The sequence below is a fragment of the Phalacrocorax carbo genome (genome assembly GCF_963921805.1).
Source record: "Phalacrocorax carbo chromosome W unlocalized genomic scaffold, bPhaCar2.1 SUPER_W_unloc_4, whole genome shotgun sequence".
In the NCBI taxonomy this organism is placed as follows: domain Eukaryota; kingdom Metazoa; phylum Chordata; class Aves; order Suliformes; family Phalacrocoracidae; genus Phalacrocorax; species Phalacrocorax carbo.
This window is the reverse complement of record NW_026990255.1, coordinates 1,130-134,958: the sequence shown is the minus strand read 5'-3', so window position 1 is coordinate 134,958 and position 133,829 is coordinate 1,130. Positions and strand designations below refer to the sequence as shown.

Genomic DNA, 133,829 nt, shown 5'->3' with positions numbered 1-133,829 from the left:
CTTGTGTTCTGCACCTACGGTCACACCGCACCTGTACCGGTGGACTCATATTGCAAAGATAGGGTCGGTTTCTCATTCTTGCCTGCAAAGGCACAACACACCACAGTAGGTAGCTCAACTAACAAATGTAGGTAAAATGGGTCACCACCGCCCTTGCCACATACTGGTATTTCTCCCCATGCGCCGTACTGCACATGTTAATATTTACCAGCTATCCCAAACAAGCTGAAGACTGACATACACAGCAGGTACCTAGTTATCACTCCTGCAAGGCCACAGAGCTACAAGGCCGCACCTGCACCTAGTGCACATGTGCAGATGTTGTGGTTTACCCCAGTCAGCAACTGTGCACCACACAGCCACTCCCTCACTGCCTCCACCCCAGTGGGATGGGGGACAGAATCGGAAGGGCAAGAGTAAGAAAACCTGTGTGAAACTGGAAAAGTCCTTGACTAGTATAAGCACTACTTAAACAAAACTTAGCACCTACCTAGCAACAACTAAAACAGCAGTGTGTTATCAAAATTATTCTCATCCTAAATCCAAAACACAGCACTATACCACCTACAAGGAAGAAAATTAACTCTATCCCAGCCAAAACCATGACAGTATCCACCCCTTACTCCATACTATTTACGTCATGCTCGGGTCCCATACTATCCAATACAACCTCAATAACCACCACCACCCCTTCCCATTGTTTGATATGATACACAGATATCATTTATCATTCCCTTGGTCTATGGACTACCCCTGTAAAATATCTGTAAAATATCCACAAATTTCCACAAAATATCCACTGAGTTCATTTAGTCCATTACTTTGGGCTTGATATGTCATAACTGTCTTTCAGGGCAGGAGAGATGGTGTGTGTGGTGTTGGATTGTTGCATGCTGAAATCAGTCCTTGTTCCATCACTGTTGCACTTTCCTTGGTTCAATCAAAGTTCATTATTCATACATTTGGGAGATTCCTATTGTGATACCACTGATATGGCTTATAGCAACCTCAGAAGAGATGACATACAATATTATATATGAACTAACATCATACCATTCAGTTCATTGGCTGCTTTCACCCAAAATCAAATCCCATTGAGGTACATATCGGACTTCTCCATCTTCCCGCATCACCCACAAAGTGCATCCAGGTTTTACCATTCTCTCTTGTTATTTTCCTTTTCACTATATTATTATTATTACTACTATTACTGTTTTATTTTAATTACTAAACTGTTCTTATCTCAACCCACGAGTTTTCTTACTTTGGCCCTTCCTATTCTCTCCCCCATCCCACAGGGGTAGGGGGAGTTAGTGAGCAGCTGTGTGGAGCTCAGTTGCTGACCGGGGCTAAACCACCGCCAGTCCCTTTTGCAGCCCAAGGTGGGGCACAAAAGTTTTCAAAAAAATAACAGTTGCTGGCCAGAGCACTGACTCAGCTGTTCTCAGTATTACTTTATCTGATCTGCACAATGCTCTGGTTGTGGATGTACATGGTAAATACTGGTGCTGGCTTGTTTAGTCTGCTCTGCTCTGCACTGATTAGAGATATTTTGCCTGGGAGATTTGTTATTCAAACACTGGCCTTGAGCTTTACTGGTTATTTGGGTCTTGTATGGAAGCCATTACTGTACTTTGGGTACCACCTCATGGAGACAATTAGCAATTATACCTCCTCCTCTGAGAGGTTTTTTATGGAGGAAATGTAGAATGGCATCTTCGCTACCTTTCACAATGCCTCCTCCTTCATTACAACAACTTTTCAGTATCTTGAACATCCTTGGGTAGTCAAGATACATCTGTTGATATTTCTTTGGCAGATTGTTTCAGTTTTGTCTAAGGTTAATAAGCAATTTAAGACTATCATCCAGAGATCTGCCCCAAGGCTCGATAGCTATGCGTGGCAGGGTGTGTGGGACAGTACGGGCAAATGCCTAAAACAGTGGGCACCCCCAGTGTCTTGGGACTTCACCCCTGAACAAGTGCAGAATCCTGAAAAATTAGAATATTTGAGGAAGTATGTTGTCAACCAGACAATTCCAGAAAGATACAAATCACTGCAGTGTGCTGGGGCCTGGCCCATGCCTATAGAGCCATGTTCAACAGTATTCAGTACCCTCAAGGGGAACACATGGTCACTGGATCTAAGACAAAGACAAGGAAAGCAACAAGCCCTGTGGCTATGGAAACCCCCATGACAGGCACTGCAGCTGAATCAGAGAATGAACCTGTGCTAGTATCAATCGCCCCTATACACAAGAAGAAATCTTGGAAGGTAAGTTCAACCTGGAAGAGAAAGTAAACTCATTTAGAAAGAGATGATGGAAGAGCAGGGCCATCATGAGGAGAGGAGGAATAGGAGGAAGAACTCATAAATGAGACGGAAACCACCCAATCCCTGTCCTTGAGTGAGCTGCAAGATATGCGAAAGATTTCAGCAGTCATCTAGGGGAGCTCATTATCACCTGGCTGCTCCAATACTGGGATAACAGGGCCAGTAGCATGGAATTAGAAAGGAAGGAAGCCAAACAAGTGGGATCCCTTTCTAGGGAAGCGGGCATTGACAAAGCAATTGGAGAAGGGGCACAAGTCCGCAGCCTCTGGAGGCAACCCATGTGGCAGAAGCTTGTATGGAGTGCATCATACTCCATGTAATCTCATTGGCAGTACTGGCCTGGAAAGATGAAGAGGCGCCAACAGTGGGGTATGTGATTGACAGACTCAGGGGTTATGAAGCTGTTGTGGTTTAGTCAGCAACTCAGCCCCACACAGCCACTCGCTCACTCCCCCACCGGAGGAATGGGGGAGAGAATCAGAAGGGTAAAGCTCATGTGTTGAGAGAAGAACAGTTTAATAATGAAAATGAAACAATAACAACAGCAGCAATAATGCAACGGAAAGGAAAACAATGAGAGAGGCGGGAAACCCGAGCCAGGGGGAAGGGGGAAATGAACAACCAAAACGAACAGTACCTGCTGCAGCTGCTCACTGCCCGCCAACCCAACACCACCAATTGCCCTGGTTAATATACTAGTCATGGCAATACATGGTATGGAAGGAACATCCCATTGGCCAGTTAGTGACAGCTGTATTGCCTGTGGCCCCACCCCTCCAGGCCTCTTGCCCACATGGCAGAGCATGGGAAGCTGGAAAGGTCCCTGACTACTACAGGCACTACAGTGAAGAGAATTAACCCTTTCTCAGCCAAAACCAGCACATTCTGCACCCCTTATTCCATAGCATTTACGCCATGATGTCATGGTTCAGCTCCAGTCGGACAACTGAACACCACGCAGTCGCTCGCTCACTCCCCCAACCCCTCTGGGATGGGGGAGAGAATCAGAATAGCAAAAAAAACCCAACAACTTGTGGGTTGAGATAGGAACAGTTTAATGATTACAATAAAAATTAATGATAATTATTATTATTATAATAACAACAATAATGATAAGATAATAAAAAGGAAAAGGGAAAAAAACAGAAACACAAACAATACAACCGCTCACCACCCACCGACCGACGCTGCCGGTCCCTGAGCCACGATCACTGCTTCCCTCCCACGGTGAACTCCTCCCAGTTAGCATACTGGGCACGACGTTACATGATATGGAATATCCCTTTGGCCAGTTTGAATCCACTCTCTTAGCTGTACCCCCTATCCTCCCGGCTTCTTGTGCACCCGGCAGAGCATGGGAAGCTAGAAATGTCCTTGACTAGTACAAGCACTACCTAGCAAAAACTAAAACATCTGCGTGTTATCAACATTGTTTTCATACTAAGCCCGAAGCACAGCACTATGCCACCTACAGTGAAGAAAATGAACTCTATCCCAGCTAAAACCATGAGACATGCTCAGGTCCCATACCATCCAATACAACCTTACCAACCACCACCCCTCCCCTTCCCATCCTTTGACATAAACCAAGGGAATTATGTCTGTGTATTATGGGCCTTCCCTGTAAAATATCCATAAATACGTCCATTGAGTTCACCCAGTCCATGACTCCAGGATCCAGCTGTCATATCTGCCTTTCAGGGCGGGAAAGATGGTGTGTGTGGTGTTGGGTTGCTGCATACCAAGTCAGTCATCGTTCCATCACTGCTGCACTTTGCTTGTTTCATCAGAGTTAATCATCTATGAATTGGGAGGTTTGTACTATGATATCACTGATACAACATAGAGATGACATAAAATATTATATAGCAGTTTGCATTATGCCATTCAGTTCATTGACTGTTTTTACCCAAAATCAAATCCCCTTGAAGCACACACAGGACTCCTTCGTCCTCCTGCATGACCCACCAAGTGCACCCAGGTCCTCGAGCAAATGCAATCCCACAAATGGGTTTGCCTTTCCCTGAGGCAGAAAGAACAAAAACTGTCTTCCCCAGCATACTTTTTACATGCATTACAAAGACTCTATCCCCCTCCACAGTACATAACATTTCTGACTGGGCAGGGCCAGCATGATTAGCAGATCCCCTCATGTTGACTAACCTGGTGGCTTTTGCTAAATGTGTACCACAGTGTTTAAATGTTCCACCCCCACTGCTCTCAGTGTAGATTTTAACAGTCCATTGTACTGTTCAATGTTTCCAGAGGCTGGTGCATGATAGGGGATGTGATACACCCACTCAGTGTCATGCTCTTTGGCCCAGCTGTCTGTCAGGCTGTTTCGGAAGTGAGTCCCATTGTCTGACTCAATTCTCTCTGGGGTGCCATGTCGCCACAGGACTTGTTTTTCAAGACCCAGGATAGTGTTCCAGGCACTGGCATGGGGCACAGGATATGTTTCCAGCCAGCCAGTCGTTGTTTCTACCATTGTAAGCACATGGCGCTTGCCTTGACAGGTTTGTGGGAGTGTGATATAGTCAATCTGCGAAGCCTGCCCATATTTATATTTCAGCCATCGTCCCCCATACCACAGAGGCTTTACCTGCTTCGCTTGATTGTAGCGCACGTTTCACATTCATGGATAACCTGTGCAATAGAGTCCATGGTCAAGTCCACCCCTCGATCACGAGCCCACCTGTATGTTGCATCTGTCCCTTGATGGCCTGAGGTGTCATGGGCCCATCGAGCTAGAAATAGTTCACCCTTATGTTGCCAGTCCAGATCCACCTCAGCCACTTCAATCTTGGCAGCCTGATCTACCTGCTGGTTGTTCCGATGTTCTTTGGTGGCCCAACTCTTGGGGACATGAGCATCCACATGACGTACCTTTACAACCAGGTTCTCTACCCGGGCAGCAATATCTTGCCACAGTGTGGCAGCCCAAATGGGTTTGCCTCTGTGCTGCCAGTTGCTTTGCTTCCCTTGCTGTAACCAGCCCCACAGGGCATTTGCCACCATCCAGGAATCAGTATAAAGATAGAGCACTGGCCACTTTTCCCGTTCCACAATGTCTAAGGCCAGCTGGATGGCCTTTACCTCTGCAAACTGGCTCAATTCACCTTCTCCTTCAGCAGTTTCTGCGACTTGTCGTATAGGACTCCATACAGCAGCCTTCCATCTCTGGTGCTTCCCCACAAGACGACAGGACCCATCAGTGAACAGGGCATATTGCTTCTCCTTTTCTGGCAGTTTGTTATAGAGTGGGGCTTCTTCAGCACGTGTCATGTGTACTCGAGCCTGCTGGGTGATCAGTGCAACCCATTTACTCCATGTAGCATCAGTTGCATGGTGTGTAGAGGGGACACATACTTTGAACATCCAGCGCAGCACTGGCAGTCGGGGTGCCAGGAGCAGCCATGCTTCAGTACCAACCACTTCTGAAGCAGCTCAAACCCCTTCATATGCTGCCAATACCTCTTTTTCAGTTGGAGTATTGCAGGCTTTGGAACTTCTCTATCCACGACTCCAAAACCCGAGGGGTTGACCTCAGGTCTCCCCATGTGCTTTCTGCCAGAGGCTCCAGGTAGGGCCATTCTCCCCGGCTGCAGTGTAGAGCACATTTTTTACATCTTGTCCTGCCTGGACTGGCCCAAGGGCTACTGCATGAACTATCTCCTGTTTAATCTGTTCAAAGGCTTGTCGTTCCTTATGGCCCAATTTGAAATCATTCTTCTTCCGGGTCACCTGATAGAGAGGGCTTACGATCAGACTGTAATCTGGAATATGCATTCTCCAAGAACCCACAATGCCCAAAAACGCTTGTGGTTCCTTTTTGCTAGTTGGTCGAGCAAGGGCTGTTATTTTGTTGATCACATCCACTGGAATCTGATGACGTCCATCTTGCCATTTGATTCCTAAGAACTTGGATCTCTTGTGCGGGTCCCTTCACCTTCCTTTGTTTTATGGCAAAACCAGCTTTCAGAAGGATTTGGACTATTTTCTCGCCTTTCTCAAAAACTTCTTCTGCTGTGTTGCCCCACACAATGATGTCATCAATGTATTGAAGGTGTTCTGGAGCTTCTCCCTGTTCCAGTACAGTCTGAGTCAGTCCATGGCAAATGGTAGGACTGTGTTTCCACCCCTGGGGCAGTCAATTCCACGTGTACTGGACACCCCTCCAAGTGAAAGCAATCTGTGGCTTGAACTCTGCTGCCAAAGGGATGGAGAAGAATGCATTAGCAATATCAATTGTGGCATACCACTTTTCTGCTTTTGACTCCAGTTCGTACTGAAGTTCTATCATGTCTGGCACAGCAGCACTCAACGGTGGAGTGACTTCATTCAGGCCACGATAGTCTCCTGTTAGCCTCCACTCTCTGTTAGACTTCCGCAATGGCCATATGGGACTGTTAAAGTGTGAGCGGGCCTTACTGATCACTCCTTGGCTCTCCAGTTGACGAATGAGCTCATGGATGGGAATCAGATATCTCAGTTGGTGAGATATTGCTGCCGGTGCACTGCTGTGATGGCGATTGGCACCTGTTGTTCTTTGACCCTCGGCAACCCCACAACAGAAGGGTCCTTCGAGAGGCCAGGCAAAGTAGACAGCTGTTTACTTTCCTCCGTCTCCAAGGCAGCTACACCAAAAGCCAACTTGTAACCTTTTGGGTCCTTGAAATACCCTCTCCTGAGGTAGTCTATGCCAAGGATGCACGGAGCCTCGGGGCCAGTCATGATGGGGTGCTTTTGCCACTCATTCCCAGTTAGGCTAACTTTGGCCTCCAATACAGTTAGCTCTTGGGATCCCCCTGTCACTCCAGCAATGCTGATGGGTTCTGCCCCTATATAGTTTGATGGCATTAAGGTGCGCTGTGCACCAGTGTCCACTAAAGCTTTATACTCCTGTGGGTCGGATGTGCCAGGTCATTGGATCCACACAGTCCAGTAAACCCAGTTATCCCTCTCCTCCACCTGGCTGGAGGAAGGGCCCCTCTATTCCTGATCATAGTATTCGTCACTCCCTTCTTGTAAATACGAACCATGAGTGTTTCTGTTAAGATCAAAAAGAAAATCAGCGCTTCTGCTCCTCTGTCTGGGGAATTGCTTACTGGAAACTGGAGCAGCAGCTTTCCTGGAGGAACCCCCCTGAGTGATTGCTTTCCCTTGCAGGTCACGTACCCGTGCCTCTAGGGTCGAGGTAGATTTTCCATCCCACCTCCTCATGTCCTCTCCGTGGTCATGCAGGTAGAACCGTAGGGTGGCCCATGGTGTATATCCTCTCCTTTGAGCCAAAGGACACTTCTTCCTAACAGCTGAAACACTACTCCATAGAAGTGGGGAGTAGGACATATCTTCTTTGAGTTGCTGGACCTCCCGGGACAGTTTCTCCACAGCTGAGACGAGCGAGGAAGAGATATTTGCTTCGTAATCCCGGAGTCTATCAATCACTTCCGCCACTGTTGGTGTCTTGTCATCTCTCCAGGACATCACTGCCAATGAGTTTGCATGCGAAGATGGTGCGCTCCGTACAAACTTCCGCCACATGGGTCGTGTGCACTCAGCTTCATCTGGATCTTTGGATGACTGTTGATCATCCAGGTCACCAAAAATCACCTCAAGCACGGCTAATTCCCTTAGATACTGGATGCCTTTCTCCATGGTTGTCCATTTTCCTAGGCAGTATGTAACATCTTCTTTGAAGGGATACCTTTCCTTCACTCCGGAGAAGAGTCGCCTCCAGAGGCTGAGGGCTTGTGTTCTTTTTCTAACTGCTTTGTCAATGCCCCCTTCCCTAGAAAGGGATCCCAGTTGTTTGGCTTCTTTTCTGTCTAATTCCAGGCTACTGGCCCCATTATCCCAGCATCAGAGCAGCCAGGTTGCAGTTTGCTCCCCTAGACAACAGCTGAAATCTTTTCGTATATCCTACAACTCACTCAAGGACAGGGACTGGGTAGTTTCTGTTTCATTTATGACTTTGTCCTCCTCTTCTCCTTGTGATGGCCTTACTTCTTCATCATCCCTTTCTAGATGAGTTGACTTCTGTTTCCAAGATTTCTTCTTGTGTATGGGTGCAACTGATAGTGGCATGGGCTGATTTTCTGATTCAGCTCCAGTGCCTGTCATAGTGCTCTGAGTAGCCACAGTGCTTGACCTGGGGGTTTGAGTGGATGCAGTGCCTATTGTCAGGGTTAGACTGACCACAGTGCCCATCACTTGGTCTTTCAATCCAGAGACCTTCTCTTCCCCTTGGGAGTAATGAATACTTTTCAACAGGGCTCGGTATGTGTGGGCCAGGCCCCAGCACGTTGCAGTTATCTGTGTCTCTCTGGAGTTCCCAGCATAACAACATACTTTCTCCAAATATTCTACTAATTTTTCAGGTTTCTGAACTTGTTCAGGTGTAAAGCTCCAAAACACTGGGGGTGCCCACTGTCCTAGGTATTTGCCCATACTATTCCACATGCACTGCCACTCATAGCTATCAAGCCTTGCGGCAGATTTCTGGGTGACATTCTTAAGTTGCTTTCTAACCTTAGCCAAAACCAAAACAACATGCCCACAAACTAACATGAAGTATATCTGAACTACCCAAGTGTCGTGGTTCAGCCACAGTGGGAAACTAAACACCACGCAGCCGCTCGCTCACTCCCCCCACCCCTGTGGGATGGGGAAGAGAATCAGAAAAGGAAAAAAACTTGTGGGTTGAGTTAAGAACAGTTTAATAATTACAATAAAATAATTATTATAATAATGATTATTATAATAATGACAATAATGCTAATATAATAAAAAGGAAAAGGAAAAAAACCCCAGAAACACAAACAATACAGCCACTCACCACCCGCTGACCGATGCTGCCCATCCCTGAGCCACGATTGCTACCTGCCTGCCCCAGCCAGCCCCTCCCAGGTAACATACTGAGCATGACATTACATGATATGGTATATCCCTTTGGTCAGTTTGAATCCACTCTTAGCTGTGCCCCCTCCCCTCCTGGCTTCTTGTGCACCCAGCAGAGCATGGGAAGCTAGAAAAGTCCTTGACTAGTACAAGCACTACCCAGCAACAGCCTAAACATCTGTGTGTTATCTCAACATTGTTTTCATGCTAATTTCAAAGCACAGCACTATGCCAGCTAGAGTGAAGAAAACTAACTCTATCCCAGCTAAAACCATGACACCAAGGATGTTCAAGGTACGAAAAGGTTGTTGCAATAAAGATGGAGACATCATAGAAGAAAGTAGCAAAGATGCCATTCCGTATTTCCTCCATATAAAATCTCTCAGAGGAGGAGGTATAATTGCTAATTGCCTCAGTAATGTGGTATCCAAAGTACAGAAACAGTTCCAGCAAAAACCCCAAATACCAGATAAAGCTGAAAACCACTGTTTGCATAACAAATCTTTTAGGCAGAACATCACTAATCACAGCAGAACACAGCAGACTAAACAAACCAACACCAATCTTTGAAACAAACTGCAAAAATGAGAACATAGTGCTGCTACCAGCAGCTGTTATTTTCTCAAACCATCTGAGCACTATATTGGGTGCCAAAAGAAACTGTTGTGGTTTAGCCAGCAACTCAGCCCCACAGCTGCTTGCTCCTTCCCCCACTGGCAGGATAAGAAAGAGAATCAGAAGGGTAAAGCTCATGGGTTGAGATAAGAACATATAATAATTAAAATAAAACAATAACAGCAGGAACAATAATGCAATAGAAATGAAAACAAAGGTGAATGAACAACCAAAACTAAAACAAACAGCATGTGATGCAGCTACTCGCTACACACCAACCTGATGCGACCAGTCTCTGAGCCAAAACCACACCCCCACACACCAACTGCCCTGGCTCATATACTGGTCATGATGTCACATGGTATGGAATGAATAGCCCATTGGCTAGTTGGGGTCAGTTGTCTTCGCTGTGGTCCAGCCCCTCCTAGCCTCTCTCCTGTGTGGCAGAGCATAGGAAGCTGGAAAGGTCCCTGACTGCTACAGGTATTACAGTGAAGAGAATTAAGTCTTTCTCAGCAAAAACCAGCAGAGAAGCAAATATTTTTTCCTCCCTCGTCTCTGCTGTCAAGAAACTGTCCCAAGAAGTCCAGAAACTCAAAGAGGATATATCCTACTCCCCACCTGTATGGACCACTATCTCAGCCATCTGGAGTAAGTGTCCCTGCACTCAAGAAAAAAATACAGACTATGGGCTACCCTATGGTTTACATGTGTGATCATGGAGAGGACATGCGGAAGTGCCCTGGAAAACCTACTAAGAGCCTAGAGGCATGAGCACACAAATTGCAAGGGAAAACAATTACTCAGGGGGGTTCTTCAAGGAAAGCTGCTGATCCAGTTTCCAGTGAGCAGGTCCCCAGACAGAGAGCAGAAGAGCTAATTTTCTTTCTGATAGTAATAGAGGGACTTCTGATTTGCATTTACAAGAAGTGAGTAGTGAATGATCAGGAGTAGAGGAGCCCTGCCTCCAATAGGCAGTAGCCCTTGGGCCACTCCAGACAGGACAATGTGTACAAAATGTGCTTTACACTGCAGCTGGGAAGAATGGCCCTACATGGAGCCTCTGGCAGAAAGCACATGGGGAGACTCGAGGTCGACCCCTAGGATTTTGGAGTCGGGGATAGAGAAGTTCCGAAGCGCGCTATATTCCAACTGAAAAAGAGGTATTGGCAGCATATGAAGGGGTTCGAGCTGCTTCAGAAGTGGTTGGTACTGAGGCACAGCTGCTCCTGGCACCCCGACTGCCGGTTCTGGGCTGCATGTTCAGATGAAACGTCCCCTCTACACATCATGCAACTAATGCTACATGGAGTAAATGGGTTGCACTGATCACCCAGCGGGCTTGAGTAGGAAACCCCAGTTGCCCAGGAATCTTGGAAATGATTATGGACTGGCCAGAAGGCAAAGACTTTGGAATATCACCAGAGGAGGAGGTGACACGTGCTGAAGAAGCCCCAATGTATAACAAACCACCAGAAAATGAGAAGCAATATGCCCTGTTCACTGATGGGTCCTGTCGCCTTGTGGGGAAGCACCGGAGATGGAAGTCTGCTGTATGGCGTTCTACACAACAAGTCGCAGAAACTGCTGAAGGAGAAGGTGAATTGAGTCAGTTTGCAGAAGTGAAGGCCATCCAAATGGCTTTAGACATTGCTGAACGGGAAAAATGGCCAGTGTTCTGGCCAGTCAGTACTCTATACTGACTCCTGGATGGTGGCAAATGCTCTGTGGGGCTGGCTACATCAGTGGAAGCAGTACAACTGGCAGCGCAGAGGCAAACCCATCTGGGCTGCTGCACTGTGGCAAGATATTGCTGCCCAGGTAGAGAACCTGGTTGTGACAGTACGTCATGTGGATGCTCACGTCCCCAAGTTGGGCTGCTGAAGAACATCGAAACAACCAGCAGGTAGATCAGGCTGCTAAGATTGAAGTGGCTGAGGTAGATCTGGACTGGCAACATAAGGGTAAATTATTTATAGCTGAGTGGGCCCATGACACCTCAGATGGGCTCGTGATCGAGGGGTGGACTTGACCATGGACGTTATTGCACAGGTTATCCATGAATGTGAAACATCTTAACTACCCAAGGATGTTCAAGATACTGAAAAGTTGTTGTAATGAAGGAGGAGGCATTGTGAAAGGTAGCGAAGATGCCATTCTACATTTCCTCCATAAAAAACCTCTCAGAGGAGGAGGTATAATTGCTAATTGTCTCCATGAGGTAGTACCCAAAGTACAGTAATGGCTTCCATACAAGACCCAAATAACCAGTAAAGCTCAAGGCCAGTGTTTGAATAACAAATCTCCCAGGCAAAATATCTCTAATCAGTGCAGAGCAGAGCAGACTAAACAAGCCAGCACCAGTATTTACCATGTACATCCACAACCAGAGCATTGTGCAGATCAGATAAAGTAATACTGAGAACAGCTGAGTCAGTGCTCTGGCCAGCAACTGTTATTTTTTTGAAAACTTTTGCGCCCCACCTTGGGCTGCAAAAGGGACTGGCGGTGGTTTAGCCCCGGTCAGCAACTGAGCTCCACACAGCTGCTCACTAACTCCCCCTACCCCTGTGGGATGGGGGAGAGAATAGGAAGGGCCAAAGTAAGAAAACTCGTGGGTTGAGATAAGAACAGTTTAGTAATTAAAATAAAACAGTAATAGTAGTAATAATAATAATATAGTGAAAAGGAAAATAACAAGAGAGAATGGTAAAACCTGGGGGGGTGGTGGGGATAAAGAACCAATCAAACAACAAGCCATGCAACTACTCACCACCCACCGACCAATCGCACCAGTCCCGGAACCGTGATTGGTGCTTTCCCTGGCGAACTCCTCCCAGTTAATATACTGGGCATGATGTCATATGATATGGAATAGCCCTTTGGCCAATTTGGATCAGCTGCCTTGGCTGTGCCCCCTTCCCTTCCTGGCTTCTTGTGGCCCTGGAAGAGCATGGGAAACTGGAAAAGTGCTTGACTAGTGTACTTAGCAATACTTAGCACCTACTTACCAAAATACTTAGGAACAACTAAGACATCAGTGTGTTATCAACATTATTCTCATAGTAAATCTAAACCACACTATTCCAGCTACAGTGAAGAGAATTAATTCTATCCCAGCCAATACCAGGACAGCAGAGTTCACAGCAAGACCTAGGTCTTGTCTAACCTTGTAACAAGTTTTAGATTCACCTGTGCCCTGAGGTGCACCACCACAATCACACATATGAAAAGCAGTGTAGCTGTCATCCAGCTAAAGCCATGTGCATATTGTCTGACCTGCCCCCAAGACACCACAGCTGACACACATCCACAAATTAATTTTGCAGTAGTTCCTATGTGCTTATTGTACATGTGAGGTAAAGCCTCACCTATACAGGGCCCATTTATCTGAAGTTTCTAGGAACCAACAATCCATCAGATCACTCCTAAAAACTGTCAGGCAGCATATTACTGTCGGTGCAGTAACCTCCCATTCAAAGTGACTGAATTTGCATCTGTTCCCTGTGTCCCTGTTCCACTTTCCCTCTGAGAAGTAAATGCCTCTCAAAGCTCTGAACATTGCAAAACTTAAATCCTTGAATACTTGCACCTCATTTGTGTACTTTCTCCTCGCTATGATGTGCACTTTTCCAATCATCTAAACTAATCAAGACTCATAAAACACTCGTGTCTGAATTAATTCAAAAGCAATCATTTTAGAAGTATTTGTTTTCCATAAGCCACACGTATTCAAAACATACCTGCTTGGGATCTCCCACAGTCCTCACAAAACCACAGCTTTCCCTTATCCCAGAGTACCAGCAATCATCTTCGGTAGTAAGACTTCAACAAAGATATTTTTGTTCATAAAACAAATGAGAAGAGGAAAGTCATTTATTGTCTAAAGCATACATTATTGCAGCTTGTATTGAGTTTACATGGCAAGGTTTTTAGTCAGGGGGCCTGCAGAGGTGGCTTCTGCGAGAAGATGCCAGAAGCTTCCCCCATGTCTGACACAGCCAGTTTCAACTGATATCCCAAAGAAAATGGAATTTTCCACTAAGTAATAACAATGGACCATGTGAGCCTTGCAAAACAGAATTTGGCAGCCAGAGAAGGGAGCTGAGAGACAGGGAAACACTTGTTTTACGACTCTATCCTTGAAGAAGAACTGAGAGACCGATAAAAGGGAACATCCCACCTCAGAAGACGCTGAAAGCTGGGTGACAGTGTACTCAAGGAGGACAACTAATTGGGATGCTTATGCATGTTGATAAGAACTAAAACTAAGTGTCCTTTAGGTGAACTATCCTCATTATAATACTAAGAGTCATGCCCGTAGGTCTGAAAACCCCCTACTCAAATAAGCCCCTTACTCTCTGAGCATGCGTGGTAAATTTAAAAGGGAGCTGTACCTTTAAGGTGAAGTGAAAGAAGCTAACCAATTATTAGCTGAGGCATGTGAATATTAGCTGTGACTGACACATTTCACTGTATAAATGCCTTGTAGTGTCTCGGTGTGGTGTGCTACCTTTGTGGAGTTACCACCTAGTGCCCATCTTTGTGCAAAAATGCATTAAATCAAATACCTCCGCTCTGTGTGTAGTTTGGCATTTTACACACCAGGCGAAGGAACCTGCTTTTCAGGATAACACAACCAGCTCCAAGACAGACCAGCCACTAGGCAAGGCTGAGCCAATCAGCAACATTGGTAATGCCTCTGTGATAACATATTTAGCTGGGAGAGAGACAAGTGAGAATATGTGAAACAACTCTGCAGACACCAAGGTCAGTGAAGGAGGAGGGGGGGGAGGTGCTCCAGGCACCGGAGCAGAGATTCCCCTACAGCTCCTGGTGAAGACCATGGTGAGGCAGGCTGTCTCCCTGCAGCCCATGGAGGTCCATGGTGGAGCAGATATCCACCTGCAGCCTGTGGAGGACCCCACACCAGAGCAGGTGGATGCACCCAAAGGAGGTTGAGAGCCTGTGCTGGAGCAGATCATGAAGAACTGCAGCCTGTGGGTGGGACCCCACACTGGAGCAGGGGAAGAGCATGAGGAGGAAGGAGCAGCAGAGACTGTGTGATGAACTGACCACAGCTCCTATTCCCCATCCCCCTGTGCTGCTTGGGGAGGAGGAGGTAGAGAAATCAGGAGTGAATTTAAGCCTGGGAAGAAGGGAGGGGTGGTGGTGGTGGGTGGGAAGGTGTTTCTAGATTTGTTCTTATTTCTCATTATCCTAGTCTGTTGTTAATTGGCAACAAATTAAATTAATTTCCCTGAATCAACTCTGTTTTGACTGTGATGGTAATTGGTGAGTGATCTCCCTGTCCTTATCTTGACCCACAAGCCTTTCGTTATACTTTCTCTCCCTGTCCAGATGAGGAGGGAGAGTGATAGAGTGGCTTTTGGTGGGCACCTGGTCGCCAGCCAAGGTCAACCCACCACATAGCTGCATATGAAGTATAGCAACTTAAGATGCCAAACATCCTTGCCAACTCACTGAGCATAATTTACTGGTCATTATTATTAGGCTTGCATAGGAACTAAATAGTACTGTACCTCTTGTTCTTTCTTATCCTAATCAAGCACAATAGGAAAAGGATCCTGCATGGGAAAATTAATAAGTTTCCAAACTCTGTAGTGCACTTTCAGTCAAAGTGCTTTTCTGTGAAGAAAGTAGTAGTAGGGTGATGACATTTAATTGCTATTACTTAGAAAAACAAAAACCCTAATTGTGAAGCTATCTACAAGAGTACTTCAGGAGAGGGCTCTACACAAATCTTCTATAGAAGAACTTACAGGGCATGACCTCTGCCATAAGAGCCTTAGTGGATTTGGGATACATAAATGAGAGGTATCTATAGTCTCCTCTCCTTGTTTTTATGAAGAATTGTTCATAATTGGACCACTGGTTCATAGTACTTGGACAAAAAGAAAATGGAAGTTTTCTTTGTTCCACTTTCAAGTTTTTTCAGTTATAAACCTTTCAATATACTGATAAATATACATATTCAGTACACATTTCATTAAAAATATAAGCATCTATACACACACACAGATGTTCACACACCTTTTAGCACTGTACCAAAGTTATCCTGCAAGTGAGTAGGCCTGCAATTGCCTATTTCTTCTGGACTGATGAGGTGAATTTGGAATGTTTACCCTCTTTTCAATCTTTTGCTCCAAAAGCTGGGGGGGGGTGGGGGTGAAGGGAAGCTTTCTTTTTCAACAGTACAGATGTCTGTCTTATGTTTCATAACTTCTTTTGCCCAAGTAATTTCTAGACATTCTAATTAAAATATTCCACTCTATATCTTGTGATTTCAGCCCTGCATATGACTGTACATAAGCTCCTGTTTGACAGCCTGATTCAGCTGCAATTTCAACAGAAATTTCAGGTTACTTTTCCAGTTGAATTTTGCATATTGAATCTTCAGTGCATATATCACTTTAAAAAGATTACAATATACTTTATGAGAAGTCACACTTACTAAGCGTGACAAAAAAAGTAAGGTTACCCATTTTCTTGGAAAAAAATCTCCCAGTGGTATTATGCAAGACTTTCCCTCAGCACTTTCCTAATAAGAACCTGATGCTTCCTGGTGACTTTGTGAACCATTACATAACATCTATTTATGTTACTACTAGCTCACAGGATGAGATTCATAGTCTATACTTAAAAAACCGCAGTGGGTTATAAAACAAGACTGCATCTCCAAGATGTGTATCAGATTTGCTTCAAAATGAAACCATAATAAATTCAGATTAGATCCTTTAGGGTATTTTGAACTTTACCTATTTCTGTACCCATAACTGGAAGGAAAATAAATGGAGTGATAAAATGCAAATCATGTGGCAGAGAGAGAAAGGCAGGAAAGCTTTAGTGCAACGTTCAAAAGATTTTTTTTTTAAATAGGAAAAAAACTTTTATATCTTTGTTCCTATTAAGGAATGTTTTGGTTGTTTTTTTTTTTTTCCAAAAAACCTTTAATTCGGGATTAAATAGTACAGCTACTCTATTTGTCCAAAGATCAATGCATCTAAAAATTATCACAGACAAAAGTGGCAAGCTAGCATTCAGAAAAACAAATCTTTGACCTTCATTTCATCTGTATGAAAGGAGATCTCCAAAATATGGTGAGAAGAAGAAAGCACCAAGTAACATGCAGTGTCATCAGTCCTACTAGTTTAATGTCCAAGACACATCTTAGCTGCTACCACAGGACTGCAAGACTAGTTGAAACAAGAAGAAAACTCAATCTTTTGTATCTTCTCTGAAATCCACTAAAACTGAGCAGACTGGTGGTTTTTTTTGTAGCAGATGTGGCTAAGATTTCTTGGGGGCAGCCTTCCAGTTTATTTAAAAACCAGACTCTCAGATGGCCTTTGTGCGACCACCAGATGGTAGGGCAGATGCAGCAGAAGATTAAAGCTTTCCTACGAAGTATGGAACATATTAACAAAAGCTGCACTTTTATTTCCTGAAAAGGTAATTTCATACTTAGTGCTCCCTTTGTAAAAGCCCTAGATAGGAGGAGTTTTAAAAATCAGTATAAGGAGTCCAATGCTATCTTCTCACCTGGAAATTATTTCACATAGCTACACAGAGACAAAACATTCATCAGATTATCAACCTTCTTTTTTAAAGTGAAGTTATGTTTTTTTAAGCAGTGAAGACAGGAAGTTTTCACCAAGGTTTTAAGTGATTAAAGCAAAAAAGTGTTACTGTCATGGTTTTAGCTGGGATAGAGTTCATTTTCTTCACTGCAGCTGGCCTAGTGCTGTGCTTTGGACTTAGTATGAAAACAATGTTGATAACACACAGATGTTTTAGTTGTTGCTGGGTAGTGCTGGTACTAGTCTAGGACTTTTCTAGCTTCCCATGCTCTGCCAGGTGCACAAGAAGCCGGGAGGGGAGGGGGCATAGCTAAGAGAGTGGATTCAAACTGGCCAAAGGGATAGTCCATATCATATGACATCATGCCCAGTATATTAACTGGGCAAAGCACCGATCGTGGCTCGGGAACCGGCAGTGTAGGTCAGTGGGTGGTGACTGGTTGCATCACTTCTGCTTTTTTTTTCCTTTATTTTTTCTTGGTTTCATTTCTCTTTTTCATTATTTTTGTTTTTATTATATTTTCATTATTATTATTATCATTACCATTATTACTATCACTATTTTAATTATTAAACTGTTCTTAACTCAACCCACAAGTGTTTTTCCTTTTCCTCTTCCAATTCTCTCCCCCATCCCGCTGGGGTGGGGGGAGTGAGCGAGCGGCTGCATGGCGTTTAGTTCCCAACTGGGGCTGAGCCACGACAGTCCTTTTTGGCACCCAACGTGGGGCACAAAAGGTTGAGATAATAACAGTTTCTGGTCACAGTATAGACTCTGTTCTCAGTATTAGTTTACCCAATCTGCACCATGCTCTTGCTTTTGCGGTGCCTGTTAAAGATTGGTGTTGGTTTTTGCAGTCTCCTGTGCTCTGCGGGGATTAGTGATGCTTTGCCTGGGAAAGTTGTTTTTAAAACACTGGCCTTGAGCTTTATTTGGTATTCGAGGTTTATATTGAAGCCATTACTGTACTTCAGGTACCACCTCATGGAGACAATTAGCAATTATACTCCTCCTCTGAGAGGTTTTTTTTATGGAGAAAATACAGAATTGCACCTTAGCTACCTTCTTCTATAATGCCTCCTCCCTCATTAAAACAACTTTTAAGTATCTTGAACATCGTTTGGTAATTAAGATATATCTGTTAGTATTGCTTTGTGTTGTGGTTTAGCCAGCAAGTCACCCCCACACAGCCACTCACTCACTCCCCCACTGGTGGGACGGGGAAGAGAATCAGAAGGGTAAAGCTCGGGAGTTGAGATAAGAACAGTTTAATAATTAAAATAAAACAACAACAACAAAAACGCAATGGAAAGGAAAACACTGAGAAGCACGAAACCCAGGGGCGGGGGAGGGAGGGAAGGGGAATGAACCACCAAAACAAACCGCAGGCAACGCAGCCCTTCACTGCCCACTGACCCAACACTGCCAGTCCCTGAACCACAAATGCCCCATGAAGGTCCAACCATCCCCATTAATATACTGGTCATGGTGTCACATGGTATGGAATGAACATCCCATTGGCCAGTTGGGGTCAGCTGCCCCAGCCGTGGCCCCACCCCTCCCAGCCTCTTGCCCACATGGCAGAGCATGGGAAGCTGGAAAGGTCCCTGACTACTACAGGCACTACAGTGAAGAGAATTAACCCCTCCTCAGCCAAAACCAGCACAATTTAGGAGACGGTGTCAGTTCTGTCTAAGTTTAATAAGCAATTTAAGACTATCATCCAGAGATCTGCCCCAAGGCTCGATAGCTATGCGTGGCAGGGTGTGTGGGAGAGTATGGGCAAATGCCTAAGATGGTGGGCACCCCCTGTGTCTTGGGACTTCACCCCTGAACAAGTGCAGAATCCTGAAAAATTAGTAGAATATTTGGAGGAAGTATGTTGTCACGCAGACAATTCCAGAGGGACACAAATAACTGCAATGTGCTGGGGCCTGGCCCATGCCTATCAAGCCCTGTTTAAGAGTATTCAGTACCCCCAAGGGGAAGAGAAGGTCTCTGGGTCTAAGAAGACAAGAAAAAGAAAGCAACAGGCACAGATGCTACTGCAACCCTGGCGAGAAGCACTGCAGACACTCCAACTGCAGCAACAGGCGCTGCGGCCACTCCAACCCCCAGAACAGGCACTGCAGCTGAAAAGAGAATAAACCTGTGCCAGTATCAATAGCCCCTATACACAAGAAGAAATCTTGGAAGAGAAAGTCAACTCGTTTAGAAAGAAATAATGGAAGAGCAGGGCCATCACGAAGAGAGGAGGAGGAAGAGGAATAACTCAAAAATGAGACAGAAACCCACCCGATCCCTATCCTTGAGTGAGCTGTGAGATATGCAAAAAGATTTCAGCTGTCGTACAGGTGAGCACATTGTCACCTGGCTGCTCCGATGCTGGGATAATGGGGCCAGTAGTCTGGAATTAGAGGGAAAAGAAGCCAAACAACTGGGATCCCTTTCTGGGGAAGGGGGCGTTGACAAAGCAATTGGAAAAGGGACACAAGCCCTCAGCCTCTGGAGGCGACCCCTGTCAGGTGTGAGAGAAAGATAGCCCTTCAAGGAAGATATTGTATATTGCTATACTGGTTTTGGCTGAGAAGGGGTTAATTCTCTTCACTGTGGTTGTCGGGTACCTTTCCAGCTTCCTGCACTCTGCCCCGTCGGCGGGAGGCTGGGAGGGGCGGGGCCACAGCTGGGGCAGCTGACCCCGACTGGCAAATGGGACGTTCATTCCATACTATGTGACACCATGACCAGTATATTAAGGGGGGCAGTTGCAGCTCGGGGAGGCGTGGCGTTGGGTCGGCGGGTGGTGAGCAGCTGTGTCACGTGCGGTTTGTTTCAGTGGTTCATCCTCCTTCCTCCCTGCCCCCTTCCCCCCCCAGGTTTTGGGCCTCTCATTGTTTTCCTTTCCATTTTTGTTGTTTTTTTATTATTATTTAAATTATAAAACTGTTCTTATTTCAACCTATGAGTGTTACACTTCTGATTCTCTCCCCCATCCCACCAGTGCGGGAGTGAGCAAGCGACTGTGTGGGGCTGAGTTGCCAGCTAAACCACGACAATCGCCTAGGAAAATGGATGACCATGGAGAAAGGTTTCGAGTACCTCAGGGAACTAGCCATGCTTGAGGCGATTTATAGTGACCTGGATGATCAACAGTCATCCAAAGATCCAGATGAAGCCGAGTGCAAACGACCCATGTGGCGGAAGTTTGTACGGAGCGCACCATCCTTGTATACAAACTCATTCGCAATAATGTCCTGGAAAGATGACAAGACACCAACGGTGGAAGAGTTGATTGATAAACTCCGGGAGTATGAAGCAAATATCTCTTCCTCGCTCGTCTCAGCTGTGGAGAAACAGTCCCAGGAGGTCCAGCAACTCAAAGAAGATAGGTCCTACTCCCCACCAGTACGGACCAGTATCTCAGCCATTAGGAATAAGCGTCCCTTTGCTCAAAAGAGAGGATACACACAACAGGGCACCCTATGGTTCTACCTGCGTGACCATGGAGAGGACATGAAGAAGTGGGATGGAAAACCTACCTCGACCCTAGAAGCACGGGTACGTGAGCTGCAAAGAAAAATAATCACTCGGGGGTTCTTCCAGGAAAACTGCTGTTCCAGTTTCCAGTGAGCAGGTCTCCAGACAGAGGAGCAGATGTGCTGATTTTATTTCTGAGCTTAACAGAGACACTCGTGGTTTGTATTTACAAGAAATGAGTGACGAATACTATGATCAGGAATAGAGGGGCCCTTCCTCCAGCCAGGTGGAGGAAAGGGATAACGGGGTTTACTGGACTGTGTGGATCCAATGGTCTGGCACATCCGACCCACAGGAGTATAAAGCTTTAGTGGATACCGGTGCACAGTGCACGTTAATGCTGTCAAACTATATAGGGGCAGAACCCATCAGCATTGCTGGAGTGACAGGGGGATCCCAAGAGCTAACTGTATTGGAGGCCGAAGTGAGCCTAACTGGGAATGAGTGGCAGAAGCACCCCATTGTGACTGGCCCAGAGGCTCCGTGCATCCTTGGCATGGACTGTTTAGGTGTTTAGTTGCTGACTGGGGCTGAACTACGACACTGCTGTTTAGAGATGGGTAGTAGGATATATCCTCTGAGTTACTGGACCTCTTGGGACAGTTTTTCCACAGCCAAGATTAGAGAAGAAAACATTTGCGTACCGTTGGTGCCTCGTCATCTTTCCAGGACATTACTACCAATGAGTTTGCATATGATAATGGTGCACTCAATACAAGTTTCTGCCGTATGGGTCATATGCACTGGGCTTCGTCTGGGTCTTTGGATGACTGTTGTTTGTCCAGGTCACTATAAATCACCTGAAGCATGGTTAGGTCCCTCAGGTACTGTATACCTTTCTCCATGGTCATCCATTTTCCTGGGTGATATATAACATATTCCTTGAAGGGATACCTTTCTCTAACACCTGATAGGAGTCGCCTCCAGAGGCTGAGGGCTTGTGCCCCTTTTCCAATTGTTTTGTCAATGCCCCCTTCCCTAGAAAGGGAACCCAGTTGTTTGGCATCCTTCCCCTCTAATTCCAGACTACCGGCCCCATTATCCCAGCATCGGAGCAGCCAGGTAACAATGTGCTCACCTGAACGACGGCCAAAATCTTTTCGCATATCTCGCAGCTCACTCAAGGATATGGATCGTGTAGTTTCCGTTTCTTTTACAGGTTCTTCCTCTTCCTCCTACTCTTCTTGTGATGGCCCTGGTTCTTCATCATCTCTTTCTAAACGAGTTGACTTTCTCTTCCAAGTTTTCTTCTTGTGTATAGGGGCACCTGATACTGGCACAGGTTGATCCTCTGATTCAGCTGCAACGCTTGTCACTGGGGTTGGAGTATCTGCAGTGTCTGTCGTGGGGGTTTGAGTGGCCGCAGTGCTTGTTGCTTTCCTTGTCATTTTAGACCCTGAGGCCTTCTCTTCCCCTTGAGGGTACTGAATAGTGTTAAACTGGGCTTGATAGGCATGGGCCAGGCCCCAGCACATTGCACTTATCTGTATCTCTCAGGGAGTGCCAGGGTGACATCATACTTCCTCCAAATATTCTACTAATTTTTCAGGATTCTGCACTTGTTCAGGGGTGAAGTCCCAAGACACTGGGGGTGCCCACCATCTCAGGCATTTGCCCATACTGTCCCACACACCCTGCCACACATAGCTATCGAGCCTTGGGGCAGATCTCTGGATGATGTTCTTAAATTGCTTATTAACCTTAGACAGAGCAGAAATGGTCTGCCAAGCAATATCAGCAGACATATCTGAACTATCTAAGGATGGTCAAGATAATGAAAAGTTGTTGTAATGAAGGAGGAGGCATTATATAAGATGGTAGCTAAGGTGCCATCCTGTATTTCCTCCATAAAAAATAACTCTCAGAGGAGGAGGTATAATTGCTAATTGTCTCCATGAGGTGGTACCTGATGTACAGTAACGGCTTCAATATAAACTTCAAATACCAAGTAAAACTCAAGGCCAGTGTTTTAAAAACAGCTCTCCCAGGCAAAACATCACTAATCACTGCAGAGCACAGGAGACCACAAAAACCAACACCAATCTAACAGGCACCACAAATACAAGAGCATGGTGCAGATTGGATAAACTAATATTGAGAGCAGATGAATCAATGCTGTAACCAGCAACTGTTATTATCTCAACCTTTTGTGCCCCATGTTGGGTGCCAAAAAGGACTGTCGTGGCTCAGCCCCAGTTGGAAACTAAACACCACGCAGCTGCTCGCTCACTCCCCCCACCCCAGTGGGATGGGGGAGAGAATTGGAAGAGGAAAAGGAAAAAAACTTGTGGGTTGAGTTAAGAACAGTTTAATAATTAGAATAAAGTAATAATAATAATATTGATTATGATAATAATAACAATAACTATAATATAATAAAAAGGAAAAGGGAAAAAGGGAAATAAAACCAGAAACACAGATGATACAACTGCTCACTACCCACCGACCGATGCTGCTAGTCCCCGAGCCACGATCGCTGCCTCCCTCTTAACACACTGGGCATGACTTTACATGATATGGACTATCCCTTTGGCCAGTTTGAATCCACTCTCTTAGCTATGCCCCCTCCCCTCCCGGCTTCTTGTGCACCTGGCAGAGCATGGGAAGCTAGAAAAGTCCTGGACTAGTATCAGCACTACCCAGCAACAACCAAAACCTCGGTGTGTTATCAACCTTGTTCTCATACTAAATCAAAGCACAGCACTATGCCAGCTCCAGTGAAGAAAATTAACTCTATCCCAGCTAAAACCGTGACAACCAGTATCTAAGCCATTAGGAATAAGTGTCCCTCTGCTCAAGAGAGAAAATACACACCATGGTCCACCCTATGGTTTTACCTGTGTGACCATGGAGAGGACATGAAGAAGTGGGATGGAAAACCTACCTCGACCATCAGGGCGTGGGTACGCGAGCTGCAAAGAAGAATAATCACTCAGGGAGGTTCTTTCCTGGAAAGTTGCTGATCCAGTTCCCAGTAAGCAGCTCCCCAGAGAGAAGAGTAGAAGCACTGATTTTATTTCTGAGCTTAATAGAGAGACCCTTGGTTCGCATTTACAAGAAGTAGCAAATACTATTATCATGAATGGAGGGACCCTGCCTCCAGCCAGGTGGAAGAAAGGGATAACTGGGTTTACTGGACTGTGTTCCCTTAATGGCCTGGCACATCAGCCCCATAGGAATATAAAGCTTTAGTGGACACCAGTGCACAGTGCACCCTCATACCATCAAACTATATAGGGGCAGAAGCCATCAGTATTGCTGGAGTGACAGGGGGATCCCAAGAGCTAACTGTATTGGAGGCCGAAGTGAGCCTAACTGGGAATGAGTGGCAAAAGCATCCCATTGTGACTGGCCCAGAGGCTCCGTGCATCCTTGGCACAGACTACCTCAGGAGAGGGTATTTCAAGGACCCAAAAGGGTACTGGTGGGCTTTTGGTGTAGCTGCCTTGGAGACGGCGGAAATTAAACAGCTGTCTACCTTGCCCGGTCTCTCGAAGGACCCTTCTGTTGTGGGGTTGCCGAGGGTCAAAGAACAACAGGTGCCGATCGCCATCACAGCAGTGCACCAGTGGCAATATCTCACCAACCGAGACATCTCTGATTCCCATCCATGAGCTCATTCATCAACTAGAGAGCCAAGGAGTGATCAGCAAGACCCACTCACCCTTTAACAGCCCCATATGGCCATTGCGGAAGTCTAATGGAGAGTGGAGACTAACAGTAGGCTATTATATTTTCAGTATTATCATAATCATTATTATCATTACCATTATTACCATTATTATTTTATTTTAATTATTAAACTGTTCTTATCTCAACCTATGAGTTTTCTTGATTTTTATCTACTGATTCTCTCTCCCATCCCACTGGGGTGGGGGGAGTGAGCAAGCAGCTGCGTGGTGCTTAGTTGCTGACTGGGGCTAAACCACATCATTTACTTTTTAACAACAGGGTTTAGACATTGAGCAGTGACCATATCAACAGAAATGTTAATAAAATAATTTATTAAATAAAACATGGAAGTTGTCAGTGTTTATAATACCAAATTGCAACAGAAAAAGAAAAAAAACCAAACACCCGAAAGCTAATGTCCCAACACTCAAGCATAATACAAAATTATGCAAGTGTTAATGCAAACTCAAATTACACATCGTATGCACGTGGTAAATGAACTTGTTACTGTACACAAGCAAAAATACTGCCTAGCAATATCCCTTACACTTTCTTCCCTGAGTCTTTAATAAAACTAGTGTCTGTATTAAAGGCTAACCTTCCCTTGCTCAGCCAGTTTCTTCACCCACCTTTTAAACTAGTAAGCACTGAATACTAAAACTTTATTTGAAAGAGCTGTCCCTCATTCTGCCTGCCTCAAAATGTTTCCTATGAGCTCTACTATTTGTAACAAGAGGAGTCAACCATATTTAATAATTACTATGTGACCAGAAGCATGAGCTTGTATTTTTCAGCATTCCTTTTCAAATCTACATGATACAATTTCTCTTTGAAGAAAAAGCTAATACTTCAACATTCTTCTGAGCCAAAGACATGTGATATGAAATGAGGCAATCAGGCTGTAACTAGAATAATTTAACTCCTTTTAAGGCAGCTACAGAAGGAAAGTTATGAGGGAACAAACCCATTAGCTCAGAAAGTGTACTATAACCCTTGGGTGGATAGATTACTCACTCAGAAGGAAACAGAAGAAATTTACCTTAGAAAATTAAGACTCCTTCCCCACTTTTCTAAAGCCAGCATCTTTTCTTAGTATCTTCTTTATTCTTTTTAAACAGAATAATATATAGCAAGGGTAATTTACCAAAAAGCTTTAACAGCCACTAAAATAAACTACCAGAGTAATTCTTTAACAAAACCCATCATTACAGAAAAACATAACATGAAATCCCCAGTTAGCAAATATTCCCTTCCCTCACTGACCTGTTATTTGAGAGTTCAGCTGTAAAAATAAACTTGGTGCTTGCTTTTGGAGGAAACACTGCAGGTGGGAGAGGTTAACTCATTAAGATCCAGCAGAAAAATCTCTTTCTTTTAGTCGTTTTGATTTATTTCAAGGCTGAAGGACTTGATTAAAAAAATATAAAGAACTGTTCATTTGAATGTGATGCTCCTAAAACCTTAGCATTCTTTGTGTACAAGGTATTGACCTATAAGAAAGCAAAGCAGACAGGGATTACAAAAACCTGAACTGCCATTACTATTCTAATATGAAAAGTTAGTAAAAGCCTTGAAAAGAGCTATGTTTTTTCAAATTAATATTTCATATGTGGAGGCTATCTTTTGTGGAATAGGTTTGTTTAGAGTTTTTTGTTTGGTTGGTTTTTGGTTTTTCTTGAGTTAAGCATTAAGTATTAAAAGATCATCTGTTCATCTTCGACAATTACGTGGTTTGACAAGCTTGATATTTGCACAGTGGTGATAATTACTATATTTACATACATATGATTTACTGTGCTTTTATTCTGTGTAAACAACCATAGTTTTATTTTCCAAAGGCCAGGCATGTAACAACTGCATATTTGTCTAATTTTCTTTTTGTTTTGCAAGATACATAATAATATTATGAAACAGCCAATTTCCAAGAATTAGTTTAAAAAGTACACTTTTAATTTCTGGTATTAACTTCCTGTTTTCCTGCTACTAAAGTGAAAAAGATTCATACCGAGAGCCAGTTTATCTCAAGGCATAGTGAGGACTGTGCAGACCTCATGGATCCCTTCTAAAAACATTTTCTCATAAGTGTTTTTTCAGAAACTGCTTAGGACTGCTCATGCTGACATTTGAGGATTATCCCCACTTCTGACATGTTTATCTTCCTGGCACATGTTAACAAATAGGGAATCTTTGGAATTTATAAAGCCCAAGATTTTTGATTTTAAACACTTCATTTAAAGTGTTTGTTCTTGGAACTACAGAGGCCAATCACCCACTACCATCTGCACCAACAATAGCTTTATCTGGAGGCTAGGACTGGGACTAGAGTCCGCTTCCTATTTCTGATTGTTTGTTTACACTTTTTACAAAAAGCTTGCATTGTCATGGTAGCAGAAGCACAGGTCTAGAGGTAATAAGAAAAGGACTAAACTAAACTGATAATGGATATCTGAAGCACTTGCATCCTGCCACACATATAGCACAACTACATGACCTATTGGTGCAGTGACAAGCAAACAATGATAGGCTGCTTTAGTTTTGTGTGAAGTTAGAATCATAGAAATCATAGATCATGGAATCATTAAAGATGGAAAACACCTCTAGGATCATCAAGTCCAACCATCAACCCAATGCTACCATGTCTCCTAAACCATGCCCTGAAGTGCCACGTCTATGCATCTTTTAAATGCTTCCAGGGATGGTGACTCCACCACCTCTCTGGGCAGCCTGTTCCAATGCCTGACCATGCTTTCAGTGAAGAAATTTTTCCTAATATCCAATCTAAACCTCCCCTGATGCAGCTTGAAGCTGTTTCCTCTCATTCTATTACTAATAACTTGGGAGAGGAGACCAGCACCCACCTCGCTACACCCTCCTTTCAGGTAGTTGTAGAGTGATAAGGTCTCCCCTCAGCCTCCTCTTCTCCAGACTAAACAACCCCGCTTCCCTCAACCTCTCCTCATAAGACCTGCTCTCCAGACCCTTCACCGGCTTCGTTGCCCTTCTCTGGACACGCTCCAGCAACTCAATGTCCTTCTTGTAGTGAGGGGCCCAAAACTGAACACAGTATTCAAGGTGTGGCCTCACCAGTGCTGAGTACAGGGGCACAATCACTTCCCTAGTCCTGCTGACCACACTATTCCTGATACAAGCCAGGATGCTGTTGGCCGCCTCTGCCAGGCAGCTCTCCAGCCACTCTTCCCCAAGCCTGTAGCATTGCATAGGGTTGTTGTGACCCAAGTGCAGGACCTGGCACTTGGCCTTGTTAAACCTCGTACAATTGGTCTCGGCCCATCAATCCAGCCTGTCCAAGTCCCTCTGCAGAGCCTTCCTACTCTCGAGCAGAGCAACACTTCCACCCAACTTGGTGTCATCTGCAAACTTACTGAGGGTACACTTGATCCCCTCGTCCAGATCGTTGATAAAGATATTAAACAAGACTGGCCCCAAAACTGAGCCCTGGGGAACACCGCTTGTGACTGGCCACCAGCTGGATTTAGGTCCATTCACCACGACTCTCTGGGCTCAGCCATCCAGCCAGTTTTTTACACAGCAAAGAGCACACCCCTCCAAGCCATGAGCTGTCAGCTTCTCTAGGAGGATGATGTGGGAGACAGTGTCAAAGGCTTTGCTAAAGTCCAGATAGACAACATCCACAGCCTTTCCCTCATCCACCAGGCGGGTCACCTGGTCATAGAAGGAGGTCAGGTTGGTCAGGCAGGACCTGCCTTTCGTGAACCCATGCTGGCTGGGCCTGATCACCTGGTTGTCCTGCACTTGCCTAGTGAGCTCACGCAAGATGTATCACTCCATAATCTTCCCTGGTACCGAGGTCAGGCTGAAAGGCCTGTAGTTCCCCGGATCCTCCTTCTGGCCCTTCTTGTAGATGGGCATCACATTGGCAAGCCTCCATTTGTCTGGGACCTCCCCTGTTAACCAAGACTGCTGATAAATGATGGAGAGTGGCTTGGCAAGCTCCTCCGCCAGCTCCCTCACTACTCTCGAGTGGATGCCATCCGGCCCCATAGACTTGTGAGTGTCCAGGTGGAGCAGCAGGTCATAAACTGCTTCCTCCTGGATTATGCGGGGTTTATTCTGCTCCCTGTCCCTCCCTACCAGCTCAGGGGGCTGAATACCCTGGGGATAACTGGTCTGACTATTAAAGACTGAGGCAAAGAAGGCATTTAGTACCTCAGCCTTTTCCTCATCCTCAGTAGCAACGTTCCCCTCTGCGTCCAATAGAGGATGGAGATTCTCTTTGGTTCTCTTTTTGTTGTTAATGTATTTGTAAAAACATTTTTTGTTATCCCTTACAACAGTGGCCAGGTTGAGTTCTAGCTCTTGGGGAGATTCCGATTGGACACGAGAGGAAAATTTTTCACAGTGAGGACAGTCAACCATTGGAATAATCTCCCCAGGGAAGTCGTTGGCTCGGCCACATTGGACACTTTTAAGATTTGGCTGGACAGGGTGCTGGGCCATCTTGTCTAGACTGTGCTCTTCCTAGAAAGGTTGGACTAGATGATCCCTGAGGTCCCTTCCAACCTGTGATTCTGTGATAGCTGGGCTTTTGCCTAATTTTCTCTCTGGAAGACCTAACGAGATCTCTGTACTCTTCTTGAGCTGCCTGCCCCTTCTTCCAAAAGTGGTAGACTCTCCTTTTTTTCCCTGAGTGCCAGCAAAAGCTCCCTGTTCAGCCAGGCCGGTTGTCTTCCCCGCCGGTTTGTCTTGTGGCACTTGGGGACAGCCTGCTCCTGTACCTTCAAGAGTTCCTTCTAGAGGAGTGCCCAGCCTTCCTGGACTCTTTTGCCCTTCAGGACTTCCTCCCAAGGGACTCTCCGAACCAGTGCCTTGAACAGGCCAAAGTCTGCCCTCCAGAAGTCCATGGTAGTGGTTCTGCTGACCCCCCTTCTTACTTCACCAAGGACTGAGAACTCAATCATATCCTGGTCGCTAAGCCCAAGACCGCCTCTGACCGCCACATCTCCCAGCAGTCGTAAGAGTCATCCCACCGTGTCTCTGTGATGGTGACTAAGTCATAGCTATCCCTCTGTACAATGGCTTCCAGCTCCTCCTGTTTGTTGCCCATGCTGCGTGTGTTGGCATAGATGCACTTGAGCTGGGCTATTGGTTTCACCCCCAACCCTGGCATGCCACCCCTAGGCTCCTCTCTAGTGGACCTGGCTATATCCCCTTCCCCCTTTGAACCTAGGTTAAAGCCCTCTCAATGAGCCCCACCAACTCATGTGCAAGAATCCTTTTCCCCCTTTGAGATAGGTGAACTCCATCTGCCGCCAGCAGGCCCGGTGCCATGTAAACCTCCCCATGATCAAAAAAACCCAAAATTCCACCGATGGCACCAGCCTCTGAGCCACGTGTTAATCAGATGAGTTTTCCTGTTCCTTTCAGTATTATTCTTCCCTGCCATTGATGGGATTGAGGTAAACACTACCTGCGCTCCCGGTCCTTCAACTAGTCACCCCAGTGCCCTGAAGTACCTTTTGATTGCTCTTGGGCTTCTCTCTGCAACCTCATCACTGCCCACCTGCATAACCAACAGTGGGTCAGTATTAACTTATATTAAGTTGTATTGACTACGATAATATTTTAATATTAATAAATCTCATCATAAACTGAAAGTACAGGCTCAAATATGTAACATGGGAAGACAGAACATAAAACCACTCATGCTCCAACAGCATGCTTGACCTATTGCAGTTTATAAAGGCTGCTAATAGTCATCTTCTTTCACAAAGATGGGGGCAGGGGACCCTTTCCCCACCTCCCCTCCAAAGAGGTGTCATTTTGGTTTATCTCAGAAGCTGTTGCATACTTGTTTAGATGAACTAAATTTACTGCCCTTCTTCAAATCCTGACACAGGAAACAGCATCAACAGGGCACTTATGATGCGGTGTTCTAGTGTAAACATGCTACAGAAACAGGCAGAATTGTGAGATTATTTTTTCGAGGGGTTTTTGCTTGGAGGGCTTTTAAAAAGTAAGTGCTTAGAACAGAAGCTGTGATTTTTTTTTTTAACCTTCTGTCCCCAGTGCTTCAGACCTGCACTTGACCCCAGGTGACTGCCAAGATGAGAGCCATAAGGCTCACCCGCTCCCCCAACAGCAAAGCCAATCAGGAAGAAAACAAAATGCAAGCCACCCAGTGAAAGAAAGGGGAACCACCACTTTCCTGAACAGCGCTTCTGGTGCCGCAATTTCAATATGCAAAGTTAACGCAGCTACATCACCTCACAGCACTTCTTTTTTTCCTCGGGCACAGCTGCCGGCAGGGTGGCTTCAAACGAGATCGAGGAACCGCTGCAGTGTGTGGAAGACGACACAGATTTACAGAGGGTTTTGATTTTGGTTTTTTTGTGTTTTGTTTTGTTTTTTTAAGGGTTCCTTCTAGGTATTAAGGGCCCTCCTCCTGGCCCCCTCTCACAGTCCTTCAGCAGAGGGCAGACAGCTGGTGAAGGCCCGGCCTTGGTGGTGTCTCCCCTCAGCAGCACTGCAGCCCTGACTGGGCCTGGCTCCAGGCTAGGCTGTAGGAGCAGGCAGGGCCCTGCCGTCAGCCCCACAAGCCTCCCTCGGTTGGCATGAAGCGGCGAATACAGAGACTAGCCCCATGGGAGACTTTTTGGTGGTTTTTTTTGTTTGTTTGTTTTTTTTCCCTTCTCCCCCCCCGCGCCCCAGCTGGGGCGGGGGAGGTGGGAACGAGTAACAAATGGACGCGTCCCCTTTAAACACCTCCCCCCGCCCTTTCCACGTGGTGCAGGGCGGGGATTCCGTGATACGTCACTTCTGTTTCTGTCGTGGTGTAGAAGAGCTGCGTGTGGAGTAGGACGTGAGTTTTAGGGTTCTCCCTCGTGCCCAGTTGGGGCTGCCGCCATTTTCTCTATCACCTATCCGTGGTTCTTGGTGGCTCGGTACCTTCTGGCTGGTGCAGGAGAGGTTCGCTGGGTAATCGTATGGCGAGACTTTCCCTTTTCCTTGGTTGCTTCCTGTCCTCTGCGGGAGGAATGTTCCGCTGTGGAGCGGGCGTGGGGTGGGAGCCGCTGCCATGTTGGGGGGCAAAGAATTTGAGCGAGGGAGAAAATGGCGATAGGGAGCCATCCGGCTGCGTACACCCCACCCCCCCCGCTGGGATCTGGCTGCTCACTGGCGATCCCCGGCACTTTTTTTTTTTTTCTGTTGTATTTCCTTTTCTCTTCTTCGTCGCCGGTAATCTGCACCCCTCTTTCTGCCACCCCGCCCCGGGAGGACCTGAGCGTTCTTGCCCGCACCCTCCCGTCGGGCCCTCGTTCTTTTCCCCTGGGGGGGCAACACGAGCCATAGAAAAGAGGAAGAGGGGAGGAAAATGGCGGCTGGAGTCCGCCTACCTGGTTTTCCTAGCTCGCACTCGCTTGTCTTTCTCATATTCTTTTCCCTCGTCCTCGCTTGGCCTGTCTTGTTCCACCCTCGCTCTCCCCGGTGCTTCGGTGTCCTCACGCTCTGCCTTGCCAGCTTCTCTCGAGGGGCACCCACCAGCCCCAATTTCTTCCAGTTTCCGCCCCCGCCTTCCTCCATATTGTTACTTCCTTATCCTTATGCGGTCTCTGGGGTTATCCTCTGCTGGTGATCCCGCCCACCGCGTATCGGACTTGTTCGGCTTCCCGATTTCATGTCATCGCTGTACTTATTTTTACATTGTCCTATTCCAGCTCTCCTCTGCCTCCATCCTGCAGCGTGGTTTATATGTGTTTCCCATACCCTGTTTCATTTTCAGTGCTACAGCTTCCATCGTTGTGTTCCAAAGTACTACAGCAGAATTTGCCCTACTTTAGAACCACATTGATCCATTAGCATTTTTCTTCAGACTCCGTTTTTTCCTTTGCACATAGTTTATTTCACTGCCAGTTTAAAAATACTGCTATTCCTTCCCCCCCCCCCCCCCCCCCTTGAGATATGCTTCTTTAATCTTTTACTAGCCTTTCCTAGCTGTGGTCTATTTTATACAGTTTCTTCCTGCGTTACTTATTTTTGTTTTGAAAGATCAGATAAGCTATTTATTTGTTACAAAGGGTTTCTAGTAGCAGGCAAGATTTTCAACTGCTATAGCTAACCACATGTTTACATACTAGAGAGATGTAGAAGCACACATGGCAGCATGCGTTCAAGGAAAGTCGAATGTCTGCTTGTCTGGCAAATGAATAGACTCTAATGACTGATGTGGTAAAGCTGCAGTGGAAATGTTAACTGTAATGCTGTAGTTCACTGTAACTGTTTGTTGGGTGTGTGTTTTTTTTTCCAGACTTTTGTGTTATTGATTGGAACTTTAGCTTCATGTATGGTGATTATGCACCTGTTGCTTGCAAATTCAACTAGGTGAAATGCCTATGTAAGAAGATAGATAGCGCTGGGGCCTTAATCATTTATATTTATGAATGTAATATTGAGAATTCAACTGGAGGACAGTATTGTATTGTATTTTTTACATTATGGTTTCTACCATACTGGGGGGGGTCTATGAAACTGGTGAAAAATGACCCCTTTGTAAACAGTTCAGAATCTAAACCACTGCATTTAAGGCAGTTGCAGCAAAAAGGGGAAGAGATATAAGAGGGAAGGGTGTTTGAGATCACATCTGCAATGTGTATTAAAGCTTATATGAAAAGGCAGGAAAGTCTTCAGGAGGGTTTTTAATAAGATGAGCCTTTGCAAACAGGTTTGAGGATGGCTTTCTAGCCATAATGGGATGTATTCATTGCATAGTGTTCTCATGTTATCTTTCTCTTCCTAGAATGCCTAAGTCAAAGGAACTTGTGTCTTCAAGCTCATCTGTCAGTGACTCAGATAGTGAAGTTGACAAAAAGGTGAAGACCATATGCAGTTTAACTACTGTATTAACTCTTATATTTCAGGCTGGGGTTAAAGAATTAGGTGAGCGTTATATCACAAAATGCATGTCATTCCATATGATTTATCAGACACTTAACCCCAAAACGTGGCCCGCAACAACTCCAAAGCAACAAAACTAAAACAAACAAAACCCACCCTGCAGGATTAGGGTTTGGGTGGATGCTTTTTGCTTTGCAGTAAACTTCTTAAGTTGCATTTTGCTTTCTTCAGGACTTTCCATATGGTATATCTAGCCACAAGCTTCCTGGAATTATTTGCTGCTTGTGGCAAGTGATAGAAGGCTTCTGTATAAGCTGCCCCTGGTGGCAAGAACTTGGACTAACTTTCAGGCCACCCCCCCACCCCCTTCATTTTGGTATCTGGATTATTTGCAAGTCCAAAACAAAAACTTCTACTTGCCCTTGTCATCCATGTCACTTGCATATCTTGTTCACATGCTCTTTTTCTCTGTTTCAGATTCTTACATTTACTGTAATACTATCTGTTAGTTTCTCACTTAAAAGCTGTGCCAATCTGAATGTCTGAGTTGATAATTTTAACATTAACTGTTTAGATGTATAAATTTAGTGTTCATTTATTTTTAATAGTTATTTAACTTATAAGTTTGTATAGATGTACCAGTCATTACAAACAAAAAAAAAAATTCACTGTTGCATTCAGTTTAAGAAATGCTAGGTGGTAATGCAGACATCAGGTCTTTTAGTGCAGTATGCGAAGAGACTGTCTGCTTTACTGAATTGGTTCAAATGTGACTTGGTTGCACTTAGCAAATTAGGTGTTTTGTCCATTCTTAATATAAGAGAAAATGGTCAGGTGATTTTTTTGTTGTTAGGGAAATGTATTCCTGAAAACAACAGTCTGCTTCTGTGGGCAGTAAGGTGGTGGGTTTTGTTTTTGGGTTTTTTTTTTTTTTTTCCCCTGACAACCTCACATATTTGTTGGAACTGTTTTGTCTTTAAAAGGTATTATCTACAATATGATTCTAGCAGGTGAGACTAATTTTTGGTATCTTTGTATTATTCTTTCCTTGGGGTAGGCATGATTACTATATAACCATTAGTAGAAATAGTAACTTTGTAGCGTCTGCTAGTAAAGTAATCTGATTTACAGGTGATATTGTCTGAATGTTTTAAAAGTGTTTAGTTTATCATGCTATGGACAGAGATTGGACTCCAATTAAAAAAAAACCAAACCACCCAACAAAAACAAAATAACCAAAAAAACCCAAACCCCCCAAAGCTCAAACAAAACCAACAAACAACTCCTCTGCTGGATTTGATTTCCAGATCCTTTCTTCATTATCTCATTGTCGTGTCCCTGTCGTGTGTCTGTCCGTGTCACCCACCCCCACCCCCCCAAACAGTTGTTAGCTGTCCTGTATTTTTCATTGCACTCAGTGGAAAGGAAGGCAAAGCTTCCAACAGACTAAAATTTTAATTAAAACTACTGAACTGACAATATTACTGTGTAAAAAGAGTAGGCTTTTTGAAGTGTATTTTGATCTAATCCAATTCTCTTTAAATGCGAAGTATTATGGTAAACTTCACTGGGAACAGAATTAGGCTCACTTGAAGATTTTTTTTTTTTTAATTCCAGTCTAAATGTACAGTATTGGATACCTGCCTTCACAGAAGGAAGGTGATAATGTGTATTGCATAGTAGTAGTTTGTGACCTCTAATCCAAACTTTTTTGTAACTTATAAAATGTGTTGTGGTTCATGCATTTCTTTTTTTTTTTTTTATTCTTGCTCCAAGGCAAAGCGGAAAAAGCAAGCAGCTCCAGAAAAGCCTGTAAAGAAACAAAAGACTGGTGAAAGTTCAAAGGGTGCAGCTTCTTCTAAGCAAAACAGTAACAGAGATGAGAATATGTTTCAGGTAAAATTGACTCTCTTAGAGCCTGGTTAAGGTAACCATTTACATCATATTCAGTATAAATTTTATTAAGTGATCTGAATATCTTAATAGCATGGTGCTTGGCCAAAGGGGATTGCGATGCTAGCATGCAGATGAGATGCTCAGAAAAAGCTTTGTCAGGTTTCAGTAGAGTAAAAGAATCTGGCAATTGATTCTAACCCTTATGTCTTTGCCCATAGTAACTTTCTGGGTAGTCATTTTGTCTGTAAATACAGCACTTACTGTGAGTATACTGTAAATATTAGATCAGGACAGTCTCTACATGAAAATGTTTTTTAATCCAGGCTCTTGAAAGAAAGGTTCTTGGAAACCAAAGTATGGACTCTTCATTCCTATTTAACTAGGTCAAGGGCAACTTGGCTTCTGTCTTATAAGACAGTGTCTTGGAAAAAGTTTTGTTTGTTCCTTTTTTGATGCAGGTTTTTCTCACTGAACATCCAAAAAGATTGTAATTTTTGACATTGTCTTTATTTTTAAGATGGGATGAATGTACATTTTCAGTAGCAAGAAGTATTTGTGAATTCAGGGTGTTGCAGTTCCTGGGGTTAGCTGAGGCAGTAGCAGTGTGTGCTGAAAGTTGTGTAAGAATATGCGTAGCTCGGAATTACCTGTTTTAGGGGTGCGGATTAAGACTTATTTAATGTCTGTGACTAGGTGGCTTGAAAAGGGTCAAGGGATAGGAAAGGAACTTAAATTCTTAGACTTAGGTTCTTAAGTTTGAAAGGGTATGGGAGAGGTGCCTAATAAGATGGTCCCAATGCTGAGTAAGGCAAAATAAATGGTTTTGGGCTGTAGCATCAATTCTCACTTTCCTCTTCATGTATAATTGGAGGGAGAGCTTCAGTTTAAGACACTGGGCATCAATGTCTGAACTTCCCCACTGAATGAAGAATATATTTTTAGTTCTGTTGGGGAATGCTTTGATCCCTGTAGCTAAAAATGAGATAGTATCTTCTACGCTTAATGAGGTGAACTGCAGTTAGAACTCAACAAAAACAAACCCACCCCACCCCCCAAACCTCCTATGTACCTATGTATAGGCTTTATGCTATGTTTGTAATAGGTTCAGAAGTTCCAGCCTTGGGGAAAAAGATTAAAAATTTTAATGCTCTCCTGATGGGGGGGGGGGCCAACCCCCCAAAACCCCCTTTCAAATAAAAGCAAAAGTATTTGTGTGCTCTGACTTCTTTCAGCCTTTTTGACCTAAGAAAATAAAAAGTTACGAAAAACAGACAGTAGAGAACTCATTAGTCTGATAAGAGCACTATTCTTCCGGTGTTGAGTAAAATATAGAGAAAATGTCAATATCACCTTGACCTAAAACATCGGTGTTCCTTAGTCTCTTACTTGCCTTTTAGTTACTCAACAACAAAAGTGGCTTGTTTGGTTTTTTTTTTTAGATTTCCTATTGTGTTACATGAAGCATTGTGGGCTTTTTTTTTTTCATGCTATATCAGCTTCAGTTGCATCTTAGTTAATGCACAATTTCAGTGTAGAAGTAGCATTGTAGGTTTGAGGGTACTTCCCCCCCCCCCCCCCCCCCCCCCCCAGGAGAGCAGAGCATGCTAGTTGCATGTTATTTTTTAGGTATGGTTTTGTTTGTTCTAGGACTATTAGTAATACTAGAAACTCTCCTTTCTGCTTCCCCATGGTAGTAAAATGATCTCTGTACAAGTGACTGCAGTATAACTTACAAGTGTGGCTTCAGTTGATGGAAATCAGGCTGTAAAGTATTCATAGAATAGTCAGAAGTTCTGTGGCATCCATATTGTGTGTGGGAGTGGCAGAAAATTATGTGAAACTTAGTGATTTGCTGTTCTACACCTTTGGGCTATGTTCTTAAAGTATATAGCTTCCCTTAATATTGAGCTCATTGTGATTGTCATGGTTTCAGCTGGGATAGAGTTAATTTTCTTCACTCTAGCTGGTATAGTGCTGTGCTTTGAAATTAGCATGGAAAAAAAAACCCGTTGAGATAACACACAGATGTTTAGGCTGTTGCTGGGTAGCGCTTATACTAGTCAAGGACATGTCTAGCCTCCCATGCTCTGCTGGGTGCACAAGAAGCTGGGAGGGGAGGGGGCACAGCTAAGAGAGCGGATTCAAACTGACCAAAGGGATATTCCATATCATGTAACGTCATGCCCAGTATGCTAACTGGGAGGAGCTGGCTGGGGGAGGGAGGGAGCAATCGCGGCTCAGGGATGGGCAGCGTCGGTCGGCAGGTGGTGAGCGGTTGTATCGTTCGTGTTTCTGTGTCTTTTTTCCTGTTTTCCCTTTCCTTCCTTTTCCCTTTTATTATATTAACATTATTGTCATTATTATCATAATCATTTATCATCATCATTCTATTGTAGTTATTAAACTGTGCTTATCTCAACCCACAAGTTCTTTTGCTCGTCCGATTCTCTTCCCCATCCCACAGGGGTGGGGTGGGGGGGTGTGTGAGCGAGCGGCTGCGTGGTGTTCAGTTGACAGCTGAGGCTGAACCACGACAGTCTATTTTTGGCGCCCAATGTGGGGCATGAAGGGTTTGAGATAATAACAGTTGCTGGTCACAGCATTGATTAATCTGCTCGCAGTATTAGTTTGTCCAGTCTTTACCATGCTGATTGTAAAGTACATGTTAAAACTTGCTGTTGGTTTTGTCAGTTGGCTGTGCTCTGCAGTGATTAGAGATATTTTGCCTAGGAGACGTGTTATTAAAACACTGGCCTTGACTGTTATTGGTTATTTAGGTTTTGCATGGAAGCCGTTACTGTACTACAGCTACCACCTCATGGAGGCAATTAGCAATTATACCTCTTCCTCTGAGGAGTTTTTTATGGAGGAAATGCAGAATGGCACCGTAGCTACTATCTTATGTAATGTCTCCTCCCTCATTACAACAACTTTTCAGTATCTTGAACATCCTTGGGTAGTTAAGATACATCTGTTGATATTGCTTTGGCAGGTGGTATCAGATCTGTCTAAGGCTAGTAAGCAAGTTAAGAATATAATCCAGAGATCTGTCCCAAGGCTCGATAGCTATGCGTGGCAGGGTATGTGGGAAAGTATGGGGAAATGCCTAAGACGGTGGGCACCCCCCCCGTGGTGTGGGACTTCACCCCTGAACAAGTGCAGAATCCTGAAAAAGTAGTAGAACATTTGGAGGAAGTATGTTGTCACCCTGGCAATTCCAGAGAGATACAGATCACTGCCATGTGCTGGGGTCTGGCTTATGCCTATCGAGCCCTATTTAACACTATTCAGTACCCCCAAGGGAAAGAGAAGGGAGGTACTCCAACCCCCGTGACAAGCACTGCGGCCACCCAACCCCCTACGACAGGCACTGCGGCCACCCAACCCCCTACGACAGGCACTGCGGCCACCCAACCCCCTACGACAGGCACTGCGGCCACCCAACCCCCTACGACAGGCACTGCGGCCACCCAACCCCCTACGACAGGCACTGCGGCCACCCAACCCCCTACGACAGGCACTGCAGCTACTCCAACCCCGGTGACGAGCACTGCGGCTACTCCAACCCCGGTGACGAGCGTTGCAGGTAAACCACAGGACCAACCTGTGCCAGTATCAGTCGCCCCTATACGCAAGAAGAAATCATGGAAGAGAAGGTCAACTCGTTTAGAAAGAGATTACGAGGAACCAGGGCCATCACGAGAAGAGGAGGAGGAGGAGGAACCATGTGTACAAGAAACGGAAACTACCCGATCTCTATCCTTGAGTGAGTTGCGGGATATACGGAAAGATTTCGGGCGTCATTCAGGTGAGCACGTTATCACCTGGCTGCTCCGATGCTGGGATAATGGGGCCAGTAGTTTGGAATTAGAGGGGAAGGAAGCCAAACAACTGGGATCCCTCTCTAGGGAAGGGGGCATTGATAAAGCAATTGGAAAAGGAACACAAGCCCTCAGCCTCTGGAGGCGGCTCCTGTCCGCGGTGAGAGAGAGGTATCCCTTCAAAGAAGATATTGTATTTCGCCTAGGAAAATGGACGACCATGGAGAAAGGCATTCAGCATCTAAGGGAATTAGCCGTGCTTGAGGTGGTTTATGGTGACCTGGACGATCAACAGTCCTCCAAAGATCCAGATGAAGCTGAGTGCACACGACCCATGTGGCGGAAGTTTGTACGGAGCGCACCATCCTCGTATGCGAACTCATTGGCAGTGATGTCCTGGAAAGATGACGAGACACCAACGGTGGCTGAGTTGATTGATAGACTCCGGGAATATGAAGCGAATCTCTCTTCCTCGCTCGTCTCTGCTGTTGAGAAACTGTCCCGAGAGGTCCAGCAACTCAAAGAAGATAGGTCCTACTCCCCACCAGTACGGACCAGTATCTCAGCCATTAGGAGTAATCGTCCCTTGGCTCAAGAGAAGGGATACACACGACGGGGCACCCTATGGTTTTACCTGTGTGATCACGGAGAGGACATGAAGAAGTGGGATGGAAAACCTACCTCAGCCTTAGAGGCACGGGTACGTGAGCTGCAAGGGAGAACAATTACTCAGGGAAGTTTCTCCAGGAGAGCTGCTGCCCCAGTTTCCCGTAAGCAATTCTCTAGACAGAGGAGCAGAAGTGCTGATGGCCTGACTGATCTTAACAGAGACACCTGTGATTCATATTTACCGGAAGTGAGTGATGAATACTATGATCAGGACTAGGGGGGCCCTGCCTCCAGCCAGGTGGAGGAAAGGGATAACCGGGTTTACTGGACTGTGTGGATCCGATGGCCTGGCACATCTGACCCACAGGAATATAGAGCTTTAGTGGACACCGGCACACAGTGTACCTTAATGCCATCAAACTATATAGGGGCAGAACCCATCAGCATTGCTGGAGTGACAGGGGGATCGCAAGAGCTAACTGTATTGGAGGCCGAAGTGAGCCTCACTGGCAATGAGTGGCAAAAGCACCCTATTGTGACTGGCCCAGAGGCTCCGTGCATCCTTGGCATAGACTACCTCAGGAGAGGGTATTTCAAGGACCCAAAAGGGTACAAGTGGGCTTTTGGTGTAGCTGCCTTGGAGACGGCGGAAATTAAACAGCTGTCTACCTTGCCCGGTCTCTCGAAGGACCCTTCTGTTGTGGGTTTGCTGAAGGTCAAAGAACAACAGGTGCCGATCGCCACCACAACAGTGCACCGGCGGCAATATCGCACCAACAGAGACTCTCTGATCCCCATCCACAGGCTCATTCATCGACTGGAGAGCCAAGGAGTCATCAGTAAAACCCACTCACCCTTTAACAGTCCCATATGGCCAGTCCGGAAGTCTAATGGAGAGTGGAGGCTAACAGTAGACTATCGTGGCCTGAACGAAGTCACTCCACCATTGAGCGCTGCTGTGCCAGACATGCTAGAACTTCAATATGAACTGGAGTCAAAGGCAGCCAAGTGGTATGCCACAATTGATATTGCTAATGCATTCTTCTCAATCCCTCTGGCAGCAGAGTGCAGGCCACAGTTTGCTTTTACTTGGAGGGGCGTCCAGTACAGCTGGAATCGACTGCCCCAGGGGTGGAAACACAGTCCTACCATTTGCCATGGACTGATCCATAATGCTTTGGAACAAGGTGGAGCTCCTGAACACCTACAATACATTGATGACATCATTGTGTGGGGCAATACAGCGGAAGAAGTTTTTGAGAAAGGAAAGGAAATAGTTCAAATCCTCCTGAAAGCTGGTTTCGCCATAAAACAAAGTAAAGTTAAGGGACCTGCATGAGAAATCCAGTTCTTGGGAATAAAATGGCAAGATGGTCGTCGTCAGATCCCCATGGATGTGATCAACAAAATAGCAGCCATGTCTCCACTAACCAGCAAAAAGGAAACACAAGCTTTCTTGGGCGTTGTGGGTTTTTGGAGAATGCATATTCCACACTACAGCCTGATCGTAAGCCCTCTCTATCAAGTGACCCGGAAAAAGAATTATTTCAAATGGGGCCCTGAACAACAACAAGCCTTTGAACAGATTAAATGGGAAATAGTTCATGCAGTAGCTCTTGGGACAGTCCGGGCAGGACAAGATGTAAAGAATGTGCTCTACACTGCAGCCGGGGAGAATGGCCCTACCTGGAGCCCCTGGCAGAAAGCACATGGGGAGACCCGAGGTCGACCCCTAGGGTTTTGGAGTCGGGGATACAGAGGGTCCGAAGCCCGCTATACTCCAACTGAAAAAGAGATATTGGCAGCATATGAAGGGGTCCGAGCTGCTTCAGAAGTGGTTGGTACTGAGGCACAGTTGCTCCTGGCACCCCGACTGCCAGTGCTGGGCTGGATGTTCAGAGGGAACGTCCCCTCCACACACCATGCAACTGATGCTATGTGGAGTAAATGGTTTGCACTGATCACCCAGCGGGCTCGAGTAGGAAACCTCAGTCGCCCAGGAATCTTGGAAGTGATTATGGACTGGCCAGGAGGCAAAGACTTTGGAATATCACCAGAGGAGGAGGTGACACATGCTGAAGAAGCCCCACTGTATAACACACTGCCAGAAAAGGAGAAGCAGTATGCCCTGTTTACTGATGGGTCCTGTCGCCTTGTGGGAAAGCACCGGAGATGGAAGGCTGCTGTATGGAGTCCTACACGACAAGTAGCAGAAACTGCTGAAGGAGAAGGTGAATCGAGCCAGTTTGCAGAAGTAAAGGCCATCCAGCTGGCCTTAGACATCGCTGAACGGGAAAAGTGGCCAGCGCTCTCTCTCTATACTGACTCCTGGATGGTGGCAAATGCCCTGTGGGGCTGGCTACAGCAGTGGAAGCAAAGCAACTAGCAGCGCAGAGGCAAACCCATCTGGGCTGCCGCACTGTGGCAAGATATTGCTGCCTGGGTAGAGAACCTGGTTGTAAAGGTACGGCATGTGGATGCTCACGTCCCCAAGAGTCGAGCCACTGAAGAACATCGAAACAAGCAGCAGGTAGATCAGGCTGCCAAGATTGAGGTGGCTGAGGTGGATCTGGACTGGCAGCATAAGGGTGAACTATTTCTAGCTCGATGGGCCCATGACACCTCAGGCCATCAAGGGAGAGATGCAACATACAGGTGGGCTCGTGACCGAGGGGTGGACTTGACCATGGACGTTATTGCGCAGGTTATCCACGAATATAAAATGTGTGCTGCAATCAAGCAAGCGAAGCGGGTAAAGCCTCTGTGGTATGGGGGACGATGGCTGAAATCTAAATATGGGGAGGCCTGGCAAATTGACTCTATCACACTCCCACAGACCCGCCAAGGCAAGCGCCATGTTCTCACCATGGTAGAAGCAACCACCGGCTGGCTGGAAACCTATCCTGTCCCCCACGCCACTGCCCGGAACACTATCCTGGGTCTCGAAAAACAAGTGCTGTGGCGACATGGCACCCCAGAGAGAATTGAGTCAGACAATGGGACTCATTTCCGAAATAACCTCATAGACACCTGGGCCAAAGAGCATGGCATTGAGTGGGTGTATCACATCCCCTATCGTGCACCAGCCTCTGGGAAAATCGAAAGATACAATGGACTATTAAAGATGACACTGAGAGCAATGGGGGTTGGAACATTTAAACACTGGGATACACATTTAGCAAAAGCCACCTGGTTAGTCAACACAAGGGGATCTGCCAGGCGAGCTGGCCCTGCCCAATCAGAATCCTTACGTACTGTGGAAGGGGATAGAGTCCCTGTAGTGCACATAAAAAATATGCTGGGCAAGACAGTCTGGGTTATTCCTGCTTCCAGCAGAGGCAAACCCACTCGTGGGATTGCGTTTGCTCGAGGACCTGGGTGCACTTGGTGGGTGATGCGGGAGGATGGAGGAGTCCGGTGTGTACCCCAGGGGGATTTAATTTTGGGTGAAAACAGCCAATGAACTGAATAATATACTGTTAATTGCTATATGATGTTGTATGTCATCACTACTATGGTTGCATCAATGGAATGTTATCATGGTGGGAATCTCCCAATTAATGATAATAGCAAATGAACTTTCAATGGAACCGAGCAAAGTGCAGCAGTGAGAGAACAAGAACTACCAGTGCAGCGGTGATGGAACAAGGACTGACATGCAACAATCTGACCCCACGCACACCGCCACTCCGAAGGACCCTTACAAGAGATGAAATCCAAAGTCATGGACTAAATGAACTCAATGGACATTTCACAGGCATTCTACAGGGGTGTTCCATAGACTAGTGGAATGATAAATGAAAATCTGTGTGTGTGTGTGTGTGTGTGTATATATATATATATATATATATATATATATAGTTAAAGGATGAGAAGATGGATAGGGATTATTGAATTTGTACTGAATAGTATGGGACCTGAGCATGATGTCAATGATATGGAATAAGGGGTGGATACTGTCATGGTTTCAGCTGGGATAGAGTTAATTTTCTTCACTCTAGCTGGTATAGTGCTGTGCTTTGAAATTAGCATGGAAAAAAAAAACCTGTTGAGATAACACACAGATGTTTAGGCTGTTGCTGGGCAGCGCTGATACTAGTCAAGGACATGTCTAGCCTCCCATGCTCTGCTGGGTGCACAAGAAGCTGGGAGGGGAGGGGGCACAGCTAAGAGAGTGGATTCAAACTGACCAAAGGGATATTCCATATCATGTAACGTCATGCCCAGTATGCTAACTGGGAGGAGCTGGCCCGTGGAGGGAGGGAGGGAGGGAGCAATCGCGGCTCGGGGACGGGCAGCGTCGGTCGGCGGGTGGTGAGCGGTTGTATCGTTCGTGTTTCTGTGTTTTTTCCCCTGTTTTCCCTTTCCTTCCTTTTCCCTTTTATTATATTAACATTATTGTCATTATTATCATAATCATTTATCATCATCATTTTATTGTAGTTATTAAACTGTGCTTATCTCAACCTACAAGTTCTTTTGCTCGTCCGATTCTCTTCCCCATCCCACAGGGGTGGGGTGGGGGGTGTGTGAGCGAGCGGCTGCGTGGTGTTCAGTTGCCAGCTGAGGCTGAACCACGACACTGCCCTACTCAGAAGATTCAGCATTTTCATAAAGATCTATGTTTTATTATTTTTGTTTGAAACTATTGGTGTAATGGTATTCTTGAAACTAATTATGAAGAATAGAATAATTGTAAGTAGAAGGGAATTAATTCAGTATAAGAGACCATGTGTATTTTATTTGCATGTCTTGGCCTTTTTAGGTTTTATAGGTAGCCTAGTATACTTTGGAATTTGTTAAAGGATTTGGGCGCAGTTGGGTGTGGAAATTTATCTTACTCCTGTCTGTGATGACTAGAGGCCCCAAGGACAAGCATTATTCATATTAATGTGGAAGGGTTTAGTGTTGATACGTTAGATTGCTGTCTGTGGCTTGGAGCCAACATGAGTTCTGCATCGTGTGCTTTGGTTGGTTAGATGACAGGATTTTTCAATCTATGCCTGATTTGGATAAGGTTTGTTAATACTGTCAGGATGCAGTATTAATGACTATCCAGAGCAGAACCACATGATGTGACTCCACAGAAATTGTTATTTCAAAAGTAGTTTGCCTGTTTTGGGCCCCCCCCCCCCTTTTTTTTTTTTTTAATTTGGGTCAAATTTGCTTTTTGACTTGTGAGAAATAAGTGCTCCAGTTTCCAAGTGTAATGTCTTGACCTATCATAGGCTCCTGAAAGTAGATAAATGTATGTTTGTGATACGCTGGAAGGTGATTGATTGTGAAATGCATTGGTGACCACCTAAGTTTCAGAATTAATGTACTAAACCAATTTGCTGTGTTACAGATCTCAGCTGTTTACAGGACTCTATTCTAGGCGCTTATATTAGCTTATTGTGCTTCTTCTAATGCTATGCATATAGTTATCAGCTAAGAAAGAAGGATGCTGCTTTTGCTGTTTCTGTTTCCACAGCATGTATACAGTTTAATCAAGGCAAACTGGAAATAGGAGGAAAAATGGCGAAGAAGGTGGTTGCTGAAACTTGTCCAGTTGCATAGCTGTGAAAGAAACTTAGACACAATTCAGTGCATTTTATTCTAAAAAATGGAAACCTGGAAATAATGTTTTAAATGTCTTCTGATTTATTTAATTCAATAGAATAGTATATCTAAGGAGCTGTGATACTTAGTAAAAAGCATATGAACTTGTCTATGAAGGCTGAACTGCAGTAACTACCCTGCTATAAATCAGTGCAGCCCTTGGAACACTAATGTGGTTAGAGATACAAAGGTGTCTTAGATCACTGAAATTATTCTAGGACTATCGGCTGCTGCATGAACAAAGAATTGTTCAGAAATGATTCAAGGTCAGAATTGCAGGTAACTGAACTTCAAGAAACATTAACTTAATTCTAGATTTTGATTGAGGTTTTTAAACCATACTTTAGAAGCCTATTTAAAGCTTTTTAGCAGTGGCAACTGTTTTGTATAGAGTTCAACTAAGCATTTGAAACTTAATGTGAGCATTCAGCTGAAATCTAGACGGTGGTATAAAACCTAACCTAACTTAACTTCAGCATTTTCATATGGAACTGTTTACATTTAAGGTAGACTTACTGATTAAATGATGTGTGCTTTGTATTATTGCCCCTTGCCTTACTGTAGTTGAGTTAAGATGTAGTCTTATCTTCAGTAGTCAAATCCTAAACCCTTTTACTGCATTTGCAGCTATAATCTGCTATATTGTATCAGATTTTGTCTCTTAGAGCAAATCTGGAATTACTTGGCAATGCACTAATAGTCTTTGATAGACCTGGAAAAAAAAAGACGTTATGGAGTACTACTGCTTGAAGCTGGTTTTAGAGGTGACCTTAAAAGTCACTGAAGCATTATAGGGTAAAACCAAGAAATGTTGTTTGTGTATCCTTTGCCAGCAGTGCTGATGGACTTGGGTACGGTACCAAGTTTTCGTCTGAAAGAACTTGGCTACTGTGACATTGTACCTTATTTTTGAATGTTAAATTTGTAGTACTGTGGAAGTATTTAATAAATCAGTCACAAAATACGATCTCATAAACTTGTTCATTTTAATGGATGCTTTGAAGTAGGAAAACAACTGCTTCAGGCTTATGGTATCTAAAGATGTCCCAATTGTTTTAAAATAAGTTTTAGAGTAAATTTAGCATGATCTGCATAAGAAAAAAATTACTTCAAGTATGTTTTATATTTGCTTAGTGTTATATATATATATATATTTATTTTTTTTTTTTTGTGGGAAAAAACCCAGCTTTTATGGCTTAAACATCTGTGGATTACTTTAATTGGTTGGAGAGTTGTTCATGCTTTCTGGTCAGGCTTAATGCTAGTAAGATGTGTTTGGCTCTCTGTTAAATTATGTCAAAGTGCAAGATGCATAAATTAAGGAAGTTGAAAACTAAAACTAATGCTTTATCAGGAAGGAATATTTTATTTTTAAAACTGCTTACTTTTGAATGTATTCGTTCTTCATAAATTGTATCCAGAAGGTACATACAGAATACTAAGAATTTCTTACATGAATTGTATTTGATTGTGTTTTTATGATCTAATTTCTGATTCTCAAATTCACATTAAAGTTTGAATTTATGTGAATGAGTAGTTCTTAATCAAATTTTGAGAAATTTGATAAAGCCTAAATATGTAGTGTAATGCTGTCTCTCTTCCTTTCCCCTCCTCACCCTTTTTTCTTGTCTTAAGAAAAAAAAAGCCCTCATAATTCATCTAAGCCACTGTGGTGTGAGGCTATAAAATTCCAAAGTCATTTCATATTGTGCTACATGCTGGTAAACTTAAAGTATTTAGATTTTTTTTTTAAACATCTGGTACAGTGCGATAGTCTCTTAACCACCATTCCAATGAAGTGACATGAGGACTCAGGAGCAGGCATGGGACAGTTGGTGGCTTGCTTTCATTTCCATCTGTATTTACTGTGCTTAAAAAAAAAAGGGGGGGGGGGGGAAGGCCCAAAACAAACAAACCCTCCACCCCTCTAGAAATTGTTTATCTCATATGTACAGAAATTAAATTAGATATTCATATGGAATGGATTAAAATTTAGATTTGGGAGTAGAGCTCCCTCTTTCCTGTTTGTTTACAGCTGCTACTAACAATGATGGTTATAATAAAGGCAAAATTTTATTTCAGAAAAGAGTAAATTAGTGGGTTTTGTAAGACGTAAGCTTGTTAGAATATAGGTATTTTTATTCTAGGGGAGTCACTTCTGTATTGAGCATTGAATGCTCAACTAGTTTTAAGTCATTCATCCACTTATATTGTCATTATTTGCCTACTGACTACTCTGGATTAAGCTCTTGATCTAGTTGTTTCTCTGGTGTCTATAATAAGCTGCAGTGTGCAATGTCACGTGTCCAAGTCTGATACTGCTGGGAAAAGTGAAGGATGTAAAATATCTAAAAGATGTCCTTATATGTGTTTTGACAGATTGGCAAAATGAGGTATGTCAGTGTTCGTGACTTTAAAGGGAAAGTCTTAATTGATATTAGAGAATATTGGATGGATCAAGAAGGTGAAATGAAGCCCGGCAGGAAAGGTATTGTTCTGCTTCATGTTATTTGTATTAAAACATTGTCTGCAGTTTAGAGACCTGTGTATCAGTTTTCTATCACAGAATCACAGGTTGGAAGGGACCTCAGGGATCATCTAGTCCAACCTTTCTAGGAAGAGCACAGTCTAGACAAGATGGCCCAGCACCCTGTCCAGCCAAATCTTAAAAGTGTCCAATGTGGCCGAGCCAACGACTTCCCTGGGGAGATTATTCCAATGGTTGACTGTCCTCACTGTGAAAAATTTTTCTCTGGTGTCCAATCAGAATCTCCCCAAGAGCAATTTGTGTCCATTCCCCCTTGTCCTCTCCATGTGACTCCTTGTAAAAAGGGAGTCTCCATCTTCTCTGTAGCTACCCTTTAAGTACTGGTACATGGTGATGAGATCCCCTCTAAGCCTCCTTTTCTCAAGGCTGAACAAACCCAGCTCTCCCAGCCTATCCTCATATGGCAGGCTCCCCAGTCCTCTGATCACCTTGGTGGCCCTTCTCTGGACCCCTGCCAGCCTGTCCACATCCTTTTTGTATAGAGGGGACCAGAACTGTACACAGTACTCCAGGTGTGGCCTGACAGGCACTGAGTAGAGTGGGATAATGACTTCTTTCTCTCTGCTGGCGATGCCCTTTCTGATGCAACCCAGCATCCTGTTGGCCGCAGCAGCACACTGTTTGCTCACGTTGAGCTTTCTGTCCACCAGGACCCCCAGGTCCCTTTCCACAGAGCTGCTACCATGACATATTTGAAAGTGTGTAGAGCAGTGCACTGACCCATTTTTGGTCAACACATCTTGGTCTGCTATAGGTGAGGGAATAAGGTTTCACTTTTGAGCCTGAACTCAAACACCACGGTGAGTATCTGTAAAGTATGTCCTTTCCCTGCCAACCTGTCAATATTGAAGTGTTTTCTTTGCTGTTGAGAAGCATGAAGTTTTCAGAACCTTTGGGAATTCAGTGGGTTTCAGATATATCCTGGCAATGTGTGAAAAGTACATCAGACCTGTCTTCAGGTTAAATGAAATGGGAAACTTTGGAATATTACACAATTGCTGATAACACTTTTGGCACATTGCCTGGAGAAACAGACCAATACTCGAGATCAGAAGCTGCAGTCCCACAGGCATGAAGATCAGGGATTTTCTAGGTAATTCTTCCTGTGAGAATCAACTTATTAAAACTTCCCTGAAACACGTTACAGTTACAGAGGGTCAGTAAGGAAAAGGTGATAACGATGATACAAGTAGTTCCTTTGGTTGATTTGTCTTGTGCTTTGCCAAAACATCTTTGTTAGCTTTCATTAGGATGAGAATGAAACTCTAGATCTTCATTATGCCTTCTGAAGTATTTAGGCTGCAATAAGGATTTTAAAAAGAACTTACTTAAATTACATTGCAAATGCTGCTCTCCAGCTAGGTGGATCCCAATCTGTATTGCACTCCTGGTTTATGATTTCCCAGGTGCAAGACCTTACACTTGTTCTAGTTGAACTTCATAAGGTTCTTGCTGACCCAGTCTATCAGCCTATCCAGATCTTCCTGCAGAGCAGCTCTCCCTTCTGGAGTGTCTACTTCCACACTCAATTTGGTGTCATCTGCAAACTTCATCAGGCTACACTTGATCCTGTTATCCAGATCATTTATAAAGATATTGAATAACATTGGGCCCAATATCGATCCCTGGAGGACCCCACTTGTGACAGGTTGCCACTTGGAAAAGGAGCTATTTATCACCACCCTTTGGGTGTGCCCTGTCAGCCAATTCCCCACCCACTGTACAGACCACTTGTCTAGGCCATAACGCATTAATTTTTCCAGGAGGAGGCTGGGGGGGACTGTATCAAAGGCCTTGGAGCAGTCCAGGTAGACAGTGTCCACCACCCACCCCATGTCAACCTGGCAAGTCACTTTGTCATAGAAGGCCACCAGATCTGTCAAGCACGTTCTGCCCTTAGTGAAGCCATGTTGGCTTTTCCCTATCACGTGCTTCTTTTGACTTGTGATTGCCCTCAGGAGGATTTGTTCCATAAATTTCCCAGGGATTGAAGTAAGGCTGATGGGCCTATAGTTACCCAGATCCTCCCTTGAGCCCTTCTTGTAGCTAGGGGTAACATTTGCCTTCTTCCAGTCCTCTGGGACATCCCCCATTCTCCACGACTTTTTGAAGATTATGAAGGGTGGCCTCGCAATGATGTCAGCCAGCTCTCTCAACACCCTCGGGTGGATGTCGTCAGGGCCCATTGATTTGTAGGGGTCAAGCTCCTGTAATAATTCATGTGCGAACTCTTCCTTCACTGATGGTGGGTCAGTGTTTGGATCAATCGGCAATTTTCTTCCCAAAGCCTGGGATCCAACGGTGCTGGTAAAGACAGAGGTGAAGAAGGTTTGAGGGCCTCTGCCTTTTCTGCATCGTTGGTGATTGACTCTCCTTTTCTGTTTAACAGTGGGCCTATGTTTTCCTTCTTTTTCTGCTTGTGGTTGACATACCTGAAGAACCCTTGTTATTTTTTACATCTATGGCCAGTTTCAATTCGAGTTGGGCTTTTGTTTTTCTAACTGCATCTCTGCACACTCTGGCAATGCCCTTGTAGTTCTCGACGGATAATCCTCCACTTCTCCATCTCTGGTATGCTTCCCTTTTGGATCTGAGTAGACCCAGGAGGTCATGGTTGAGCCAAGGGGGCCTCTTGCTCAGGTTACTTCCCTTTCCTTTGTAGGGGATAAATTTGCTTTGTGCTTACTTTGTTACTACATGGTATTGTTAGGTTAATGTAAATTATAAAAAAGTTCAATTACTTTAACAAATTATTAGTTTTATCTGTAGATTATAGCAAAAGCAAAGTGGTTTCATTGGCCTGAGTCTGTTTTCCTAAATGGATCCCCCATGATTTATGGGAAAATGGTATCAAATACAAGCAAATTTGGTATGGGAATTATACATAGCCATACATTTTCCCATTGATGAACTTAACTCCATTTCTTGCTTGTATTACAGTTGGATTTCTTATTTCAGAAGTCACTGAAAAGATTTGTTGTTCATTTGTAATAAGATGTTAATTTCTTTAAAACAATTATTATTTTCAATTTCTGTCAAATTTTAGATTAAAATAATTAGTTAATGTGACTAATATTGTAAAAAACACTTCAAATTTTTTTCAGGTGAAAATACCTCAAGCGTTCAGGTTTTGGTACTCTGTTTCTAATCTGTAACACAGCATAAGCTGTTGTACCTTTAATTGCTACTCCCATACCTACTTTTTATAGCATGCCTTCACTGAATCATTTTCAGAACTTTGCCACCTTGAAGATGGGAATGCAAGGATAGTTGCAGTAGTAGTGTTTTCCTTAATGTCATGTTGCTTCTGTTAGAAAAGCTTACTTTTAATAATTCTTCATATTGTGTCAAGGAAAGAGGTAAATATAAAACATTCTGTCCTAGAGATTGAAGACATTTAATGTAGAATCAGCATAAGGTTTGTTACATTCTCCTAGTGTGTCCAGGAGCAAATAGACATTTGGAAAGATTGAGAAATGTTTTCAACAGCTCTTAAATTATTACTGATAATAGGTTTGTATGAGCAGGTGTACTGGTACTGTACAGGAAAAATTCTTGATTTGGATGTGTTGCTGCTACTTAACAAAAGAAGATTGCTCCAACCTGTAAGGACTTTGAACTGGTGTGTTTTGAGGTAGAAATCAAAACTATATGCCGTTTGAGTGGTAAACTACAATGAAATTTGATGGGTATGCCAAGTGACAAAAATTACATTATGTGGTTAGAAATGTTTATCACAATGGCTAAAAGACCTGAATTTTATTAGGATAAAACTAATAATAACCTGATACAGTATGTGAGTCTAATGTTCCATTGATGCACTTATGAGCCTCTTATCTAGTTATCCCAAAACCAGTATGAGCAGTTGAAATTGTGTAAGAAATAGAGGGAAAAAAAAAATCTAACAGTTTAGAATTATTGTGTCAGACTGTTTCCAACAGCAGGTCTAAACTGCATGCAGTTTATCTGATATGTTGTTCAGCGGCATCCTGATATTTGGTCACCTAGTAATGGTTAGGGCACCTGGCCTAACTGTTTTAAAAAGAAACCTGCCCTCTAAAGACTGGTGGAAAATTGCTTAGAATAGCTCCATGCAGACTGCTTGCTGCTCTGATAAGACAGTGGTGGTAGATGGGGGGGGGAAGGTGATGAGCCCCAAAAATGGAATTCAAAATTTCACGTGTTTTCAGGTCCTGCTCCACCTACAGGGAGAAAGCAATGAAGGAAGCCTGATCACTGAGGGGGGAGGGTGGGGGTAAATAGTAGAAGAGCCTTGCTGGAGAGAGTATGAGAGGTAGGCCTATGAGTCTGTACTTGCATAGAGATTTTAGGGGAAGAATGAGGAGACTAAAGTGCAAAGGAAACATGTGCCTGGGCTTGAACTTGAGGAAGTACAAATTTAGAACTGAGGAGATAGGTTGTGGGGCACTGAATAATTATTGATTGAATGTCACTAGAAGCTATAGTGAACTTGAAGTGAAAAAATAACTTCCATGTTGGTTTGCGAGTGCTAGGGAGTAGAACAGTGTCTCTCCAAATCGTTACTTATAGTATGTTATTTATAGTGCTTTAAGAAACAGGAGGAAAAAACCAAAAGACCAGAATTATGGTACTTTAAAAGTGCATAGAAGTTCAGTCTACAGAGGTACAGCTTTTAGGAGCCAACAGGAATACAATTGACTTCCTATTTCTTTTGTGCTGCCTTCTGTCAAGGCCAGAGCTGTATTTCACTTCCTGTGTTTAGCCTAATACTTGTGAATGAATTTGTTATACTGCACTCATTTCCTTTGTAAGTTAAATTTGTCCAGAGATAAACTAAGGTCTAACGTTAAACTGGTGTTCCAAATGAGTACTTTAACTTTGTAACTGAGGTAGTTATTACACTTGAGGTAGCTTAAGCATCAATAGTCATGACATAGACTTTGTGTATGAAACCAGCCTTGACAGTAATTATGCAAGATCCTGCACTACAATTTTTGTTTTGTCTTAAGTATGTATTTTTAATGCATTTCAGGTATTTCTTTAAATCCAGAACAGTGGAACCAGCTGAAGGAACAGATTTCTGATATTGATGATGCAGTAAGAAAACTGTAAATACAGAACCATACAGAAACCTTTATCATTTTAGTTCTTTTAAGTGGTCTTTTTACGTTGTCTTTTGTTTTCTAAAATATTGTTTTCCAAGCTATTGTATATTTAGATTGCAAAACGATTTGTAAGATGAATACTTTTTTATGTGCATTAAAAGTATATTCTGAGTGAGGCTATTTGTGTACGCTTTGCTAAAAGCAAATGTGTTGCTTTTACCTCATGGTATAAAATAAATAATATGTAAAGCATAGTTGTTTATGGCCTTTTGATTGAAGGTGTTTGCTGATAAGGGCGCTTAATAGCTTTAGTCTTTTAGTTTCAGCTTAGTTAACTGTTAATATGAATTTTTCTGAGGAGATTTCTTAAAATGCCTCCATTTAATTCCTCCCCCTTTTATTTCATACTCTTTGGTATTGCCCTGACAGCTTTCTGCTTTAAGACTTGACACAAACAGTAAATACCTGGTAAAACACACTTTTGTAGATAATTTTAAATACTGTATTTGTGTATTTACTGTATTTATTCGGATGTAAACAGTCCTGAGTATATAGACTTTTTTGTATTACTTGCATGAAGTGTTACACTAGACAATAATACTTGAACACAAGCCACACACTATTTCTTCCTGTTTTTCTATAGCTTGCTTGACTTTAGAAAATACAATTAACTTTTAATCTTAGACCCTAGATGAATGTGATGCATAAACCTTTACAGTAATAGACATATACCTCAGAGTAAGATAGTATTTAAAAGCTCCAAATGCAGTTATTAGTTGGGTACCCTTTTCAAGCTTTGCATTACATTAATTCTTGAACACATATTGACTGGTTATTCTGCAGGAAAAAAACCCTGTTAACCTGTCTTTTGTAGGGCTTCTATTCATTTGAGTGTTGTGTAAACAATGATGCTTAAACTAGGCTGTAACACAGGTTAAACAGTCAAACAGGGTTAAAATTTGTTCAGCCAAAACATCTGGCTGTCATGCTACTGCCTGCCCAAACCATTTAACTTGGCTTGCCTTGTGTGGCTTACATGTGCACAACTGTTTCTCTTTTGTACAGAAGATACTTGGTGCGTACAATGGAGCGCTGGTACATAGTGGATCATGACTCTGAACTTTGCTTGTCTACCAGTGTACTCTTCTGGTAAGAGAAGCTTCTGTCCAGTGGAAACTGTATTAGACTAGGTGCTGCCACAGTTGAAGGGCTTCTTGGTAGGTGTCACAAACTGGAACGAAGTGAGAATATGATGTTTGAGTAGAACTTAGAAGTTAACAGTGAAAGATCAAAGTTAGCTGAGACATAACTACAGTGAAAAAAATGTATGTTAGTGGAATTGGAGAAGAGTGTTTTCTGACTTAATTTAGTTAATCAAGGGAAGATGAAACAACTTCATTAAAATTGACATTTCAAGACTATGTAGTGAATGTACAACTTATTGGTTTGAATGTAATTTTCCAATTTGATGTTATACTTAATGTATCTTAAATTTTGTATATATACTAAATCCTGTTTATTTGTTTAATTTTGGAGTATCTTAATATAATTGTTTATATTGCAGACATGCATGGAAGTTCTGTTCTGCTAAGTGCCATACACGTACTGTTCCTGTGCTGCAGAGTTTTAATAATTCAATACAAATAAGTATTGAAGGGTGACTTCATCAAAATAAATATATATTATTTAAATATTATGTCAGATACTTCCACCTGCTTTTTTAACGTATCCATTGTTGACATATTTCAAATAATGTTATGATCAGTTTTTGTATAGCTCAGGAAATCTGAGTTTTTAAGAACTGCTTGAGGGTGAATAAAAGGGTGAAGAGATGTTTTGTGGTAGCAGCTGCATTTTTGGGCACAACATTCTCTTGAGTGATTCTTAATGGCATGTAGGGGTATTTGGGCCAAATAGAATAAATAGAAATATCTGCTAAAATTTCACAGATGAGTGAATGAAATTGCTTCAGATGACTATCAACAGATTCTAGGTGTTGGTTTTCTATTTGCAGTATGTATATATGTGGGGGTTTTTGCCCTTTAAATCTCAAGTTTTGCAACCAGATTTCACCCATCTTACCTCAAAACTTTCATGTGGATGCTTTAAAGTGCATGATTATCATAATAGAGGGAACATTGTCCTCACTTAGACTACTGTGGTAGTAAGTCATTGGATGGCAGTTGTGTATTGGAGTACAATATAATTGTGTTCAGGAAGGTCAAGAATTAAATTCATTCATTTTGGGGGAGTAAGTGGAAAAAGTTTTAATATAGTGATTAGTTCTCTTGTGGAAACCGATGGCAGAGATATTCAAATAAATTAGTATTTGTTAACCAAGAACTATTAGTTCCTCTTATAGATGACACCCTTGCTGAATTTGTGGTGATAATTACTGGAGATGTTCATCCCATTTTACTTGAGAAAACTTGGGGTGGTTTGATTTTACTTAGCTTGTGTGTTTAAAAATAGTTTTCTATCTGCCAGTTATGTCTACCTGTAATAATGATAAAATATATTTTACCTGAGCCAGTCTTAATGTCTGCATGACTGGTCTACAAAAAAGGTGACTAATAAACTAGCCAGTTTCACAAATGAACTCAAAATGGAACACGTTTAATTGTGAGGGAATTAATTGTACGTCAGATGACTGATGTGCTGGTTACTTGATAAATTTGACACATTCAATGTTATTTTGAAATAAATAGGTAGTACTGATTTGTCACATAATTGTCTATGGCTATAGTCTTTCTAATTTGAGAAGAAAATTCAGATTGTTTTTGAATAAAGATTATTTTCTTGCAGACAAAATGGTAGGGTACATGTAGAAGTGTCCATGGAAGAAAATTGTGCATGTATGAAAAGACTGTAATATGAGATAAAAACACTGCTCCCTCTGCCACTGAAGTGGCAAAAAAATATGTTTGATTCTTGATATTTATGCTGGGCATATTAGCAATATGTTTTATAAATTAAACCTACTATGGAGTTTAGGTGGAAAAATACATCACAGAGATGCTAAAGTACCATATATATGTCTGCTAAATCAAACTGTCATGTACAATGTTACTCTTCTGTAGAGATGCTCATATTGAAGTTTAAACAAATGCAGTATTAAGTTTGATATTTCTGTTAAAGGAAATGCCCCAGTTATGTACTACTTATGTGATCTATTAACAAAAAATTGATTATTGTAATTCTGGTAACTCAAATGTCATTGTTAACCATGTGGAATGTTTCACTTTGTTCTGGTGGTATATACTGCAGAGAGAAATAAAAAGTAGTTAAATGGCATATGTGTAATAACAATTTGAAGACTTGGAAATAAATGAAGACTTCAGTTGACATAGTGTTATTTTTAATAGAAAATTAGCTGCACTAAAAATTATTTTTTTCTTAAATAACTGTTTTCATAACTTTTTTTAGTACAACTGTTGTAACTTGGAAATTTGAAGACTTTAATCATCTTACACTTGGTCCATGTTTGCAGGTGGATGGTTGCTTGTGTTAGTCCAGAGGGATAGAAGTCTTTCATTATGGTAGAAGAACAAGTATCATGTGAATAAGGAAGCAGCAGATATAAACACACTTTCAAACACCAAACAAGGAGAGTGACTGCTGTAAAATATATAAAAATTTGAGTCTTTTGCAAAATTTGTGAAGATGGATTGCTGCGTGTAGGCTTCTTGGCTTGTCCTCTGACGAGATGGGCTCCACTCATATCTGTTCTTCTGGTACTGAAATAAGGCATTTTTTATGCCATTAAGTGTGAATTCATTTCCCTACTACATACAGGTTTTCCTGAACGATCAGCAATCTTACTATGGTCCTTACCTTTTGTAATTCTCCCTAAAGTATCTTTCTCCCCATCAGCTTCTAAGTGCCAATGGGCATACCTCCTGGGATACTGGTAACAGTAGCAATGGCACCTATAAGATCTTGCTGTCTGCTTTGGTACCTGTTATTTCCAGCACTCCTTGGCACTTGGGAAAAGGAGAATAGCTTTCCTCTACCAAAGTCTGATCTGAAATGAGGTAAGGTATTGTTGCAAAGTACAGCAACAGTCTCTTTGGACTCTTCTTAGTAGAAAAAAAATATGCAAGAACAGCTGTATGAAGTGTGTCTCTAGTCCAATAACTTGTTTATAGACAGCTCACCACCTGCCGACCGACGCTGCCTGTCCCCGAGCCGCGATTGCTCCCTCCCTCCCCCGGCCAGCCCCTCCCAGGTAGCATACTGGGCATGACGTTACATGATATGGAATATCCCTTTGGTCAGTTTGAATCCACTCTCTTAGCTGTGCCCCCTCCCCTCCCGGCTTCTTGTGCACCCAGCAGAGCATGGGAGGCTAGACATGTCCTTGACTAGTATCAGCGCTGCCCAGCAACAGCCTAAACATCTGTGTGTTATCTCAACAGGTTTTTTTCCATGCTAATTTCAAAGCACAGCACTATACCAGCTAGAGTGAAGAAAATTAACTCTATCCCAGCTGAAACCATGACAGTATCCACCCCTTATTCCATATCATTGACATCATACTCAGGTCCCATACTATTCAGTACAACTTCAATAATCCTTATCCATTTTCTTATCCTTTAACAATATATATATATATATATACAGATTTTCATTTATCATTCCACTAGTTTATGGAACACCCCTGTAGAATGCCTGTGAAATGTCCATTGAGTTCATTTAGTCCATGACTTTGGATTTCATCTCTTGTAAGGGTCCTTCGGAGTGGCGGTGTGCGTGGGGTCAGATTGTTGCATGTCAGTCCTTGTTCCATCACCGCTGCACTGGTAGTTCTTGTTCTCTCACTGCTGCACTTTGCTCGGTTCCATTGAAAGTTCATTTGCTATTATCATTAATTGGGAGATTCCCACCATGATAACATTCCATTGATGCAACCATAGTAGTGATGACATACAGCATCATATAGCAATTAACAGCATATTTTTCAGTTCATTGGCTGTTTTCACCCAAAATTAAATCCCCCTGGGGTACACACCGAACTCCTCCATCCTCCCGCATCACCCACCAAGTGCACCCAGGTCCTCGAGCAAACGCAATCCCACGAGTGGGTTTGCCTCTGCTGGAAGCAGGAATAACCCAGACTGTCTTGCCCAGCATATTTTTTATGTGCACTACAGGGACTCTATCCCCTTCCACAGTACGTAAGGATTCTGATTGGGCCGGGCCAGCTCGCCTGGCAGATCCCCTTGTGTTGACTAACCAGGTGGCTTTTGCTAAATGTGTATCCCAGTGTTTAAATGTTCCACCCCCCATTGCTCTCAGTGTCATCTTTAATAGTCCATTGTATCTTTCGATTTTCCCAGAGGCTGGTGCGTGATAGGGGATGTGATACACCCACTCAATGCCATGCTCTTTGGCCCAGGTGTCTATGAGGTTATTTCGGAAATGAGTCCCATTATCTGACTCAATTCTCTCTGGGGTGCCATGTCGCCACAGGACTTGTTTTTCGAGACCCAGGATAGTGTTCCGGGCAGTGGCGTGGGGGACAGGATATGTTTCCAGCCAGCCGGTGGTTGCTTCTACCATGGTGAGAACATGGCGCTTGCCTTGGCGGGTCTGTGGGAGTGTGATAGAGTCAATTTGCCAGGCCTCCCCATATTTAGATTTCAGCCATCGTCCCCCATACCACAGAGGCTTTACCCGCTTCGCTTGCTTGATTGCAGCACACATTTTATATTCGTGGATAACCTGCGCAATAACGTCCATGGTCAAGTCCACCCCTCGATCACGAGCCCACCTGTATGTTGCATCTCTCCCTTGATGGCCTGAGGTGTCATGGGCCCACTGAGCTAGAAATAGTTCACCCTTATGTTGCCAGTCCAGATCCACCTCAGCCACCTCAATCTTGGCAGCCTGATCTACCTGCTGGTTGTTTCGATGTTCTTCAGTGGCCCGACTCTTGGGGACGTGAGCATCCACATGCCGTACCTTTACAACCAGGTTCTCTACCCGGGCAGCAATATCTTGCCACAATGTGGCAGCCCAGATGGGTTTGCCTCTGCACTGCCAGTTGCTTTGCTTCCACTGCTGTAGCCAGCCCCACAGGGCATTTGCCACCATCCAGGAATCAGTATAGAGATAGAGCACTGGCCACTTTTCCCGTTCAGCGATGTCTAAGGCCAGCTGGATGGCCTTTACTTCTGCAAACTGGCTCGATTCACCTTCTCCTTCAGCAGTTTCTGCTACTTGTCGTGTAGGACTCCATACAGCAGCCTTCCATCTCCGGTGCTTTCCCACAAGGCGACAGGACCCATCAGTAAACAGGGCATATTGCTTCTCATCTTCTGGCAGTGTGTTATACAGTGGGGCTTCTTCAGCACGTGTCACCTCCTCCTCTGGTGATATTCCAAAGTCTTTGCCTTCTGGCCAGTCCATAATCACTTCCAAGATTCCTGGGCGACTGGGGTTTCCTACTCGAGCCCACTGGGTGATCAGTGCAACCCATTTACTCCACGTAGCATCAGTTGCATGGTGTGTAGAGGGGATGTTTCCTTTGAACATCCAGCCCAGCACTGGCAGTCGGGGTGCCAGGAGCAACTGTGCTTCAGTACCAACCACTTCTGAAGCAGCTCGGACCCCTTCATATGCTGCCAATATCTCTTTTTCAGTTGGAGTATAGTGGGCTTCGGACCCTCTGTATCCCCGACTCCAAAACCCTAGGGGTCGACCTCGGGTCTCCCCTGGTGCCTTCTGCCAGAGGCTCCAGGTAGGGCCATTCTCCCCGGCTGCGGTGTAGAGCACATTTTTAATATCTTGTCCTGCCCGGACTGGCACAAGAGCTACTGCATGAACTATTTCCTATTTAATCTGTTCAAAGGCTTGTTGTTGTTCAGGGCCCCATTTAAAATCATTCTTTTTCCGGGTCACTTGATGGAGGGGGCTTACGATCAGGCTGTAGTGTGGAATATGCATTCTCCAAAAACCCACAACGCCCAAGAAAGCTTGTGTTTCCTTTTTGCTGGTTGGTGGAGACATGGCTGTTATTTTGTTGATCACATCCATGGGGATCTGACGACGACCATCTTGCCATTTTATTCCCAAGAACTGGATTTCTCGTGCAGGTCCCTTAACTTTACTTTGTTTTATGGCGAAACCAGCTTTCAGGAGGATTTGAACTATTTCCTTCCCTTTCTCAAAAACTTCTTCTGCTGTATTGCCCCACACGATGATGTCATCAATGTATTGTAGGTGTTCGGGAGCTCCACCTTGTTCCAAAGCATTATGGATCAGTCCATGGCAAATGGTAGGGCTGTGTTTCCACCCCTGGGGCAGTCGATTCCAGGTGTACTGGACCCCCCTCCAAGTAAAAGCAAACTGTGGCCTGCACTCTGCTGCCAGAGGGATTGAGAAGAATGCATTAGCGATATCGATTGTGGCATACCACTTGGCTGCCTTTGACTCCAGTTCATATTGAAGTTCTAGCATGTCTGGCACAGCAGCACTCAACGGTGGAGTGACTTCATTCAGGCCACGGTAGTCTACCGTTAGCCTCCACTCTCCATTAGACTTCCAGACTGGCCATATGGGACTGTTAAAGGGTGAGTGGGTTTTACTGATGACTCCTTGGCTCTCCAGTCGACGAATGAGCCTGTGGATAGGGATCAGAGAGTCTCTGTTGGTGCGATATTGCCGCCGGTGCACTGTTGTGGTGGCGATCGGCACCTGTTGTTCTTTGACCTTCAGCAAACCCACAACAGAAGGGTCCTTCGAGAGGCCAGGCAAAGTAGACAGCTGTTTAATTTCCGCCGTCTCCAAGGCAGCTACACCAAAAGCCCACTTGTAACCTTTTGGGTCCTTGAAATACCCTCTCCTGAGATAGTCTATGCCAAGGATGCACGGAGCCTCGGGGCCAGTCACAATGGGGTGCTTCTGCCACTCATTCCCAGTTAGGCTCACTTCGGCCTCCAATACAGTTAGCTCTTGGGATCCCCCTGTCACTCCAGCAATGCTGATGGGTTCTGCCCCTATATAGTTTGATGGCATTAAGGTACACTGTGCGCCGGTGTCCACTAAAGCTCTATATTCCTGTGGGTCAGATGTGCCAGGCCATCGGATCCACACAGTCCAGTAAACCCGGTTATCCCTTTCCTCCACCTGGCTGGAGGCAGGGCCCCCCTAGTCCTGATCATAGTATTCATCACTCACTTCCGGTAGATATGAATCACGGGTGTCTCTGTTAAGATCAGTCAGGCCATCAGCACTTCTGCTCCTCTGTCTAGAGAATTGCTTACGGGAAACTGGGGCAGCAGCTCTCCTGGAGAAACTTCCCTGAGTAATTGTTCTCCCTTGCAGCTCACGTACCCGCGCCTCTAAGGCTGAGGTAGGTTTTCCATCCCACTTCTTCATGTCCTCTCTGTGATCACACAGGTAAAACCATAGGGTGCCCCGTCGTGTGTATCCCTTCTCTTGAGCCAAGGGACGATTACTCCTAATGGCTGAGGTACTGGTCCGTACTGGTGGGGAGTAGGACATATCTTCTTTGAGTTGCTGGAACTCTCGGGACAGTTTCTCAACAGCAGAGACGAGCGAGGAAGAGAGATTTGCTTCATATTCCCGGAGTCTATCAATCAACTCAGCCACCGTTGGTGTCTCGTCATCTTTCCAGGACATCACTGCCAATGAGTTTGCATACGAGGATGGTGCGCTCCGTACAAACTTCCGCCACATGGGTCGTGTGCACTCGGCTTCATCTGGATCTTTGGAGGACCGTTGATCGTCCAGGTCACCATAAACCACCTCAAGCACGGCTAATTCCCTTAGATGCTGAACGCCTTTCTCCATGGTCGTCCATTTTCCTAGGCGAAATACAATATCTTCTTTGAAGGGATACCTCTCTCTCACCGCGGCCAGGAGCCGCCTCCAGAGGCTGAGGGCTTGTGTTCCTTTTCCAATTGCTTTATCAATGCCCCCTTCCCTAGAGAGGGATCCCAGTTGTTTGGCTTCCTTCCCCTCTAATTCCAAACTACTGGCCCCATTATCCCAGCATCGGAGCAGCCAGGTGATAACGTGCTCACCTGAATGACGCCCGAAATCTTTCCGTATATCCCGCAACTCACTCAAGGATAGAGATCGGGTAGTTTCCGTTTCTTGTACACATGGTTCCTCCTCCTCCTCCTCTTCTCGTGATGGCCCTGGTTCATCGTAATCTCTTTCTAAACGAGTTGACTTTCTCTTCCATGATTTCTTCTTGCGTATAGGGGCGACTGATACTGGCACAGGTTGGTCCTCTGGTTCAGCTGCAACGCTTGGCACTGGGGTTTGAGTAGCTGCAGTGCCTGTCGTGGGGGTTTGAGTGGCCGCCGTGCTCATCACCGGGGTTGGAGCAGCTGCAGTATCTGTCGCAACGGGTTGGGTGGCCGCAGTGCTTGTCACCGGGGTTGGAGTAGCTGCATTCTCTGTCGCGGCGGGTTGGGTGGCCGCCGTGCTCATCACCGGGGTTGCAGTAGCTGCAGTCTCTGTCGCGGCGGGTTGGGTGGCCGCAGTGCTTGTCACCGGGGTTGGAGTAACTGCAGTCTCTGTCACGGCGGTTTGGGTGGCCACAGTGCTTGTCGCTGGGGTTGGAGTAGCTGCAGTGTCTGTCGTGAGGGTTTGGGTGGCCGCAGTACTTGTCACGGGGGTTGGAGTACCTCCCTTCTCTTTCCCTTGGGGGTACTGAATAGTGTTAAATAGGGCTCGATAGGCATAAGCCAGACCCCAGCACATGGCAGTGATCTGTATCTCTCTGGAATTGCCAGGGTGACAACATACTTCCTCCAAATGTTCTACTAATTTTTCAGGATTCTGCACTTGTTCAGGGGTGAAGTCCCACACCACGGGGGGTGCCCACCGTCTTAGGCATTTGCCCATACTTTCCCACATACCCTGCCACGCATAGCTATCAAGCCTTGGGACAGATCTCTGGATTATATTCTTAACTTGCTTACTAACCTTAGACAGATCTGATACCACTTGCCAAAGCAATATCAACAGATGTATCTTAACTACACAAGGATGTTCAAGATACTGAAAAGTTGTTGTAATGAGGGAGGAGACATTACATAAGATATTAGCTACGGTGCCATTCTGCATTTCCTCCATAAAAAACTCCTCAGAGGAGGAGGTATAATTGCTAATTGCCTCCATGAGGTGGTAGCTGTAGTACAGTAACGGCTTCCATGCAAAACCTAAATAACCAATAACAGTCAAGGCCAGTGTTTTAATAACAAGTCTCCTAGGCAAAATATCTCTAATCACTGCAGAGCACAGCCAGCTGACAGAACCAACAGCAAGTTTTAACATGTACTTTACAATCAGCATGGTAAAGACTGGACAAGCTAATACTGCGAGCAGATTAATCAATGCTGTGACCAGCAACTGTTATTATCTCAAACCCTTCTCGCCCCACGTTGGGCGCCAAAAATAGACTGTCGTGGTTCAGCCTCAGCTGGCAACTGAACACCACGCAGCCGCTCGCTCACCCCCCCCCACCCCTGTGGGATGGGGAAGAGAATCGGACGAGCAAAAGAACTTGTGGGTTGAGATAAGCACAGTTTAATAACTACAATAGAATGATGATGATAAATGATTATGATAATAATGACAATAATGTTAATATAATAAAAGGGAAAAGGAAGGAAAGGGAAAACAGGGAACAAAAACGCAGAAACACGAACGATATAACCGCTCACCACCCGCCGACCAACGCTGCCCGTCCCCGAGCCGCGATTGCTCCCTCCCTCCCCCGGCCAGCCCCTCCCAGGTAGCATACTGGGCATGACGTTACATGATATGGAATATCCCTTTGGTCAGTTTGAATCCACTCTCTTAGCTGTGCCCCCTCCCCTCCCGGCTTCTTGTGCACCCAGCAGAGCATGGGAGGCTAGACATGTCCTTGACTAGTATCAGCGCTGCCCAGCAACAGCCTAAACATCTGTGTGTTATCTCAACAGGTTTTTTTCCATGCTAATTTCAAAGCACAGCACTATACCAGCTAGAGTGAAGAAAATTAACTCTATCCCAGCTGAAACCATGACAATGTCTTACAGAGGTGAGCTGGGGCCCCTGATGTAATAGGAACCAACAGGGATACACCAGTGAAATACCTCAAAGGAACTGAGGGGTTCCTCGAAGTAGGTGATATGGCCAACAGCCCAGCTGAAATGCCTCTACACCAATGCACGCAGCATGGGCAACAAACAAGAGGAGTTGGAAGCCACCGTGCTGCTAGAAAGCTATGACCTAGTTGCCATTACTGAAACTTGGTGGGATGAATCCCATGACTGGAGTGTAGTTATAGATGGCTACAAGCTGTTCAGAAGGGACAGGTGAGGAAGGAGGGGTGGAGGGGTTGCCCTCTACATCAAGAAATGGATACAGTGTGAAGAGCTGTCTCTGAAGAATAACCATGAGCAGGTTGGAAGCTTATGGGTAAGAATTAGAGACTGAGGCAACAAAGGAAACTGTGGTTGGTGTCTACTACAGGCTGCCTGGTCAAGGGGAGCCTGTTGATAAAGCCTTGCTTCAGCTACAGGAGGCACTGCGCTCGCAGGCTCTCATCCTGCTGGGGGACTTCAACCACCCTGACATCTGCTGGAAAAGTAGCATGGTGAGCTGTAGGCACTCCAGGAGACTCCTGGAATGCATTGAAGATAACTGCTTAAGCCAGGTAATAGCCCTACCAGAAGGGATGCATTACTGGACCTGATGATGGTCACCAACATAAGTGAGCTAACCTGTGATGTCAAGATTGGAGGCAGCCTGGGCTGCAGTGAATGTGCACTGGTGAAGTTTGTGGTCCTGAGGGATAGGGGTCAGGCCAAGAGTAAAGTCAGGATCCTGAATTTTAGGAAAGCAAACTTCCAGCTCTTCAAGGAGTTAGTCAATAGGACCCCCTGGGAAACTGCCCTCAGGGAAAAGAGAGCAGAAAAGAGCTGGCAGATCTTTAAGGACACTTTACATAGATTGCAAGAGCTCTTGATCCCCATGTGGAAGAAATCAGGAAAGGAAGGCAGGAGACCTACATGGCTGAGTCAAGACCTGCTGGTCAAACTAAAGGGCAGGAAGGAAACGCACAGGCAGTGGAAGCAGGGACAGCTATCCTGGACACTATAGGGACATTGCCCGATTGTGTAGGAATGGGGTCAGGAAGGCCAAGGTGTGTCTGGAGCTGAACTTGGCAAGGGGTACAAAGAATAACAATAAGGGCTCCTATAGGTATTTTAGCCAGAAAAGTCAAAGAAAGTGTACTCCCCTGATGAACATGACTGGCAAACTGGGAACAACAGACAAGGAGAAGACTGAGTTATTCAACAAATTTTATTATAGAATCATAGAGGTCTTTTCCAAACTTAATGATTCCAGGATCATCAAGTCCAACCATCAACCCAATGCTACCATGTCTCCTAAACCATGCCCTGAAGTGCCACGTCTATGCATCTTTTAAATGCTTCCAGGGATGGTGACTACAAAGAAAAATAATCACTCGGGGGTTCTTCCAGGAAAACTGCTGTTCCAGTTTCCAGTGAGCAGGTCTCCAGACAGAGGAGCAGATGTGCTGATTTTATTTCTGAGCTTAACAGAGACACTCGTGGTTTGTATTTACAAGAAATGAGTGACGAATACTATGATCAGGAATAGAGGGGCCCTTCCTCCAGCCAGGTGGAGGAAAGGGATAACGGGGTTTACTGGACTGTGTGGATCCAATGGTCTGGCACATCCGACCCACAGGAGTATAAAGCTTTAGTGGATACCGGTGCACAGTGCACGTTAATGCTGTCAAACTATATAGGGGCAGAACCCATCAGCATTGCTGGAGTGACAGGGGGATCCCAAGAGCTAACTGTATTGGAGGCCGAAGTGAGCCTAACTGGGAATGAGTGGCAGAAGCACCCCATTGTGACTGGCCCAGAGGCTCCGTGCATCCTTGGCATGGACTGTTTAGGTGTTTAGTTGCTGACTGGGGCTGAACTACGACACTGCTGTTTAGAGATGGGTAGTAGGATATATCCTCTGAGTTACTGGACCTCTTGGGACAGTTTTTCCACAGCCAAGATTAGAGAAGAAAACATTTGCGTACCGTTGGTGCCTCGTCATCTTTCCAGGACATTACTACCAATGAGTTTGCATATGATAATGGTGCACTCAATACAAGTTTCTGCCGTATGGGTCATATGCACTGGGCTTCGTCTGGGTCTTTGGATGACTGTTGTTTGTCCAGGTCACTATAAATCACCTGAAGCATGGTTAGGTCCCTCAGGTACTGTATACCTTTCTCCATGGTCATCCATTTTCCTGGGTGATATATAACATATTCCTTGAAGGGATACCTTTCTCTAACACCTGATAGGAGTCGCCTCCAGAGGCTGAGGGCTTGTGCCCCTTTTCCAATTGTTTTGTCAATGCCCCCTTCCCTAGAAAGGGAACCCAGTTGTTTGGCATCCTTCCCCTCTAATTCCAGACTACCGGCCCCATTATCCCAGCATCGGAGCAGCCAGGTAACAATGTGCTCACCTGAACGACGGCCAAAATCTTTTCGCATATCTCGCAGCTCACTCAAGGATATGGATCGTGTAGTTTCCGTTTCTTTTACAGGTTCTTCCTCTTCCTCCTACTCTTCTTGTGATGGCCCTGGTTCTTCATCATCTCTTTCTAAACGAGTTGACTTTCTCTTCCAAGTTTTCTTCTTGTGTATAGGGGCACCTGATACTGGCACAGGTTGATCCTCTGATTCAGCTGCAACGCTTGTCACTGGGGTTGGAGTATCTGCAGTGTCTGTCGTGGGGGTTTGAGTGGCCGCAGTGCTTGTTGCTTTCCTTGTCATTTTAGACCCTGAGGCCTTCTCTTCCCCTTGAGGGTACTGAATAGTGTTAAACTGGGCTTGATAGGCATGGGCCAGGCCCCAGCACATTGCACTTATCTGTATCTCTCAGGGAGTGCCAGGGTGACATCATACTTCCTCCAAATATTCTACTAATTTTTCAGGATTCTGCACTTGTTCAGGGGTGAAGTCCCAAGACACTGGGGGTGCCCACCATCTCAGGCATTTGCCCATACTGTCCCACACACCCTGCCACACATAGCTATCGAGCCTTGGGGCAGATCTCTGGATGATGTTCTTAAATTGCTTATTAACCTTAGACAGAGCAGAAATGGTCTGCCAAGCAATATCAGCAGACATATCTGAACTATCTAAGGATGGTCAAGATAATGAAAAGTTGTTGTAATGAAGGAGGAGGCATTATATAAGATGGTAGCTAAGGTGCCATCCTGTATTTCCTCCATAAAAAATAACTCTCAGAGGAGGAGGTATAATTGCTAATTGTCTCCATGAGGTGGTACCTGATGTACAGTAACGGCTTCAATATAAACTTCAAATACCAAGTAAAACTCAAGGCCAGTGTTTTAAAAACAGCTCTCCCAGGCAAAACATCACTAATCACTGCAGAGCACAGGAGACCACAAAAACCAACACCAATCTAACAGGCACCACAAATACAAGAGCATGGTGCAGATTGGATAAACTAATATTGAGAGCAGATGAATCAATGCTGTAACCAGCAACTGTTATTATCTCAACCTTTTGTGCCCCATGTTGGGTGCCAAAAAGGACTGTCGTGGCTCAGCCCCAGTTGGAAACTAAACACCACGCAGCTGCTCGCTCACTCCCCCCACCCCAGTGGGATGGGGGAGAGAATTCGAAGAGGAAAAGGAAAAAAACTTGTGGGTTGAGTTAAGAACAGTTTAATAATTAGAATAAAGTAATAATAATAATATTGATTATGATAATAATAACAATAACTATAATATAATAAAAAGGAAAAGGGAAAAAGGGAAATAAAACCAGAAACACAGATGATACAACTGCTCACTACCCACCGACCGATGCTGCTAGTCCCCGAGCCACGATCGCTGCCTCCCTCTTAACACACTGGGCATGACTTTACATGATATGGACTATCCCTTTGGCCAGTTTGAATCCACTCTCTTAGCTATGCCCCCTCCCCTCCCGGCTTCTTGTGCACCTGGCAGAGCATGGGAAGCTAGAAAAGTCCTGGACTAGTATCAGCACTACCCAGCAACAACCAAAACCTCGGTGTGTTATCAACCTTGTTCTCATACTAAATCAAAGCACAGCACTATGCCAGCTCCAGTGAAGAAAATTAACTCTATCCCAGCTAAAACCGTGACAACCAGTATCTAAGCCATTAGGAATAAGTGTCCCTCTGCTCAAGAGAGAAAATACACACCATGGTCCACCCTATGGTTTTACCTGTGTGACCATGGAGAGGACATGAAGAAGTGGGATGGAAAACCTACCTCGACCATCGGGGCGTGGGTACGCGAGCTGCAAAGAAGAATAATCACTCAGGGAGGTTCTTTCCTGGAAAGTTGCTGATCCAGTTCCCAGTAAGCAGCTCCCCAGAGAGAAGAGTAGAAGCACTGATTTTATTTCTGAGCTTAATAGAGAGACCCTTGGTTCGCATTTACAAGAAGTAGCAAATACTATTATCATGAATGGAGGGACCCTGCCTCCAGCCAGGTGGAAGAAAGGGATAACTGGGTTTACTGGACTGTGTTCCCTTAATGGCCTGGCACATCAGCCCCATAGGAATATAAAGCTTTAGTGGACACCAGTGCACAGTGCACCCTCATACCATCAAACTATATAGGGGCAGAAGCCATCAGTATTGCTGGAGTGACAGGGGGATCCCAAGAGCTAACTGTATTGGAGGCCGAAGTGAGCCTAACTGGGAATGAGTGGCAAAAGCATCCCATTGTGACTGGCCCAGAGGCTCCGTGCATCCTTGGCACAGACTACCTCAGGAGAGGGTATTTCAAGGACCCAAAAGGGTACTGGTGGGCTTTTGGTGTAGCTGCCTTGGAGACGGCGGAAATTAAACAGCTGTCTACCTTGCCCGGTCTCTCGAAGGACCCTTCTGTTGTGGGGTTGCCGAGGGTCAAAGAACAACAGGTGCCGATCGCCATCACAGCAGTGCACCAGTGGCAATATCTCACCAACCGAGACATCTCTGATTCCCATCCATGAGCTCATTCATCAACTGGAGAGCCAAGGAGTGATCAGCAAGACCCACTCACCCTTTAACAGCCCCATATGGCCATTGCGGAAGTCTAATGGAGAGTGGAGACTAACAGTAGGCTATTATATTTTCAGTATTATCATAATCATTATTATCATTACCATTATTACCATTATTATTTTATTTTAATTATTAAACTGTTCTTATCTCAACCTATGAGTTTTCTTGATTTTTATCTACTGATTCTCTCTCCCATCCCACTGGGGTGGGGGGAGTGAGCAAGCAGCTGCGTGGTGCTTAGTTGCTGACTGGGGCTAAACCACATCATTTACTTTTTAACAACAGGGTTTAGACATTGAGCAGTGACCATATCAACAGAAATGTTAATAAAATAATTTATTAAATAAAACATGGAAGTTGTCAGTGTTTATAATACCAAATTGCAACAGAAAAAGAAAAAAAACCAAACACCCGAAAGCTAATGTCCCAACACTCAAGCATAATACAAAATTATGCAAGTGTTAATGCAAACTCAAATTACACATCGTATGCACGTGGTAAATGAACTTGTTACTGTACACAAGCAAAAATACTGCCTAGCAATATCCCTTACACTTTCTTCCCTGAGTCTTTAATAAAACTAGTGTCTGTATTAAAGGCTAACCTTCCCTTGCTCAGCCAGTTTCTTCACCCACCTTTTAAACTAGTAAGCACTGAATACTAAAACTTTATTTGAAAGAGCTGTCCCTCATTCTGCCTGCCTCAAAATGTTTCCTATGAGCTCTACTATTTGTAACAAGAGGAGTCAACCATATTTAATAATTACTATGTGACCAGAAGCATGAGCTTGTATTTTTCAGCATTCCTTTTCAAATCTACATGATACAATTTCTCTTTGAAGAAAAAGCTAATACTTCAACATTCTTCTGAGCCAAAGACATGTGATATGAAATGAGGCAATCAGGCTGTAACTAGAATAATTTAACTCCTTTTAAGGCAGCTACAGAAGGAAAGTTATGAGGGAACAAACCCATTAGCTCAGAAAGTGTACTATAACCCTTGGGTGGATAGATTACTCACTCAGAAGGAAACAGAAGAAATTTACCTTAGAAAATTAAGACTCCTTCCCCACTTTTCTAAAGCCAGCATCTTTTCTTAGTATCTTCTTTATTCTTTTTAAACAGAATAATATATAGCAAGGGTAATTTACCAAAAAGCTTTAACAGCCACTAAAATAAACTACCAGAGTAATTCTTTAACAAAACCCATCATTACAGAAAAACATAACATGAAATCCCCAGTTAGCAAATATTCCCTTCCCTCACTGACCTGTTATTTGAGAGTTCAGCTGTAAAAATAAACTTGGTGCTTGCTTTTGGAGGAAACACTGCAGGTGGGAGAGGTTAACTCATTAAGATCCAGCAGAAAAATCTCTTTCTTTTAGTCGTTTTGATTTATTTCAAGGCTGAAGGACTTGATTAAAAAAATATAAAGAACTGTTCATTTGAATGTGATGCTCCTAAAACCTTAGCATTCTTTGTGTACAAGGTATTGACCTATAAGAAAGCAAAGCAGACAGGGATTACAAAAACCTGAACTGCCATTACTATTCTAATATGAAAAGTTAGTAAAAGCCTTGAAAAGAGCTATGTTTTTTCAAATTAATATTTCATATGTGGAGGCTATCTTTTGTGGAATAGGTTTGTTTAGAGTTTTTTGTTTGGTTGGTTTTTGGTTTTTCTTGAGTTAAGCATTAAGTATTAAAAGATCATCTGTTCATCTTCGACAATTACGTGGTTTGACAAGCTTGATATTTGCACAGTGGTGATAATTACTATATTTACATACATATGATTTACTGTGCTTTTATTCTGTGTAAACAACCATAGTTTTATTTTCCAAAGGCCAGGCATGTAACAACTGCATATTTGTCTAATTTTCTTTTTGTTTTGCAAGATACATAATAATATTATGAAACAGCCAATTTCCAAGAATTAGTTTAAAAAGTACACTTTTAATTTCTGGTATTAACTTCCTGTTTTCCTGCTACTAAAGTGAAAAAGATTCATACCGAGAGCCAGTTTATCTCAAGGCATAGTGAGGACTGTGCAGACCTCATGGATCCCTTCTAAAAACATTTTCTCATAAGTGTTTTTTCAGAAACTGCTTAGGACTGCTCATGCTGACATTTGAGGATTATCCCCACTTCTGACATGTTTATCTTCCTGGCACATGTTAACAAATAGGGAATCTTTGGAATTTATAAAGCCCAAGATTTTTGATTTTAAACACTTCATTTAAAGTGTTTGTTCTTGGAACTACAGAGGCCAATCACCCACTACCATCTGCACCAACAATAGCTTTATCTGGAGGCTAGGACTGGGACTAGAGTCCGCTTCCTATTTCTGATTGTTTGTTTACACTTTTTACAAAAAGCTTGCATTGTCATGGTAGCAGAAGCACAGGTCTAGAGGTAATAAGAAAAGGACTAAACTAAACTGATAATGGATATCTGAAGCACTTGCATCCTGCCACACATATAGCACAACTACATGACCTATTGGTGCAGTGACAAGCAAACAATGATAGGCTGCTTTAGTTTTGTGTGAAGTTAGAATCATAGAAATCATAGATCATGGAATCATTAAAGATGGAAAACACCTCTAGGATCATCAAGTCCAACCATCAACCCAATGCTACCATGTCTCCTAAACCATGCCCTGAAGTGCCACGTCTATGCATCTTTTAAATGCTTCCAGGGATGGTGACTCCACCACCTCTCTGGGCAGCCTGTTCCAATGCCTGACCATGCTTTCAGTGAAGAAATTTTTCCTAATATCCAATCTAAACCTCCCCTGATGCAGCTTGAAGCTGTTTCCTCTCATTCTATTACTAATAACTTGGGAGAGGAGACCAGCACCCACCTCGCTACACCCTCCTTTCAGGTAGTTGTAGAGTGATAAGGTCTCCCCTCAGCCTCCTCTTCTCCAGACTAAACAACCCCGCTTCCCTCAACCTCTCCTCATAAGACCTGCTCTCCAGACCCTTCACCGGCTTCGTTGCCCTTCTCTGGACACGCTCCAGCAACTCAATGTCCTTCTTGTAGTGAGGGGCCCAAAACTGAACACAGTATTCAAGGTGTGGCCTCACCAGTGCTGAGTACAGGGGCACAATCACTTCCCTAGTCCTGCTGACCACACTATTCCTGATACAAGCCAGGATGCTGTTGGCCGCCTCTGCCAGGCAGCTCTCCAGCCACTCTTCCCCAAGCCTGTAGCATTGCATAGGGTTGTTGTGACCCAAGTGCAGGACCTGGCACTTGGCCTTGTTAAACCTCGTACAATTGGTCTCGGCCCATCAATCCAGCCTGTCCAAGTCCCTCTGCAGAGCCTTCCTACTCTCGAGCAGAGCAACACTTCCACCCAACTTGGTGTCATCTGCAAACTTACTGAGGGTACACTTGATCCCCTCGTCCAGATCGTTGATAAAGATATTAAACAAGACTGGCCCCAAAACTGAGCCCTGGGGAACACCGCTTGTGACTGGCCACCAGCTGGATTTAGGTCCATTCACCACGACTCTCTGGGCTCAGCCATCCAGCCAGTTTTTTACACAGCAAAGAGCACACCCCTCCAAGCCATGAGCTGTCAGCTTCTCTAGGAGGATGATGTGGGAGACAGTGTCAAAGGCTTTGCTAAAGTCCAGATAGACAACATCCACAGCCTTTCCCTCATCCACCAGGCGGGTCACCTGGTCATAGAAGGAGGTCAGGTTGGTCAGGCAGGACCTGCCTTTCGTGAACCCATGCTGGCTGGGCCTGATCACCTGGTTGTCCTGCACTTGCCTAGTGAGCTCACGCAAGATGTATCACTCCATAATCTTCCCTGGTACCGAGGTCAGGCTGAAAGGCCTGTAGTTCCCCGGATCCTCCTTCTGGCCCTTCTTGTAGATGGGCATCACATTGGCAAGCCTCCATTTGTCTGGGACCTCCCCTGTTAACCAAGACTGCTGATAAATGATGGAGAGTGGCTTGGCAAGCTCCTCCGCCAGCTCCCTCACTACTCTCGAGTGGATGCCATCCGGCCCCATAGACTTGTGAGTGTCCAGGTGGAGCAGCAGGTCATAAACTGCTTCCTCCTGGATTATGCGGGGTTTATTCTGCTCCCTGTCCCTCCCTACCAGCTCAGGGGGCTGAATACCCTGGGGATAACTGGTCTGACTATTAAAGACTGAGGCAAAGAAGGCATTTAGTACCTCAGCCTTTTCCTCATCCTCAGTAGCAACGTTCCCCTCTGCGTCCAATAGAGGATGGAGATTCTCTTTGGTTCTCTTTTTGTTGTTAATGTATTTGTAAAAACATTTTTTGTTATCCCTTACAACAGTGGCCAGGTTGAGTTCTAGCTCTTGGGGAGATTCCGATTGGACACGAGAGGAAAATTTTTCACAGTGAGGACAGTCAACCATTGGAATAATCTCCCCAGGGAAGTCGTTGGCTCGGCCACATTGGACACTTTTAAGATTTGGCTGGACAGGGTGCTGGGCCATCTTGTCTAGACTGTGCTCTTCCTAGAAAGGTTGGACTAGATGATCCCTGAGGTCCCTTCCAACCTGTGATTCTGTGATAGCTGGGCTTTTGCCTAATTTTCTCTCTGGAAGACCTAACGAGATCTCTGTACTCTTCTTGAGCTGCCTGCCCCTTCTTCCAAAAGTGGTAGACTCTCCTTTTTTTCCCTGAGTGCCAGCAAAAGCTCCCTGTTCAGCCAGGCCGGTTGTCTTCCCCGCCGGTTTGTCTTGTGGCACTTGGGGACAGCCTGCTCCTGTACCTTCAAGAGTTCCTTCTAGAGGAGTGCCCAGCCTTCCTGGACTCTTTTGCCCTTCAGGACTTCCTCCCAAGGGACTCTCCGAACCAGTGCCTTGAACAGGCCAAAGTCTGCCCTCCAGAAGTCCATGGTAGTGGTTCTGCTGACCCCCCTTCTTACTTCACCAAGGACTGAGAACTCAATCATATCCTGGTCGCTAAGCCCAAGACCGCCTCTGACCGCCACATCTCCCAGCAGTCGTAAGAGTCATCCCACCGTGTCTCTGTGATGGTGACTAAGTCATAGCTATCCCTCTGTACAATGGCTTCCAGCTCCTCCTGTTTGTTGCCCATGCTGCGTGTGTTGGCATAGATGCACTTGAGCTGGGCTATTGGTTTCACCCCCAACCCTGGCATGCCACCCCTAGGCTCCTCTCTAGTGGACCTGGCTATATCCCCTTCCCCCTTTGAACCTAGGTTAAAGCCCTCTCAATGAGCCCCACCAACTCATGTGCAAGAATCCTTTTCCCCCTTTGAGATAGGTGAACTCCATCTGCCGCCAGCAGGCCCGGTGCCATGTAAACCTCCCCATGATCAAAAAAACCCAAAATTCCACCGATGGCACCAGCCTCTGAGCCACGTGTTAATCAGATGAGTTTTCCTGTTCCTTTCAGTATTATTCTTCCCTGCCATTGATGGGATTGAGGTAAACACTACCTGCGCTCCCGGTCCTTCAACTAGTCACCCCAGTGCCCTGAAGTACCTTTTGATTGCTCTTGGGCTTCTCTCTGCAACCTCATCACTGCCCACCTGCATAACCAACAGTGGGTCAGTATTAACTTATATTAAGTTGTATTGACTACGATAATATTTTAATATTAATAAATCTCATCATAAACTGAAAGTACAGGCTCAAATATGTAACATGGGAAGACAGAACATAAAACCACTCATGCTCCAACAGCATGCTTGACCTATTGCAGTTTATAAAGGCTGCTAATAGTCATCTTCTTTCACAAAGATGGGGGCAGGGGACCCTTTCCCCACCTCCCCTCCAAAGAGGTGTCATTTTGGTTTATCTCAGAAGCTGTTGCATACTTGTTTAGATGAACTAAATTTACTGCCCTTCTTCAAATCCTGACACAGGAAACAGCATCAACAGGGCACTTATGATGCGGTGTTCTAGTGTAAACATGCTACAGAAACAGGCAGAATTGTGAGATTATTTTTTCGAGGGGTTTTTGCTTGGAGGGCTTTTAAAAAGTAAGTGCTTAGAACAGAAGCTGTGATTTTTTTTTTTAACCTTCTGTCCCCAGTGCTTCAGACCTGCACTTGACCCCAGGTGACTGCCAAGATGAGAGCCATAAGGCTCACCCGCTCCCCCAACAGCAAAGCCAATCAGGAAGAAAACAAAATGCAAGCCACCCAGTGAAAGAAAGGGGAACCACCACTTTCCTGAACAGCGCTTCTGGTGCCGCAATTTCAATATGCAAAGTTAACGCAGCTACATCACCTCACAGCACTTCTTTTTTTCCTCGGGCACAGCTGCCGGCAGGGTGGCTTCAAACGAGATCGAGGAACCGCTGCAGTGTGTGGAAGACGACACAGATTTACAGAGGGTTTTGATTTTGGTTTTTTTGTGTTTTGTTTTGTTTTTTTAAGGGTTCCTTCTAGGTATTAAGGGCCCTCCTCCTGGCCCCCTCTCACAGTCCTTCAGCAGAGGGCAGACAGCTGGTGAAGGCCCGGCCTTGGTGGTGTCTCCCCTCAGCAGCACTGCAGCCCTGACTGGGCCTGGCTCCAGGCTAGGCTGTAGGAGCAGGCAGGGCCCTGCCGTCAGCCCCACAAGCCTCCCTCGGTTGGCATGAAGCGGCGAATACAGAGACTAGCCCCATGGGAGACTTTTTGGTGGTTTTTTTTGTTTGTTTGTTTTTTTTCCCTTCTCCCCCCCCGCGCCCCAGCTGGGGCGGGGGAGGTGGGAACGAGTAACAAATGGACGCGTCCCCTTTAAACACCTCCCCCCGCCCTTTCCACGTGGTGCAGGGCGGGGATTCCGTGATACGTCACTTCTGTTTCTGTCGTGGTGTAGAAGAGCTGCGTGTGGAGTAGGACGTGAGTTTTAGGGTTCTCCCTCGTGCCCAGTTGGGGCTGCCGCCATTTTCTCTATCACCTATCCGTGGTTCTTGGTGGCTCGGTACCTTCTGGCTGGTGCAGGAGAGGTTCGCTGGGTAATCGTATGGCGAGACTTTCCCTTTTCCTTGGTTGCTTCCTGTCCTCTGCGGGAGGAATGTTCCGCTGTGGAGCGGGCGTGGGGTGGGAGCCGCTGCCATGTTGGGGGGCAAAGAATTTGAGCGAGGGAGAGAATGGCGATAGGGAGCCATCCGGCTGCGTACACCCCCCCCCCCCCCCCCCCACCCCCCCCGCTGGGATCTGGCTGCTCACTGGCGATCCCCGGCACTTTTTTTTTTTTTCTGTTGTATTTCCTTTTCTCTTCTTCGTCGCCGGTAATCTGCACCCCTCTTTCTGCCACCCCGCCCCGGGAGGACCTGAGCGTTCTTGCCCGCACCCTCCCGTCGGGCCCTCGTTCTTTTCCCCTGGGGGGGCAACACGAGCCATAGAAAAGAGGAAGAGGGGAGGAAAATGGCGGCTGGAGTCCGCCTACCTGGTTTTCCTAGCTCGCACTCGCTTGTCTTTCTCATATTCTTTTCCCTCGTCCTCGCTTGGCCTGTCTTGTTCCACCCTCGCTCTCCCCGGTGCTTCGGTGTCCTCACGCTCTGCCTTGCCAGCTTCTCTCGAGGGGCACCCACCAGCCCCAATTTCTTCCAGTTTCCGCCCCCGCCTTCCTCCATATTGTTACTTCCTTATCCTTATGCGGTCTCTGGGGTTATCCTCTGCTGGTGATCCCGCCCACCGCGTATCGGACTTGTTCGGCTTCCCGATTTCATGTCATCGCTGTACTTATTTTTACATTGTCCTATTCCAGCTCTCCTCTGCCTCCATCCTGCAGCGTGGTTTATATGTGTTTCCCATACCCTGTTTCATTTTCAGTGCTACAGCTTCCATCGTTGTGTTCCAAAGTACTACAGCAGAATTTGCCCTACTTTAGAACCACATTGATCCATTAGCATTTTTCTTCAGACTCCGTTTTTTCCTTTGCACATAGTTTATTTCACTGCCAGTTTAAAAATACTGCTATTCCTTCCCCCCCCCCCCCCCCTTGAGATATGCTTCTTTAATCTTTTACTAGCCTTTCCTAGCTGTGGTCTATTTTATACAGTTTCTTCCTGCGTTACTTATTTTTGTTTTGAAAGATCAGATAAGCTATTTATTTGTTACAAAGGGTTTCTAGTAGCAGGCAAGATTTTCAACTGCTATAGCTAACCACATGTTTACATACTAGAGAGATGTAGAAGCACACATGGCAGCATGCGTTCAAGGAAAGTCGAATGTCTGCTTGTCTGGCAAATGAATAGACTCTAATGACTGATGTGGTAAAGCTGCAGTGGAAATGTTAACTGTAATGCTGTAGTTCACTGTAACTGTTTGTTGGGTGTGTGTTTTTTTTTCCAGACTTTTGTGTTATTGATTGGAACTTTAGCTTCATGTATGGTGATTATGCACCTGTTGCTTGCAAATTCAACTAGGTGAAATGCCTATGTAAGAAGATAGATAGCGCTGGGGCCTTAATCATTTATATTTATGAATGTAATATTGAGAATTCAACTGGAGGACAGTATTGTATTGTATTTTTTACATTATGGTTTCTACCATACTGGGGGGGGTCTATGAAACTGGTGAAAAATGACCCCTTTGTAAACAGTTCAGAATCTAAACCACTGCATTTAAGGCAGTTGCAGCAAAAAGGGGAAGAGATATAAGAGGGAAGGGTGTTTGAGATCACATCTGCAATGTGTATTAAAGCTTATATGAAAAGGCAGGAAAGTCTTCAGGAGGGTTTTTAATAAGATGAGCCTTTGCAAACAGGTTTGAGGATGGCTTTCTAGCCATAATGGGATGTATTCATTGCATAGTGTTCTCATGTTATCTTTCTCTTCCTAGAATGCCTAAGTCAAAGGAACTTGTGTCTTCAAGCTCATCTGTCAGTGACTCAGATAGTGAAGTTGACAAAAAGGTGAAGACCATATGCAGTTTAACTACTGTATTAACTCTTATATTTCAGGCTGGGGTTAAAGAATTAGGTGAGCGTTATATCACAAAATGCATGTCATTCCATATGATTTATCAGACACTTAACCCCAAAACGTGGCCCGCAACAACTCCAAAGCAACAAAACTAAAACAAACAAAACCCACCCTGCAGGATTAGGGTTTGGGTGGATGCTTTTTGCTTTGCAGTAAACTTCTTAAGTTGCATTTTGCTTTCTTCAGGACTTTCCATATGGTATATCTAGCCACAAGCTTCCTGGAATTATTTGCTGCTTGTGGCAAGTGATAGAAGGCTTCTGTATAAGCTGCCCCTGGTGGCAAGAACTTGGACTAACTTTCAGGCCACCCCCCCACCCCCTTCATTTTGGTATCTGGATTATTTGCAAGTCCAAAACAAAAACTTCTACTTGCCCTTGTCATCCATGTCACTTGCATATCTTGTTCACATGCTCTTTTTCTCTGTTTCAGATTCTTACATTTACTGTAATACTATCTGTTAGTTTCTCACTTAAAAGCTGTGCCAATCTGAATGTCTGAGTTGATAATTTTAACATTAACTGTTTAGATGTATAAATTTAGTGTTCATTTATTTTTAATAGTTATTTAACTTATAAGTTTGTATAGATGTACCAGTCATTACAAACAAAAAAAAAAATTCACTGTTGCATTCAGTTTAAGAAATGCTAGGTGGTAATGCAGACATCAGGTCTTTTAGTGCAGTATGCGAAGAGACTGTCTGCTTTACTGAATTGGTTCAAATGTGACTTGGTTGCACTTAGCAAATTAGGTGTTTTGTCCATTCTTAATATAAGAGAAAATGGTCAGGTGATTTTTTTGTTGTTGTTGTTAGGGAAATGTATTCCTGAAAACAACAGTCTGCTTCTGTGGGCAGTAAGGTGGTGGGTTTTGTTTTTGGGTTTTTTTTTTTTTTTTTCCCCTGACAACCTCACATATTTGTTGGAACTGTTTTGTCTTTAAAAGGTATTATCTACAATATGATTCTAGCAGGTGAGACTAATTTTTGGTATCTTTGTATTATTCTTTCCTTGGGGTAGGCATGATTACTATATAACCATTAGTAGAAATAGTAACTTTGTAGCGTCTGCTAGTAAAGTAATCTGATTTACAGGTGATATTGTCTGAATGTTTTAAAAGTGTTTAGTTTATCATGCTATGGACAGAGATTGGACTCCAATTAAAAAAAAACCAAACCACCCAACAAAAACAAAATAACCAAAAAAACCCAAACCCCCCAAAGCTCAAACAAAACCAACAAACAACTCCTCTGCTGGATTTGATTTCCAGATCCTTTCTTCATTATCTCATTGTCGTGTCCCTGTCGTGTGTCTGTCCGTGTCACCCACCCCCACCCCCCCAAACAGTTGTTAGCTGTCCTGTATTTTTCATTGCACTCAGTGGAAAGGAAGGCAAAGCTTCCAACAGACTAAAATTTTAATTAAAACTACTGAACTGACAATATTACTGTGTAAAAAGAGTAGGCTTTTTGAAGTGTATTTTGATCTAATCCAATTCTCTTTAAATGCGAAGTATTATGGTAAACTTCACTGGGAACAGAATTAGGCTCACTTGAAGATTTTTTTTTTTTAATTCCAGTCTAAATGTACAGTATTGGATACCTGCCTTCACAGAAGGAAGGTGATAATGTGTATTGCATAGTAGTAGTTTGTGACCTCTAATCCAAACTTTTTTGTAACTTATAAAATGTGTTGTGGTTCATGCATTTCTTTTTTTTTTTTTTATTCTTGCTCCAAGGCAAAGCGGAAAAAGCAAGCAGCTCCAGAAAAGCCTGTAAAGAAACAAAAGACTGGTGAAAGTTCAAAGGGTGCAGCTTCTTCTAAGCAAAACAGTAACAGAGATGAGAATATGTTTCAGGTAAAATTGACTCTCTTAGAGCCTGGTTAAGGTAACCATTTACATCATATTCAGTATAAATTTTATTAAGTGATCTGAATATCTTAATAGCATGGTGCTTGGCCAAAGGGGATTGCGATGCTAGCATGCAGATGAGATGCTCAGAAAAAGCTTTGTCAGGTTTCAGTAGAGTAAAAGAATCTGGCAATTGATTCTAACCCTTATGTCTTTGCCCATGGTAACTTTCTGGGTAGTCATTTTGTCTGTAAATACAGCACTTACTGTGAGTATACTGTAAATATTAGATCAGGACAGTCTCTACATGAAAATGTTTTTTAATCCAGGCTCTTGAAAGAAAGGTTCTTGGAAACCAAAGTATGGACTCTTCATTCCTATTTAACTAGGTCAAGGGCAACTTGGCTTCTGTCTTATAAGACAGTGTCTTGGAAAAAGTTTTGTTTGTTCCTTTTTTGATGCAGGTTTTTCTCACTGAACATCCAAAAAGATTGTAATTTTTGACATTGTCTTTATTTTTAAGATGGGATGAATGTACATTTTCAGTAGCAAGAAGTATTTGTGAATTCAGGGTGTTGCAGTTCCTGGGGTTAGCTGAGGCAGTAGCAGTGTGTGCTGAAAGTTGTGTAAGAATATGCGTAGCTCGGAATTACCTGTTTTAGGGGTGCGGATTAAGACTTATTTAATGTCTGTGACTAGGTGGCTTGAAAAGGGTCAAGGGATAGGAAAGGAACTTAAATTCTTAGACTTAGGTTCTTAAGTTTGAAAGGGTATGGGAGAGGTGCCTAATAAGATGGTCCCAATGCTGAGTAAGGCAAAATAAATGGTTTTGGGCTGTAGCATCAATTCTCACTTTCCTCTTCATGTATAATTGGAGGGAGAGCTTCAGTTTAAGACACTGGGCATCAATGTCTGAACTTCCCCACTGAATGAAGAATATATTTTTAGTTCTGTTGGGGAATGCTTTGATCCCTGTAGCTAAAAATGAGATAGTATCTTCTACGCTTAATGAGGTGAACTGCAGTTAGAACTCAACAAAAACAAACCCACCCCACCCCCCAAACCTCCTATGTACCTATGTATAGGCTTTATGCTATGTTTGTAATAGGTTCAGAAGTTCCAGCCTTGGGGAAAAAGATTAAAAATTTTAATGCTCTCCTGATGGGGGGGGGGGCCAACCCCCCAAAACCCCCTTTCAAATAAAAGCAAAAGTATTTGTGTGCTCTGACTTCTTTCAGCCTTTTTGACCTAAGAAAATAAAAAGTTACGAAAAACAGACAGTAGAGAACTCATTAGTCTGATAAGAGCACTATTCTTCCGGTGTTGAGTAAAATATAGAGAAAATGTCAATATCACCTTGACCTAAAACATCGGTGTTCCTTAGTCTCTTACTTGCCTTTTAGTTACTCAACAACAAAAGTGGCTTGTTTGGTTTTTTTTTTTAGATTTCCTATTGTGTTACATGAAGCATTGTGGGCTTTTTTTTTTTCATGCTATATCAGCTTCAGTTGCATCTTAGTTAATGCACAATTTCAGTGTAGAAGTAGCATTGTAGGTTTGAGGGTACTTCCCCCCCCCCCCCCCCCCCCCAGGAGAGCAGAGCATGCTAGTTGCATGTTATTTTTTAGGTATGGTTTTGTTTGTTCTAGGACTATTAGTAATACTAGAAACTCTCCTTTCTGCTTCCCCATGGTAGTAAAATGATCTCTGTACAAGTGACTGCAGTATAACTTACAAGTGTGGCTTCAGTTGATGGAAATCAGGCTGTAAAGTATTCATAGAATAGTCAGAAGTTCTGTGGCATCCATATTGTGTGTGGGAGTGGCAGAAAATTATGTGAAACTTAGTGATTTGCTGTTCTACACCTTTGGGCTATGTTCTTAAAGTATATAGCTTCCCTTAATATTGAGCTCATTGTGATTGTCATGGTTTCAGCTGGGATAGAGTTAATTTTCTTCACTCTAGCTGGTATAGTGCTGTGCTTTGAAATTAGCATGGAAAAAAAAACCCGTTGAGATAACACACAGATGTTTAGGCTGTTGCTGGGTAGCGCTTATACTAGTCAAGGACATGTCTAGCCTCCCATGCTCTGCTGGGTGCACAAGAAGCTGGGAGGGGAGGGGGCACAGCTAAGAGAGCGGATTCAAACTGACCAAAGGGATATTCCATATCATGTAACGTCATGCCCAGTATGCTAACTGGGAGGAGCTGGCCAGGGGAGGGAGGGAGCAATCGCGGCTCAGGGACGGGCAGCGTCGGTCGGCAGGTGGTGAGCGGTTGTATCGTTCGTGTTTCTGTGTCTTTTTTCCTGTTTTCCCTTTCCTTCCTTTTCCCTTTTATTATATTAACATTATTGTCATTATTATCATAATCATTTATCATCATCATTCTATTGTAGTTATTAAACTGTGCTTATCTCAACCCACAAGTTCTTTTGCTCGTCCGATTCTCTTCCCCATCCCACAGGGGTGGGGTGGGGGGGTGTGTGAGCGAGCGGCTGCGTGGTGTTCAGTTGACAGCTGAGGCTGAACCACGACAGTCTATTTTTGGCGCCCAACGTGGGGCACGAAGGGTTTGAGATAATAGCAGTTGCTGTTCACAGCATTGATTAATCTGCTCGCAGTATTAGTTTGTCCAGTCTTTACCATGCTGATTGTAAAGTACATGTTAAAACTTGCTGTTGGTTTTGTCAGTTGGCTGTGCTCTGCAGTGATTAGAGATATTTTGCCTAGGAGACGTGTTATTAAAACACTGGCCTTGACTGTTATTGGTTATTTAGGTTTTGCATGGAAGCCGTTACTGTACTACAGCTACCACCTCATGGAGGCAATTAGCAATTATACCTCTTCCTCTGAGGAGTTTTTTATGGAGGAAATGCAGAATGGCACCGTAGCTACTATCTTATGTAATGTCTCCTCCCTCATTACAACAACTTTTCAGTATCTTGAACATCCTTGTGTAGTTAAGATACATCTGTTGATATTGCTTTGGCAGGTGGTATCAGATCTGTCTAAGGCTAGTAAGCAAGTTAAGAATATAATCCAGAGATCTGTCCCAAGGCTCGATAGCTATGCGTGGCAGGGTATGTGGGAAAGTATGGGGAAATGCCTAAGACGGTGGGCACCCCCCCCGTGGTGTGGGACTTCACCCCTGAACAAGTGCAGAATCCTGAAAAAGTAGTAGAACATTTGGAGGAAGTATGTTGTCACCCTGGCAATTCCAGAGAGATACAGATCACTGCCATGTGCTGGGGTCTGGCTTATGCCTATCGAGCCCTATTTAACACTATTCAGTACCCCCAAGGGAAAGAGAAGGGAGGTACTCCAACCCCCGTGACAAGCACTGTGGCCACCCAACCCCCTACGACAGGCACTGCAGCTACTCCAACCCCGGTGACGAGCACTGCGGCTACTCCAACCCCGGTGACGAGCGTTGCAGGTAAACCACAGGACCAACCTGTGCCAGTATCAGTCGCCCCTATACGCAAGAAGAAATCATGGAAGAGAAGGTCAACTCGTTTAGAAAGAGATTACGAGGAACCAGGGCCATCACGAGAAGAGGAGGAGGAGGAGGAACCATGTGTACAAGAAACGGAAACTACCCGATCTCTATCCTTGAGTGAGTTGCGGGATATACGGAAAGATTTCGGGCGTCATTCAGGTGAGCACGTTATCACCTGGCTGCTCCGATGCTGGGATAATGGGGCCAGTAGTTTGGAATTAGAGGGGAAGGAAGCCAAACAACTGGGATCCCTCTCTAGGGAAGGGGGCATTGATAAAGCAATTGGAAAAGGAACACAAGCCCTCAGCCTCTGGAGGCGGCTCCTGTCCGCGGTGAGAGAGAGGTATCCCTTCAAAGAAGATATTGTATTTCGCCTAGGAAAATGGACGACCATGGAGAAAGGCATTCAGCATCTAAGGGAATTAGCCGTGCTTGAGGTGGTTTATGGTGACCTGGACGATCAACAGTCCTCCAAAGATCCAGATGAAGCTGAGTGCACACGACCCATGTGGCGGAAGTTTGTACGGAGCGCACCATCCTCGTATGCGAACTCATTGGCAGTGATGTCCTGGAAAGATGACGAGACACCAACGGTGGCTGAGTTGATTGATAGACTCCGGGAATATGAAGCGAATCTCTCTTCCTCGCTCGTCTCTGCTGTTGAGAAACTGTCCCGAGAGGTCCAGCAACTCAAAGAAGATAGGTCCTACTCCCCACCAGTACGGACCAGTATCTCAGCCATTAGGAGTAATCGTCCCTTGGCTCAAGAGAAGGGATACACACGACGGGGCACCCTATGGTTTTACCTGTGTGATCACGGAGAGGACATGAAGAAGTGGGATGGAAAACCTACCTCAGCCTTAGAGGCACGGGTACGTGAGCTGCAAGGGAGAACAATTACTCAGGGAAGTTTCTCCAGGAGAGCTGCTGCCCCAGTTTCCCGTAAGCAATTCTCCAGACAGAGGAGCAGAAGTGCTGATGGCCTGACTGATCTTAACAGAGACACCTGTGATTCATATTTACCGGAAGTGAGTGATGAATACTATGATCAGGACTAGGGGGGCCCTGCCTCCAGCCAGGTGGAGGAAAGGGATAACCGGGTTTACTGGACTGTGTGGATCCGATGGCCTGGCACATCTGACCCACAGGAATATAGAGCTTTAGTGGACACCGGCGCACAGTGTACCTTAATGCCATCAAACTATATAGGGGCAGAACCCATCAGCATTGCTGGAGTGACAGGGGGATCGCAAGAGCTAACTGTATTGGAGGCCGAAGTGAGCCTCACTGGCAATGAGTGGCAAAAGCACCCTATTGTGACTGGCCCAGAGGCTCCGTGCATCCTTGGCATAGACTACCTCAGGAGAGGGTATTTCAAGGACCCAAAAGGGTACAAGTGGGCTTTTGGTGTAGCTGCCTTGGAGACGGCGGAAATTAAACAGCTGTCTACCTTGCCCGGTCTCTCGAAGGACCCTTCTGTTGTGGGTTTGCTGAAGGTCAAAGAACAACAGGTGCCGATCGCCACCACAACAGTGCACCGGCGGCAATATCGCACCAACAGAGACTCTCTGATCCCCATCCACAGGCTCATTCATCGACTGGAGAGCCAAGGAGTCATCAGTAAAACCCACTCACCCTTTAACAGTCCCATATGGCCAGTCCGGAAGTCTAATGGAGAGTGGAGGCTAACAGTAGACTATCGTGGCCTGAACGAAGTCACTCCACCATTGAGCGCTGCTGTGCCAGACATGCTAGAACTTCAATATGAACTGGAGTCAAAGGCAGCCAAGTGGTATGCCACAATTGATATTGCTAATGCATTCTTCTCAATCCCTCTGGCAGCAGAGTGCAGGCCACAGTTTGCTTTTACTTGGAGGGGCGTCCAGTACAGCTGGAATCGACTGCCCCAGGGGTGGAAACACAGTCCTACCATTTGCCATGGACTGATCCATAATGCTTTGGAACAAGGTGGAGCTCCTGAACACCTACAATACATTGATGACATCATTGTGTGGGGCAATACAGCGGAAGAAGTTTTTGAGAAAGGAAAGGAAATAGTTCAAATCCTCCTGAAAGCTGGTTTCGCCATAAAACAAAGTAAAGTTAAGGGACCTGCATGAGAAATCCAGTTCTTGGGAATAAAATGGCAAGATGGTCGTCGTCAGATCCCCATGGATGTGATCAACAAAATAGCAGCCATGTCTCCACTAACCAGCAAAAAGGAAACACAAGCTTTCTTGGGCGTTGTGGGTTTTTGGAGAATGCATATTCCACACTACAGTCTGATCGTAAGCCCTCTCTATCAAGTGACCCGGAAAAAGAATTATTTCAAATGGGGCCCTGAACAACAACAAGCCTTTGAACAGATTAAATGGGAAATAGTTCATGCAGTAGCTCTTGGGACAGTCCGGGCAGGACAAGATGTAAAGAATGTGCTCTACACTGCAGCCGGGGAGAATGGCCCTACCTGGAGCCCCTGGCAGAAAGCACATGGGGAGACCCGAGGTCGACCCCTAGGGTTTTGGAGTCGGGGATACAGAGGGTCCGAAGCCCGCTATACTCCAACTGAAAAAGAGATATTGGCAGCATATGAAGGGGTCCGAGCTGCTTCAGAAGTGGTTGGTACTGAGGCACAGTTGCTCCTGGCACCCCGACTGCCAGTGCTGGGCTGGATGTTCAGAGGGAACGTCCCCTCCACACACCATGCAACTGATGCTACGTGGAGTAAATGGGTTGCACTGATCACCCAGTGGGCTCGAGTAGGAAACCTCAGTCGCCCAGGAATCTTGGAAGTGATTATGGACTGGCCAGGAGGCAAAGACTTTGGAATATCACCAGAGGAGGAGGTGACACATGCTGAAGAAGCCCCACTGTATAACACACTGCCAGAAAAGGAGAAGCAGTATGCCCTGTTTACTGATGGGTCCTGTCGCCTTGTGGGAAAGCACCGGAGATGGAAGGCTGCTGTATGGAGTCCTACACGACAAGTAGCAGAAACTGCTGAAGGAGAAGGTGAATCGAGCCAGTTTGCAGAAGTAAAGGCCATCCAGCTGGCCTTAGACATCGCTGAACGGGAAAAGTGGCCAGCGCTCTCTCTCTATACTGACTCCTGGATGGTGGCAAATGCCCTGTGGGGCTGGCTACAGCAGTGGAAGCAAAGCAACTAGCAGCGCAGAGGCAAACCCATCTGGGCTGCCGCACTGTGGCAAGATATTGCTGCCTGGGTAGAGAACCTGGTTGTAAAGGTACGGCATGTGGATGCTCACGTCCCCAAGAGTCGAGCCACTGAAGAACATCGAAACAAGCAGCAGGTAGATCAGGCTGCCAAGATTGAGGTGGCTGAGGTGGATCTGGACTGGCAGCATAAGGGTGAACTATTTCTAGCTCGATGGGCCCATGACACCTCAGGCCATCAAGGGAGAGATGCAACATACAGGTGGGCTCGTGACCGAGGGGTGGACTTGACCATGGACGTTATTGCGCAGGTTATCCACGAATATAAAATGTGTGCTGCAATCAAGCAAGCGAAGCGGGTAAAGCCTCTGTGGTATGGGGGACGATGGCTGAAATCTAAATATGGGGAGGCCTGGCAAATTGACTCTATCACACTCCCACAGACCCGCCAAGGCAAGCGCCATGTTCTCACCATGGTAGAAGCAACCACCGGCTGGCTGGAAACCTATCCTGTCCCCCACGCCACTGCCCGGAACACTATCCTGGGTCTCGAAAAACAAGTGCTGTGGCGACATGGCACCCCAGAGAGAATTGAGTCAGACAATGGGACTCATTTCCGAAATAACCTCATAGACACCTGGGCCAAAGAGCATGGCATTGAGTGGGTGTATCACATCCCCTATCGTGCACCAGCCTCTGGGAAAATCGAAAGATACAATGGACTATTAAAGATGACACTGAGAGCAATGGGGGTTGGAACATTTAAACACTGGGATACACATTTAGCAAAAGCCACCTGGTTAGTCAACACAAGGGGATCTGCCAGGCGAGCTGGCCCTGCCCAATCAGAATCCTTACGTACTGTGGAAGGGGATAGAGTCCCTGTAGTGCACATAAAAAATATGCTGGGCAAGACAGTCTGGGTTATTCCTGCTTCCAGCAGAGGCAAACCCACTCGTGGGATTGCGTTTGCTCGAGGACCTGGGTGCACTTGGTGGGTGATGCGGGAGGATGGAGGAGTCCGGTGTGTACCCCAGGGGGATTTAATTTTGGGTGAAAACAGCCAATGAACTGAATAATATACTGTTAATTGCTATATGATGTTGTATGTCATCACTACTATGGTTGCATCAATGGAATGTTATCATGGTGGGAATCTCCCAATTAATGATAATAGCAAATGAACTTTCAATGGAACCGAGCAAAGTGCAGCAGTGAGAGAACAAGAACTACCAGTGCAGCGGTGATGGAACAAGGACTGACATGCAACAATCTGACCCCACGCACACCGCCACTCCGAAGGACCCTTACAAGAGATGAAATCCAAAGTCATGGACTAAATGAACTCAATGGACATTTCACAGGCATTCTACAGGGGTGTTCCATAGACTAGTGGAATGATAAATGAAAATCTGTGTGTGTGTGTGTGTGTGTGTATATATATATATATATATATATATAGTTAAAGGATGAGAAGATGGATAGGGATTATTGAATTTGTACTGAATAGTATGGGACCTGAGCATGATGTCAATGATATGGAATAAGGGGTGGATACTGTCATGGTTTCAGCTGGGATAGAGTTAATTTTCTTCACTCTAGCTGGTATAGTGCTGTGCTTTGAAATTAGCATGGAAAAAAAAAACCTGTTGAGATAACACACAGATGTTTAGGCTGTTGCTGGGCAGCGCTGATACTAGTCAAGGACATGTCTAGCCTCCCATGCTCTGCTGGGTGCACAAGAAGCTGGGAGGGGAGGGGGCACAGCTAAGAGAGTGGATTCAAACTGACCAAAGGGATATTCCATATCATGTAACGTCATGCCCAGTATGCTAACTGGGAGGAGCTGGCCCGTGGAGGGAGGGAGGGAGGGAGCAATCGCGGCTCGGGGACGGGCAGCGTCGGTCGGCGGGTGGTGAGCGGTTGTATCGTTCGTGTTTCTGTGTTTTTTCCCCTGTTTTCCCTTTCCTTCCTTTTCCCTTTTATTATATTAACATTATTGTCATTATTATCATAATCATTTATCATCATCATTTTATTGTAGTTATTAAACTGTGCTTATCTCAACCTACAAGTTCTTTTGCTCGTCCGATTCTCTTCCCCATCCCACAGGGGTGGGGTGGGGGGTGTGTGAGCGAGCGGCTGCGTGGTGTTCAGTTGCCAGCTGAGGCTGAACCACGACACTGCCCTACTCAGAAGATTCAGCATTTTCATAAAGATCTATGTTTTATTATTTTTGTTTGAAACTATTGGTGTAATGGTATTCTTGAAACTAATTATGAAGAATAGAATAATTGTAAGTAGAAGGGAATTAATTCAGTATAAGAGACCATGTGTATTTTATTTGCATGTCTTGGCCTTTTTAGGTTTTATAGGTAGCCTAGTATACTTTGGAATTTGTTAAAGGATTTGGGCGCAGTTGGGTGTGGAAATTTATCTTACTCCTGTCTGTGATGACTAGAGGCCCCAAGGACAAGCATTATTCATATTAATGTGGAAGGGTTTAGTGTTGATACGTTAGATTGCTGTCTGTGGCTTGGAGCCAACATGAGTTCTGCATCGTGTGCTTTGGTTGGTTAGATGACAGGATTTTTCAATCTATGCCTGATTTGGATAAGGTTTGTTAATACTGTCAGGATGCAGTATTAATGACTATCCAGAGCAGAACCACATGATGTGACTCCACAGAAATTGTTATTTCAAAAGTAGTTTGCCTGTTTTGGGCCCCCCCCCCCCTTTTTTTTTTTTTTAATTTGGGTCAAATTTGCTTTTTGACTTGTGAGAAATAAGTGCTCCAGTTTCCAAGTGTAATGTCTTGACCTATCATAGGCTCCTGAAAGTAGATAAATGTATGTTTGTGATACGCTGGAAGGTGATTGATTGTGAAATGCATTGGTGACCACCTAAGTTTCAGAATTAATGTACTAAACCAATTTGCTGTGTTACAGATCTCAGCTGTTTACAGGACTCTATTCTAGGCGCTTATATTAGCTTATTGTGCTTCTTCTAATGCTATGCATATAGTTATCAGCTAAGAAAGAAGGATGCTGCTTTTGCTGTTTCTGTTTCCACAGCATGTATACAGTTTAATCAAGGCAAACTGGAAATAGGAGGAAAAATGGCGAAGAAGGTGGTTGCTGAAACTTGTCCAGTTGCATAGCTGTGAAAGAAACTTAGACACAATTCAGTGCATTTTATTCTAAAAAATGGAAACCTGGAAATAATGTTTTAAATGTCTTCTGATTTATTTAATTCAATAGAATAGTATATCTAAGGAGCTGTGATACTTAGTAAAAAGCATATGAACTTGTCTATGAAGGCTGAACTGCAGTAACTACCCTGCTATAAATCAGTGCAGCCCTTGGAACACTAATGTGGTTAGAGATACAAAGGTGTCTTAGATCACTGAAATTATTCTAGGACTATCGGCTGCTGCATGAACAAAGAATTGTTCAGAAATGATTCAAGGTCAGAATTGCAGGTAACTGAACTTCAAGAAACATTAACTTAATTCTAGATTTTGATTGAGGTTTTTAAACCATACTTTAGAAGCCTATTTAAAGCTTTTTAGCAGTGGCAACTGTTTTGTATAGAGTTCAACTAAGCATTTGAAACTTAATGTGAGCATTCAGCTGAAATCTAGACGGTGGTATAAAACCTAACCTAACTTAACTTCAGCATTTTCATATGGAACTGTTTACATTTAAGGTAGACTTACTGATTAAATGATGTGTGCTTTGTATTATTGCCCCTTGCCTTACTGTAGTTGAGTTAAGATGTAGTCTTATCTTCAGTAGTCAAATCCTAAACCCTTTTACTGCATTTGCAGCTATAATCTGCTATATTGTATCAGATTTTGTCTCTTAGAGCAAATCTGGAATTACTTGGCAATGCACTAATAGTCTTTGATAGACCTGGAAAAAAAAAGACGTTATGGAGTACTACTGCTTGAAGCTGGTTTTAGAGGTGACCTTAAAAGTCACTGAAGCATTATAGGGTAAAACCAAGAAATGTTGTTTGTGTATCCTTTGCCAGCAGTGCTGATGGACTTGGGTACGGTACCAAGTTTTCGTCTGAAAGAACTTGGCTACTGTGACATTGTACCTTATTTTTGAATGTTAAATTTGTAGTACTGTGGAAGTATTTAATAAATCAGTCACAAAATACGATCTCATAAACTTGTTCATTTTAATGGATGCTTTGAAGTAGGAAAACAACTGCTTCAGGCTTATGGTATCTAAAGATGTCCCAATTGTTTTAAAATAAGTTTTAGAGTAAATTTAGCATGATCTGCATAAGAAAAAAATTACTTCAAGTATGTTTTATATTTGCTTAGTGTTATATATATATATTTTTTTTTTTTTTTTGGTGGGAAAAAACCCAGCTTTTATGGCTTAAACATCTGTGGATTATTTTAATTGGTTGGAGAGTTGTTCATGCTTTCTGGTCAGGCTTAATGCTAGTAAGATGTGTTTGGCTCTCTGTTAAATTATGTCAAAGTGCAAGATGCATAAATTAAGGAAGTTGAAAACTAAAACTAATGCTTTATCAGGAAGGAATATTTTATTTTTAAAACTGCTTACTTTTGAATGTATTCGTTCTTCATAAATTGTATCCAGAAGGTACATACAGAATACTAAGAATTTCTTACATGAATTGTATTTGATTGTGTTTTTATGATCTAATTTCTGATTCTCAAATTCACATTAAAGTTTGAATTTATGTGAATGAGTAGTTCTTAATCAAATTTTGAGAAATTTGATAAAGCCTAAATATGTAGTGTAATGCTGTCTCTCTTCCTTTCCCCTCCTCACCCTTTTTTCTTGTCTTAAGAAAAAAAAAGCCCTCATAATTCATCTAAGCCACTGTGGTGTGAGGCTATAAAATTCCAAAGTCATTTCATATTGTGCTACATGCTGGTAAACTTAAAGTATTTAGATTTTTTTTTTAAACATCTGGTACAGTGCGATAGTCTCTTAACCACCATTCCAATGAAGTGACATGAGGACTCAGGAGCAGGCATGGGACAGTTGGTGGCTTGCTTTCATTTCCATCTGTATTTACTGTGCTTAAAAAAAAAAGGGGGGGGGGGGGAAGGCCCAAAACAAACAAACCCTCCACCCCTCTAGAAATTGTTTATCTCATATGTACAGAAATTAAATTAGATATTCATATGGAATGGATTAAAATTTAGATTTGGGAGTAGAGCTCCCTCTTTCCTGTTTGTTTACAGCTGCTACTAACAATGATGGTTATAATAAAGGCAAAATTTTATTTCAGAAAAGAGTAAATTAGTGGGTTTTGTAAGACGTAAGCTTGTTAGAATATAGGTATTTTTATTCTAGGGGAGTCACTTCTGTATTGAGCATTGAATGCTCAACTAGTTTTAAGTCATTCATCCACTTATATTGTCATTATTTGCCTACTGACTACTCTGGATTAAGCTCTTGATCTAGTTGTTTCTCTGGTGTCTATAATAAGCTGCAGTGTGCAATGTCACGTGTCCAAGTCTGATACTGCTGGGAAAAGTGAAGGATGTAAAATATCTAAAAGATGTCCTTATATGTGTTTTGACAGATTGGCAAAATGAGGTATGTCAGTGTTCGTGACTTTAAAGGGAAAGTCTTAATTGATATTAGAGAATATTGGATGGATCAAGAAGGTGAAATGAAGCCCGGCAGGAAAGGTATTGTTCTGCTTCATGTTATTTGTATTAAAACATTGTCTGCAGTTTAGAGACCTGTGTATCAGTTTTCTATCACAGAATCACAGGTTGGAAGGGACCTCAGGGATCATCTAGTCCAACCTTTCTAGGAAGAGCACAGTCTAGACAAGATGGCCCAGCACCCTGTCCAGCCAAATCTTAAAAGTGTCCAATGTGGCCGAGCCAACGACTTCCCTGGGGAGATTATTCCAATGGTTGACTGTCCTCACTGTGAAAAATTTTTCTCTGGTGTCCAATCAGAATCTCCCCAAGAGCAATTTGTGTCCATTCCCCCTTGTCCTCTCCATGTGACTCCTTGTAAAAAGGGAGTCTCCATCTTCTCTGTAGCTACCCTTTAAGTACTGGTACATGGTGATGAGATCCCCTCTAAGCCTCCTTTTCTCAAGGCTGAACAAACCCAGCTCTCCCAGCCTATCCTCATATGGCAGGCTCCCCAGTCCTCTGATCACCTTGGTGGCCCTTCTCTGGACCCCTGCCAGCCTGTCCACATCCTTTTTGTATAGAGGGGACCAGAACTGTACACAGTACTCCAGGTGTGGCCTGACAGGCACTGAGTAGAGTGGGATAATGACTTCTTTCTCTCTGCTGGCGATGCCCTTTCTGATGCAACCCAGCATCCTGTTGGCCGCAGCAGCACACTGTTTGCTCACGTTGAGCTTTCTGTCCACCAGGACCCCCAGGTCCCTTTCCACAGAGCTGCTACCATGACATATTTGAAAGTGTGTAGAGCAGTGCACTGACCCATTTTTGGTCAACACATCTTGGTCTGCTATAGGTGAGGGAATAAGGTTTCACTTTTGAGCCTGAACTCAAACACCACGGTGAGTATCTGTAAAGTATGTCCTTTCCCTGCCAACCTGTCAATATTGAAGTGTTTTCTTTGCTGTTGAGAAGCATGAAGTTTTCAGAACCTTTGGGAATTCAGTGGGTTTCAGATATATCCTGGCAATGTGTGAAAAGTACATCAGACCTGTCTTCAGGTTAAATGAAATGGGAAACTTTGGAATATTACACAATTGCTGATAACACTTTTGGCACATTGCCTGGAGAAACAGACCAATACTCGAGATCAGAAGCTGCAGTCCCACAGGCATGAAGATCAGGGATTTTCTAGGTAATTCTTCCTGTGAGAATCAACTTATTAAAACTTCCCTGAAACACGTTACAGTTACAGAGGGTCAGTAAGGAAAAGGTGATAACGATGATACAAGTAGTTCCTTTGGTTGATTTGTCTTGTGCTTTGCCAAAACATCTTTGTTAGCTTTCATTAGGATGAGAATGAAACTCTAGATCTTCATTATGCCTTCTGAAGTATTTAGGCTGCAATAAGGATTTTAAAAAGAACTTACTTAAATTACACTGCAAATGCAGCCTGGTAATATGCTTCAAAGTGTTTCTTACATTTGGGTTACAAACTTCTTGAGGTCTACTTTGATTTGGATGTTTCTGAAAAAACATTTGCAATAATACAGGCCTGGGGATTATTTTGTTCTGAAAAAAATACTTTTATCAGAAAAATACTGTCATCTTACCCCTCCCTCCTCAAACTAAAACTTTGAAAATATAGAATCATAAATTAATTCAGGTTGAAAGTGACGGGGGTGGGGGTGGTAAAATGATTGTTTCTATGTGATGATTTTTGAAGTCCGGAAGTCACTGTTCTGAAGAGGTTGCAGTAGGAGTTGGGTCTGAATCTCTTAATTTCTGAGAGCCACAAGCTAGGGAAGGTGGCTTAGCTTGCCTTTCCCCTGATAGTTTTCCAAAAGATCAAGTGCACATGAAAACATGTATTAATAAATAGTTTTGCCAACATTGAGAAATGATATTTGGTTTTCAGGGTGAAAACCTGAGGTTTCTGAAACTGTGGTGGTCTGCTGCTTCCTGAGCTAATGGGTAAATTAGTTCCATCCTGAAGATCCCAAACACTTTGCTCTTCAGCACCATGTCAATTCTGCTCTTCCCTTCCCTGCTCCTTATCATTTTCTCTTCCTGGGATGTGTTGCATTTCTCCATTGAAAATAAATTTTATGCTTCCTCTTATGAGGAAGGGAAGGAGAACTGAGAACAGGTACAAATACAATTAGAGCAAATTATTATACTAAAAATATCCCATGAGGAGAAATTGTAAGTTATTTACTGTAGGAGATTAATTCTAAACTACTTGATAAAGAGTTATTTGAAATAATTAATTGCATAGGATGAGTTGATAAGGAACCCTGGGACTGCGATAAGAAGAGCAAGATGACAAAACAGTGTGGTTGAAAGGTGTCAGCTTCCCGGAATATGCTTTGGCAGCAGTGGTTGCTGCACAGGTTCTCACCTGTGACTGCCTGGGTGTTGTGGTTTAGCCCCAGCCAGCAACTAAGCCCCACAGAGCCACTTGCTCGTGCCCCCACTGGTGAGATGGGGAATAGAATCAGAAGGGCAAAAGTGAGAAAGCTCATGGGTTAAGAGTTTAATAATTAAAATAAAACATTAATGATAGCAACAACAATAATATAATGAAAAGGAAAATAATGAGAGAGATGAAATGGGGGGGGGGAGAATAAACAACCTAAACAAGTGCTGCAACTGCTCACCACCCACTGACCCGACAATACCAGTCCATGAGCCACAACTGCTCCGCCCTGCCCCAACTCCCACAGTTAATATACTTGTCATGACATAGGATATGCAATATTCCATTGGCCAGTTTGGATCAGCTGTCTTGCCTGTGGCCGCTCCTGGCCTCTTGCCCACCTGGCAGAGCATGGGAAGCTGGAAAGGTCCCTAACTAGTACAGGCATTACTTAGTGACACTTAGCTGCTACTTAACAACTAAAACATCAGTAGGGCATCAGCACTATACCAGATAGTGAAGAAAATTAATTCTCTCGCAGCCAAAACTAGCACTTTCTCCATCCGTTATTCCATACCATTTATGTCATGCCCAGGTACATACTATTCAATACAACCTCACCAACCACCCCTCCCCTTCCCATCCTTTGACATAATACACAGACATCATTCCTTTTGTCTATGGACCACCCCTGTAAAAGGTCTGTAAAATATCCACAAATGTTCACAAAAATGTCTGTTAAGTTAATTCAGTCCATGACTTTGGGTTCCATCTATCGTAACAGTCTTTCAGGGCAGGAGAGATGGGGTGTGTGGTGGTGGATTGTTGCATACTGAAGTCAGTCTTCGTTACATCACTGCTGCACTTTGCTTAGTTTCATCAAAGTTCATCTTCCATGAATAGGGAGATTTCTACTATGATAACCTAGATATGGCATATAGCAACCACAGAAGAAATGCTGGTTTTGGCTGAGAAAGAGTTAATTCTCTTCACTGTAGTGCCTGGGATGGTAAGGGCAAATACCTAGGGCAGTGGGCACCCCCAGTGTTTTGGAGATTTACCCCTGAACAAGTGCAGAATTCTGAAAAAATAGTAGAATATTTGGAGAAAGTATGTTGTTGCCCTGGGAACTCCAGAGAGACACAGATCACTGTAATATGCTGGGGCCTGGCCCATGCCTACAGAGCCCTGTTCAATACTACTCAGTACCCACAAGGGAAAGAGAAGGCCTCTGGATTGAAAGACAGAGCAAAAGGTACTGTGGCTATTCCAACACTGGTGATGAGCACTGCAGCCACTCATACTGCCAGGACAAGCACTGTGGCTACTCAGAACCCCAGGACAGGCACTGCAGCTGAATGAGAGAATCAACCTGTGTCATTATCAGTTACCCCTATACACAGAAAAAAATATTGGAAGAGAAAGTCGACTACTTCAGAAAGAGATGATGGAAGAGCAGGGCCATCATGAGGAGAACAGACGGAAGAAGTCATAAACAAGACTGAAACCACCCGATCCCTATCCTTGAGTGAGCTGCGAGATATACAGAAAGATTTTTCGCTGTCTAGGTGAGCACATTGTCACCTGGTTGCTCCAATACTGGGATAATGGGGCCAGCAGTCTGGAATTAGAGGGGAAGAAAGCCAAACAACTGGGATCCCTCTCCAGGGAAGGGGACATTGACAAAGCGATTAGGAAAGGGACACAAGACCTCAGCCTCTGGATGCAACTCCTGTCTGGAGTAAGAGAAAGGTATCTTTTCAAGGAAGATATTGTATTTCGCCTAGGAAAATGGGTGACCATGGAGAAAGGTATCCAATATCTGAGGGAACTAGCCATGCTTGAGGTGATTTATGGTGACCTGGACGAACAACGGTCCTCCAAAGATCCAGATGAAGCCCAGTGCACGCGACCCATGTGGCAGAAGTTTGCACGGAGCGCACCATTGATGCATGGCAACTTGTTGGCACTAATGTCCTGGAAAGAGGACAAGGCACCAACGGTGGTGGAGTTGATTGATAGACTCCGGGAGAATGGAGCAAATCTCTCTTCCTCGCTCGTCTCTGCTGTTGAGAAACTGTCCTGAGAGTTCCAGCAACTCAGAGAAGATAGGTCCTACTCCCCACCAGTACGGACCAGTATCTCAGCCATTAGGAGTAAACGTCCCTTTGCTCAAGAGAAGGGATACACACGACAGGGCACCCTATGGTTTTACCTGCGTGACTACGGAGAGGACATGAAGAAAAACAAGTCCTGTGGTGACATGGCACCCTAGAGAGAATTGAGTCAGATAACGGGACTCATTTCCGAAATAACCTCATAGACACCTGGGCCAAGGAGCATGACATTGAGTGGGCGTATTACATACCCTATCACGCACCACCTTCTGGGAAAATCGAAAGATACAATGGACTGTTAAAAACTATCCTAAGAGCAATTGGGGGTGGAACATTTAAACACTGGGATACACATTTAGCAAAAGCTATCTGGTTAGTCAACATGAGGGGCTCTGCCAAGCGAGCTGGCCCTGCCCAATCAGAACCCTTAAGTAGTGTGGAAGGGGATAGAGTCCCTGTAGTGCATGTAAAAAATATGCTGGGCAAAACAGTCTGGGTTCTTCCTGCCTCAGGCAAAGGCAAACCCATTTGTGGGATTGTTTTTGCTCAAGGACCTGGGTGCACTTGGTGGGTGATGCGGGAGGATGGAGAAATCTAATGTGTGCCTCAAGGGGATTTGATTTTGGGCGAAAACAGCCAATGAACTGAATAATATGCTGTTAATTGCTGTATAATGTTGTATGTCATCACTCCTATGGTTGCTATATGCCATATCAATGGTATCATGGTGGGAATCTCCCAAATTAATAAAAAAATGAACTTTCGTTGAACCAAGCAAAGTGCAGTGGTGATAGAACGAGGACTGACTTCAGCATGCAACAATCCAACACCACACACAGCACCTCTCTGAAACAATCATACAATAGATGGAACCCAAAGTCATGGACTAAATGAACTCAATGGACGTTTCACAGGCATTTTACAGGGGTGGTCCATAGACTAGGGGAATGATAAATGAAATCTGTATATTCTATTAAAGGATGAGAAGGTGGTTAGGGGTTATTGAAATTGTATTGCATAGTATGGGACCTGAGCATGATGTAAATGATATGGAATAAGGGGTGGATACTGTCATGGTTTTAGGTGGGATAGAGTTCATTTTCTTCACTGGAGCTGGCATAGTGCTGTGCTTTGGACTTAGTATGAAAACAATGTTGATAACACACAGATGTTTTAGTTGTTGCTGGGTAGCGCTTGTACTAGTCAAGGACATTTCTAGCTTCCCATGCTCTGCCAGGTGCACAAGAAGCAGGGAGGAGAGGGGACACAGCTAAGAGAGCGGATTCAAACTGGCCAAAGGGATATTCCATATCATGTAATGTCGTGCCCTGTATGTTAATGGGGAAGAGCTGGCCGGGGGGAGGGAAGTAGCAATCGCGGCTTGGGGACTGGCAGCGTCGGTCGGCGGGTAGTGAGCAGTTGTATCATTTCTGGTTTTTTTTTCCCTTTTCCTTTTTATTATATTATCATTATTGTTATTACTATAATCGTAAGTATTATAATTAATTTTTTATTTTAATTATTAAACTGTTTATATCTCAACCCACAAGTTGTGTGTTTTTTTGCTTTTGCTCTTTTGAGTCTCTCCCCCATCTCACAGGGGTGGGGGGAGTGAGCGAGCGGCTGCATGGTGTTTAGTTGCTGACTGGGGCTGAACCGCAACAGCATGTCATGGTGTCCTTCTCTTTGGCCACCTATAACACTCTCCACTACAGGGAATGTGCACTGCTCAGGATTTGTAGGCCAGGAAAGGGAAGACTTCCCTGGGAAGCTTCTGTAGCTTCAGAGAATGCTCTGTCTTTCTACAACTGCCGCCTGAGCATGGTGGCCTGCATTGGTGCCATGAGCAAGACCAAAACACCACACTGAACAGGATGCGTTCAAGTCAGTACTTTGCCTTTCAGTCACCATTCTTGCACAGGCCCTTCCAGGTACATGGGACAAGCAAGGTTCAGGCCCTTCATGTTTGCTTGAGGGGTCTAAGAGTTACTTAACTCCTTGGAGAAACCTTCCCTGCAGACCCTCCTAATTCTGTATCATTTAAAACATCTGATAATAGTCAAAATCACTGCTGTCTGTTCTGCTCCTCTGGATTCAAACTCACCACACACGTCGGAGAACTGCCTATATTAGGAATGGCTGTACACAAAGTGGATAAAGTAGAACAAAGAGAAAAACATAGATGGTCTGTCACACGTGACAGGAAATGCAGTTTATTTTAGACAGAGAATGTTTACCAACAAAATTCCTTTAAAATGTGACACATCATCATTAGCCATTGTTTCATCTTCATCTTTGTAGTTCATCTACATCTGCCCCTCAAACTCTCTGGCTTCTTTTCAAATGATTCCTTGGGATAGGAAATAGTGTTGCTAATCTCTGGAGGAAGCATCTTCCCAAGCCATTGGATGGCTCTGTACCTAGGAAATACCCCGAGTTGTGAAGCCCCATCACAGGGAGCAGGCCTTGAACATTCAGCAAGGGCTTCCTTAACTGTCCCATCCATCACACTCATCATGGATGCAGTGAGCAAAACACTTAACAGTCACTTCAGCTGTGCAAGACAAATTTTAGTCTTTCACACTTCGCATTGCATTCAATCTTTCTTTGCAAAAAATTAGGAAAATTTTGAACTGTTCCTTTACACAAAATTATTTGCAAACTCTTGGAAAAGCCTAGGTTTTGATGCCTAGAAAGTGGAATTAATTCTAGATTCATTTCCAAATACTTGACAATTAAACAGCTACTACACACAAACACATCTCCGCCCTCCTCGGTGGCAAAGGTAGGGCATTAGTCCTGGCAGCCCTCGGGAAGGGCTGTCCCACACAAGGCAGCCTCCCCCAGCCCCTCTGTGGAGGCCTGCGGTGTGGGACTGGGGGAAGGAGCCCACCGCAGCCCCACACCCACCCAGGCAGATGTTCCTCATGACAAAAGCTTTTGAAGCACGCAAGTATTTAACATGTTTTCCACTTCTTCCTGCAGCAGTGGCAAGGGACAGTCTCGCCCCACCTGAGGCGCCTGGAGAGCGGACAGGAGCCCAAGGCCCCTCAGGGCCCAGCCAGGATGCGGCTTCCAGGTTGTCTCCCTGGGGTGTTGAGGCCGTTCCTGGGTTTTAACACCATGTTACCACATTGCGGTTACTTCTCAATATTGTTCCTTTGTAGGGGAAGTTTCTAATTGCCTTGGAGCTTATATTTTTAAGTGCATGCCACGCACTCTCTGCCGAGGATCCCATCACACGGCCTCTGCCGAAGTTACTGCCTGGCTGCCGCTCTCCAAGTTCCACAGGCACGTGCCCAGGGCACCACTTTGGTGCCGTCCTGTCCTTGAGACCTAGGTTGAGGCCCTCATCTACCTCAATAGTCCTCAGCTTAAAATTGACCGTTCCATGTGTTTCTTGGATCATTTAATCGCAATCTATGCTTAATTATGTGCAATCCTCTGCTCAAACTTTCCCAAAGGCAAATGGCTGTTGCAATTCAGCTGCCTAAACTGCGAGAAATGTGAACCTCAAACTCCAGAGAATGAAAATGCAAGAAAGAGTTAAATCTCCAAGGCTTTCTAAATCAGATAGAAATGTAGCTTCTTCCAGGCTTGAGACATGATAACTCTGGAAACAGAGCATATTTATAAAAGAGTGGTATTTGATTTATGAGTCATAATGTATTCCCTTCCAGCTAATGGAATGACACAGATATGGTTTTAGCTGGGATAAAGTTAATTTTCTTCACTCTAGCTGGTATAGTGTGGTGCTTTGAACTTAGCATGGAAAAAAAAATATTGAGATAACACACAGATGTTTTAGTTGTTGCTGGGTAGCACTTGTACTAGTCAAGGACATTTCTAGCTTCCCATGCTCTGCTGGGTGCACAAGAAGCTGGGAGGGGAGGGGGCACAGCTAAGAGAGCGGATTCAAACTGACCAAAGGGATATTCCATATCATGTAACGTCATGACCACTATGTTAACTGGGAGGAGCTGGCTGGGGGAGGGAGGAAGCAATCGCGGCTTGGGGAAAGGGCAGCGTCAGTCGGCGGGTGGTGAGCGGTTGTATCGTTCATGTTTCTGTGCTTTTTTCCTTTTTTTCCCTTTCCCTTCCTTCTCCATTTTATTATATTAACATTATTGTCATTATTATCATAATCACTATTATTATTTTATTGTAATCATTAAACTGTGCTTATCTCAACCCACAAGTTCTTTTGCTTGTCTGATTCTCTTCCCCATCCCACAGGGGTGGGGGTGGGAAGTGAGCGAGAGGCTGCGTGGTGTTCAGTTGCCAGCTGAGGCTGAACCATGACAGTCCATTTTTGGCGCCCAACGTGGGGCACGAAGGGTTTGAGATAATAGCAGTTGCTGTTCACAGCATTGATTCATCTGCTCTCAGTATTAGTTTGTCCAGTCTTTACTATGCCAATTGTACAGTACATGTTAAAACTTGCTGTTGGTTTTTTCAGTTTGCTGTACTCTGCAGTGATTAGAGATGTTTTGCCTAGGAGACTTGTTATTAAAACACTGGCCTTGACCCTTATTGGTTATTTGGGTCTTGCATGGAAGCTGTTACTGTACTTCAGCTACCATCTCATGGAGGCAATTAGCAATTATACCTCCTCTTCTGAGAAGTTTTTTATGGAGGAAATAGAGAATGGCACCTTAGCTACTATCTTATGTAATGTCTCCTCCTTCATTATAACAACTTTTCAGTATCTTGAACATCCTTGGGTAGTCAAGATACATCTGTTGATATTGCTTTGGCAGACGGTGTCAGTTCTAAGGTTAATAAGCAATTTAAGAATATCATCCAGAGATCTGTCCCAAGGCTCGATAGCTATGCGTGGCAGGGTATGTGGGATAGTATGGGCAATTACCTAAGATGGTGGGCACCCCCCGTGATGTGGGACTTCACCCCTGAACAAGTGCAGAATCCTGAAAAACTAGTAGAATATTTGGAGGAAGTATGTTGTCACCCTGGCAATTCCAGAGAGATACAGATCACTGCAATGTGCTGGAGCCTGGCCCATGCCTATCGAGCCCTATTTAACACTATTCACTACCCCCAAGGGAAAGAGAAGGTCGCTGGATCTAAAAAGACAAAGACAAGGAAAGCGAGAAGCACTATGGCCATTCCAACCCTCACGACAGACACTGCAGCTACTCCAACCCCAGTGACAAGCACTGCGGCCACTCAAACCCTCACGACAGGCACTGCAGCTGCTCAAACCCCAGTGACGAGCATTGCAGGTAAACCAGAGGACCAACCTGTGCCAGTATCAGTCGCCCCTATACGCAAGAAGAAATCATGGAAAAGAAGGTCAACTCGTTTAGAAAGATTATGAGGAACCAGGGCCATCACGAGAAGAGGAGGAGGAAGAGGAAGAATGTGTACAAGAAACGGAAACTACCCGATCCCTATCCTTGAGTGAGTTGCGGGATATACGGAAAGATTTCGGGCATCATTCAGGTGAGCACGTTATCACCTGGTTGCTCCAATACTGGGATAATGGGGGCAGCAGTCTGGAATTAGAGGAGAAGAAAGCCAAACAACTGGGAGCCCTCTCCAGGGAAGGGGACATTGACAAAGCGATTGGAAAAAGAACACAAGCCCTCAGCCTCTGGATGCAACTCCTGTCTGGAGTGAAAGGTATCCCTTCAAGGAAGATATTGTATTTCGCCTAGGAAAATGGACGACCATGGAGAAAGGTATCCAGTATCTGAGGGAACTAGCCATGCTTGAGGTGATTTATGGTGACCTGGACGAACAACGGTCCTCCAAAGATCCAGATGAAGCCCAGTGCACGCGACCCATGTGGCAGAAGTTTGCACGGAGTGCACCATTGATGCATGGCAACTTGTTGGCACTAATGTCCTGGAAAGAGGACAAGGCACCAACGGTGGTGGAGTTGATTGATAGACTCCGGGAGAATGGAGCAAATCTCTCTTCCTCGCTCGTCTCTGCTGTTGAGAAACTGTCCTGAGAGTTCCAGCAACTCAGAGAAGATAGGTCCTACTCCCCACCAGTACGGACCAGTATCTCAGCCATTAGGAGTAAACGTCCCTTTGCTCAAGAGAAGGGATACACACGACGGGGCGCCCTATGGTTTTACCTGCGTGATCACGGAGAGGACATGATGAGGTGGGATGGAAAGCCTACCTCAGCCCTAGAGGCACAGGTACGTGAGCTGCAAGGGAAAACAATCACTCAGAGGGTTTTCTCCAGGAGAGCTGCTGCTCCAGTTTGCAGTAAGCAATTCTCCAGACAGAGGAGCAGAAGTGCTGATTTTCTTTTTGATCTTAACAGAGACACTCATGATTCATATTTAGAGGAAGTGAGTGATGAATACTATGATCAGGACTAGGGGGGGCCCTGCCTCCAGCCAGGTGGAGGAAAGGGATAACCGGGTTTACTGGACTGTGTGGATCCGATGGCCTGGCACATCTGACCCACAGGAGTATAAAGCTTTAGTGGACACTGGTGCACAGTGCACCTTAATGCCGTCAAACTATATAGGGGCAGAACCCATCAGTATTGCTGGAGTGACGGGGGATCCCAAGAGCTAACTGTATTGGAGGCCGAAGTGAGCCTAACTGGGAATGAGTGGCAAAAGCACCCCATTGTGATTGCCCCAGAGGCTCCGTGCATCCTTGGCATATACTTCCTCAGGAGAGGGTATTTCAAGGACCCAAAAGGGTACTGGTGGGCTTTAGGCATAGCTGCCTTGGAGATGGAGAGAATTAAACAGCTGTCCACCTTGCCTGGCCTCTCGAAGGACCCTTCTGTTGTGGGGTTGCTGAGGGTCAAAGAACAACAGGTGCCGATCACTACAACAACATTGCACCGGCGGCAATACTGCGCCAACCGAGACTCCCTGATTCCCATCCATGGGCTCATTCGTCGACTGGAGAGCAAAGGACTTATCAGTAAGACCCACTCACCCTTTAACAGTCCCATAGGGCCAGTGAGGAAGTCTAATGGAGCGTGGAGACTAACAGTAGACTATCGTGGCCTGAATGAAGTCACGCTGCCACTGAGTGCTGCTGTACCAGACATGCTAGAACTTCAATATGAACTGGAGTCAAAGGCAGCCAAGTGGTATGCCACAATTGATATTGCTAATGCATTCTTCTCAATCCCTCTGGCAGCAGAGTGCAGGCCACAGTTTGCTTTCACATGGAAGGGCATCCAGTACACCTGGCATCGACTGCCCCAGGGGTGGAAACACAGTCCTACCATTTGCCATGGACTAATTCAGACTGTACTGGAACAGGGAGAAGCTCCAGAACACCTTCAATACATTGATGACATCATCGTGTGGGGCAACACAGCAGAAGTATTTTTTGAGAAAGGCGAGAAAATAGTCCAAATACTTCTGAAAGCTGGTTTTGCCATAAAACAAAGTAAGGTGAAGGGACCCACACAAGAGATCCAGTGCTTAGGATTCAAATGGCAAGATGGACGTCGTCAGATCCCCATGGATGTGATCAACAAAATAACAGCCATGCCTCCACCAACCAGCAAAAAGGAAACACAAGCTTTCTTGGGCGTTGTGGGTTTTTGGAGAATGCATATTCCAAATTACAGTCTGATCGTAAGCCCTCTCTATCAAGTGACTCAGAAGAAGAATGATTTCAAATGGGGCCCTGAGCAACGACAAGACTTTGAACAGATTAAACAGGAGATAGTTCATGCAGTAGCTCATGGGCAGTCCGAGCAGGAGCCCATCTGGGCTGCCGCACTGTGGCAAGATATTGCTGCCCGGGTAGAGAACCTGTTTGTAAAGGCAAGTCATGTGGATGCTCACGTCCCCAAGAGTTGGTCCAGTGAAGAACATCGAAACAACCAGCAGGTGGATCAGGCTGCTTAGATTGAAGTGGCTGAGGTGGATCTGGACTGGCAACATAAGGGTGAACTATTTCTAGCTCAGTGGACCCATGACACCTCAGGCCATCAAGGAAGAGATGCAACACACAGGTGGGCTCGTGATCGAGGGGTGGACTTGACCATGGATGTTATTGCACTAGGCTATCCACGAATGTGACACATGTGCTGCAATCAAGGAAGCGAAGCGGGTAAAGCCTCTGTGGTATGGGGGACGATGGCTGAAATATAAATATGGGGAGGCCTGGCAAATTGACTATATCACACTCCCACAAACCCATCAAGGCAAGCACCATGTGCTTACAATGTTAGAAACAATGACTGGCTGGCTGGAAACATATCTTGTCCCCCACGCCAGTGCCCGGAACACTATTCTGGGTCTCGAAAAACAAGTCCTGTGGAGACATGGCACCCCAGAGAGAACCGAGTCAGACAATGGGACTCATTTCCGCAAGAACCTCATAGACACCTGGGCCAAAGAGCATGGTATTGAGAGGGTGTATCACATCCACTATCATGCACCAGCCTCTTCAAAAATCGAATGGTAGAATGGACTGTTAAAAACTACACTGAAAGCAATGTGGGGTGGAACATTCAAGCACTGGGATACACATTTAGCAAAAGCCACGTGGTTAGTCAACATGAGGGGATCTGCCAATCGAGCTGGTCCTGCCCAATCAGAACCCTTAAGTAGTGTGGAAGGGGATACAGTTCCTGTAGTGCATGCAACAATTATGCTGGGCAAAACAGTGTGGGTTCTTCCTGCCTCAGGCAAAGGCAAACCCATTCGTGGGACTGCTTTTGCTCGAGGACCTGGGTGTACTTGGTGGGTGATGCGGGAGGATGAAGGAGTCTGGTGTGTGCCTCAAGGGGATTTGATTTTGGGCGAAAACAGTCAATGAACTGAATGGCACAATGTGAACTGCTATATAATATTGTGTGTCACCTCTGTGTTGTATCAATGATATCAGAGTACAAGCCTCCCAATCCATGGAAGATAGACTGTGAAACAGGCAAAGTGCAGCAGTGATGGAATGATGACTGACTCGGTATGCAGCAACCCAACGCCGCACACCCCATCTCTCCCACCCTGAAAGACTGATGCGACAGATGGAGCCCAGAGTCACGGACTGGGTGGACTCAGTGGACATTTTTAATGGACATTTTACAGGGAAGGTCCATGAACTAAGGGAATGATGTCTGTGTATTATGTTAAAGGATGGGAAGGGGAGGGGTGGTGGTTGGTACGGTTGTATTGCATCGTATGGGACCTGGGCATGGTGTAAATGGTATGGAATAAGGGGTGGAGAATGTGCTGGTTTTGGCTGAGAAGGGGTTAATTCTCCTCACCGTGGGGGGTCGGCTACCTTTCCAGCTTCCCTCACTCTGCCTGAGTGGTGGGAGGCTGGGAGGGGCAGGGCCATGGTGGGGGCGGCTGACCCCAACTGGCCAATGGCATGTTCATTCCATACCATGTGACACCATGACCAGTATATTAAGGGGGGCAGTTTGCGGCTCGGGTGCGTCGTGGCGTCGGGTCGGTGGGCGGTGAGCGGCTGCGTTGCGTGTGGTTTGTTATGGCGGTTCGTTCCCTTCCCCCCTCCTTTCCCCCTCCCCCGGGGCTTTGCGCCTCTCGTTGTTCTCCTTTACATTGCATTTCTGTTGTTGTTTCTTTTAATTTTAATTATTAAACTGTTCTTATCTCAACCCACGAGCGTTACCCTTCTGTTTCTCTCCCCCATCTACCGGTGGGGGAGTGAGCGAGCGACTGTGTAGGGCTGAGTTGCCAGCTAAACCATGACACAGCCGCTTGCTCACTCCCCCCACCCCAATGGTATGGGGGAGAGAATCAGAAGAGCAAAAGCAAAAAAAAAAAAACTTGTGGGTTGAGATAAGAACAGTTTAATAATTAAAATAATCATAATGAAGATCTAAAAGGCATCTAATATATGCTTGCTTGTCTGCTCCTCCAGTCAGTAGGGAGAGAAGATACCTCTGGAGGCATCCCTTTCTGTCATATACAAGGTGAAGCACTTCCTTGACCTGACTATCTATTAACTACACAGGCAGCTTAACAATTTGCTTGGGTTAGACGCGTTGCAAAGATGAATCATGTGATGTGGTGGCCCATGTTAAAGGTACTAAGTATTAGCAGAGAGTTGAACTGAAAGAGAATGACTCTGAATCCCAAAGACTCTGTGGAATTTGCTGGGTAACTGTTGAGCATCTGTCTGATCTTTTTCTGAGACAGATTTAGATGGAAGTTTGTGAGTATGTTTATTTTTAAAATCTTATTTCCTCTTTCTCATTTAGAGATGCAGTCTCTTAAGCAACACGGCTAACTTCTGGCAATTCAAACAGAGACACTGTTGGGTCTTTCACCTTCCATTTCAGTTCTAGTCTTTAAAGATTTTTGGAATTTCATAAGTTACTCATGCAAAAAATATTTGCTTACATTGCACTTATGGTATGTCTGTGGGCAGATTTAAGTAGCAGAATGAAGCAAACTCTAGTAAGTGATTCCATGTCACGTGCCACCAGGGAAGGAGGGAGACGTGACTCAGATTCACCAGTCCTCTTGGTGTGAATTAAGGTCCATACACACTCAACAGTCACTCAAGGTCCATACACAATCATTACTTTTACTATGTGTAATTGTATTGACAGGGGCCCAGCAATATTGTAAAAGTTACTTCTTAGCTTAAGTCTTGCATTACTTAATTAGTTCAAGCCTTGCATTACTGAAATGTGAAAGAATGAAAGGAAGAGGGAAGGTGCTGACGTGGAAGTCACGGACACTGCACACGACCAATATGATCAAGCAAATGCCAGTTTATTACAGACACAGCGTGGTTAATATAGCTCTGCAACCACCTTATCACACACAAGCCTCTATTGTTTATTATATACAAGCCTATTATTAGTTGGTCAGCACGGCCTTGGGCTTTATCCCAAAGATAGCCACTAGCAGCATCAGCAACTCCCGCCTTGTTTTGCTACCCCGTAATGAGACACTCCCGCCGGTGATATGGGATGCGGCCCCTGTTGACAGAGTAGCACCTGTGGCCAATCTTGGAATGCAACTTATCAGGAAGGCACAATGCCATCCCACACGTTCCCACAGTAAGTTCATACCATGCTGCTTTGTAAGCCTTGGGAAATACAAAATCACAGCTGTTATTAATAGCTACATACATTGGTTTTAACTCGCAACATCCTTGAGGCCTTCTTGTTCCCAGGCAGATTAAGTCCGCGCAGTCCGAGCCTGGATTGTTCACTACGTGTCCTTTGCTTTCCAGATATCCCACTGGAAGGTGGGTGGAGAGAGAGAGATCGCTGGTCCAGGTTCCAGCATTGGTCCAGCCAACAGGAGGTGTCTGGTTGGTAGGCGTGCTTGTTCAAAAAAGTCCCCCCAATGGCACTTGCCTTCCCCCTTTGATGTCCACTGGTCACTACAGACCGCCCCCCCGGGGTTTTTGCAGCTTGTGAGTGTTTGAGACATTCCTTGGAAAGGCTCAAGGGATCTCCACCCCATCCCCTTACCGAGTTTTGTCTCGTGCCGATTGGTTAGCTGTCCCCACTAGCTATGTAAATTAGCATGCATGCTCCTTGCAGGAGTGTGGAGGGGCAAGTCTTCTCAGTCCTGAACTGAGTCAGTAGTTGTGATCTCCACCTGCCGCCTTTACCTTTCCCCTAGTTACTGCAGTTTTTTACTGACTTCACACTTTATCACCCAGCTGAGGCTTTTATCGGTCTCTCTTTCCTACTCAAAAGATATAGTCATAAAACAAATGCCTCCTTATCTCTCAGCTCCCTCTGATTGCCAGATTCTGTTTTGCAAAGCTCACACGGTTCAAACAGTTCTTTTTTCCAGGGGGTTACAAGTTAGCTTTGGTGTTAAATTGCTTGTTCTTCCAGTTGGTCTCCTACATTCCATTGCCCGGTGGGCAGTGAGTCAATAATCACACACTCAGGAGAGACATTAATGATTTATTTCAGGGTTGCGCAAGCCTGGGTGCTTGGTGGTTTTCCACAAAACAAGCACACCAAAGGTGGCTACCTCATTATATTTATACAATAAGTCTATACATATTCTAGCTATGTAATACATATTCATTCTAATCTACATAGGTTGCATAATGGCATTAAGTCACTCTCCTTGGCTCTGCTTCAGATCCTTCTGCACGTGCCTTCCTCTTTTTGGGGGTCTTGCTGGTCTTTACAGATGAAGTACCCTAACCTTTTTTATCCATATATGGTCACATGTCACCTAAGGACAATTTAAGGCTATTTTCTCTTGCCAATTCTCCTTAATTTTCTTCCAAAAGGAATGTTTGTCCTTGATTAAATGGATAATCGCTGATGGCCAAGATATCCCGTCCCTAAGCTTAGGTTAAATATTAAAACATGAAACAGTGCTTGATCAAAATGAAAGGAATCTAGATTCATGCTAACTAAACATAAACAATACCTGTTCTTTCCAAGGAGGAGATTGTTCTCTTACACCACTGCATGAAATTTTTTGGGATGTTCATGTTCAGATTCCTGATCTGTGTTCAAACATGGATTGTTATTTGTAATTGGTCAGCTAATTCAGAAAATGATAATTTTGTGCTCGGATTATGTAAATTTAAAAGCTCATTTGGTCTTACTATCCATATTAACACTTTTAAAGCATGCTTCCAGAGCAACAGGTCACTTCTTTGAAATTAACTTTTTATGAAGATTAGTGCCAGGAAAAAATGTTCTTAGTGATGTACCTAGAAAGAAAATGAAGAGTAGACATGAACATAATTAAAGTGATTTTTTAAATAAAATTTTTATCTGTATTCAAATAATACTTTCTGGAGAATATGTCCATGGTCTATGAAGCATACCGGTGATGTTTTCCTCTGGATGACTGGGTTATTTAACTGAGATTTTGTAATGAAAACATATATGCATTTCCTTCTACACTTCTAAGAAAAGAATTGCCATGAAAATCTGTCGTGGTTTAGCTGGCAGCTCAGCCCTACACAGTCGCTCGCTCACTCCCCCACTGGTAGATGGGGGAGAGAATCAGAAGGGTAACGCTTGTGAATTGGGATAAGTACAGTTTAATAATTAAAATTAAAAGAAACAACAACAGAAATGCAATGTAAAGGAGAACAACGAGAGGTGCAAAACCCGGGGGGGGGGGAAGGGAGGGGAATGAACCGCCAAAACAAACCACATGCGACGCAGCCGCTCACCGCCCACCGACCCGACGCCACGACGCACCCGAGCCGCAAACTGCCCCCCCTTAATATACTGGCCATGGTGGCACATGGTACGGAATGAGCATGCCATTGGCCAGTTGGGGTCAGCCTCCTGCACCGTGGCCCTGCCCCTCCCAGCCTCCCACCACTCAGGCAGAGTGAGGGAAGCTGGAAAGGTAGCCGACCCCCCACGGTGAGGAGAATTAACCCCTTCTCAGCCAAAACCAGCACATTCTCCACCCCTTATTCCATACCATTTACACCATGCCCAGGTCCCATACGATGCAATACAACCGTACCAACCACCACCCCTCCCCTTCCCATCCTTTAACATAATACACAGGCATCATTCCCTTAGTTCATGGACCTTCCCTGTAAAATGTCCATTAAAAATGTCCACTGAGTCCACCCAGTCCATGACTCTGGGCTCCATCTGTCGCATCAGTCTTTCAGGGTGGGAGAGATGGGGTGTGCGGCGTTGGGTTGCTGCATACCGAGTCAGTCATCGTTCCATCACTGCTGCACTTTGCCTGTTTCACAGTTGATCTTCCATGGGTTGGGAGGCTTGTACTCTGATATCAGTGATACAACACAGAGGTGACACACAATATTATATAGCAGTTCACATTGTGCCATTCAGTTCATTGACTGTTTTCGCCCAAAATCAAATCCCCTTGAGGCACACACCAGACTCCTTCATCCTCCCGCATCACCCACCAAGTACACCCAGGTCCTCGAGCAAAAGCAATCCCACGAATGGGTTTGCCTTTGCCTGAGGCAGGAAGAACCCACACTGTTTTGCCCAGCATACTTTTTGTGTGCACTACAGGGACTCTATCCCCATCCACGGTATGTAGGATTTCTGACTGGGCAGGGCCAGCTCGATTGGCAGATCCCCTCATGTTGACTAACCAGGTGGCTTTTGCTAAATGTGTATCCCAGAGTTTAAATGTTCCACCCCCCCATTGCTCTCAGTGTCATCTTTAATAGTCCATTGTATCTTTCGATTTTCCCAGAGGCTGGTGCGTGATAGGGGATGTGATACACCCTCTCAATACCATGCTCTTTGGCCCAGGTGTCTATGAGGTTCTTGCGGAAATGAGTCCCATTGTCTGACTCAATTCTCTCTGGGGTACCATGTCACCACAGGACTTGTTTTTCGAGACCCAGAATAGTGTTCCGAGCAGTGACATTGGGCACAGGATATGTTTCCAGCCATCTGGTGGTTGCTTCCACCATTGCAAGCATATGGCGCTTGCCTTCGCAGGTTTGTGGGAGTGTGATATAGTCAATCTTCCAAGCCTCCCCATATTTGTATTTCAGCCATTGTCCCCCATACCACAGATGCTTTAGCCGCTTCACTTGCTTGATTGCAGCACACATTTTATATTCGTGGATAACCTGCGCAATAGCGTCCATGGTCAAGTCCACCCCTTGATCACGAGCCCACCTGTGTGTTGCATCTCTCCCTTGATGGCCTGAGGTGTCATGAGTCCACCGAGCTAGAAATAGTTCACTCTTATGTTGCCAGTCCAGATCCACCTCAGCCACTTCAATCTAAGCAGCCTGATCCACCTGCTGGTTGTTCTGATGTTCTTTGGTGGCCCGACTCTTGGGGACATGAGCATCCACATGATGTACCTTTACAGCCAGGTTCTGCACCCGGGCAGCAATATCTTGCCACAGTGCAGCAGCCCAGATGGGTTTGCCTCTGTGCTTCCAGATGTTCTGCTTCCACTGCTGTAACCAGCCCCACAGGGCATTTTCCACCATCCAGGAGTCAGTATAGAGAGAGAGCACTGGCCACTTTTCCCGTTCAGCAATCTCTAAGGCCAGCTGGATGGCCTTTACCTCTGCAAACTGACTTGATTCACCTTCTTCAGCAGTTTCTGCTACTTGTCGTGTAGGACTCCATACAGCAGCCGTCCATCTCCGATGCTTCCCTACAAGACGACAGGACCCATCAGTGAACAGGGCGTACTGATTCATATTTTCTGGCAGTGTGTTATACAGTGGGGCTTCTTCAGCATGTGTCACCTCCTCCTCTGGTGATATTCCAAAGTCTTTGCCTTCTGGCCAGTCCATAATCACTTCCAAGATTCCTGGGCGACTGGGGTTTCCTACTCGAGCCCGCTGGGTGATCAGTGCAACCCATTTACTCCACATAGCATCAGTTGCATGGCGTGTAGAGGGGACACATCCTTTGAACATCCAGTGCAGCACTGGCAGTCGGGGTGCCAGGAGCAGCTGTGCTTCAGTACCAACCACTTCTGAAGCAGATCAAACCCCTTCATATGCTGCCAATATCTCTTTTTCAGTTGGAGTATAGTGGGCTTCGGACCCTTTGTATCCCCAAATCCAAAATCCTAGGGGTCGACCTCGGGTCTCCCCATGTGCTTTCTGCCAGAGGCTCCAGGTAGGGCCATTCTCTCCGGCTGCAGTGTAGAGCACATTTTTCACATCTTGTCCTGCCTAGACTGGCCCAAGGGCTACTGCATGAACTATCTCCTGTTTAATCTCTCCAAAGTCTTTTCGTTGCTCAGGGCCCCATTTGAAATCATTCTTTTTCCGAGTCACTTGATAGAGAGGGCTTACGATCAGACTGTAGTGTGGAATATGCATTCTCCAAAAACCCACAATGCTTAAAAATGCTTGTGTTTTCTTTTTGCTCTTGGGATCCCCCTGTCACTCCAGCAACGCGGATGGGTTCTGCCCCTATATAGTTTGACGGCATTAAGGTGCACTGTGCACCGGTATCCACTAAAGCTTTATACTCCTGTGGGTCGGATGTGCCAGACCATTGGATCCACACAGTCCAGTAAACCCGGTTATCCCTTTCCTCCACCTGGCTGGAGGCAGGGCCCCCCTAGTCCTGATCATAGTATTCGTCATTCCCATCTTGTAAATATAAACCACAAGTGTCTCTGTTAAGATCAAAAAGAAAATCAGCGCTTCTGCTCCTCTGTCTGGAGAATTGCTTACCGGAATCTGGCGCAGCAGCTCTCCTGGAGAAACTCCCCTGAGTGTTTGTTTTCCCTTGCAGCTCACGTACCCGTGCCTCTAGGGTTGAGGTAGGTTTTCCATCCCACTTCTTCATGTACTCTCTGTGGTCACGCAGGTAAAACCATAGGGTGCCCCATCGTGCATATCCTTTCTCTTTAGCAAAGGGATGCTTACTCCTAACGGCTGAGCTACTGGTCCATACTGGTGGGGAGTAGGACATATCTTCTCTGAGTTGCTGGACCTCTCGGGATAGATTCTGAACAGCAGAGGTGAGCGAGGAAGAGAAATTTGCTTCGTACTCCCGGAGTTTATCAATCAACTCTGCCACCGTTGGTGCCTTGTCATCTTTCCAGGACGTTAGTGCCAATGAGTTCTCATGCGTCGATGGTGTGTTCCGTACAAACTTCTGCCACATGGGTACGTGATACTTTTCTCCATGGTCGTCCATTTTCCTAGGCGAAATACAATATCTTCTTTGAAGGGGTATCTTTCTCTCACACCTGACAAGGGTCGCCTCCAGAGGCTGAGGGCTTGTGTTCTTTTTCCAATTGCTTTATCAATACCCCCTTCCGTAGAGAGGGATCCCAGTTGTTTAGCTTCTTTCCCCTCTACTTCCAGGCTACTGGCCCCGTTATTCCAGCATTGGAGCAGACAGTTGATAATGTGCTCACCTGAACGACGGCAAAATCTTTTTGCATGTCCTGCAACTCACTCAAGGATAGGGATCGGGTCGTTTCTGTTTCTTGTAGAAGTTCTTCCTCTTCCTCCTAGTCTTCTCATGATGGCCCTGGTTCTTCGTCATCTCTTTCTAAGTGAGTTGACTTTCTCTTCCACGATTTCTTCTTGTGTATAGGGGCACTTGATACTGGCAAGGGTTGGTCCTCTGCTTTAGCTGCAACACTTGTCACCAGGGTTGGAGTAGCTGCAGTGTCTGTCATGGGGGTTGGAATGGCCGTAGTGCTTCTCGCTTTCCTTGTCTTTGTCTTTTTAGATCCAGAGGCCTTCTCTTCCCCTTGGGGGTAATGAATAGTGTTAAATAGGGCTTGATAGGCATGGGCCAGGCTCCAGCACATGGCAGTGATCTGTATCTCTCTGGGAGTGCCAGGGTGACAACATACTTCCTCCAAATATTCTACTAATTTTTCAGGATTCTGCACTTGTTCAGGGGTGAAGTCCCACACCACGGGGGGTGCCCACCGTCTTAGGTATTTGCCCATACTATCCCACATACCCTGCCACGCATAGCTATCGAGCCTTGGGACAGATCTCTGGATGATATTCTTAAATTGCTTATTAACCTTAGACAGAGCTGAAATGGTCTGCCAAAGCAATACCAACAGACATATCTTAACTACCCAAGGATGTTCAAGATACTGAAAAGTTGTTATAATGAAGGAGGAGGCATTATATAAGATGGTAGCTAAGGTGCCATTCTGTATTTCCTCCATAAAAAACTTCTCAGAGGAGGAGGTATAATTGCTAATTGCCTCCATGAGGTGGTAGCCGAAGTACAGTAACAGCTTCCATGGAAGACCCAAATAACCAGTAAAGCTCAAGGCCAGTGTTTTAATAACAAGTCTCCTAGGCAAAACATCTCTAATCACTGCAGAGCACGGCAAACTACAAAAACCAACAGCAATTTTTAACATGTACTTCACAATCAGCATGGTATAGACTGGACAAACTAGTACTGAAAACAAAAGAATCAGTGCTGTGACCAGCAACTGTTATTATCTCAAACCCTTTGTACCCCATGTTGGGCACCAAAAAGGACTGTCGTGGTTCAGCCTCAGCTGGCAACTGAACACCACACAGCCACTTGCTCACTCCCCCATCCCTGTGGGATGGGGGAAAGAATCTGAAGAGTGAAAGCACAGAAAAACCTTGTGGGTTGAGATAAGAACAGTTTAATAATTACAATAAATAAAACTAATAGTAATGATTATGATAATAACAATAGTGATAATATAATAAGATGGAAAAGAAAAAAAAAAGGAAGAACCAGAAACAGAAACGATACATCCACTCACCACCCACCGACCCACGCTGCCTACCCCCGAGCCGCAATTGCTGCTTTCCTCCCCCAGCCAGCTCCTCCCAGTTAACATACTGGGCATGACGTTACATGATAGGGAATATCCCTCTGGCCAGATTGAACCTGCCCTCTCATCTGTGCCCCCTCCCCTCCCGGCTTCTTGTGCACCTGGCAGAGCATGGGAAGCTAGAAAAGGCCTTGACTAGTTCAAGCACTACCCAGCAACAACCTAAACATCTTTGTGTTATCAACATTGTTTTCATACTAAGTCCAAAGCACAGCACTATGCCAGCTCCAGTGAAGAAAATTATCTCTATCTCAGCTAAAACCATGACACCTTCTTAAATTGGGGGTCCCAAAACGTCACAGTACTGCAAATGTGGTCTCACTAGAGTAGAGGGGGAGGATAACCTCCCTCGACCTGCTGGCCACGCTCCTTTTAATGCACCCCAGGGTACAGTTGGCCTTCTTGGCCACAAGGGCACAGTGCTGGCTCAGGGTCAACCTGCTATCCACCAGCACTCCCAGGTCCCTCTCAACAGAGCTGCTTTCCAGCATGTCAACCCCCAACCTGTACTGGTACATGGGTTTGTTCCTCCCCAGATGCAGGACCTTGCACTTGCTTTTGTTGAGTTTCATGAGGTTCCCCTCAGCCCAGCTCTCCAGCCTGTCCAGGTCTCATTGGATGGCAGCACAGCCTCCTGGTGTATCAGCCACTCCTCCCAGCTTGGTATAATCAGCGAACTTGAGAAAGAAGCAAGCCTACCTAGGGACTTATTTTCCTTTGAAGTCATCTTTCAAAGGCTGAAGGAAAAATCCAGAAATAGTTACAGGGAATTGTCTGGATTATTTCAACTTTCACTCGCTAGATGGATATTTCCTCTGCCTCCACCAACCTTCCTTCTTCCTAATGTCTTTTTACATCTACACTATTCTTTTTGCACCTTTCTATATGGAATTCCACTCTGTGACACTTTTTTGACCTTTTTACAGTCTCAGGTGACATTTCTAGGAAAACTCCAGAAAAATTCAGTTCTTTTGACCTTGAGATTCTTCCTGCGCTGCAGGACCCTCCTTTCACATGGCCACAAGAGGCACCACAAGGCTGGGCTGCCCTCAACTGGGCCCTGTAAATCTGTATATTCCTCTTCTGCCATAGCAGCAGAAATCAAGAGCAGAAGGAGTAGGCCAGGCTATTTCTCCCTGGTGCTAAATCCTCCTCCTTGGGGAGCCTGACTTAAACAGCAGCCTTACTTGGGTGAGAATGAATAGATGAGTGCTTGAGCAGGTTCCAGTTAGGAAAGAGAACAGTCCTCCAGAAATAGAGCTTATTCTTCTCTCCCTACGAGAGGAAGGATATTATCTGCCTCTGGATATATTTTTCCATTTAGTTTGTAGCCACTGGGATACTGTCACAGTTTTAGCTGGGATAGAGTTCATTTTCTTCACTGGAGCTGGCATAGTGTTGTGCTTTGGACTTAGTATGAAAACAGTGTTGATAACACACAGATGTTTTAGTTGTTGCTGGGTAGTGCTTATACTAGTCAAGGACTTTTCCAGCCTCCCATGCTCTGCCGGGTGCACAAGAAGCCAGGAGGGGAGGGGGCACAGATGAGAGAGCTGTTTCATCTCTTGTTGTTTGGGGTTTTTCCCTCCTCCTGAGGTTTCACCTCTCTTTTTCTCTCTTGTTATTTTCCTTTTCATTAGATTATTATTATAATTTATACTATTTTATTTTAATTATTAAACTGTTCTTATCTCAACCCACGATTTTTCTCTACTTTGGCCCTTCTGATTCTCTCCCCCATCCCACAGGTGTGGGGGGAATGGGCGATTGGCTGTGTGGTGCTTAGTTGCTGAACGGGGCTAAACCACGACAGATATACAAAGGGAATTAATGCAATCCTTCTTAACTACAAAAAGTAAAAATCCTCTTTTGTTTTTTTTTACTTTCTCACATTATTATGGAATTTTGTGGTCGCATGTTAATGTCTTTTATATGAATGTGCTTTCTCTAGATTTGACTAGGAGAAAAATAATTTCTTGGCCTTTTCACTAACATCCAGTGTAAAATAAGTTTATCTTACACATCTTCCCTGTGAGGACCACAGCAATGCAGCTTTCCCATGGAGACTCATTCTCAGAATTATTCCATAACATATTTCTTTCTGAAATTATTTTAAAATCACAAGTCCATGGAAACAACAATAGAAGATTACACAGTCCTTACATAAACAGATTGTGCTTAAAATGGCAGTGCATGTATGTGAATAATTTAGAAAAGAAAAAGTGCTTCATTTCTTCTTATAGAAAAGCTCAGCAAGCAGAAAGGCAACTGTTCAAATCATCAGCAAGATCTCTGGAGGTAAAGAACAAAGCTTTGTTAAAAGCTTATCCCGGAATCAACAGGGCATATTTTAGGTCTCTATACCATGAATGAACTAATTTTGTGTAGCATCCTCTGCTTTGTTTTTTCTAACAGAGTGACTCATTCTCACTTGCACAGCTGCTCCTGCACAGGGTCATGGGAATGCTGTTTTGGTTTGCTCAACTTTTCCCCGTTTTTCTGCAAGCAAGAGGAAGACTTTTTTTCTCTGCTTCGCCCCACAGATACTCAAGGAACAGCTGGAGACCAAGATCATTAATGAAAAAAATCCCATGCTTCCCAGCCCCTGCACAACCTAGAGGCTTCCCTGCAAGCTTGAGGGTTGACGCTTCTATAAAGCCTGATGGGAACGTCTGCGTGAAGTCACCAGACTACCAGAGGCCAGGCAGAGCATACCTTACAGAGAGCTGGCTTCTACCCCTCTGTAGATATAAAGGGCTCTTTGAAGGCACACCACTGAAAGTCCTGAAAGGCCATTTGCCCAAGAATAACCAAGAAGATTATACTAATCTGAGGATCACTAAAGAGTAAAATCCCTAGTATTCAATTACACCGGAGGGCACCTTGATTATTTCGTAATAGCACAAAAGTCAAAACAGTCCCCACAGGAAGAGGCAGTTACATGCCATGTTTACTCCATACCATGCAGGGAATTGGTTTGTCTCTGTTCTTGCTCTAGGGTTTCTTTTCCATTCAGGATTTGTAAATCAATTTCCTCTTCCTATTCAAACCAAAGAAATCCATGTTCCTGCATATTTTAAATGACTATTTGCATTACAGAGAAGCCAAGCACTTTGCAAATGGCATTTCAAACTGCTTATTTTTTTGCCTGCTCCTTACAAGATTTCTTAATGTACTTGGCATCTGCAAGCTAAAACTTCAGTTTTGTCCTACACTGTATTCCCATGACACAATTTCTGCTGCTTATTTTGTTGTGGAGGTGCAACATCCCATATGCATTCTATCTTTGTTGTCACTCTTCTAGCTTTTGAATAAACACAACAGTTTATTTCCATCTCCAGAAGAACCAAATCTCACTATGTCAGTCATCTGTTTTGTTTTTAAAAATGCTTCCTCTCATACAGAGACTTTTATACCATATTTTTCTTCTATGAGTCTTCATTTATTTTGAGGCTTTAGGATCTTTCTTTTGTGTGTATAAATCAAAGCTTGTTAAAAAAAAGAAAGGAAAATCCAAGATTTCTTTCCCCTGTATCACTATAATCAAACTAACAATTCGTTTGGGTCTGATTCATATTTTCATGCAAAGCCCCCTGCCTCTGCTGGAATTGGTGTAACTGAGCATCAGACCTTCCTTTTTACTTCTCAGAGATGGCTATAGCATTTTTCCTGTATCACAAGAAAAAATATCAAAGGGTTAGAACGTGAAATGGGATCCAAGGTTAAGTCTCTCTGATTTAGTGTGGAGACCTTGGAGATTTCTGCAGTTTGCACAAGGACAGATATAAATCTTATGTAATCCTGCTCCAGCAGAGAGGCTTTGCATAAGAACTTCTACAAATGAAGCACCTAATTACCACCAAATATGTAGCAAAGGAGTGAGAGTAAATCTTTGATATGCTGTACCAGTTCTTAGAGATCGTGACAAACCAAAACATCACAGACGAATGAATATGTAGAAGATTACAAATATGGACCCATGGGCAGAGTTTCACAAAGTGATGAGATCTGGTTTTGGCATTATCAAGGTTAAAAAAGCTGAAGCCACATTCTGCAGAGAGTTGAACCAGCATAAATTCACTGCACTCAATAGAAATCATTCATACCTTTTTGAAGTGATTTCTTTAAAATTATTTTTTTTGTCCAGTAGAATTTTTCCCACATGGAATATTGCATATCTGTACAATGCCATGGCTGAAACATCCTCCATTCTCAGTTTTATACTATGCACTTGCTCTTTTGCTTGAATGTTCAGTCTCAGACATTTCATTGCCTACCGCCAAAGTAGCCTCAATCCATCTTTTTAGCAGATTCCTCTGGCCTTGAGGGAAGAAATAACTTTGCTGCTGTGGAATGACTCACAGGATCACATTATCATGTGTGAGGGTTGTGTCAAAAGGTCAGTGGTCACCAGCTGGATGATCCTGTGGTGTATGACAGACACAGATTCTGTAGGGTGTAGGCACAGAATCACTTTATTATAAAATTCTCTAATTATATATAGCATTTCAGTAAAGGGGAGGCCCCTTTACTCCCCTTTCACCACCCGATTCATGTTCTCAGTATAGCTCAATGCTTATTTTTTCTGTTCCTTCTGGCAGGCACTTGACTCTTGTTTCTCAGCTCCTTATCTCTGGAATTTATCCAGCCACTTGTTGTTTGCAAACCACTGGAACATGCAGAGCTTGCTTTGTATGTGCCCTTTCTTTGATCCATTGTCCTTGGTCATTTCAGGAAACCGGCAGAAGCTGCATATTTCCCATGCTGTTTTTATTACACAAGATGTTGCTCTCCACATCTCCCCCTTTTTTATTTATGACCAATCCATTGATTAACAGTGTGGCCATAATGCGGGTGTCTACCTTTTGCACTCATCAGATAGCTGACCACAGAATCTGTAAAAACAGTAAGAAGAAAAACAACACAGCACCTATACCAATAAATACCCACATTCAAAGATTTAATCCACTAAACCATGTCTTTGGATTTAGCCATGACAAATCATCCCTTAATGTTTGAAGCACACTTTCACTTGTTAGGTCTTGCAATTTCTTAATTTGGTCCATTAATTGATCATGCAGAGATTGAATGTTATGCTGAAGAGGTAAGTCAAACACTCCCTGTAAATGTTGTTTCACAAAAACCCAGCTATGCTGAGTACTATTCCACAGGAGAGGCGTGACACATAAAGCTCTATGTTTATGTATGTTCCCAATTGCATTGTAGGTTCACTCGGGTTTTGAGTGCCTCCTGCTGATCTCCCAGCCATATCACTGTGGCTTCTAAGGCCTGCAATCGAGATAAAATCTCTTCATCAATTTTTTCTTGTAATTGAAATTCTTTAGTCACATTTGTCAAGGCTTCTCCAACTACGTGTGCAGTTTTAACAGTATAAGTGAGGCCACTGCTGTAGCAGCCGAGGCTATAATAATAACCGCAGAATTTATTGCAAATATCAACCATCCTAAAAACCATCTAGTTCTTCTTTTTGTCTCACTTACTACTTGCTCTAAAATCCTAGCAAATCGAGCTAAACCATCTTCACCTTCCCACAATATTGTTAAATTCACCGGTAACCATAATTCTGAACACCACTGAAGAGGAAAAAGATAAGATTTATTTTGTGCATTACTAAAAGATACACAAATCCTGTTCATCTTCAGCATGCGTTTTTCACTTGGGCTGGCTTTACATTTCTCACAGGGATCCAGTAAGGACCTGAAGGAAGAGAAACACAAGCATATCCCCGTCCCCAGGTAAGCAGAGGAACTGGTCCCGCCCATTGACCAGAGTCCAAATTCTTATAAAACACCTGGGGCTTCGCAGTAGAGGATTCTCCAAGCTCTAAAATGTCTATCTACCATGGAACTATATTGTTTAGACCCAGATAGATTAAGAAAATTTAAAACATAAGTAGCTTTGTCCAGTATTTCCTGCGGTGTTGTCCCTACTGGATTCCCCCTTTTTTGTTTATCAATAAGCGATTTCAAAGAATGGTGGGTGCATTCTATAATCACCTGACCAGTTGGAGAACATGGGATTCCAGTAACATGTTAAATTCCCCAATCCTGCAAAAATAAGAGAAAACGGCGAGAAACATAAGCTGATCCATTGTCTGTCTTTATCTTCCAGGGAACCCCCATGGTTGCAAAACATCGCAAAAAATGTTTCACAACATCCTGGGCCCGTTCCCCAGAATGAGCAGTGGCTATTAAAAACCCAGAGAAGGTATCGATAGAAATGTGGACATACTTAAGTCATCCAAAGGAAGAAATGTGTGTGACATTTGATTGCCACAAGTCATTTGCATTTAAACCTCTAGGATTAGTTCCAGGCAAAACAGGTAAAGGAGAAAGCCACTGATAATCCGGGCATGCCCAAATTATATCCTGAGCTTGTTCAGTTGTTAGAGAAAAATGTTTCCGTAAGGAGTGTGCATTTTGATGAAAAAATTCATGAGCCAATTTGGCCTGCTCAAAACGCCAAGGAGAAACTGCAGCCATTGTAAATCGATATGCTATTGCATTACCTTCAACTAGGGGTCCTGGTAGGTTAGTGTGAGATCGAATATGGATGACAAAATAGAAATGTCTCATTTTTAAAAGCTGCACTAGTTTTAACAAGAAAAAAAACAACTGCTTGTTGTCCATCTCCCGTATAAAAGCATATTCTAAACACTGAATAATACCCATGACGTATGCAGAATCTGCATATATTAAGAGGTTTCCTGGAAAATAATTCAAAAGTACGAACTGCTGCAGCTAATTTCACAATTTGTGTAGACCCAGATAGATGCAAAACATCTGAGGCCCAGTCTGCACAGTCTGTTTGTCGTCAAACAACTGCAGCTTTACCAGAACCATCAATACAGTACGTGCATTTTGCAAAGGAACAGAACTCAACAAAGATCGTGGTTAGAGAGGTAAGCAGTGTAAAAAACCTAATAAACGATGACGTGGCAAAGAATGCAAAACAACATCAGTATAATCAGCCAAGGCAGCCTGAAAAGTTAAACTGTTACACAACACAGGGTGAAACTCTTCTTTTGTTAATGGTAAATGGATAAAGACAGGATCTCATCCTGTTATTTGTTGACATTTCACATGACCTTGTGAAACAAGTCTGGCAATCATCTCTAGGACAGTGGTTAATGTCTTGGCAAAAGAATGTGGTAGAAATAGCCATTCTAAAATGCACAAAGCATCCTCTTCCTTCTGCGCTTTTTTGTCCCATTGGCCTAGAAGAGCATACGGTTGAAAAGAATGGTAAATGACAAACAATCAAACTGACAACTGGAGGGAAATTCAGTGAGCGAATGTGGAATTAGATTTATCTGTCACTGAAGTGCTGACTGAGCGCCTTCTGTCAATTGTCTAGGAGAAGTTAGCTCAGGATTCCCCTTCAGTAAAGAAAACAGAGGTGACCATGTGTTGTTATACCTAACAGAGGTTGAAGCCAGTTAATTGTTCCCAACAGCTTTTGTAAATCATTCAAAGTACTCACTGTGGTAGCAAGTCGGACCGACTGTGGATATACATACAAATCAAGAAGTTTCCAACCAGTGTATTTCCATGGAGGAACTGACTGCACCTTTTCTGTCGCAGTTTGGAGGCCATATCACAGATGCTCAGTTACTAGACCTTCAAAAACTTGGGAAAGAAGTGATTCAGTTTCAACAGCTAATGAAATATTGTCCATATAATGATATAACATGATGTTATTATACAGTCTGCGAATAGTCAACAAGGCTTCACTGACCACCACTTGACATATGGTTGGGCTGTTTTTCATCCCTTGCGGTAGAACTACCCAATGAAACCGCTGCATAGGTCGATCATTATTAATCACAGGAACTGAAAAGGCAAAACGAACACAATCATCAGAATCTAAATGAATATTAAAAAAGCAATCTTTCAAATCAATAACCCTCAAATGCCAATTATCCAGAATCATAGTTGGATTTGGAGTTCCTGGTTCTAGAGACCCCATAGGTCCCATCACTGCATTAATAGCTCGGAGGTCTAGCAACAGTCTCCATTTACTAGACTTTTTAGGAATAACAAATATAGGGGTATTCCAAGGGCTCATGGAAGGGACAATATGACCTAATTTCAATTGTTCTTGCACTAATTCATGAGCCCTTTCTAGCCGCTCACCTTTCAAAGGCCACTGGTCTACCCATATTGGCTTGTCTGTCAGCCAAGTCAGCTTGAGTCACGGCTGAATGTCAGTGGCCTGCATTAAAAATGTGTCATTATTGCTATGTTCCACTGTTGCAGGAGATCACGACCCCATAGAGTACATGGCACAGTCAAAACACAAGGTTTTAAAACTGCTTGTTTGTTTTCAGGACCTTCTGCTAACAAGGAATGTATACTTTGCCAAGGTACTTGTGTTCCTCCAATTCCAGTAACAGCAGCAAACGGCTGTACTAATGGCCATTCCTGCGGCCAATCTGACCGTTGAATTATAGAAACGTCCACTCCAGTGTCCACTAGACCTGTGAACACCCAACCGTTTATTCTACAAGCCAACAGCAGAGCAGTTGTCCCATGGTAATTTTCTGTGTCCAAAAAATGCGAGGCAAACCTGTGCTTCCAAACCCAGCAGATCCCCTTTTGCCAGCATGGGCGGGGTTTCCAGCTTGCATCTGTGTGTTGGACAGCAGGAGCAACTGTGCAATTCACTCCCCTGCAGGTACAGTGCAAGGTGGTGTAGGTGTCCAAACCATAATTTTTCTCTCTCCTGTATAATCAGAATCTACAACCCCAGGCAAAACAAATAGGCCTACTCTGGAAGTAGAGGAACGACCAAGCAATAAGGCACATAAACCCTTAGGTAAAGGACCATACACTCCTGTTGCCAAGAAATGTACAGATTGATCTCGAATTACTGTGGGTTGACTGGTGGCCAGGTCCAACCCGGCACTGTCTGCTGTGGCTGGTTTGAGAGAACCGACTGTTGTAGATTGCCCATGCTCGGCTCGCTTACATGCGCCAGCCATGTCAAGGACTGCGCCAGTGGAAGCTGGGTCCTGTTGTCCATTCTCAGGGCGCCAAACCTCGTGCCCCTCCTCCCGTTTCCCGATGCGCTTCCAGAGAGGGGATTGCCCTGTTTGTCAAACTTAGAACAACATTGATTAGCCCAATGGTATTCTTTCTGACAACAAGGACATAGCTGAGTAGGTTGCTGTCCCTGCTCTCCTTGACCTCGTCCTCCTCTTTTTGCTTTCAGGCAATCCTTCTTTACATGTCCCTCCTGACCACAGGAGAAACAGTTAGTAGCAGCTCTTGCAACCACCAACAGTCGAGCTAAGGCAGCAGCTAACATATCTGCCTTATGTCGCTCAGAACCTACGTTTTGGCATGCTTTAATAAGATCATTCAAGGTTTTTGCTCGATTGCAAATAGGATCAATAGCCTGTTTACAGTCGGTGGTCGCATTCTCAATGGTGAGCTGAAACAATAATAATTCTACTGCTTCAGAAGACTCTGTATAGCAGTCTGTAAATGATCTAGAAATTGTACATATGATTCCTGAGGTCCCTGATGAATGGCAGCAAATGATGATTCTCGTTTTCCAAAATCTGGCACCCATCGGAGTGCCCTCAAGGCTAACCCTGCCGCTTGAGTAAAAATGTTTCATGGCATACCAGCTTGTGCTGTCCCCGTAATATAATTCCCTTCCCCCATCAACTCATTAACACCAATAGCGATTCCAGCCATTAAATTGTCCATTACCTGGACCTGAACTAGCTCACGGTATTCAGAAACCCACACAGAATATTGTGCTGCAGACAAGCTAAGGCGCAAAATGAATATCCAGTCCATGGGTGTCATTACATAGGATTCTGCTATATCTTGTAGCAAATTCATTGTAAATGATGCCTGTAAACCATATTCCTTTATTGACTTACACAGCTCCTTTATCACTTCATATGGTAAATGAGTATACTCTGGTGGCCTATGTGGTTGATATAACACAGGCATGGCTTGAAGGAGTGATATATCCCCTCTTTTTAATGCTTCTGTCTGGCTCTTATCAAGCAGCCTGCCTGGAGTTGTAGGCTGAACAGCTCTGTGCTGGTTTTGGCTGAGAAGCAGTTAATTCTCCTCCCTGTGTGTGTGTTGACTACCTTTCCAGCTTCCCGCGCTCTGCTGCTCTGCTGCGTGGCGGGAGGCTGGGAAGGGCAGAGCCACGGGGGGGGGGGGGGCGGCTGACCCCGACTGGCCAATGGCATGTTCGTTCCATACCATGTAACACCATGACCAGCATATTAAGGGGGGGAATGGCAGTTTGCAGCTCGGGGAAGATGCGGCGTCGGGTTGGCGGGCGGTGAGAGGCTGCGTTGCGTGTGGTTTCTTTCGGTGGTTCCCCCCTCCCTTCGCCCCTCCCTTCCCCCCCGGGTTTCGCACCTCTCGTTCTCATTTACATTGCATTTTTGTTGTTGTTTCTTTTAATTTTAATTATTAAACTGTTCTTATCTCAACCCACGAGCGTTACCCTTCTGATTCTCTCCCCCATCTACTGGTAGGGGAGTGAGCGAGCGACTGTGTAGGGCTGAGCTGCCGGCTAAACCACAACAAGCTCTTTGAAATTGAGAAATGGGTGGATTATAGTCTGATCGTAAGCCCTCTCTATTAAGTGACTCGGAAGAAGAACCATTTCAAATGGGGCCCTGAACAACGACAAGACTTTGAACAGATTAAACGAGAAATAGTTCATGCAGCAGGCCTTGGGCCAGTCTGGGCAGGACAAGATGTAAAAAATGTGCTCTGCACCGCAGCCGGAGAGAATGGCCCTACCTTGAGCCTCTGGCAGAAAGCACCAGGGGGAGACACAAGGTCGACCCCTAGGGTTTTGGAGTCGGGGATACAGAGGGTCCGAAGCCCACTATACTCCAACTGAAAAAGAGATATTGGCAGCATATGAAGGGGTTTGAGCTGCTTCAGAAGTGGTTGGTACTGAGGCACAGTTGCTCCTGGCACCCCAACTGCCAGTGCTGGGCTGGATGTTCAAAGGAAACATCCCCTCTACACACCATGCAACTGATGCTATGTGGAGTAAATGGGTTGCACTAATCACCCAGCATGCTCGAGTAGGAAACCCCAGTCGCCCAGGAATCTTGGAAGTGATTATGGACTGGCCAGAAGGCAAAGACTTTGGAATATCACCAGAGGAGGAGGTCACACGTGCTGAAAAGCAGATTATCCACGAATGTGACAAATGTGCTGCAATCAAGCAAGCGAAGCGGGTAAAGCCTCTGTGGTATGGGGGACGATGGCTGAAATATAAATATGGGGGGCCTGGCAAATTGACTATATCGCACTCCCACAAACCCGTCAAGGCAAGCGCCATGTGCTTACAATGGTAGAAACAACGACTGGCTGGCTGGAAACATATCCTGTCCCCCACGCCACTGCCCGGAACACTATCCTGGGTCTTGAGAAACAAGTCCTGTGGCGACACAGCACCCCAGAGAGAACTGAGTCAGACTCATTTCCGCAAGAACCTCATAGACACCTGTGCCAAAGAGCATGTCATTGAGTGGGTGTATCACATCCCCTATCACGCACCAGCCTCTGGGAAAATTGAAGGGTACAATGGACTGTTAAAAACTACACTGAGAGCAATGGGGGGGTGGAACATTCAAGCACTGGGATACATATTTAGCAAAAGCCACGTGGTTAGTCAACACGAGGGGATCTGTCAAACGAGCTGGCCCTGCCCAGTCAGAAATCCTACATACTGTGGAAGGGGATAGAGTCCCTGTAGTGCACACAAAAAATATGCTGGACAAAACAGTCTGGGTTCTTCCTGCCTCAGGCAAAGGCAAACCCATTCGTGGGACTGCTTTTGCTCGAGGACGTGGGTGCACTTGGTGGGTGATGCTGGAGGATGGAGAAATCCGATGTGTGCCTCAAGGGGGTTTGATTTTGGGCGAAAAGAGTCAATGAACTGAATGGCACAATGCAAACTGCTATATAATATTGTCTGTCACCTCTGTGTTGTATCAATGATATCAGAGTACGAGCCTCCCAACCCATGGAAGATCAACTATGAAACAAGCCGTGCAGCAGTGATGGAATGATGACCGACTCGGTATGCAGCAACCCAACACCACACACCATATCTCCCACCCTGAAAGACTGATACGACAGATGGAGCCCAGAGTCATGGACTGGGTGAACTCAATGGACATTTTAATGGACATTTTACAGGGAAGGTCCATAGACTAAGGAATGATGTCTGTGTATTATGTTAAAGGATGGGAAGGGGAGGGGTGGTGGTTGGTACGGTTGTATTGCATCGTATGGGACCTGGGCATGGTGTAAATGGTATGGAATAAGGGGTGGAGAATGTGCTGGTTTTGGCTGCGAAGGGGTTAATTCTCCTCACCGTGGGGGGTCGGCTACCTTTCCAGCTTCCCGCGCTCTGCCGCGTGGCAGGGGGTGCTGGTACGGGCAGGGCCATGGTGGGGGCGGCTGACTGCGACTGGCCAATGGCAAGTTCATTCCATACCATGTGACACCATGACCAGTATATTGAGGAGGGGCAGTTCACGACTCGGGAGCGGCGTGGCGTCGGGTTGGCAGGCGGCGAGTGGCTGTGGCACGTGCGGTTTGTTTCGGCGGTTTGTTCCCCCTCTCCCCTCCCTTCCCCCCTCCCCCGGGGCTTTGCGCCTCTTGTTGTTCTCCTTTACATTGCATTTCTGTTGTTGTTTCTTTTAATTTTCATTATTAAACTGTTCTTATCCCAACCCACGAGCTTTACCCTTCTGATTCTCTCCCCCATCTACCGGTGGGGGAGTGAGCGAGCGACTGTGTGGGTTTGAGCTGCCGGCTAAACCACAACACCAGTAATCCAAAGAACCTGTCTATCTGTTGCTTTAATAAATTGTACTATTCGTTAATCTAGCTGTGATCGTTCTCATTGAACGTGACTGGCCTGGGAATCTGCCAAATTAGTTACTAACAACCAATACTCTGATGAGTGGTTACTTCTACAACCCTTAGAAAATAAACCGCTGACCTAGTCTGAGACTAAGACTGGACTTAGCCGCACCTAGATGCGTCTTGGAGAAGGAGTTTAGAAAGCAAGAGGGTCCTGTCTGAACCTTGTGACTCAATGGTAGGTTCTCTCCCTAGCCACTCCTCAGACTACTACCATTAACACAACAGAAAATTGGAGTAGTCGGCAGGATTGACATGGATAAATTACTGCAAAACCACAAATGTGTCCCTTCCCAGGCTGGGAAGGAGTGGGCTCAAAAATTTTGGAAGGATGACGAGAAAGTGGTAGAATGCATTGAGCAGTGTCAGGCAGTGCAAAGGCTTAGAGCAAACAGTAAAGGTGTAATTTGTGTGGTGTTAGGAGCCTGTTTGTCTTGCGCTCAGTAAGAAGTGAAGGAATCCCCTGCTCCCCGACAAATTTCAAAAGCGGAATATACAGTTTTAAAATCAGAAATTGAAGTATTAAAATCATCATTGGCCTTTGAGAGGGAGACAGGCAAAAAGCTAGGAACCCAAATTGATATACTTGTGAATGAAAATAATCCACTTGCAAGTGAAAATAATAATCTTATCAGTTGAAAAGGTTGAATTGGCTGATAAATACAGTGCAACCTTCCACCCCAATTGAGCAGATTTTTATATTAACGCCCTGTACAGACCCTGAGACCGGAATATTTGGCTTGATAGCGATGATGAGATTCCAGAAACCCCCAATCTCGAACAAGAACCAGTTCATTTACAACCCTTGATTAAAACTGAGACCTCTGTTGATGATATCTTCACTACTGTGCACAGAGTTCTCTGCTCTCCTGCAGAACTGGCAAACATCCAGGAGAAATATTCAAGGTGGGTGGGAGGATCTGAAGTTGAGTATAGGTGATGAGTTTGACAGCTTCAGACCAGATTATGTTAGATGAGGGAGAAGCAGGAGACTATTGGAGGCCAGGAGTATTTTTAACCTCCACGCCGGGAAATCATAGCTATTCCTTAACTGCACGGGTTGCATATTGGGCAGGTGGTATGGATCCTCAGGAGAGAGGAGAACCACTGGAGATTAAAACTACTTGCTTCTCTGATCTGGCTGTGTCAGTACAGAAAGCAGCCTGCATGCAGGCAATGTACAAAAGAGGAAATCCCTGATGCTAGCTCCTGTCGACCCGGCACAATTAACCCCTCTTATTCGCAGTCTTGCTGATAGTCTCAAACTATTTGCAGCAAACACCCAAGATTGCATACAACCTGGCCAGCGCAGGTTTAAATTAACTGGAATTGATGGTGTGGAAAAGGAATGCACTACCTCGAAAGTTTCACTCTGGCTGCCAGGAGAAAAAAGACTAACCAAGGCAGAGATATTGGTGCACTGGTCACTAACATACTAGGATTTGATATACTGCGTGGGCGGATGTGGAAACTCCCAGACAGAACTGTGTGGAGTGTTGCAAGAAATGAGAAGGAATCAGGCATAGTGAAATTGAGTCTGTTAGAAACATCTGTACCCTTACCTGCCTCTCGTTTCCCAATCGTTTGATCATCCTGGTGGCCCTTCTCTGGACCCCTTCCAGCCTGTCCAAATTCTTTTTGTATAGTGGGGACCAGAACTGTACACAGTACTCCAGGTGTGGCCTGACAAGCGCTGAGTAGAGTGGGAAAATCCTACTGGATTTTACACTGGAAAACAAGATAATAATAACCCTGTTGGTTGTATAGTCAACCGAACACGCTTCCTTTCTTTTTATATTTACTGGAATCACCCTTTGTTATGGCGTAACCTGTCTGGGAAAGACTCCACCGGGACCGTTTCCTTCTAATCAAAATTAGTACATTCCTTCTGGTCCAGACACATGATCAAGCCACCTGACCAAGAAGAGGAAGTTGATAAGGCCTTCTACAGACAGCTGGAAGTAGCCTCGCAATCGCAGGTCCTTGTCCTCATGGGGGACTTCAACCACCCTGATATTTGCTGGAAAAGCAACATTGTGAGCCATGCATGATCCAGAAGGTTCCTGCAGAGCATCGAGGGCAACTTTTTGATGCAAGTGGTGGAGGGGCCAATGAGGCGAGATGTGCAGCTCGACCTTATACTATCAAACAAAGAAAGTCTGGTTGAGGATGTGAGAGCTGGGGGTACCCTTGGCTGCAGTGACCATGAGATGGTTGAGTTCAGGATCCTGCGAGGTAGAAGCAGGGCTACGAGTCGGGTTACAGCCTTGGACTTCAAGAGAGCCACCTTTGGCCTCTTCAAAGACCTGCTAGGAGGAATCCCATGGGCTAGGGCTCTGGAAGGCAGGGGGGTCCAAGACAGATGGACAGTATTCAAGGACTACTTCCTCTGAGCTCAAGATTGGTGCATCCCCAGGAGGAAGAAGTCAGGCAGAGGAGCCAGGAGACCTGCATGGATGAGCAAAGAGCTTCTAGAGAAACTCAAATGGAAGAAGGAGGTTCACAGTATTTGGAAAAAAGGGACTGGACTCTTGTGAGGAATATAGGAATGTTGTCAGGGTGTGCAGAGATGGGATGAGGAAGGTGAAGGCCCACTTGGAATTAAATCTGGTGAGGGATGTCAAAGATAACAAGGGCTTCTTTAAATACATCAGCAGTAAAAGGAAGACTGGGGATGCAGTGGGCCCACTGCTGAACAAGGAAGGGGCCCTGGTGATGCAGGATGCAGAGAAGGCAGAGTTACTGAATGCTTTCTTTGCTTCAGTCTTCACTGCTAAGGCTGGCCCTCAGGCATCTCAGCCCCCAGAGAAGAGAGGACAAATTGGGACAAAGGAAGATTTACCATTGGTTGAGAAGGACTGGGTCAGAGATCACCTATGCAAACTGGATCCTTGCAAATCCATGGGCCCTGATGGGAGGAAGAGACAACACTGCATAACAGTTTTAGCCACAATGTTCTGCTAGCAGTGCTATGCATTGTGATTAAAAATATGCTAAGCATAATAAAAAACCAGTATAAAGTGCATCTGTCTGATATGAAGGGCTTCCCACTTTGTGGTAATTGTTCCATTTCCAGGTCAAAAATGTGTTTTAGAGACATTCTTTCCCAAATCTTTATGATAAATCACATTGTAATTAGAGTGATGTAGCCACATTCATGTAACACAGTGAATTCCACAGACATTTCATCTGGGTAGCAAAATGTAAAGGCTGCCATGCATGTAGTGTGACATTCCTAAAGTGCTGGGCATGAATAGTGTCATGGTTTTAGCTGGGATAGAGTTAATTTTCTTCACTGCAGCTGGCATAGTGCTGTGCTTTGGACTTAGTGTGAAAACAATGTTGATAAGACACAGCTGTTTTGGTTGTTGCTGGGTAGTGCTTCTACTAGTCAAGGACTTTTCTAGCTTCCCATGCTCTGCCAGGTGCACAAGGAGCTGGGATGGGAGGGGGCACAGCTAAGAGAGCGGATTCAAACTGGCCAAAGGGATATTCCATATCATGTAATGTCATGCCCAGTATGTTAACTGGGAGGAGCTGGCCAGGGGAGGCAGGCAGCAATCGTGGCTCGGGGATGGGCAGCGTTGGTTGGCAGGTGATGAGTGGTTGTATCGTTTGTGTTTCTGGTTTTTTCTCCCTTTTTAATTTTTCCTTTTTATTATACTACCATTATTGTTATTATTGTAACCAATATTATTATCATTATTATTTTACTGTCATTATTAAACTGTTCTTCTCTCAACCCACAAGTTTGGTTTTTTGTGCTTTTGCTCTTCTGATTCTCTCCCTTGTCCCACAGGGGTGGGGGGAGTGAGTGGCTGCGTGGTGTTTAGTTGCTGACTGGGGCTGAACCATGACAAATAGTTATTCAACAACATATAATTCCTTGTGCTTAAATCCTGAACTGCTGCTCCCCTGAAGGCAGCAGGCTCAGTGGTCTGAAGAAATCAGGCAAGCTCTATGGAATGAACAAATTAACAGAGACTCTCAAACACTCCAGCTCTTTTGCCTGAATGAAATACCAAGTACCAGCAATCTCCCATGTGTTCTGCACATAACTCTGTGATAGCACCCATTTTTCTTGTTGGGCAGAACTCAGCTTCTCACAGAAGTCCTAGCGTTTCAGCTAAGCATGACTGTAATCTGGTGCGACCTTGCTGAGTGCTGGTGAACCAGCCCGCTTGGGCAGGCACTATCACCTCCCTGCGCTTGCTGACCACACTATTCCTGATACATGCCAGGATGCCATTGGCCTTCTTGGCCACCTGAGCACACTGCCGGCTCATGTTCAGGCAGCTGTCAACCAACACCCCCAGGTCCTTTTCCTCCAGGCAGCTCTCCAGCCACTCCTCCTAAAGCCTGCAGTGTTGCATGGGGTTGTTGTGACCCAACTGCAGGTCCCAGCCCTTAGCCTTGTTGAATCTCATACTGTTGGCTCCAGCCTGTCCAGATCCCTCTGTAGGGCCTTCCTGCCCTCCAACAGATCAACACTTCCACCCAGCTTGGTGTCATCTGCAAACTTACTCAGGGTGCAACTAAATCCCCTCATCCCGATCATCAATGAAAATATTGAACAGGACCGGCCCCAACACTGAGCCCTGGGGAACACCACTCGTGACTGTCCGCCAACTGGATTTGACTCCATTCACCTCGAGTACTGTGTTCAGTTTTGGACCCCTCACTACAAGAAGGACATTGAGGTGTTGGAGGGTGTCCAGAGAAGGGCAACGAAGTTGGTGAAGGGTCTAGAGAACAAGTCTTATGAGGAGTGGCTGAGGGAACTGGGGTTGTTTAGTCTGGAGAAGAGGAGGCTGAGGGGAGACCTTATCGCTCTCTACAACTACCTGAAAGGAGGTTGTAGTGAGGTGGGGGTTGACTCTTCTCTCTAGTAACTAGTTTTAGGACTAGACAAAATAGCCTCAAGCTGCGCCAGGGAAGTTTAGGTTGGATATTAGGAAAAACTTCACCGAAAGGGTTGTCAAACACTGGAACAGGCTGCCCAGGGAGGTAGTTTTGTCTCCATCCCTGGAGGAGTTTAAAAGAAGGGTAGACATGGTGCTTGATTATATGGTTTGGTGGTGGACTTGGCAGTGATAGGTTAGCAGTTGGACTCAATGGTCTTAATGGTCTTTTCCAACCTTAACGATTCTATGGTTCTAAGCCTGGTCAGCATGGTTGTGGGTGACTGCAGCATGTGGCCGCCTACTGCAACAGAGAGATTTTTCTGAGTTGGTTGTTGTTTGGTTTAAGTTAATGTTATTTTGATTATTTATGTCATGGCACTGTTGGCACAGCTGCTCAGGAAGGAGAAGGTGGGACAACATCTTCCTACCAACCTCTGGCATCCTTGTCAGAGCAAGAAGTACATGGAATGAACCTTACTCTGGCTCTGGAGACTGTTCCACACACACTGGAGACTCTTGACACTCCCTGTCTGCTTAACAGCAGGAGAAACTATTGAGCATGCACGTCTATGTCTGTGGAATTTTCTCTATAGTCTATATTGTCTGGATTACAAATGCCAGGCAAATTATAATTATATCTCTACAGCTTTTAGATATTGATGCCTCAATCTACCCTGGAAAGAAAATAGCAATTACCATAAAGAATATTGGTGATTACAGCTAAACCTCAGGAGCCTTCTAGCTACAGCTGCAGACTGGAAGACAGTCTTATCTTCTGACTCATAACCCAAACAATCTCCTGAATGTACTGACTGGGGATAAACCACGACAGTCCTTTTGGTGCCCAACGTGGGGCACAATGGGTTTGAGATAACGACAGCTTTGATTGGAATGTGCTAGA

At 44.6% G+C, this 133,829-nt stretch overlaps 2 protein-coding genes and 2 long non-coding RNA genes across 14 annotated transcripts; 2 read left to right on the top strand and 2 right to left on the bottom strand.

Moving 5' to 3' along the window:
* Positions 1–24,975: 24,975 nt before the first annotated feature.
* On the bottom strand, positions 24,976–32,238 carry LOC135310876 (uncharacterized). The gene is made up of 2 exons (XR_010370836.1): positions 32,037–32,238; positions 24,976–31,712 (listed from the first exon to the last, which is right to left on the bottom strand). It is a non-coding gene; the product is annotated as an uncharacterized LOC135310876 (long non-coding RNA).
* On the top strand, positions 31,405–53,348 carry LOC135310875 (activated RNA polymerase II transcriptional coactivator p15-like). 6 transcript variants are annotated; one of them, XR_010370834.1, is made up of 7 exons: positions 31,405–31,501; positions 33,437–33,509; positions 35,311–35,430; positions 47,841–47,949; positions 50,399–50,580; positions 52,200–52,303; positions 53,024–53,348. XR_010370834.1 is itself a non-coding variant. In XM_064439969.1 (5 exons), exons 2-5 carry the CDS (start codon positions 33,438–33,440, stop codon positions 48,713–48,715), a joined length of 357 nt encoding a protein of 118 aa, XP_064296039.1. In that variant the 5' UTR covers positions 31,405–31,501; position 33,437; the 3' UTR covers positions 48,716–50,392. The 6 variants fall into 6 exon arrangements, 4 of the variants coding, with proteins under 4 accessions (XP_064296039.1, XP_064296035.1, XP_064296038.1 ...); XR_010370835.1 differs by lacking the exon at positions 50,399–50,580; XM_064439969.1 differs by lacking the exons at positions 50,399–50,580; positions 52,200–52,303; positions 53,024–53,348 and adding an exon at positions 48,660–50,392.
* A 16,181-nt stretch (positions 53,349–69,529) lies between these two features.
* On the bottom strand, positions 69,530–76,807 carry LOC135310883 (uncharacterized). Its single transcript, XR_010370841.1, has 2 exons — positions 76,606–76,807; positions 69,530–76,266 (listed from the first exon to the last, which is right to left on the bottom strand). It is a non-coding gene; the product is annotated as an uncharacterized LOC135310883 (long non-coding RNA).
* On the top strand, positions 75,958–131,766 carry LOC135310882 (activated RNA polymerase II transcriptional coactivator p15-like). Of its 6 annotated transcripts, XR_010370839.1 has the most exons (9): positions 75,959–76,055; positions 78,003–78,075; positions 79,883–80,002; positions 92,249–92,357; positions 93,068–93,217; positions 94,234–94,464; positions 117,615–119,470; positions 120,775–120,827; positions 121,204–125,560. XR_010370839.1 is itself a non-coding variant. In XM_064439974.1 (6 exons), the coding sequence occupies exons 2-6, from the start codon at positions 78,004–78,006 to the stop codon at positions 100,029–100,031; spliced, it is 408 nt and encodes a 135-aa protein (XP_064296044.1). In that variant the 5' UTR covers positions 75,958–76,055; position 78,003; the 3' UTR covers positions 100,032–100,046. The 6 variants fall into 6 exon arrangements, 4 of the variants coding, with proteins under 4 accessions (XP_064296044.1, XP_064296047.1, XP_064296046.1 ...); XR_010370840.1 differs by lacking the exons at positions 117,615–119,470; positions 120,775–120,827; positions 121,204–125,560 and adding an exon at positions 105,701–106,436 and having other exon boundaries at positions 94,234–94,289; XM_064439974.1 differs by lacking the exons at positions 93,068–93,217; positions 94,234–94,464; positions 117,615–119,470; positions 120,775–120,827; positions 121,204–125,560 and adding exons at positions 99,837–99,930; positions 100,019–100,046 and having other exon boundaries at positions 75,958–76,055.
* The last annotated feature ends 2,063 nt before the right edge of the window (positions 131,767–133,829 follow it).

What these genes read in the sequence shown, in the direction of transcription:
- LOC135310875 (XM_064439965.1), top strand. Translation starts at nt 33,438, where the DNA reads ATGCCTAAGTCAAAGGAACTTGTGTCTTCAAGCTCATCTGTCAGTGAC. An exon ending in ATAGTGAAGTTGACAAAAAG is followed by an intron (nt 33,510 to 35,310) that starts GTGAAGACCATA and finishes TCTTGCTCCAAG; the next exon opens with GCAAAGCGGAAAAAGCAAGC. An exon ending in GAGATGAGAATATGTTTCAG is followed by an intron (nt 35,431 to 47,840) that starts GTAAAATTGACT and finishes GTGTTTTGACAG; the next exon opens with ATTGGCAAAATGAGGTATGT.
- LOC135310882 (XM_064439974.1), top strand. Translation starts at nt 78,004, where the DNA reads ATGCCTAAGTCAAAGGAACTTGTGTCTTCAAGCTCATCTGTCAGTGAC. An exon ending in GAGATGAGAATATGTTTCAG is followed by an intron (nt 80,003 to 92,248) that starts GTAAAATTGACT and finishes GTGTTTTGACAG; the next exon opens with ATTGGCAAAATGAGGTATGT. An exon ending in AATGAAGCCCGGCAGGAAAG is followed by an intron (nt 92,358 to 99,836) that starts GTATTGTTCTGC and finishes TTCTTCCTGCAG; the next exon opens with CAGTGGCAAGGGACAGTCTC.